The 117665-nt window shown below is 47.1% G+C and overlaps 3 protein-coding genes and 1 non-coding gene across 9 annotated transcripts; 1 reads left to right on the top strand and 3 right to left on the bottom strand.

Moving 5' to 3' along the window:
* Positions 1-9083: 9083 nt before the first annotated feature.
* On the bottom strand, positions 9084-36659 carry NSUN2 (NOP2/Sun RNA methyltransferase 2). The gene is made up of 19 exons (XM_072752685.1): positions 36293-36659; positions 36010-36167; positions 35314-35418; positions 30526-30631; positions 28148-28219; positions 27254-27338; positions 25518-25710; positions 23439-23513; positions 22016-22146; positions 19448-19521; positions 18718-18848; positions 18248-18344; positions 15550-15734; positions 15254-15346; positions 14365-14500; positions 13949-14029; positions 13554-13692; positions 12175-12214; positions 9084-10040 (listed from the first exon to the last, which is right to left on the bottom strand). The coding sequence occupies exons 1-19, from the start codon at positions 36401-36403 to the stop codon at positions 9713-9715; spliced, it is 2340 nt and encodes a 779-aa protein (XP_072608786.1). The 5' UTR covers positions 36404-36659; the 3' UTR covers positions 9084-9712.
* A 155-nt stretch (positions 36660-36814) lies between these two features.
* Positions 36815-114153, top strand: SRD5A1 (steroid 5 alpha-reductase 1). Of its 6 annotated transcripts, XR_012000471.1 has the most exons (8): positions 36824-37237; positions 49545-49711; positions 53163-53264; positions 54931-55081; positions 60896-61599; positions 79926-80026; positions 112063-112242; positions 112368-114153. XR_012000471.1 is itself a non-coding variant. In XM_026017647.2 (5 exons), exons 1-5 carry the CDS (start codon positions 36957-36959, stop codon positions 60960-60962), a joined length of 768 nt encoding a protein of 255 aa, XP_025873432.1. In that variant the 5' UTR covers positions 36815-36956; the 3' UTR covers positions 60963-62652. The 6 variants fall into 6 exon arrangements, 2 of the variants coding, with proteins under 2 accessions (XP_025873432.1, XP_072608787.1); XR_003237862.2 differs by lacking the exons at positions 112063-112242; positions 112368-114153 and adding an exon at positions 96544-99166; XR_012000472.1 differs by lacking the exons at positions 112063-112242; positions 112368-114153 and adding an exon at positions 80959-83443.
* On the bottom strand, positions 77395-77500 carry LOC112934281 (U6 spliceosomal RNA). The gene has a single exon (XR_003237879.2). It is a non-coding gene; the product is annotated as a U6 spliceosomal RNA (small nuclear RNA).
* An 804-nt stretch (positions 114154-114957) lies between the features above and the next one.
* Positions 114958-117420, bottom strand: LOC140598058 (uncharacterized). Its single transcript, XM_072751271.1, has 4 exons — positions 117204-117420; positions 116236-117150; positions 115175-115222; positions 114958-115043 (listed from the first exon to the last, which is right to left on the bottom strand). Exons 1-3 carry the CDS (start codon positions 117418-117420, stop codon positions 115194-115196), a joined length of 1161 nt encoding a protein of 386 aa, XP_072607372.1. The 3' UTR covers positions 114958-115043; positions 115175-115193.
* Positions 117421-117665: the final 245 nt, after the last annotated feature.

The raw sequence follows: 117665 nt of genomic DNA on the forward strand, positions 1-117665 counted from the left end.
CTCAACAGATGCTGGCAGGTGCCCACGGGGCACCGGGCATGGGCCACTTGCCAGGCCTCATGGAACTTGCCGTCCAGAGGGCGGGAGGCTAACAGGAAGCGAATGAAGCCAGCCGATGCAGAGCGTGCCAGAGGACAGGTCCCCAAGCCACTTCACCGGTTTAGGGTGAGCTGACGTGAGCACGGGAGGCCTACCCAGAACTGGAGCTGGGGGAAGAGCCGGGGAACCCCTCAGCTCTCAGACTTCTGGGTGACACCTGAGAACATCATGACGGCCTCTGTGTGGATTCTCTGTGGATCTCATGCTAGTGAAGAGCTCCACGGCGATTGTCACCTCTAGAGGTGTCACAGCCAGCAGGATGGAAACTAGAGCCTCCCTACAGTCGGCTGCTGTTCAGCACCCCAAGAGGATGAGGCTGCTCAGAGGAAAGTCCTCATCCATCTAACCCCTGGCGATTTGCAGCTCCCGGGACCCAAGTCCCAGCGCAACCGTGACCCACGTGCTGACATTCACTTGACCCGAGGGCGTGACTGGTGGTGTCAGCGACACAGCCTCCCCTGATTTCAGAAATCAAACCAGAAGCACAGGGACGGCCCACCTTCCAAAGAGATAGCACTAAACGGAAAGTGCCCATTTCCCCACCATCATCATCACTGGATATTATTACACCTCAAACTTTTGTCACTTGGATGAGTGAAAAATGGAATTTTTTGATACCATTATTCATTTTTTAGTAGGAGTGGAGCTATCTACTCTATGTCTTCTTCTGCAAATTACCTGTTTATATCCTTTGGCTACTTGTAAACTGCTCATCTGTTTTCTTATTGATTTGTGGGAGCTATTTACATATGGTATGGACACGATGTGGCACCTACTATATAGATATAAATATATGGTGAATATTCTCTCCCAATGTGCTGCTCTGTCAAAATCTTTATATCTTTCAGCTTTATCAAATTACTGAACTATTATGAGTTTTTATATGTTCCCTATTTAGTCTTTTGGATTTTCACGCATGGATAGTTGTCCGACCTGCAAGTAATGGCAGGATTAGTCTCAGCCTTCTTCCTACTAAACCTGCTTTCTTCTCTTGGTCTCCTCACACTGAGGAGGATTTTCAGTGTGGACGAGCTGGTTCCTGCTTCTAGTATTTTACTGTCCAGTATAGGGTGTTTGACGTAGGATTTCTGATAAATATCCTTTATCAAGTTAAATAAGTTCCCATCCATTCTTTGCTTGTTGCTATTTTTTAAAATAAGGAATGAGTCACGAATTTTAAATTTAAAATCGAAAATTTAATTTAAATCGAAATTTCAGTTTTTCTCCTTGACCTCTTACTACTCTTTATGATTCCTACATAATTATATCACAATATAGAAATTCGTAGATCATGTATTTTGTAACGCAGGTATGTAATGAGTACTATCTACAACACATGGAATAGACTGTGCAGTTCTATAAAGTGTTTAATTCCTCTTACTCTATGAAAACATCACGCTGAACCTGTTCTGCCCATCTGTTCTGTTTCACAAATGCTCAGGTATTCTCACCTGAGCGGTGATGACCCTGTTGGCAGACGGCCTTCCCTGCGTGGCATCCGTGTCCGTGCAGGGCCCTGGGTGTGCCCACCTGGAATAACGGGGGAAACGTTCTGTTTCTATCAAATGAATTTAACAGAGGACATGGGTGTTTCCTGAAAATGCAGCAAAGCTGGCCTGAAGACTTCCTGGGCCCTGGGCCCCCTTTGGGGGTTTTTCTCCTGCCCTTAAAAGAAGGCTGATAACTTATGCTTTCCCGGGGAATTTTCATTTCAGCTACGTTTTCAAGTCGCTGGCATGAACGGCAATGCGGCGTTCTCGCAAGCATGGGTCCTTCGGTAGTTGGAGTGGCCTTCTCCCTCCCTGTCTTTGTCTTCCCTGATTGGGTACCAAAGATCTATTTCATTGGTTTTTCCAGAAGCTTTTGAATTATTGATCACCCTGAAGATGTGTTGTTCTCTGACTCTGTGCTTACATGCACTTGCTTATTGACAACTTAGACCCTTTTATCCTATTTTGTCAATTTCTGATGGAAGCTGTTATTAAAATTTCTTGATATAATTGTAGGTCTTTTCATTTCTTCTACTGATAATATTTTCTCCTTTTTCGATATTTTGTTGTAAAATGCCTTAAGGTTAAAAGTTGTATATTCTTACAAAACATGTTCTACATGTTAGAACTATAAAATCTATAAAGTATCCGTTTTTCCCACTTAATGTCTTATCATGAATTTCATTTTATTTGCTGTTAATACAGACACACCTAATACTTACCATAATTTAAGATGCACATACTCCTTGGCGAGAAAGTAGTACTTATAAGAATTCATTAATTTTTTTAATTTAAATTCAATTTGCCAACATATAGTATGACACCCAGTGCTCACCCCATCAAGTGCTCCCCTCAGTGCCCGTCATCCAGTCACCCCACCCCCCTGCCCCCTCCCCTTCCGCAGCCCTTTGTTCCTTTCCCAGAGTTAGGAGTCTCTCATAGTTTGTCTCCCTCTCTAATTTATTCTCATCCACGTGCCTGGGCAACACTTGAAATGAAAGGCACAGTTTATTCACTACAGGCTTTGGGTAGTAGCAAAAACCTGGAATCGAGCCCAGCACCCATTCCCGGGGTCTGGCTTAAGGGCTCCTCTGCATCTCATGGAAGAAGGCAGCTCTGGATGTAGTGATGGGAAGTGGTCTCTAGGCTGTTGTATCACGTGAAAACAACCGCTGGAAGCTGAACGTTCAGCATATACGTCAGCATTTGTGTGATAGGGGAGCTAACAGTCCCTGTACCTGCGTGGGATACCTGGAAGGACGGACAAACTGCTCGCTGGCGGCCTGGTGGAGGAGGAGGAGGCCTGGAGGCGGCTCGCCGACTGGAACCTCAAATACTGAACTCTCTGCATATTGAACTCTTCAAAACACAATTAAAATTTAAAACAACAAAAAGCAAAAGCTCCACCTGCATCTCCCATGAGCATCATCAGTCCCGTTTCCATGTTTTTGAGCTATTTGTGTTTTGTGTTTATTATGTTTCCTCATTTCTGTCTTTTCCCCTTCCTCCCTTTTCCTTAGTTGGACAGATATAATTTTGGGGATGCTTCCCCTCTAGCGGTTTGGAAGGCGTGGGGCCTCTGCCTTCCTGCCGTGCTGACAAGCATCTCACCGGCAGGCAGATGCCAGCACTTGCCTCTGTGTGTGGACCCAACCCCAAAGGACTGAGCCAAATTTCCCACGTGCAAATCTCCAGCCTAGAGTCTGTCTCCGGGGGAACCTACAAAAAGAAACATTGCTTCACGGGCCTCAGGAAAACTGTGGCCTCCCTCCCACACAGGCCAGTCCCTCACCCACCCGGACCTGATTCCTGCACTCCCCATGGGACAAGACCCTGCACTATTATGATTTACACTTTAGGTCTCTGCTTCTGCAAAGATTGGTTTGTTTAATAAGTTCAAAGAGCCCCACAAAAACGTTAAATGGGTCCAGTGCGATCAGTGAGAGATGATGGGTTATTAAGTGTATCCGGGGGCACCTGGGTGGCTCAGGGGTTGAGCGTCTGCCTTCGGCTCAGGTTGTGATCCTGGGGTCCTGGGATCGAGTCCCACATCAGCCTGCTTCTCCCTCTGCCTTTGTCTCTGCCTTTCTCTCTGTGTCTCTTATGATAAATAAATAAAATCTTTAGGAAAAAAAAGATAAAGCATATCCGCACGCCGGTACTGGACAGGTCCCTTCAGTATGGGCTCTGGGTGCTTTGTACTGCCTTGGTTGTCACTGTTTAAAACTAGTTGAGCTACTTAGAAATTCCGTTATTGGGAAATGCTATTTTTCGCAACTAAAGTCCACCTGGAAAATCAAACCATGGGTATTTATTTTTAAGAAGTACAGTCCTCCTCCAGACACCGACAATGAATCTTATAAAAAAAATCACATCAGAACACAAATTTGCACTACTTCCCAGGTGCTTGGATACTTTGAATGCTGGGCCAGTGTGCTGCAGTTTTTATTAGGTTTTCATCCACTCATTGAAAATAATTGTTGATGCTAACATTGGCGTTGAGGATGGGAGCCATGGTTGAAAGCCAGGAGTTGAGTGGGGTGCGCGATGCCCTATTTGCTGCTGCGGCCAGCGGCTGGGCTGTGTGCCCCTGACAGCTTAGGGAAAGCATCCCGAATACCCCGCACTGATGCTTGGTTGTAAGGGCCTCACTTCGGCGACTGGCTGCACTGCCAAGGCGAGGACCTAAGCAGCAGACATGCGAGCAAAACCCACAGCTTAAGCCAATACACACTTCACCCACATGATCTGTCTCCCCTCATCAAAAGGTTTTACCCAATTCCAGAAAGAACCGAGTGCCTTCTCTCCGCCTGAGCCTGAAAACCCCACCTCTGCTTTGTGCCCTAACAATACACTGAACACTGGCATCCCCTGTGGTCTAGACCTTTGGATGAACCTGTGTGGCCTGGGCGCAGTCTCCTGGGAGCCTCCCTGGCAGACAACGTGTCACTCACGCTGTCCCATCCTGCTGATGAAGCAGGTGCATGCTACGCCACACCCCCCAGGAGAGGGCTCTTGCATCTTCGAGCCTGGTTCCCTCTGGACGTCAACCTGTGCACCTTTCCCTCTGTGAGTCTGAGCTCCCTCCCTGTAATAATCAGGGCTGTGAGTCCAACTACAATCCCAATCCTCCCAGGAACCATCGACTTAGGGATGGTCCTGGGACTCCCGACTCAGCAAAAGAGAGTTCTAGAGAGACAGAAGTCGCCATCTCTAGAAACTTATCTTCAACTCTCTGCCTTGGGAGCCACCCCATAGGTCCAGCCGCAGCCACAGAGAGGCACCAGGGGAGGGATCAGTGGGGGGCAGTTCTGGAAGCTGCTACCATAGGGGGTGGGCGGCCGAGCCAGGATTCGATGTGATCGTTACCTCCAGGGGCCAGGAGCCAGGAGCCAGGAGCCTACCCTCCATGCCCAGCTGCTCACCATGTGCCAAGATGCCCTGAGCAAGGGCAGGAGGGCAGCTGGAGCTCTGTCTCCTGAGAAGACAGAGGATGGACTTGCATTTACTAACGTGAAGCATGAGCCGTGGGTCATGGACGCCTATCAAGGGATGGACGCCCATCAAGAATCCTGCCCTCTGGCCTCAGGTGTGCACGCACACTTCCTGTATCACTTGCATTCATTTTTTGAATGGGTCCAATGTTCACAAGCTCCATGTTAACCTTGGCCTTGGCCACCTAGATCCTGTCACCCTCTTCTGTGCCCTTCCCTGGTTAGTCTACACGCTTTCCGAAGTACATGTGGTTCTGTTTACACAAATGGCAGCAGGATAAACACACTTCCCTGCACCCTGCCTCTGTCGCTGTTCTCGGTGGTCCCTAGACCCCGGGACATGGGGGGCTCCACGGGGCGGCTACGGCTCACTCGGCTCACCGCAGCTCCTCCAGGCGTGGACCAGGGCCCTCTGGTTTTCTGCCGTTGTACTGGGCCAAAGTGACGCACATTTGCTATTCTTTTCAGGAAATTTATTTTATTCGTCTCAATAGGCGTTTCAAAGTTCAAAGGGCAGAGAGGGTCTCAAGTGGGTCCACTCCAGAGGTGGCCCAAGCACATATGGGCTTGTGGCTCTATGGACGAGAACCTTCAGCAGCCAGATCTGCCATCGGCAGTGCCTGCTTTCTGGGGGAGCCCCTTCCCAAAATGTCAATTAAAATTGGAGGGAAAAAAAAATTGGTTCATGTTAGCAGCACTCTTTTTTTGTTTTTAAACAGTCCCATCAGGCTTTGCCTAGCTCATTTTTCAGTAACGGGGACTTTTTAAAAACTTTGCGGCTCCATTTGTAGTCTCTGCAGCTTCCTAGCTGCCTTTCCCTGTTTGCTTTGCTCCGTCCTCGAGGCCAGCAGCTGTTGTCAGATGTCGCAGATCCTGGTGGTGGTCTGCTTCTGGTCAGGTGCTGGGCTGCGCGGCATGCGGGATGGGAAGCAGTGTGCTGAACGTCTTGTTCTCTTGGAAAGGGATGCAACAGGCCCTACCTTGAGAGCTGCAAGAGGGAGGCCACGGTTTTGAAGTCTCCTCTCTAGAGCTGGGCAGGTTCCAGAAGAGCGTCTTCCAATGATCCCTGGCTGGGACACCGCGGTCTGGCTGCCCTGAAGATTCTGGGAGCAGAGGGAAGGGGGTGTGGGTGTGCAGACAGCCATGCAGATGAGGGACACCTGGAGCACTGCCTCGCGAGCCCCGCCAGTGAGAATTCTGTGGGGCACAGGACAGCTTCTCAGCTATTCTCATGGCAGATGGGGTTTTGCTCTCTTCCTTCTCCGTGATCCCCTTTCCTCCTGCTTGCCCGCTGTCTGCACTCCCCTTCCCTGTTGGTGTTAAAATCTCTTTACTGTAGTTTTATGCAAGTTTGGGAGGCAGTGAATTTATATGTGTGGATTCAATTCATACCTCAACTCAGACCCTAATTATTCCCTGCTTTGAAAAAAGTTCAAGTTCACATTTGACAAAGAAGCTTAAAAGACTTTAAACAGCCTTAATAATAACTTAAAAAGACATATACGCAAATACGACCTCTGTTCCTCTGTAGCTTCGTTCCTGTCTGGCCATTGTGAGAAGCTGCTAAAATCTCGACTAGAGGATGAGGAAGTGGCTGCTGTCACGTACCTGCCCATGAAAGGGGGCGCATCCTGGGGCAGGGACCCCACATCCAACTGAACTGGCTCCACTCCTGTTGGCCAAGACTTTTTTCAGAACTGGGACTCCTGGCTTTGTCACACTCTGACCATCATTGCTTTAATTTTCTTATCTGTAAGCAGGGTGAGGAATAGCAACCCCCTCCGCGGGTCAGGTTGCTGGAGCAAGTCACAGGTGAGTCTAAGCCTGACCACTAGAGGGTCTCAGGCCTCCACATGCACCACCAGTCATTACCCTCCATCCGCAGGGCTCTGTGGCCCTAAGCACTCCTGCCAGCTGGCGCCTTGTGGCCCTGTCTGTAGGGGCACCAGATACTCTGTAGGAAGCAGGCCTTTGTTGCTTGGCTGTGGTGCCCGGGGCCCCAGGCTACTCCGCAGCACAGTGGCCAGCGGCACACCCCAGCCAGCACCCTTCCCCAGCACCCCCGTCTTTGTAGCACAGCGCCGCTGTGTGAAGGGATTCCCCCTGGCAGCCTTGAAGGGCACTTTTCTAGCAAGGTCAGCTAATACAAATAGCAGCAACTTGTGTGCTATCCTGTGAGTGGCAGTCACAGCCCTCTCGACAGAGCCGGGGGTGGGGGGGGGGGGGGCAGGCGCCTCTGGACGTGCTGTCTCCCTGGGGCTGTTCCGGTCACTCCTATATTCCTTAGCAGCTCTTCTTACTGGCCAGCCCCTCATCGCTCCAACCCCATTCGAGAACAATGCTATTAAACTTTCCCTGTGAAGTTACTGCGTGGCTTCTCTTGAAAACTAAATCACTTACGTTGCACCTGCAATGGCCAGGCACCATCCTGTCGGACGTCTGCTACTATTCAGGCCTCGGTTTTCTTACATGTCAAAATGGGAAGAGATCTGCCCAAATACACAGGGTGTTTATTGTCCCAATGAGGCCAGAGTAATTAGGATACAGTGTGGACAGCCCTGAGGCATCTGGTCCCAGCCACCTAACCACGCCCGCGGATTACAATGGCACTAAATGTTTGTATAGCACCTGGACTACACAAACGTTGGCCATGTTCACTGCAGAGAAAACACCAATGGTGGTCATTTGCCACAGGGCATCACACTGTTTCCTGGGCTAGTTATTAAAACCAGGTCTCTTGACCTGGCCGCACATTAGAATGGTGTGGGGCTGAGAGTCCACACCAGCCGTACGCAGTCGAATCTCTGCGACGTAGGGCCAGAGATCCCTACTCTGAGGAGGCTCTGGAGGAGATCCTCCAGGAGAACTAAGGGTTTCCCTTCCCCTTTAGCCGGTGTGAAGGTCATACTGGCCTTGATCAGTGCCGGTCCTTAGGAAGTGGGTAGAAGGAGGGTGATACAGATGGACAGGTGACAGAGGAACCCAGGGCAGCGCTGGAATCAGATGTATTGGTGGGACAGGTTTAAACCATTCACGGGTAACACGCACGTGTTTGCATGTACAATGTGTGTGTCCAGAGACACATTCAATTCCTAGTTCTGTCTGGTGAGACACGACTCCTCCACAGCAATGCACAACCCTAATTCCAGATCCTACTTTCTAACCCCCCATGCTCCGTTCAAGGGAGCTGGGGCTCCAGGAGTGACTCTAGGACTGGCATGTCTCACTGCACCAGAATGTCGGCGATGGGTGCACATGGAAGGACACGAGGTCTGAGCAGAAGCAGCTGCCATCAGCTGTGTCTGGACAATGTGGGCAAGAGCATGGATAACAAACTGAAATGGGAGTCCTGGAGTCCACAGGACATGAACGAGCATGCAGAAAAAGGAGGGAGGAGCAGTAACATAGGGTACCATTTAGTAAGGCGGCGGTGGCAGCGAGACATGAGTGCGGCTACCGTGGTGGAAACCAGTTCAGGGAAGAACCGCCAAGAGATGCTCACGCTGGTCAAGTGTGGTAAGAACAGGTGTAGTGGAGTCCTGAAGAAACACTGACCTTTTCAGCAGAGAAACAAGGCAGGCAGACCCTGTGCTGATGACATGAAACTCACGCCGAGGAGGCAGAACACATGCACGGGGCCGTAGCCTACGTTCTAGCAACAGGAACGGAGCAGCACCTCTCACGTATTCTTATCACACCCGTGATGATCACGAGGACACAAAGCAGTCTACAAAGTCACCGACCCGCACCCCCCAGAAGCGACATGATCTCAGAAGCCTGACTGAGGACCGTTCGTCACCCATCCGAGCGGACACAGAGGGCCTGGCCGCTGACCACACACACCGCTGCTTCAGGTCCTGTGGCCCCCAAACCACTACCTGATCACCCTCCGCGTGAAAGATTCTTTTTACTAGCTGAGAATGCTGGAACTCCAACACGTCCCTTTACCCAAAACTAAGTTTGTTCCTTCCGCCTCACGAAGAGTAAAACAAGTCCTACACATTGTCATTAATAATTTATTTATCCGTTCCAGGGACCCCAACCTCATTTAAAAACCAGAATTGCAAAGCACTCCATCAGCAAAAGCACATAAAACCCCCACAATTAGTATCATAAGACAGCTCTTACTCTGAGAAAAAGTTTATTTCACCTTTTGTTACAAAGGCACAGAAGTCATCTGAGACCACAGTACCGAGCACTGTGAATGTGCAACTCCATAGTCCTCGCAGTCTACGAGACCCATGAGTTATAGATTCTTTCTATAAATAATAATTAAAAGAAACACGGGACCATAAAACCAACATAGCCATAATAAAAGGGACCTGAAACTTCCCGCCAGGGCAGCTGTGTGTCTTGACAGGAATAAGACTGTAACAGTGACGGTCTATCACCAGCCACAGGCACAAGGGACCCAGCTTTGCCAAAGAAACAGGAAAATGAGCAACTTCTAACAAGCTAAAAAATATATATAAAAGCAGTACTGAGGTCATTCTATCCTCTCCAGTCTTCAAAAATCTGTACTTCACACAGATGAGAAGTTCTGGGTCTGGCTTTGGACACCGAGGTGGAGGCCCCTGCAACCTGTGTGCATAGGTGCTGCCGGGGCATCCTTGTCGGCGCAGGATGGCCTCACCGGGGCAGGGAGGTCTCCGTCGGGGCAGAGCCTGAGGAACCCGTGCTGGCGTCCAAAGGGGCGTCCACGGTGGCATCTGTGCTGACGTCCACATTGGCTGCTGGGTCTGCTCCAGATTCAGCACTCACCTCGTCCTCTGGCGGCCCAGAGCTGCCCGTACTCTCCTGTGCCAGAGAAGTCCCCTCCTTCTTCTTTTCTGCCAACACCTCCAGCCCCATCATCCTGAGATAATGAAGCCGTTCGTTCTTGGGCACAAAAGTCCGAATGGAGGCCTTTCCCCGCCATCCACACAGCACGATGGGGCACTGGAGGGTGTCTGGTTTCCTACAAATGAAGTGGCCGAGCGTCAGTATCAAGCATCCTCCTGACACACCAAAGCAGGTATTAACAGGCAACCTTTCCAAAAACAATATTCCCCGAGCCCTGGGAGCCGTTCTAGCCTGCGATCCTGCGGAGGGTTTTCTCAAAGGAAGATCAGCCCGTTTCAGGTCCTAAACACTCTCAACATGTTCATGTTGACCAGTTTTTCCTTCTCAAAGCTCTAAAGGAATAAACCCCAAATCCAGAATTCACACACACTTTCAACATCAGAATTTCCAAATACTTCCATCTCCACAGGAGACCAACCTGTGAGGCCTCACGTCTGCAGAGCCGGACGGGGAGCCAGACCGCCCACACTGTTGCCACTCAGTGCTTTCCCTCCTGCCGGCTGGGTGACCCCAACTCTTCTCAGTTAACCCCCCGCCACATCACACATCACAGGACAGGCCCCAGGACCCCATGCCTCCCGTTTCCAGCGTGCAGTGTTCTCAGGGCCCAAAGCACCCCCACCTCCCTGAGCCTGCTCCATCCTGCCACAGACGTGTCCACCTGCTTGCCAGGCGGCAGCAAGCCCCCTTTCTTGGCTGAGACAGCCGGCAGTTACCATGTGACTCATGTGCCCCTTACCAAGGGCCTTGCAAATCATTGTTTCCTTCCAGGTCTGCCACTGGTCTATCGTTTTGGCTCCAAGAGCCCTGTTCAATGAACCCTACATCCCACACTCCGTGATGTGTAGGAGGGCTCCGATTATACTTCAAAACGCACACACCAGGAAAGAGAAGGGGCTGAACCAGGGAGAGAAATAAGCCATGACAAGGAGAGGGAAAGTCCTCAGCACCCTTCCACTTTCCCTGAGGAAAGCCTGGACAGCACGCGGAGAAAACTCGCTAAAGGGAAAAGATAAGAGTCCCGACTCCCACCTTCAGTCTCTACCTAAGGGCTCCGCAGCCACCTTTGCACCAGGTGCTGGCGTCAGTTTGTGCGTCAGTTTGTGGAAGAGCACATGGTTCCATACCTCTCAAACCCGTTTCTGGGTCCCGGTCTTAACGGTTCTGAAACTGCCCCTTGTTCCTGGCACACCCAGAGCCTGTTTTCCTTTTCTTGGGTTTTCCTCCACGAGTACTGAAGCCTCCTTGACTTACACCTTCTCCAACCCGGCCACTTGCACTCGATGCCCCGTTCACTGTTGTGCGCCGCAGACACCTGGCAAGCACGGTCTACATCTTTACAGCGCGGCTCGCACGCGGGACACCACCTGTCTCTCCTACTCCTGCCCCCTCCCTTGCTGCTCCCATCTCATGGACCTGGACCCCCCAATACTGCCAGGAGAGCCTGCAAGTCCTGGTTCCCTTCTACACTGCCCTTAGGAGCTCCAAGCATTAAGCCCATGGCGATGCATCAACATCGGCCCAAAGAACCACACCTGGAACTGCCTTTCAACTCCTAAAACTTCTGCACGGCAGCCTGCCCAGGTCTCCTGCGGCCTATCCCAGCATTTCCAAATTCAGCTTGTCTGTTCTCCCGTCCTTCCCCTTGACTGGATGACACCTGCACAGCTCAAGCCCAGAAGCCATCCCCGAGCACTCCTGCGCCTTTGCCACCCACAGCTCACCCCATCTGCCCTACCTCCAGACGCAGCCCTGTGGGAGCCCACGCCACCTGAGCTCTTCACCCTGCTTCTGGGCAGCACGGACCATCGGGGCTAACTCTCAACAGACTCCTAAGGGCTGCGTGATCCTTGTGAACACCACAGGACAGTGGTCAGGCAGTGGCGCACCCCCACACCTGCCCTAGATTACACTGCCCGGTGCCTAACAGGGAACCCACAGACCCGGGCTGAACCCTCGGCAGAGATGGAAAGACCCCACCTGTCTTGACTATTTCCCCTTTACATTCCCTCTGTTCAGGATGGAAATCAGAACCAGATTTCTCAGGCACAGAGAGATAGTACTAGACATTTTATTCTCTAAATAAAAATTTGTTTGGTCTGAGCTGAATGCTCCTGTAATAAAGTACTTTCACGGTAATACACAGTAACATTTGTCCTAGCACTTCTCCGTTGCCTTTAGGAGAATGCTCATAGAAGGCTCCCACAACCACCCACAGTGCCCCCACCGGCAGGAGCACCCACACTTACGTAGGGTCCGGCTCGTACTTAAGGACGATGCTCCCCTTGGCTGGAAGAGAAACAGACATGTGTTGGCGAAGCCTGCCAGTTGTCCACACCGTTTATGTGTCCAGGTTGCAGAGAGAGCAGCAAATAATCTGCACTCTCAGTCTCAAGGATCCCAGTGGGAAAAAGAGGACTTTCTTTCTAGAAACACAGAACCACCAGCAAGCCGAGCACCAAGTGGGACCGTCCAGACAATCTGGCAGACGATGGAGTCAGACCACTCAGGGATTTAGGTGAAACTACTCAGTCTCTCTCAGCAGCAGGGAGACAGGGATTAACTACTGGTTAATGCTCACATTCAAGATTAGGCAAATAATTGCTCCAACTTCCAGAAACAGCACAGAAAACACATAAAAATTATCAAAAAGTACACCATGATCATCTAAATGTGGGATTAAGGAGAAGAAGAAAACAAGTACAAACAGTCCCTTTATCCTTTAAAATAATCTCCACTTTAAATGCGGTTCCTGCTCGGGACACCAGGAGACAGATTCCACCCAGCAAATGATTTATATCCTTCAGTTGCAAACATAAAATACATAACTGCAGTAACTTGATTTGCTCAATTTCTGTGCAAACTGAGCCAGAAGCTGTGGGCAAAGTTATAATAAATAACCAAGACGACGGTGTCTGGGGGGCCCATCAGTTAAGCGTCTGCCTTCAATTCGGGTCATGACCCCGGGGTCCTGGGGGATCGAGCCCCACATCAGGCTCCCTGCTTAGTGGGGAGCCTACATCTCCCTCTCTCTGTGTCAAATAACTGAATATAATCTCATTTAAAAAATAACAAAGAACAAAAAGAAAATCAAAATTAGAATCCCTGGTGATTTTTTTTTTTTTTTTTTTTTAGGTGAAAATACCACCAGAACACCCTGAAGTGGAAGTTCATAAAATACCAAAACAACGATGTGACCAAGGATCTATTTTGGTGGACTGGTCAAGCCATGGGAGAAGCTGGCAACGCCTGCATCCTGCTGCAACCCACCTGCTGAAATGCCAAACAACCCATGCTGGTTAGCGTCCTGCCCTCGTGATGGATGAGGACAAGCTGGAGCACCAGGATATGCCCTCCTTCCCTGGTGGCGGGCGCTCGGGGCTCAGGCTCAAGGGACAGCCAGGGCCCCACACCTGTCGGCTGGTGCTGCAAGGGCCCTCACCATGGCCTGCTGGAGCAGGACAACCTGAGGGGGTCCTCTAGCCTCAGGTATGCTGAGATTGGACGCTGTCTCCACAAAGCCCTCTGGAAGCTGACAGTAGTAGAAAAAAAGCTCTAACGAGCTTGAACAGCTCCGTCTTGTCTTTAAGAGGACAAGCCAGGCCTCTATGCGAGTCCAACTGCTTACCCAAGTCCTTGGCTTGGCTGTATGTCTCACTGCTAAGTTTTCTAAAAAACGGATTTTCCTGGGTTAACAGAATTTTAACATCTTCCATCGACACAGTGATAATTCTTGAATTGATAAATGGATACAGCGTGTATATTCCCTGAGGGAAGAGAGGCCACCATGATGAGTGTGAACAAGGCCCACTGCCCCTGGGGCCCTTCCAACCCTCCCCTCCCGGCAGGCCCGCGAAGGGGGGCACCCCTGCAGGGGTGTGAAAGCAGACATACTCCTGCTCAGAGTCTGGAGGCTGGTAGGCACCAGCCCAGTCTCGCAGCAACTGCACCTGTGGGGTTACCACCACTGGCTGCTGCATGTAAACTCGAGGCTGGGGCTACCAACTCCATGTTCCCAATTACCTCCTGTGCCAGACGAAAAGCACAATCAAACTCTTCACCGCTGTTATTCCGACACCACACTTTTATCCCAGTGTTTATAACCTACAAGTGGAACACGTAAATGAAGGCCAAAAAACTAAAATAATCCCCTTCTACCACAGGAGGCAGAGCTGTAAGCAGGTGCTGAAGGGAAGAACCGGAGACACTTTAGAAGTTGTCTGACTTAAAGTAGGGGTGCTGGCGGCCTCACTGATGCTCTGATGGCACTGGTTTCATGTGGCTGATGTCCACCAATCATCACCACAACATAAACCAAGAGAACCCGGCCCCGCCACCCCATCTGCCTGCTGTGTGTACGCAGAGCCAACACCAGAGCCAGCCCATGCACGAGCTAGGCCAGACCCCCACCCCAGCAGCCTGGGCTGCACTGTGCGCACCTTCATCCGCTCGCTGTTGTTTACCAGCACGTTCCTCAGCTCCTTAGACACCATGTACAGCTGCCTTTTCTTCCCTTCTGTAGTTCTAGTTAACAAATTCATCTTTGGGAATGAAGGATCCAACGCATAAAACTTCCTACAGATAAGACCAAGCTGCTTACAAGTCTGGTTCAAGCATGACCAAGTGGCCTCAGGCATGGGCCCCTCCCCCAACAGAGTTTGGTGTCTCATCTGTGGCTCAGGGGGCCCTGCTCACCCACCACCCACACTCAACAGAGTTTGCCCAAAACCCTGGGCCAGTTTTTCTTGCAGTACAACTAGATCTGGGACCTTCACTAATAAGTACAACTTCTTGCTCTCACCTGCAACTCCAATGACCTGAAGACACCTAAGCCAAGTGACAAAGGTTCTAACGGAATCTTACAAACCTCTGTGGGGGATTCATCATCCACAAGGCAGCCAGGTGCCCATTGTGGTCAATGTGAACTGAGATTAACTAAGCAGGAAGAGCTGCATTGGAGCCCATAATCCTAAGCACCTCTCCTCTGTTTCACGGAGTTCTAGTTAGGGTACCTCCCACCCAGACCAGGTCTCCACTTCCCACAGGATCTGGGCAGGGCGGCTCCAGCCACTGAGCTGGAAGCTCCGCTGGGTACCTGACATTCGGGGCCACAGCACAGCCCCCGACCCCACCCCGGGACCCCACCCCCACTCTGGCTGCTCACCGAACACCAAAGCGCTTGGTGAACACGCTTTCTAAAGTGTCACTGGCTCTTCCAAGCAGTTACAAGAGAAAAAACATGCCATAGGGAACTAAATAAAAATATGGGGCCAAATGTGACCAATAGCACATGTGTATCAAGAATTACAAGGCTGAATTAGTCCTTACTGGATAGGTGGAAATAACGGGTCATCTTCAGGAATAAACACAAACGGATCTTCTTTAAATCCAAACAACTTCATTTTCTTAGATGGAGGCGGCCTGAGGAGGGACTCAAGACAAGCAGCACTCAGTCATCAGTCTTCGGGCTACCCGCCCACAGCAGCTCTCCCCTCCCGCCAGTCCTCTGCACGCACCCGACCCCCGTCCACAAACAGCGGCACCCCCTGCAGCGGGGACGGCCCCGGCAGCCCCTGCGGGTGAACGCGAGGACTCAGAGGTGCAGACAGAACCCCTTCTCTTACCCACACACTCCGTCTCTCTTACTTCCGCTGTCGTCTACATTCTCAGGCCTTCCTGCCGTGTCGGTGTCCTCCATCCCACTGACGGCTTTACTTCCCAGCTCAGTGGGGTCTGCAGCCGTTCCTCCTGTGGGGTGCGCAGGGCTGGCCCGCACAGGCTCTCTGGGCTCCGCCGACTCCACTTGCAGCTGGACCGGGAGATGAGCGTGTTTTCTCTCCAAGCACGACCCACTTTACCCCACCCCAAGAAAACCAGCGCTCACGACACAAAAACCATCCTACTTCTCTAGTGTTTCATATACAGAAGGCAGAGTTGTTGGGAAGTATCTTAATTCATTTGCCGTTATAAGCAGAAGTCATGGGTGCCTTTTCTTCTGAAGTTAAAAAGGATTCTATTTTAATCCCGTAAAGAGCACGTACACGTAATTTCCCAGTAAAGGCCGACAACACAGCCAGCTCATCCTCATTCACCAATGCTACTGTGCACCTGCTCTGCGTCAGGCAGGCTGACGGCTATAAATGGGCCAAAGACCATCCCTGGAACAGCAGGGAGGGTCAGGACACGAGTGTAAATAACTGCAGCCCGTCCTGGGGCACCTGGATACAGGCCCTCAGGCCTGGGATACGGTGTGCCTCCAGGGACATCGAAACAACTGCGGCATAACAAAGGAACTGCGGAGCTGGGGCAACCCATATCAACCTGGCTTTGAGAACGAGTCAAATGGCTGACTGCTTAATGTGCATTTTATACAAAATATTTATAAACAATTATTTAAAGTGTATCCTAACAAGTTGCAGCATTGGTGACAGTGGTGATTTCCAGTCCCTATGAAGTAAGCTTGCAAATTAGGACACCCGAACACAGGAAAGTGAAACACGCTCCTCAAGGAGCTCTGAAGTAGACGAGCTGGCGGGACTCTAAAGCAATCCGTGCTAGGCAACACTGCCTCCCAGAAAATACATTTCATTCAAAAGTAAAAAACGAAAAGAGAAAAAAGAGAAAACAGCCACCCAAAGGCCCTGCCCACCCCCCTCCAGCTCCTGGAAATGCCTCCTTGTCCTTCCCAGGCATCTCAAGTGCCTCTTTCCCACCACCCCTCAGTGGAAGGAATAAGGACCCAGGATAATAAAAGAAGAGGGGAGGAGGCTCACTATAGGAGCAAGTGATGCCCCGCTGTCCTACACAGTCCCACACTGCATGGAGCGGCAGGACTCAAGGGAAAGCCTGACACTTGTCTCTGGACATGGTCCCAGGACAGAAACGTCCACAAGGCCTGAGGCCGCTACAGTGAGCAGTGAGGGCACAACACGCTCTACCCAGAGCCGTGTGTGTTTTCTCACTGTGTCCACAGAGACTAGCACAAGGAAGAGGAATCTCAGACTGAATTCACACGATTCTAAAACCTCAGTATGAAAGCACAAATAACAACTTGTTAATAGCTTCTTATGTGATTACAACAAAATAAAATTATAAGTACACTTAACTCAATAGAACATCATTAAAATTAATTTTATTTTTTTATTTGTACTTCTATTTTTGTTATTTAAAGCTTTTATTTATTTATTTGCACTAACACAAGTGAGCAAACATGAGCAGTGGGAGGAGAGGGAGAAGGCGACTCCTCCCTGGGTAGGGAGCCTGATGCAGGACTCAATCCCAGGACCCCAAGATCATGACCTGAGCTGAAAGCCAATGCTTAACTAACTGAGCCCCCCTAGGCACCCTTGTGTGCACTTTTTAAAGGGACTGCTAGACCATGGAAGTTACACATGTAGCTGGTGCTCCCTGTCTGGGACAGCACTGCTCAGAGCTCCTGACTCTGGAGTCTGGGACCCAGGAGATTCGAGAACATCAGGAGTGAAACACTCTCTAGCCTCATGCATAGCCTCATGCAAGCAGCATGGCACCTGTCGGAAGCCCTGATGTGAGGCTGGCCACTCAAATATTAACATGCAGTAGGCATATCCCAGGAACTTTTCCTTTCTGCCCCTCCAAAGTCTAAGCATTATTTGTCCTCCTTTGTAAGCATTCATGTGAAACACTGACCTTCAGAGTGTGATTTCAGCCACGTTCCGACATTATAGAAGGCTGAGATACGAACTAGTGAAATAAATGTCATGTTGATAAAGAGGACAGCAGACATTACAGGGCAAGACTCAAAAGGCTGCCCTCTTACTCAACCTGTTTCAGGGCCTCCAACAACAATGCAGGAGGCAACTGATTCCTTAGGACAGCTCAGGCCTTCTCGTCTCCTTACCAGCCTGGCCTGGACAGTCTCTATCACTGCCCCCCACAGCTGGCGGGGAGACAGGCTGGCTTGAGGCTGGCAGAGTCCTGTCAATCTGCAATGGGCTCAACTGAACCAACCCCCAGGGAACAGAGCATAGCAGCCAGCTTGGGACTATGACCCTGAGCCGCTTAAGAGTCATTATGTCTTCTCAATGTTTATTTAACAACTGGATTTAAGAGGCAAAAAGAACATAATCCCCCAATCCTGCCTTTTCCATAGATCTATCCTTTTAAGACATTGCTGCTTTTTGGAAAACTCAAAATTTAAATGAATCCCTGCCCCTGCCACACACACGCTTATGCTCTGCAGCTTTCCACGTACAAAAAATGCTCCACTGACCACTGTCAACATCTGCCCAGAATGCACAGAAAGCTCACATGATAAGCCACATTATTTCAGAAGACACTTACCTTTGGTGGACGTTTATTCCATGGCATTGAAGACTTTTTCACTAATACTGCCACAAAGAACCCTCCAGTATTCTGATGATGTGGTAATATCCTAAGACTGCAACAAAAACAAAAACAAACCACAACGCATACTTTTTACCTGATTCAAAATATATTCTTTTCAGAAAAAAAACTGCAAAGATGATCTGTGACAGAAAAGTCACGTCTTCTGGTCAGTGTTCACACAACCCTTACTGGCAGACAGCCAGCGTCAGCTGTGCAGACATTTAAGGTAGCATCCTAAGTACAAGCATTTAGGTCCTCACCACTTGCAGTGCTTACAAATGCTTAATGCCAGCAGCTAACAGAAAACAAGAACTTCTTTCTTGCTGGCAAATTCACATATCTAAAGTATGGCCCAGGCCTTGCAGGAACGCCACAGGGCCCAAACTCCCCACCTTCCCAAACCTCTGCAAGCCCCACAAACTCACCAACGTTCAAGGTGCATCGCCTGTAACTTTTCTGGGTCCTTTGGTGGGAACATGGTGGGTCGGATCTGGGTGTGTCTGCTGTGAGGAACATCTTCCCATTCTGCAAACCACTGTCCATCTTTCGTCATTACCTGCAAAAGGAGACAGCAGAACTCCAAATCACCGCACTATCTAATAAAAAGATCAGAGTGCTAACATAAATGTTCTCAAACATGATAAATGGCAACTCTCATTGCTCTTCAAAGCTGAGACTATGTGGGAAGAGAAAAATGAGGTAGATGCTCTTGTATTCCATTAGATAGAATAATCATTTTGTAAAAGTATTTTCCATGCAGATTTGTTTTTGTTTTTGTTTTTTAACAAGCCTCAGATTGTTTCTGGTTTAAAACTGAGAAGTGAATTGTTTATACTGGAAACGAAGCTTGAATCCCAGCCAGTAATAATAACACAACAGAGCTAGACTTATGGGGATGAGAATACACAAAGCTGATTTCTAATTAGAGAATAAAGGTAGGGAAACGTTTCTGTTGCCAGAGAAAAATATCTGTATAATCATACCATCTGTCATTCAGTATTATTCTGAAATTACCTCTCACCCAAAACTCACAGTACAACCAAAAGTAGTATTTACTGAAGTTACTCCAATATAGACACTTTAAAATGCATGATTCAGACCAGCCTGACAAGATGTACCTGCTCTTATGAGTCAGAGTCCTCATAGCAAGATTACCTTCCAATGGGTGATTCCGGGCATCCACTTCAGCCCTGGCAACTCAGAAGACACATCAGCAAGTTCCAAAGCACCTACGTACAACAACAACAAAATCCCCCCATGTTGTGCCCAGTGAATGAAAGCAGATGCAAAGGATCACACAGCATGTGGTTTTATTTACATGGCAAGCCCGGAAGGGCAAGTCCATACAGAGAGAAAGGACGGGAGTGGTTTCTGGGGCAGGGGCGGCAGGGAGGGGAGGACAGAAATGGCCTAAGCCTGGCTGGGAGAACAGCTATGCTCATAAACTCACTGTAAGTTACTTAGAGCGAGTGACAGTGCAGCACGTGACTTAAAACACCGCCTTATGCCCCCCACGGAAATGTGCCCCAAGGCTAGAACTCCGAGCATTCGACCAGTGCCAGACTTCTAGACACACACATCAGTCAGACAACATGGGTCTCCATGCCTGTAAGCAAACACCCCAGAACCTAAAAGTAACATTTAAAGTGAACTGTGAAAATTTTAAATCATTCTGTTTCAGGCCTGAGTTAGTCTCCTAACTAAGCCCAACAGGGCCAACGGTCCAGCTTTAATAACATCCTGTCTACAGTAACAACATCGTAAGAAGCTGTAAGATGGGGCCATCACGGAAACCCCTTGTGGCCACAGATCACGGACACAGACTGGACAGCCTCTAAGAAGAGGGAAAGCCAACAAAGCTCCACGGAAGCTATGAAACACGTAGACGATTATAAAACAAAGCAAAAGTCCTCATGGCAGAGGTGTTATCGTAAGAAACCTCTGATTAAAGCACTGTCATGATTCCTACTAGTCTACCTGAACATTCTTATTTTTAAAAGCAAACAGGGATAACAGCGCAGGTGGGCAGAACCTGGCTCTGTCTTCCAAGCCCTGGCCAGGCAGGGCTCAGCAGTGACTCCCGACCAGCATGCGGGTCAGGAGATGCCGACGCTGGTCTAGTGTGTGCAGACCCATTGCCTGTCGGCCGCCCTGTCTACAGCCAAGTCTCAGCTCCCTCAGGGTGGGCCGCACCCCTCCCAAATCCTCAGTCACTGTCAAGTGCAAGGCTCAGCGAAGGACAACTCTTCCATGCAGCCCCACCTACATGCGGTGCCTCTGACAGACCAAGGAGATGGAGTCTACCCTGCAGTCTGAAACCACCACATGCAAAGAGATGGCTGCCCCACAAAACTGAGAATGGAAGGCCACCTGTCCCAGCAGAGGGACACCCACAATCACATCACTACTACCTGCCATGGAGACTATGTCCCTGCAAAGAACGTCATTCAGAATTCACAGCCAAACAAAATAAACACAACATACTGAATTCGGATCTCAAGGACTCCGAAGGGGAGAACTACAGGGTAGACTACACAGCACAGGCCAGTCAGCCACTGCCACTGAGAGAACTGGAAGCTGAGGCAGCTGTGGATACCTGTCTCAGTATTTATGATCCAACTTCCTTCATACACACATGTGGAGGCAATTTGGAAACAGTCTATTCTAGGAATCACAGTTTAAAATCCCTCTTTATTAGCTTTAAGACAAATATGAGGGGAAAAGGTAAAGTACCAGTAAGAACTTACAGAAGAAGTATTTTACATCAAACCATTATGGAAACTGTTGTTCAAAAACATTTCATATCATCTGCCTGCCCAGTTTCTCGTATACAAGAGTGTACTGAGACCTCACTCCCATTCGGATGGCTACTATCGAAAAGCAGAAAGGAACAAGAGCTGAGCCAGCCAGGATGTGGAGAAGTCAGAACCCTCAGGCACTGCTGCCAGGAATGTCTGCTGTGAAAAACAGTGTGGTCCAACCTCAAAAATGAACCACAGAATTCTATCATCCAGCAAGATCGACAAGATCCACAGCCTAGAAACTGGAGAGCAGGGTGTCGAGGAGCTAACTGCACAGCCACATCAGAGCAGCACTTTCCACAACAGCTGAAGTGGTGAACAAGCCCAGGGACCCTGGACAGAATGCAGTATGCACACAGGGGGACGTCCTTAGCCTTTCCGGCAGAAAGAATGAAAACCCCAAATGGGCTACGACACTAATGAACCCTGAGGATGGTGTGCAGTGACATCAGCCAGTCACAAAAAGACAATCCTACCTGATTCCACCCACGAGATCCCTAGAGTGATCACACTCACAGAAGAGGACCATGGGGTCGGGAAATGCGGAGTTGGGTAAGAGGCCCGTAGCCGCAGTTTTGCAAGACGAGGAGCTCTGCAGATTGGCTACACAACTGTGTGAGTGTTCTTAACACGACCAAGATGCAGTTAGGAACAGTTACAATGGTCAACTTCAAGTGTTTTACCACAGCTAAGATTTTGCAAAACACCATTATGAGGACTGACCTAATCTTTCAAACTTAAGAGACACAAAACAGGCAATCCTCATAATTCCTTAAGTGTGATAAATTCGTTATAAAGGCATGTTTTTAAGTCAGGGTATCTCACTTCAGGGTTTATAGGCTTATCACACAAGCAAAGGCCCGGGAAGAGGTCTGTGTGAATATACGCTATAGCACATACTTAATGCACCCCACATACTTACCTTCACTCTTTTCCAGCAAAGATGCTATAACTGCTTCATCTTCGATGGGGTTTAGTGAACAAGTAGAATACACCATCCTGCCGCCCTCCACCAGCTGCTCGGCGCCCCGCGTTGCGATCCGCAGCTGTAGGCTGAGAGGCAGACGCTAGGTCACCCTGAGACCAAACCTACCCATGCAGCACACACCGCACAGGCACTCCTCGCATCACATATTCATCACGTTTTTATGACAGATATCGAATAACAAAATACACTATTCCCATAAAAAGAACTCTTTAAAGCTCCACACAAAGTTAGCACAAACCCACATACAGTGTTCTGTGTTAACCAAAATAGTGTCTATCTACATAAACAATCTGTTTACTCTTCCCAACATGCCAACGACCAGAGCACAAAGCTGACTGATGACTCAAATCGGTATATTATGTGAGTCCCACCAGTAAGAACCCTCCATCCCTGCACAAATATCTGACTTTTGTATGAACAGCTTATGTGCCTTAGTACATTCTAATCCTAACATCTATTTCACACACACACACAAAAAGCTAAAACGTATTTAACAGAGAAACAAAATCTGCTGGAGTTATTTATGGTGAATATTCATTAGTACACTATAGACCACCTACAGTTCTACAATTGGGAGTGTGTAATTCTAACATTAAATGAAGAAAAGAATACACAGCTCTGTAGAGCATACAGAGACTGGCACGTTAACATCCATATGCACAGAAAAATGTTACAGTATACTAAACATCACAGAAGTTATCTTTGAGTTATGAGACCTTCTTTTCCTTCTACTTTTAAGAATTTTCCAAATTGGGGCAGCCCTGGTGGCTCAGTGGTTTAGCGCTGCCTTCAGCCCAGGGTGTGATCCTGGAGACCCAGGATCAAGTAACGTCAGGCTCCCTGCATAGAGCCTGCTTCTTCCTCTGCCTGTGTCTCTGCCTCTCCCTCTCTCTCTGCATCTCTCATAAATAAAATCTTAAAAAAAAAAAAAAAAAAAAAAAGAATTTTCCAAATTGTCTTTAAAGACAATCAATATCTTTACTGATTAATCAGTTTTGATTAACATCAAAATGTTAAGCAAAATAACACAGAAAAACAGAGGAGAGAGAAGAAAGCTGAGTAGGACAGTAAAAGGTTAAGTGGTCATTTCATGGAAAACAGAGATCTTGAAATGTTATAGGAAATTGTCATAAAGACATTTTTAATAAATGTGTACCTGAAATGCATACAGTCTTCAGTTTACCCACTCTTGAAAAAGTTCTGAAAACTACTACCTGATTCATATGCAAACTCTCTCAAAGGCGACCATTTACTGGTGCTTATGGTCAGTCAACTCACACTCCGGACACTGTCACCACACTCAGGGTAACCCTGCCCTGCTGTGGTGGGACTGCCTGCCAGGTGTAACCAAACTCACCCATGCAGCTGCAAGCTATTCAAGGTTGTCCACTTCTTCCAGACATCGATGTTTTTTCTCATAGTGCCATCTCCGCTAGAAAGGAAGATATTTAAGAACTTAAAACTCTGTTCAGGGAGACCGACCACAGTTTAACAAATACGTAATATCCAAGCTAAATTACAAAATGGGTATTTTTTTATTATTATAAATGCCAATTAGAACCCCATCTAAAGGGACGCCTGGGTGGCTCGGTGGTTGAGCGTCCACCTTTCGCTCAGGTCGTGATCCCGGGGTCCTGGGATTCAGTCCCACATCAGGCTCCCCACATGGAGCCTGCTTCTCCCTCTGCTGAGGTCTCTCTGCATCTCTTATAAATAAAATCTTAAAAAAAAAAAACAACAAAAAAAAACCCCATCTAAATTCTCACAAACCACAGTCAACTTTCTATTTCTGCTTTAGAGACATTAATGACACTAAATTTTTTAAATTATACTTTAGGTTTCAATTAGGTAAGAAAAAACGGATTTGAACAGATATTCTCATTCAAGACTTAAGGAAGTATCAGTTTGCTTTCATTTGAGAGAAATACTAGCAAAACTAATTTTCAGACCCAGGACACACAACCATCAAGACACTTGGATTCTCTTACATAACAACTTGGTTAATCAACAATCATATTTTAATCAGATTTATATGAATAATGACAAACACACTCATAAGGGATTTTCCACAGCAAATTCAATTAAGCCAATTTAATTTCATCAAGACTTTTCTATGCATCAAACACTTTTGATTTTCTACCTTTAATACAAATTGTTTTCATGTAAATGTTGTAATACAGACTTGATCGATTCATCTTTCTTCCACACCTAACTTTATCTACCCACTTTTTCCTGGGTGATTTCTGGATCTGGCTTTCTCGGTGTTTAGTCTCCCTTGGTGGTCTAGTTATCTGTGCTGAGGGGAAGGGGCTTGCAGGATGAAAATGTTCTAAGAGATATAATGGTTTTCAAATGACATCCCTTGCCAGTACAGCAGTGGCTTGAAATTCTACCACAATGTTTAGGATTTCCTCAGCTTACAACTCAGTGCTCAGAAGGTCCCTGCATTCTCCAGGATGACACCAGAAGTGAGTTCTGGCTTTTGGATCAAAAGAACACAGGAATGGGAAAACATCTGATCCAAAGGAAAAATCACATAACTGTGGCTCATGACCCATTTTCAGTATTTCACAGGGCCTTCTTGCAGGAATTTTAAAGTGAAATCCGACTCATTCTTCCGACTTACAGCTCTCATAACGCATCCTGCCACAGGCAGGCAATCTGCTATGGTTTAAACAAGGTGGAGCATGTTAGCGGCCATCTTATGTAACCATCACATTCCGAGCCAATAGAGTTTTGTGATGGTTTCCGTGCTCCAGCATCGACAAATTCATGTGCTCACAAGGTGACCATGGCCTACGTTGCCGCCTCTGAGAACTTAAGAGAGGAGAGGTCTGCAGTTTTATCCTTTTCTTTTTGGAAAAACTCAGTTATTCAGTTATGCCATAAAATTGTTTTATGGGTAACTCTAAAAATCTAACAATACATAAAATTTGAAGAAATGTATGTACAAAAACAATAAATACAGGCACGAGTCTCTCAAAGGTCTGAACTCCTACACTGCACTGCGCTGAATAATAGAAGACTTATCAGGAAAACCAAATAGGATCACATCACTCCGTGACGAGTGAAGTTGGGAGTGGGCTCGCTCTGGATGAACAGATCAATCCTCATGATCAGCTCCTGAGACCAACCATAGCAGAGCTTACAATGCTATTAACCTCGCAGGGATTTTCTTTACCTTTGTGAAGACTACAAAGCTGGCCCAGCTTGTGCCTCTTGGTTCCATACCCTAGCTCTACTGCACTGGGTGGCACTGACACTCTGGCGTCTGTCTGCTAACTTAGGGTCACAAGGTCTCTGTCTTGATACCAGCTGCCAGGAGAAGGACGTGTACGTATCTGGGTGTGTTCATGTGCAAGGTCCTTCTAGCCTATATTTGATTTGACTTCCTTGGTGGATTTTAGGTTCTCTGGCCTCTTAATAGCATAAATACCTGCAAGGGACGTCACATAAGATGCGATCATAGAAGAGAATCTCTTTCCTCCCATTCACATCTATTTGGAGTCTAGGTATGCTGGATGCATCGTGGTTGACCACCATGATGCAGGGGCTGCTCAGCCTTTTGGCCTGATGAACGAGCAGATAGCAACGCTTGTTGTCCACATCATTTGCGATGACAAACCCCTCTGAGAACATAAGGTTATAGCGTCAGGTGAAATGTAGCATAAGTAGAATAATTTCCTGAAATATATAAGCTCCTGGTTGGCAGGTGAGAAGCAGCAATCCACCAAACTCAAGACCCAAGCATAAGATTTGCCAGAAGAAGCTAAGTAGTCCAAAAAGGTGGCTCAGCATAGATTTTTATGATCACAAAAAACAAAATGGCAAGATTTTTTCCAATCATTGAATTATTCATTTTGTACAAGCCAAAAACATCTTTTCTATTATTTTTAATAACAAAATAGAGAATGAGGGGGGCACCTGGGTGGCTCAGGTGGTTAAGCATCTCCCTTTGGCTCAGGTCATGATCTCAAGGTCCTGGGATCAAGCCCCACATTGGGCTCCTGGCTCAGGGGGGAGTCTGCTTCTCCCTCTCCTTCTACCTCATTCTCCTGCTCATGCTTTGTCTCAAATGAATACATTTTTTAAAAAGTCTTTTTTAAAAAATGGCAATAGGGGAGGAAAAAAGGTGTAGAAAACAATAGAATCCACTTACAAGTGTTTAAAATACTGCACGTGTGTGCTGGGTCTCCTATTCTAAACCCCGCGAATCCGGTTTCTGGGGTGGGGCCTGGATTCCTGAAGGTTGCCTGGCAGTCTGGTCTGAACCCCTGGCTGAGACCCGGGTGCCACCTTTTCTCATTTCTGGTTCCATCATTAGCAAAAAGGCACATGTGCCTCATAACACTATAGAATCAAGATTATTCTAAAAATAGGAAGTGTAAAACATTGATAATAGAAAGAGGCTCTTTACTACTAATTTGTAGAAAATAATTAAAAACAGAAAAGAATAAAGAAGCCTTTTTAATAGTTATGTCACAGGAAAGAACACTTTGAACAAACAAAGCTGAACTCATACAGGAAGAGGGCAGGTGGCTTAACAAGGAAGGAGGAGAGAGAAGCAGATAAAATGCTGAAAGAGTAACACCACAGACAGGATTCTTCGAAGGAGCACTAGTGACACGGTGATCGCTGCCATGGTCTGAGCACTTTATCAGCTCAGAACACCCCCAAGTCCAAGGCTGACGCCCATTTCACACAGACATCCAATACCGTCACCTACCGTGCTGGGATTTGAAGGTGATAAGCCTGACAGCAGTTCATAATTACACTCTACTGCCTCTCACATGGGCAGTGAGGAATCAGAAAACAAACCAACATAAAAACCCACTATGACAATGTTACCACTCAAGATTCAAACAGAAACTTACCTACTTATGGCTAAACAGCAAGAAAAAAGCAAGAAACACTACTTGCTTTCACAGAACACACACTTAATTCTAAAGTGAAGCCACCCTCCCCCACCCCCACCCCCACCTTCAGGTACAAACTCGTGGGTTTGGGAACTAGTCACAGTGGTATGTGAAATATCCAGTCCTACTCTCAGAGACCAATCTGCTTGTCACAGAAGGCTCTGAGACCCAACCTACAGGTAAGGTTATCCTCTCTCCCTCATCTACACTCCACAAAGTGGCATTCTGACCCTCCACAGGGCAGTCCAATGCCTACCTGGGAAAGGCACATTCATGTCGGCATGTAACATTTCAATTAACTGTGTGGTCTTTGATCCAGGTGCTGCACACATATCTAAGATCTATTAAAAAGCAAGAAATGTTTGATGTTTTTGAGAAATCAAACATTCTACACTTAATTTAAAACAACTATAGGAGTCATTCTAGTATTTTGATTTCTAAGACTTAAATACATTGCTTTATGGAATGAATCCTCAACGTTATCTATTTAGCTGCCAGGGATCTCAGGAGGAAGATACTCTGCAGAGGAACAGAATGGCACTGGAGTCCAATGGGAGCCATACACTCAGGGGATGGACGGGCAAGGACACTCACTGCAGGCAGCCCTGTAAGCAGCCTGCTAAGGGACAGAAAAACATGAGGACTCAAATCTCAGCCCAGCCACTGGCTGGCCCTGGAATGCTAAGCTGATGGTTCCAATTTTTCTTTGCCTCCTTTTCCCCATCTGGAAAAATGAGACAGTGAGTGACAGCATCTACCCTCACAGGGACATGTGGATAACACAATGAATGAATTCAGGAGAAGAGCACAAAGCAATGCTTGGCATGTAACAAGTTCTCAGGATGCATTCATCATGATTTTCAATCTGACTGAGTGGCAAGACCACTGCAGTTCATCTGTGTACTAAACACATTTAGTGAGTGAACTTTAAAGAAAATAATTATGGGTTGTAAAATTTAAGACATAAATAAATAAATAAATAAATAAATAAATAAATAAATAAATAAATAAATAAACAAACAAACAAACCTAAAATAAAATACATAGCATTCTCTATCAAAAATAAAAAGTAAAAAAGGGCAAAAAACAAGAATTATATTAAGAAAAAGGTGTCAGCAAACAAAGCCACTTTCTTTTTAATACACAATACCTTATGGTGAGGGTGAGCATTGAGTAACAGTGGTGGAATCATGCTAACGGCTTCTTGACGACTGATATTTCCCTTAGAAGATAAAATTTAAAAAAAAAAGGAATATTTAAAAAGGCAGAAAATTTCAATACTAGGCATTACTCCATATGCAACAGAAAAAGACCACATAATCATCACACATGCCATCAGTTAATACTATCACACAGAACAGTATGTAAATGGGACAGGTTTTTATACTAGTGAGTTAACGGCTGCTATCTAAAGGCTAAGGAAGAATGACCATTAACAGCAAAACTTACTGCTAGAACACTAGAAATGCATGTTTAATAATACTGAACTTTACAAAAGAAAGGGGAGTGTAAGCTTCCGCAGTCCCAACTTGCCCTCTTGAGAAAGAACGAAAGGTGGATGAGCAGTCTCGGAGGTGGACGCTGCCAGTGACACCCCCTCGGCAGCAGGAAGCAAATCCCCACAGGCACAGAACAGAAAGCCGCTGCCAGCAAGGCTCTCCCTCTCCGCTTGAACAGTAAGCTCTCTCTTAGTCCTCGTCTGTTGCAGGAAAAGCCACTGTCTGCTTTCTACTCACAAGAGCTGCCCTGCACAGGGGTGAGAATCCCAAGCACCGCTCTGTCTCCCCCAACTCCCACTTGGCCAGCAGCCCCCCTAGGTCCCTGCCAGCAGGCCGGGGGCCCCTGTGGACACGTATGACTGCTCACACATGTGAATGGAGCCAGCACTGGCCTCACTCACTCCTCTGGTTCAAGCCCCCAGACTGAATGCCTCCGAAATCATGATCAGTTAAAAAGCAGCAGGATGTCGGCTGCCAGGAGACTTCGGCCCCATGACAGCATGGCTCCCCTGAGCCTGAACGGCCAGCCAGGCAGCCGCCGCGCACCTCACCCTCGCGCAGCTGTCCAAACCTAACACAGACTCCCAGACGAACCTGCGGAGTTGAACCTCAGGGCTGTCTGGCCCACAAGGAGTCTGTGCACTTCCATCAACTCACTAGGCACATGCATTCCAAGCAGGTTACTCATGATCCTCCACCCCAAGTTTTCAATCAAAGCATCCGAGTGGTACGAGGACAGAGCACCTGGCTAAACAAGCTGGCAGTCACTCACTCGCTTCATACAAAAGTACTGAAGGGGCTCTGCAGCCCTCAGAGGGCATCTCACCCTGCCGACGTTCCATCAAAACCCTGCACTGGCTCCCTGTGGCCCACACTAGCAACCCAACCCTCCCCGCCCTTCCCTCCACCTGACCCCAGTTCTGCAGAGGCTACCCACAAACCGTCTGCTCGTCCAGAGCAAACCTGAGTTGCCCTTACTTTGCCCCTCTCACCTGACCTTCCATTTGGACGGGAATTGGAGTCAGAAAATCCCCTCTTATACTGACCCAGGGACAGAATCAGGAATGCAGCAGCACCTAGCTGGGTTTTTCCTTCCAGGCCGGGAGTGGAGTGGGCTGGGTTGGGAGGGATGGAAAGCCTGGCCAGCAGAAGCCCTGTTTACCAAGTCACCAAAGTGGCAAGAGCCCCACTGCGGCCCTGGTAGGAGAGAGCTGTGGGTGCAGCAGAGGTCAGATGGGGTTGGGGCAGAGGGCCTCCAGGGGAGCTGTGGGGGAAGCACGGGGATCCTGAGAGCACCCCTGGAAACTCAGAATGAAAAGAAATAAAATAAGCATCACTTGGGCAAACACAAAGCTTTCCACGACTGGTAAAAGGAGACTCAAGAACAGAAAGAGAAGATCTCGGATTTTGAATATACGAGTGACAATTCCAGAAGACCAAAAAGAAGACCAAGAAATGCACGGGTGTCCACTTAATCACAGGGAGGAGGGAACCACTACTTTAAGGGGGAGGTCTGAGCCTAAAGTAGCAAGTTCAGTGCCTGAGCCAAACCAAGGAATTTGGGATGGCAAAGAGACAGCCGGGAGGATGCGGTGCCATGGAAAACCAAAGTTGTTAAATTCAGGCTTCATGGGTTTTTCGCAACAAAGGTGAAGCAGAGATAGGAGCAAGGGAAGAACAGAAATGATGAGAAGAGAGCAGATCAAGTGGCCATCTCCTGAACGACACCCTACTAGCACTGCAGCCACCAAACCCAGGAGGAGCAAGGAAACAAGACATCAAGGGCACAAGTGTCTGAGATCTGAGATCCTCCCCAAAGCCCATAATGGATGCACCAAAGAAGAGCACAGCTGTAGGAGTCATCAGAAATAAGAGTGACAAACACTTTTCTATACACCCTATCTACCAAATCGCTTCCAGTGACACTTATGGACAAAATAAAACCATAATACTAAATAGCTTAAATTAACCACCATGTGTTTAAATGAGAGCTTTAGGAGAACCAACAAGTCTAAAAAAATCTACTCACAGACTCGGTTTCGCTAACCAGAAACTGGTGAAACTTCTCCAGTTGTGGAGACTTTCTCAAGATTTTTCGACTCAAATTTGTGTGCCAGGCAAGTTCTTCAGGATACCTGACCAAAAAGAAGGTAAAGCATCAATGGATTATATACATAAAAGTACTCTTGACAATTTCTGGCTTTTACAGATCGTATACCAATGAGTGTCAATGAGACACTCACTTCTGTTCTACTTCCCCACATGCACGATCCTCTTATGTAGAGACGGCCAGCACCGCATGACGTCACTGGGACATAAGCATCATGGTTCTAACTGCATCGTGGCCCGGGCAAAAACACAAGAGCCAGGCAGCTCAAAGAGATCTAGTATGATTATTACTACGAAATTGCAATGATGATGTTCAAGAACAGATGAGAAAGCGGAGACTCCTCTGGTCTTCACCATGAAAGCTAACGATGGTACAGAGGCCATCAGAAAAGAAGTCAGTTAAGCAGCCGACTCTTGATTTCAGCTCGGGTTATGATCTTAGGGTCCTGGGATCAAGCCCCATGTTGGGCTCTGTGCTCAGCGAGGAGTCTACTTGAGATTCTCTCTCCCCCTGCCCCTCTCCCCACATTGTGCATGTGCGTGTCTCAAAAAAATAAATCTTAAAAAAAAAAAAGACCTAAGAAATTTAAAAACTGCAGATCACAATCAAAATTACAGCTGAAGAACTACCAGAACGTTTGACATTTAGTTGCAATCTTTTTTACAATATTTTTCACTACATCTAAAACAAAATAGCCCAATGACGTACTGAAACATTTTACACATCAAAAAAAAAAAACAAAAAAAAAACCCTAGGATCACTGCCACACTGACTTGTACTCCTATATCATTATTTATATGGACCTAAGAATGAAGAAGCATCTCCTGCCATTTCTGTACTTAAACTTTCTGTAATGATGACACCACTGATTAGGAAACCTGGCTCACACATGATCCCTGAGCTCCAACTGCTCCAGTCAGCACACTGCTATGCCAGAGCCATGCTCACCCAACCTGGCACCAAGCTACACACTACTTCCAACTCAGTGGTAAGTCTCACTGCAGTTTTAATACTTACTACTCAGTCTTGGGTGAATAACCAGCTCAACTTAACAATGCAGGATCACAGTATTTCCAAGTGTCAAATTGTAGCTAAGGCCACAGCCTTGAAAATCCAATCAGAACAGTTGCAAAACAATACATTTGACTGCTTTGAAACAGAGTAATTATTTGAAAGAAACAAACTCAGGCCTTGAGATTTTAAGACACTTGACCATCAATGATATTAAGAGAGAAATCTGGGAAGTATTTTCTACCAAATAATGAAGATGAAACTGCCTAAACCTGTTCCTGACCGCCCTCCAGCTATCCCAGCACTTTGCTCTATTCCCTATGCCTGGTTCCTTCTACAATATTTAACTTGCTTCAAAAATCTAAAACCAAAACAAAATCACACTTAGTAAGCAATTAAAAAGTTTAGTTTTCAAATATTCCCTTTGGCCTCCTCAGGGGTAAAATTGTAGGAATACACTCAGATTTGCCTTTTCCTGTAGTCTTGTGGAAAATCTGCTATTTCAGTGCAAACTTTGCAAGACTGGGGAGACAAACACCTACTTCTATGAAATTTCTTGCAACCTTGAACTGTATGTGATCAATGACTTTCACGTAATTTCTTGTAACCCTGAACTGTATGAGATTAATGACCATGAATTATGCAAGTTACCACCTTACCAGATCACCAAAACATCATTTATTCACTCATCTGAATGCCACATGCATTCAACCATGAATTTGTTCAATTCAGTTATTAATCATTAATAGCTGAATTTTCATTTTCAAATAAAGATAAGCAGTCTAAATACAACCTGCACAAATATTTCCTCATGTACTTTTTAGATTAAATTTCCGTTAAAAAATGTAAATTTATTAAGATGAAAATTCCACTGCACATAAATTGTGAAAGCTATTAATCTTTCAAAAAAAATACTTAACCTTCAAATAATTAAATACAAAAACTAATGATTAAAATGAAAAAGTATACATCTCGTACAGCTTTAGGAACCATGGTTTTGGAACAACAAACATCTTTGTAGCTTTTAACATCAAATAAGATACCTTAAAGAATTAAATTTGAATTTCTAGGTGTATAATTCAAATTTAGCTCCTGAGTCTTTAAAGTCCTACTTGGAAACTTAGCATGTCTTCCCAGGATGAGTTAAAAAAAACCAGTGTCATCTTTATACCTCAAAAATTCTTACAGAGAAAAAATTATCTGTAAAAATATACAATATTCATTATAAGTCATCTTTCAACCCATACATAAAAAGAACATAAACAGAATAACAATCAAGTTATTCTCAACAACTGATCATCAAAATAACACTTTTATAAGAATGCTCTGGTATAATACCTTACAGGTCTGAGTCCACAAAAACGAACAAACAAAATCTGCCAAAGCTAGGAGTCCTGCACTTAATATTCCTTCTAGAAAACATGGTTTTCAAAGACACTTTCCTAAATTTAATTCCGCTATATACCAAAATGTAGAGAATATCATTCGATTTATTTACAGAAAATCACCAGAAATCTTGGTAAGTTTCTTCTCTCTTGCTTGCCAAGAGACTCATGGGCAGCTCACACAGACAAGCAAATCTGACTGAATGTTCGTACAATAAAATTTGTCATGCAATGGTCCCGGGTAACGGAAAAGCTGGGTATCAGGAACACAAATAACACAGTATGTTGTTCACACCCTTCAGCTGTGTGCTCAGATTATAGCCAACAAAACATGAAAAGCATCACCAATGGTTATCAGAGAGTGATTCCTGGTGGTTATCAGAGAGTGATTCCCATTTGTTCTTCAACCAGACAACCCCTGGGATGTTTCTCAGGTGTTGAAGAATTGCCTATTCCTGGACCCACTGCTACTGTACAATAATCAAGATGGAAACCATCTATTAAATGTTGCAAGGCTAGAGTTTAACTGCAGTTTGCAGAGAGGGAGAAAAATGGCAAGCCTAATTGTCATGGATCTGTTGGAACCTGCACAATGACCCACCCAGAGGCACCTCTTTAAGCCTATAGGATGCATGCTTTTCAGCTCCTCCTACTGCCCACAAGACTTCCTCATCTGAAAAGCTACGTTTCTATGCATGTTTAAGGACCAAAGGCTTTCAGTAATTATATGTAGCAGCCAACACTCGCAAGACTATTAGAAATGTGCACAAAGGCAACCTAAAACCCACTTCTTTTCAAAGTGTCAGGTGGCCTCTGCTTCAAACACCAGTACCATCGGTTAAATCTCCAAACCAAGGCACTAGAGAGGAGGTAAGTATAGAACCTGGCTACTGGGAGAGAGGAAGACGCTTGGAAATGTGCAGGTTAGCTCAATCAGCCATGTCATGCCTACAGCAGCTAGAAAAGCATTTTCCTTTCCTAACGACGTCAGGACAGTGGGCATGCAGTGATCACCAGAGTCATTTTCCTGTATCAGAACCTGCAAGCTGTTAAAATCTGACCAGAATGTTTGACTTAAAAAAAAAATGATGACATGTTTTTGACTTAAAATTGTAGGTTTATTCTTGTATCCTTGAAATGTTGCTTTAAAATGGTGACATTTGCTTTTGAGCTCAGCTGAATACTGATTTTAGCTTTTGGCCCTCCAGCATTTACTCAAAATGTCTATGCCAAGCACATCAGGGATATGGCCACGGAAAATCCAAATGACCAACGGACGGAAGAAAAGCATATCTATAACCCTCGTTTGGTAAAAACCTGATCTTCCTTTGGGTCCTCATACACTTGGATGAGCAAAACCTCAGAAGTTGTCAGAAGTGCTGATTAAATTCACCTTTTTACAGGGATCATTTAATATCATTGTCTGCGAGAACTCTCAATGCCTCAAAGTTGATCATCTGAAATGTGGGATAGAAACTACTTTAAAGACTTTAAGATTCCTAAATTGACCCAGGGCTTGTTGCCGCTATAGTTTGTGCGTGAGGACTCCAGGTGTTTTAGAAGCTGGAACTGCATTGACTGGAATGAAACTTGAGCTGAGCCACGAGAAGCAAAGAACCCAAAGGACAAGTAGAGAGAGGGTAGAGGGTTAGCATGGAGGGCAAGAGTCTGCTCAAGTGCCGAGGACACTGGAGATAGGGTCAGGGGCGCTTAGGTGTCTCTGTTGCTTCAGTGTCTGCGTCTTGGTTCTGGCTCAGGTCATGATCTCAGAGTTGTGGGATCGACCCGTGTTGGGCTTCCTGCTCAGCGCTGATTCTTTCCCTGTCCCTCTTCTTCCCACTCCACTCCTTGTGCACACACGTGCTCTCTTACTCTCAAAAATAAATAAAACCTTTAAAAAAGGGGGGGAGGGGCAATAGAGAATCAGCTGGAACCTGTCTGTGGCAACCTTTGTGAGGTTGAGCCTCCTTTTGCTGAACATAGGAGAGCCACAGGGCAAGAGTTTGGACGAGAAGAAACAAAGGGTTTAAATGGAAATGGACACAAGTGGTACCATCATAGAAGGCAACAGGCTGATGGACTTGGAAAAACTAACAGAACCAACTAACCCTTAGGGAGCCACAAATCATGCATGAAAAGCTGCACACTGATGTAAAATACAGGGGAAAAGCACTGAGTAAAAAAATGCATGGATGTCCGTAAAGTCGATTCAGATTCTCTCTCAGTAGCAGCAAACACGTTGCCAAGAAAACAGGTTGTCCTTTGACAAAGATTAAAATCCTCCCACAGGATGAAGGCTTGTCTGACCTACCAACTCAGGGGCTGTGGAACTTCAACTTTCTGACCATCCACCTCCAGGTCCTCCAATTCCTTGAAATACTTGTTCTTCAGGCAGTGAAGAATCTCCTTTGCGTGGCTATTAAAAAATAAGTAAGTCTTGATCCAATCTGGATGGCTAATACGATACATGTTATCCTTTGTGAACCCAAGGTGACGAGTGTCTTAAAACAAACCCCCGTGTGCACTGAAAGGTGCCCCTCTCATCCCTGTTTTCTTCCTCTACCCCTTCCAAGTTTAAACGACCGTCATTGTTTCACCGTTAAGGGAGTACCGCCTTCCTTCCCTCCCAAATATTCCCACCGCTCACGTTTACTTGCAACTCACCTGGGAAAGATGGTACCACAAAGATCTGAAGGGACAGAGAACTGGGCTCTCGCACAAACTGTGTGACGACATCAATCCTCAGGTGTCCCCGGGGAGGGGCACCCTCGGCTCTCCAATGCCCAGGGGCCATCCTTTCCCAGGTGGCACGCTCCCTGCTGCGGCCTCCCGCCCCGCACACCGCGGCTTACTGCGTGTGACCCCGCGCTCCGCCCTCACCGCCTCCAGACCCTGGAATCCACAGCGCCGGGGAGCAGTGGTCGGCGGCAGGGCGGGTGCGGGAGCGCCCCGGCCCCGAACCGACGGCGGCTCGACAGCAGCGGGCCTGGGCACGACCCCCCCCTACCTTTTGTAGCCCGTGATTCGCAAAGTGGCCGGGAGGGGCTCCCTGAGCGCCCCCATGAACTGCTCCCACTCGCCCTCGGGCACGATCTTGAGCTCCTGGTAGTAGTGCTCGAAGAGCTTGTTCTCCTTGACGATCTCGGGATAGCCGCCTTCCCAGGCCTGCGGAACGAGACGCGGGTCCACCCAGGCCAGCGGGGCCGCGGGCCGGCTCACCCACGGGGCCCCCGCCCGCCCGCGCCCGCCCGCGCCCGCCCGCGCCCGCCCGCGCGCGCCCCGGCTCCTACCCCCTCCGGGCGCTTGCCGCCGCCCTCGGCGCCGTCCTCCGCGCGCTGCGGCCGCTGCTGCTGCTGCTGCTGCTGCTGCTGGAGCCGCCGGCCCCGCGCCCGCCGCCCCATGGCCCACGCGGCCGCGCACGCCGCCCGCACCCAGCTCCCCGCCACGGCCGGCCCAGCGGACTTCCGGGCTGGCGCGAGGACCCCGGCTCCGCGCCTGCGCCGTTCCGGGGCCCGCGGGCGCCGCGGGGAAGACGCCCAAGGAGCCGCGGCCCGTGCTCTCGGGGAGCAGCGAGCCAGGGGCAGCGCGGGCGGCGCCCGAGAGGGACGGGGGCCCCCGGAGAGCAGCCCCGAGGTCGCCCGCGCGGACTCCGGCAGCTCCGCGGACAGCCCGCGGCCGCGCGTGCGCAGACCGGCGAGGGGGCGGGGCTCCGGCCGCGGGGACTGGGCCCGCCCCCGCCCCCGCCCCCGCCCCCTCGGCGCCGCCCGCGTCCAATCCGACCCGCGGGAGCGGAGCGCACGCGCGTCGGGGCGTCCGGGGAGGGCCGGGGTGCGGCCGGCGCCTGGACGCCCGCGCCCGCCTCAGGTAGCCGCGCCCCCCGCCCCCGGCCGCCGCCGCCCTATAAGTGGCCCGCCGCGGCCGCGGGGCCATGGGGCGTGCCAGCGCGTCCCCGCCATGGAGCCGGCCGAGGTCTTCCGGCTGGACGCGCTCGCCTACCTGCAGTGCGCGCTGGGCTTCCTGGGCTCGCTGCTGCTCCGGCAGGCGGCCTCGGCCTACGGGCGCTACGCGTCGCCGCGCGCCGCCTTCGGGGTGCCTGCGCGGGCCGCCTGGGCGCTGCAGGAGCTGCCCTCGCTGGCCGTGCCGCTGTGGGTGTGCGCGCGCTCCGCGGCCGAGCGCCTCCGCCGCGCGCCCAACCGCATCCTCCTGGCCATGTTCCTCCTGCACTACGCGCAACGGTAACGGCCGGCGCCTGCCCGCGCCCCGCGCCCCGCGGCCCCTGCGCGCCCCCCGCGGCCCCTGCCCGCGCCCCGCCGAGGCGCCGCCTCCCCCGTCCTCTCCCTCCGCTAACCGCGCGCCCGCCCCTGCACCCTGCCTCCCGACCTTTCCCAGCGGCAGCCTCCGCGCGCCCCCCCTCGCGCCCTGTCCTAACGACCTCTCCGCCTGTGCTGCCCTTGCCCCATAACGGGCACCGTCCTCTTCCTCCCCCGGGGCAGACAGCTTAACACACTCAGTTTGGGAAAGTGGGGGTGGGGGTGAGGACAGAGACAGGTGGTTAGAGAGGGCGAGAAAGGGACTGATAAAGGAGGGAAGGAGGGAAGGGTAGAACCTGGCTACTGGGAGGGAGGAAGACGCTTGATGATGTGCAGGTTAGCTCGCTCAGCAACGTCCTGCCTACAGCAGCTAGAAACGCATTTTCCTTTCCTGACGACGTCAGGACAGTGGGCATGCAGTGATCACCAGAGTCATTTTCCTGTATCAGAACCTGCAAGCTGTTAAAATCTGACCAGAATGTTTGACTTAAAAAAAAAATGATGACATGTTTTTGACTTAAAATTGTAGGTTTATTCTTGTATCCTTGAAATGTTGCTTTAAAATGGTGACATTTGCTTTTGAGCTCAGCTGAATACTGATTTTAGCTTTTGGCCCTCCAGCATTTACTCAAAATGTCTATGCCAAGCACATCAGGGATATGGCCACGGAAAATCCAAATGACCAACGGACGGAAGAAAAGCATATCTATAACCCTCGTTTGGTAAAAACCTGATCTTCCTTTGGGTCCTCATACACTTGGATGAGCAAAACCTCAGAAGTTGTCAGAAGTGCTGGTTAAATTCACCTTTTTACAGGGATCATTTAATATTCTTGTCTGCGAGAACTCTCAATGCCTCAAAGTTGATCATCTGAAATGTGGAAGGGTAGAATCTACTTTAAAGACTTTAAGATTCCTAAATTGACCCAGGACTTGTTGCCGCTATAGTTTGTGCGTGAGGACTCCAGGTGTTTTAGAAGCTGGAACTGCATTGACTGGAATGAAACTTGAGCTGAGCCACGAGAAGCAAAGAACCCAAAGGACAAGTAGAGAGAGAGAAGAGGGTTAGCATGGAGGGCAAGAGTCTGCTCAAGTGCCGAGGACACTGGAGATAGGGTCAGGGGCGCTTAGGTGTCTCTGTTGCTTCAGTGTCTGCGTCTTGGTTCTGGCTCAGGTCATGATCTCAGAGTTGTGGGATCAAGCCCTGAGTCAGGCTCCCTGCTCAGTGTTGGTTCCTCCCTCACCACTCCTGCGTCTACCTGCACTCTCTCTCTAAAATAAATCTTTTTTTAAAAAAAAGATACAGAATCAGCTGGAGCAGTTTGTAGACAATTTAAACAGGAACAGATGTTCAACAAAGGTTTTCCACGTCCTATGTTCCTGACTCTTCAAGATTATTCCAGTGAGCAAAATTGTTGGCAGGCTGCTTGTTTTTTTGTAATGTGGTTTAGGGTTACTGCAATTTGAATGTCAGAATTTTCATATTGGTGTTCATGTCTCCAAAAATGTGCTGGAACCTGTTTATCTCTGTTTCTCTAATGGCCACAAGTAAGCTCTGGAGTCAGACTACTGGGTGTTACCACAACTATATCACTAGGGGCGTGGGATATATTATTAAGCAGGTTTCCCTGTCAGTGGAAGAGGTGCAGTGATGGTGCCAGCCCATGCTATTGGCATGCATTTAAATAAAGGCAACTCCGTATAATGTGCACACCGTGCTGGCAAATGCAAATGCTTCATAGACAATTAACAAGACAGTCCCATATTGTCATGCAGGTGGGCATAGCCATATATGTACTCCATGTATTGCTCAGGCACACTGCTGCCAGTCTCAAGTGCCAGTAAGATACTTCTGAAGATGTGGCATTGGAAATTTGTAAAGGGAAAAGTTTACAGAGCTTTGAAAGCCTGAGTTGAGCTTTTTAACTTAAAACATTGTGTTTAATTGTATCCACTTACTGTAGTGTGAGGCTGGATGAATGCAGCATCCTGTGAGGCCACAGACACCTGTCGAGTACTGGAACTTGACTGTATCAGGCCACTGAGACACAGAATTCAGGTATTTTACCCAAGGCTATCGGACAAGAGGATGTTGGGACTGAAACCTCTGATTCCGAGAGCAGTGGCTTTAGAAACTACTCCAGAGGATTTGCTAGGTCAGGTGTAGCTTTTCAACTTGCTGGGCTATTCTGTTTCAAGTTGTACATGTGACAGCACATTTAGCCTGTGTGGCTTGGGACATTTACATTTTCCAAATAGAAAAGATAAACATTTTCCATTCTACCCAAGCAGCTAATTTATTAAACCGTCATTGGAGCCCTTTGGGGAGAACAAAAGCTCAAACAGCATGTTAGCATCCAGCCAGCCCAGTCAGCATTTGTGCAGCCTTACCATTTGTCCAGGGTCCTGCAGGTGACACAGGAGACTATGTGAATGCAAGCCTGAGTCGGGCTGGTGGCAGGACAGACTCACACCAGGGGATGTGCTAGGGAGATGCTGACAAGGCCAAGGGCATGGTTCTTTACAGAACCAGGACATGTCTGCAGGGGCCCTATGATAAGCTTTGAGGTTACCCAGGAGTGAGGCAGGGCCATGCCCTAGGGGAGTTCTAGCTGTCTGAAGTAGTGAGGACCAAAGCCAGGTAGGGGTGCTTCACAGTCGATGGGAAGGGGTTTTTGCTTACAGAAGAGGGACAATCTGTGCATTTTTATGTCTCATTCGGCACACATTTCTGAAGATTGATTTGCATACCTGGCACTGTACTCATTATTGGGGATGTAGAGACAAGCACTCCCAGGATGCCTAGGTAGCACAGTCAGTTAAGCATCCAACTTTTGGGTTTCGGCTCAGGTCATGATCTCAGGGTCGTGGGATCAAGCCCTGTATGGGGATCCTAAGCTTAACGCAGAGTCCGCTTGAGTTTCTGTCTTCCTCTCCATTTGACCCTCCCTGCTGCCTGCGTGCAATGTGCGTTCTCTCTCTCTCTTTCTCAGAAATAAAGAAAAATCTTTAAAAAATAAAGATACTCCTTTAAGGAGTGCTGAATGCAGGACAAAAAAATTACAGGATTTTTTTTTGGGCGGGGGGCAGAAGAGTCAGAAATAAAGGAAGTCCCTCCTGGAAGGGAAGAGGGAGTAGCTATAGGAAAGAACATCCCAGGGCCCCATGGGTGGTGAAGGACATTTATAGGAACATTTTTAATCCCTGACAAACAACATAATCTTCCCACAGCCTTTATTAGTTACAGTGTTTGCCTGAATCCTTTCTGTACTTTGATCTCATGCTGATTACAGGGCTTCTTGAGGGCTCGGGTGGTGTCTTCTCCCGCCACCTTTTGTATTACAGTGCGTGGAGCAGATCTGAACTCCCGCAGGCAAGTGCATGCTAGCTGTTGGCAGGGGTTTCCTGTGGTCCCCAGTATCAGTGCAGAGTGGCTCTGCATTTGTCAGAGTCCCTCCAAATGGGCCTCTAGACTCAGACCTGAGTCTGCTTTTTCTCCTGCCAAGCAGGTTTTTTCAGTATTCTCTGAGCTTGGGCTGCCTTTGCTCATGAATTTTTCTCTTCCCACTTGGCAAATTAGGGAATGAGTGGCGGCGTTTATTCGTTTGCTTATCCATTTAACAATGTTACAAAGTCCCACTTGAGCACAGGACGAGGATTACCACCCTAGCCCCAGTGACCACTTTACCCTGAGGCAGAGGGGGAGTGCTGCATGGCCCCCAGAGTGCAGACTTTCAAATACCCACAAAGCCTCCTCTTCCTAACACCCTCCTCCCAAACTTCGTTCTTGGCTGGATCCTTGAGCCTGCAGGATCTCAATGCTGTTGCTCCTGATTATGATCCTCAAAGGATCACACCCACAATTCATGACGACTCCTGCTCTGTTCTGGTGGCCCCGTGAGGAGAGCCTGACCCTAGCGCAAGCCTCACTTTTAAATGTGGCATATGGCATGTGTAATATTAAAACACACCAGGGAGCTAGAGAAGGTGAAGCATACACTAAACCCTTGGCCCTTGCCTTGTGTATTCAAATAATTTGGGGGAAAAAAAAAACTTTATGCAGAAGTATAGAATGACAGATAGTGAAATATTCATTGCATTCGTAACCTCACCTTAAAAGCACACAGAACGTAAGTGTGTGGCTCTACAGGGATCTGTGGCATTCGTTGCAGAAGTGTGTTACAGAAGGAAGAAACAAAACAGGAACTGATCCACATCTTGGAAGTGCTGTAGATTTCAAAGATGTCAAAATGTTGAAAAGTCCTATAGTTATTAAAATTATATCAACCACTTTCAGTTTTAAGCATTAAAAATAATTAAGCCTACTGTTAGATTTGCTGCCAAATCACCAAATTGGATGTTTCATTGTACCTGGGACACAATGTCCAGTTGCTTTCATTTTGGGAGTCAAATCATTTGCTGAATGAACACGCGGTTTCTCATTGCAAAATAACTGGATGTTATCATTCCAGTTTGTTGGGAAAACATCTTAAGAGATCATTCTTGTAGTTCAGTTTGTTAATTATACAGGTGTGGAATCTGTGCCTGGGGATTCCAAAACCTGAAAATCGCACTTTAAATGTTTTAAAGATCATCATTCCAGGGATCCCTGGGTGGCGCAGCGGTTTGGCGCCTGCCTTTGGCCCAGGGCGCGATCCTAGAGACCCGGGATCGAATCCCACGTCAGGCTCCCGGTGTGTGGAGCCTGCTTCTCCCTCTGCCTATGTCTCTGCCTTGTCTCTGCCTCTCTCTCTCTCTCTCTCCCTCTCTCTCTCTCTGTATGACTATCATAAATAAATGATGAAAAAAAATTTTAAAAAATCATTATTCCAAGGTGTTGCCCAAGTGTGGGTTTCTGTTAGGGATACTTTCACTCAGGTATTTCTCCGTTGGAGCAGACCACATCCAGCAGATGGGCATGAAAGTTATTGACCAATTAGTAGGGTTTCATACAACATCAACTTCTCTGGCTTGAATAGTCCAAGAAAGCACTCCCAATACACTGCTCAGGAAGGTGAGAAGCTCAGAGCCCTGGCCACCGCTTTGCAGCAAGGACAGTCACATAGGGCTAGCGTTGGCGACCTTTGTTCATTTTGGCAATCCACGCCCCTCCCAAGGTGATTATACTTGGGATCCTGCAAGAAAATACTTTTGTTTTTCCTTAAAACTCAAACTTCCCTGTGAATACTCTGTGTGTTCGCTTGTTTATTAATTTTGCCTGATTCTCTCTGAGCCCTTCCAACAACGATTGCCCATCTTCAGCCTAGGAAACTGAATTTCTCTCTTTCATTCACCTGGTCTGTTCCAAATGTATCAGGGGTCATCAGGGCTTACCATACACTCAGGGTATTGCATGCAAAGGATCCTGTAGTTGAAGTATATGCTCCTTGTAGAAAACTTTGAAAATGCAGAGGAATTCAAGGAAGAAATTAAAACTACTTATAATTGCATCACTTAGAATACTGACAGTATTTTGATAGATCTTTTCCCCATGCCTTTCATTGTTTTTAGTAGGTTTTGAATAATTTTTTTCTAAGCAATGAGGATATACACATATGTAAACACATAAAATCTTGTTATCCCACTTTGTTACTCAGTATAATAACCAAAGTATCATTCTGGCTCACTAGAAACACTTAACAAAAATGTCATCTAGAGACTATTTCATGTGCCACAGAGTGACCAGGCAAGGTCAGCCCAGGTGCAGTCCTGGTTCTACCTGCGTCCTCATGATATGGTCAATGGAACAGCTGGGAAGGTAATGTCTTAGAGCTGCCACTTCTGAGTATCTACATCAGTCGCCCAAGTCACCATGTTCCTCTGAGCTTCTGGTCCCAGTCTGTTAAATAGGTTAATAGTAACAGTTGTGAAGTGCTTAAAAAACAAACAAACAAACAAACAAAAAAACACGTTGTATAGGATTAGGAATTCCTAGAAACATTTCATCAGGAACTGTGAGAAGCACTTGTATTTTGCTGTGCTCAAGCTTGTAAACTCACCCAGGCAGGAGGCAGCCAGCCGCTGCCCAGCCATCAAAGCTCCACAGAGATTCAGTTCTGAAAGCTCTGAGGTCAGCCCCTCATCAAGGGTGTCCCACAGCCACAGAGATGTGCAAGTTTCCATGGGTAATAACAATTTGGTGAAAAGTAAGTACTGTTTCTTTATGAAGGAAAATAAATGGGATATTGTAACATGGTCAAGAACAAAGTGTCAAATTCAATCCCACACTCTCTCTGTTGGGGTAGAAAACAATCTCTTTGTAGCTGCCTGGGACCTGTTTTCATGTCCTTTAGCTCATTACAGGAACAGAACATAGAGTTATATAACATATTACCTAAATAAAGTACAGTTCCTATGGGGAAAGATGCTCCTCAGGGTAGATGAGACACCATGTGCAAAAGGCTTTTGGATATTCGTGCGTGCGTCAGAACTGAGATGGCCTGGGTCCCTGAGCTTGGTCGGGGCAAGCACTGTGTAGGTTCAGCAGGTGTGTCTACCTTCCTCACAGAGCCTGGCCCCACATCCTGAAGTGGATCCTTCACTCTGATAAGCTGCCTGTGGTCCACTACAATCCTTGGATTGTCCTTAGCCTGCTAGAGTCTAGATGAAGGCTCAGATAAAAGTCATGCCTAGAAGCCTCTCTCCCCTCCCATTTTGGTTCCTAATTGGCCCAATTCAAAGGAAACCCCTTCTAACAAATGCTGCATGGATTTCCAAGGAAAAGAAGTAAAGACACAAGAGATAACCTAAGAGGAGAAAGACAAACTAAAAAATAGTAAGAAGGAGCAGAGTGCTCCCCTCTGGGAGGTGTGTCACATCTGGCCATTTGGTTTGAAGACGCCAGAGCCAGGATTGTTGGTCCCAGTCCTCACAGAGGCTGGAGGAAGAAGATGTTATCTCCCTCCTCAAGGTCTGCAGGCATAGGCAGCATTGCCTGAGGCAGCTTACTCTCCTGACCTCAGTGGTTTTATGGCCAGGCCTGTGGACGTCAAGGTCACTGCTGTCCCTTCAAGGGCAGAGATAAGAGAGGAACAGAAGAGGTGTGCACCAGCTTTTATAAGGCCCTATTTCCAGTCCTTCCCCCTTTCTGACATTCATGTGAGACCAGAGAGAAGTGATCCTTCTCCCGGGCCCTCTCTACATGTCTTTTCCAGGCTCCCCCAGGGCACACACTGGAGTGGAACAGTAGGACCCTCTATCCATTTGGCAGCTGAGTCCCCACCTCACAGACTGTGACCCCAGACCAAAGAGGCTGTCTGCAATCCAAGTACTGGGGCCTTGAGCAAAAGCATTTTCTAAGAAAGTCAGAGCAAGGTTTCCAGAGTGTGACTCCTATCTTAATCTAGGTCAAGGGTCAAAACTGTTTTTGGAAAGGGCCAAATAGTGCTTTTCCTAAGTGTTGTGGGCCAAGGGACAAAATATGGGATGTTGTGAAAGAGATATTTCATAAGATTTCTATTGAGAAGATTCAAAGCCTAATAACCTTAGAGTAGTTTCTGTAACAGGTGTTAACAAGAAGAGTAGGATTCTTTCTTTGGTGGGGATAACATTCCCTTATTTGGACTTCAGTATTAGCATTCCCCATGATCAACATCCACAGTAAATGTTCACCCCTTAATGCTTGATGTTCTGGGTTTTTTTAATTATTATTTTTAAAGGTTTTATTTGGGAGAGAGTGAGCACGAGCGAGAGGGAAAGGGAGAAGCAGCCTCCCTGCTGAGTAGGGAGCCCCACATGGGGCTTGATCCCAAGACCTGAGATCATCAGTACCTGAGCCGAAGGCAGACGCTTTACTGACTGAGCCACCCAGGCGGCCTGAGATTTTCTCCTTGAAAATGTCTTTTCACTTGCATTGGTACTGCCAAATTTTGATTTCAATCCACAAGTTTCTGATTGTAATTTAACATATTCATTGCTTGGAAGGCATTTATGGAATTCTGTTCAATTCTTCTGTTGATACTTTAGTCTGTCACGACAATGTAGATGAATGTCTTCCAGTTGCCAGGTGGCAGCTCCTCAATGACAGTTAAATAGGTTTTGAAATGTTCAAAAACCACTGGTGGAACTCCACTTGGAGCTCAGACATCGTATCTGTTGCAGATTTATGTGAGAATGGAGATCTCACTGCTGCTTTTAATTTTAACAGCATGGAAAGCCTGGGAAGCAGTTTGCCATGACTTGTGGTTCAGACGACATCAGTTGGTGACTCATGCAAGTGTATGTTTTGCACACAGGTGATACTTTGCCTTATAATTTTAGGTCGAATTCACTGAGAAACCTAGTCTTCAGCAAATGCTAATTTTCAAAGCCCTTCAAAATTCAATAATAGTGGTTGAGGGCAGTTTTTCTCATAAAGAAAGATGTCAGTCTTGGCTCTGAACTCAAAATCGTGATTAATTAAGTCTATGGAAGAAACGTCAAGTTCACTGTTGAAACTATTGGTTCAGTCACATGTGATAGATTGGTTTTGGTTTCATTTGGTTTGGCATTTTTGGCAAAGTATCTGCTGAATAGCTTTAAGCACCTTACATTTTCACAAGCTTTGTAAATCTGCCATGTGTTTGTTTTTACTGCCAGTGGTTACAACATCTTAGCAGATCCCACTTCAGGTTGTTTGAACTAGTGTTTCCTCAATGTCCATGGAAATGCTGTCACCATTGGTTGTTGCATGGGGACCACTTAGAGCCAGATCCCTTGGTCACTTCAGACTCGGCCTTGGCTCCCACAACTGAGTAGTGTCAGCAACACCCAAGACTCCCCAGGGACCACAAAGACTGCTCACTTAAACTTCGGCCTTGCTTTTTAACTGTTCACTGACCTCGCTTCTGGCATCCCGACTCCTCAAGCAGCCTGTCCTCACCAAAAGGTGAATTGTGTTAAACAAGTTCTATCATCTGGATGTGTTTCTTTGCTTCAGTGAGCTCAGCATTGGGCTGTGGCTTTCCTCGCTTGGTAACAGAAGGCACCACTTGTTAACTTCCAGCGGCTCTAGCCTTGTTCTCACTTCGTTTGTAAAATTCTGTAACTAGATTCTGTTTTAAATTCCCAATTTCTTCTGACCATTGCTTTCCTGTGAGTCAGGGACGATGTCACAGTGACCATTTAGTCTGGTAATGCCAACCTCTAGTGTAGTCTTCCGGCCAAGCCAAGGTGTCACTCCATGCCAGGACAGCTTTGCCATCTGACATGGTAACTCAATTAGCCACACTCCACTGTTTCTCCAGAGCATGAAGAACCCACTATCCTTGTCTTCATGGAACAGGTGTGCACTGATAAGAGAATAAAGATGAATAGTAGAGTGACATGCACTCAGAATGCTGCTTCCCAGTGATGTGCAGCACTCCGCGCAGGGACACAGACCCGTGAGACCACCACACCACGCGTCGTGTCGCACCTGCCTGCTCTGGAGCCATAGCTCATGAGCAGCCACAGAACGTACACAAACAAATGACCATGGCCGTGTTACAAAACTGTTAATGGACACTGAAATTTGCATTTCATGTAATTTTCATGTGTCCTGAAATGAAATTCTTACCCCTCCCATTTGAAAATGTAAACACCGTTCTCCATTCACAGGCTGTATGCAAACAGGTGGTGAACTGGACTTGGCTCAGGGGCTGTATTTGCTGACACCTGATCCTGACTCCTGTTGCTATCATAGGCATGGAACATTTGTGACAGATGAGGAGGGGGATGTGAATACAATACGAGACAGGTTTGGGTTTCACATCTGTAAGGTGCCAGCCACCATTTGCCAGATGTTCACAATCCAACCCTGAACCCAAAACAGAATTGGGAAAAATGAATCAGAAGTTTGCCATGCATGATTCTCATTTGTAAAGCCTACAGCTTTTTTGCATATGCTGGAGGGAAATGCCTACCACATTTGCAGACTGTTCGCTCAGAGTTGCTTCTGTGACACTTCATTCATCTATCACGTAGACATTTGTGACATCTCACCCAGAAGCCTTCCCACACCTTTATCTTTCAGTATAGATTCTATACGTAAGCTTCCACACTTTGTTCTTTCCCCTTTGTAACCCTGCATCCCTAATACCTGGTGCTGAATTTTACATGGGTTTTGTTCAGGTCACCAGTTTCAGGCTCTCAGGAGCTGAGCACTCTATGCTTTCACAGGCATCTTTCTAACCAAGTACAGGTTTTTGTTTTTTGTTTTTTTTTTTTTTTTAAGATTTTACGTATTTTAGAAAGAGCAAGAGTGAGAGAGATCACAGAGGGGAAAGGGAGAGGGAGAAGCAGACTCCCCAGGAAGCCGGATGTGGAACTCGATCCCAGGACCCTGGGATCCTGACCTCAGCTGAAGGCAGATGCTTCACCAATGGAGCCACCCAGACACCCCTGATCGTGTCCAGCCTTGGAATCTCTCACAGTTCTTACTTCCCGATCTTTTTTCCATAGTTCTTCACGCTCAGAATTCTAACCCTCTGTTGGCTTTGTCCTATACCTTGCCCCCCTAGAAGATCCCCTGAGACCATAAACCATCAGGAAATATTTCTCTAAATCCTTCATCCTCTGGCCCTTTTCTGCCTTCCCCTAGCCAGAGAATCAGTCTGCTAAGCCACCTTCAGCAACAAGGCTGCTTCCTCGACTTTCAGGGATACAATGAGAACTGTTCTGTCTTCTGCATCCTTCTGGCTCTCCTGGCCAAGGAACAGGGTGAGGAAAAAAGCACTGTAACCACAGTGGTGGATCGCAGTGAATCAGAATCTCCACCTGTTTTTAAAAGCAGCCACACTGGTCCAACACACACACACACGCTTATCCTAGTCAGAACCACACCTGCCTCCTGTGGCATAGGCGTTTGCCATGTATCCCCAACGCCAGCTGACTGTCCCGACTCTGTCAGGTGTGAACCGTGTTTCCACGATGCAGGGAGAAATCTCAACAAGATGAGAACCTCAAAGACTGCCTTTGATCGCCAGAATGTTCTGTCCAGGACCTGAGTGGGCATGTTGCAGGAGAATGCCTTGAGGATGCATAGCCAGAACGCCTTATGCTCTCAGGCTCTTACTATGACTGCTAAGAATCAGCTCTGTTTTCGCCCTGGAGTGGATGGTCAGAATGGAAACAAACAATAAGCTTTTATGTTTTCCCCATTTTAAGATATAATTCACATAGGATAGAAGTCACTCATTTTAAGTCTGTGCTTTCGTCAATTCTGATGATTATGTACAGGGTGTACCCGTCACCATAATCAAGATGCAGAACGCTGGCGTCCCCTTAAATGTCCCTGTGCCTCTGTGCAGCTAGTCCCCTCTATGGCACTAGCCGAGTTTGTGCCCTGTGGTGACTAGCTGCACAGAGTCCCCTGACTCTCGTTGTGACTGCTTCAGAACATCACAAGTCGCACAAGTTCTTTCATTAGTAAAGGGCTATTCAAGTTGTTGGTTTCTTCCTGGGCTGTTTTTGGTGACCTGTGTCTTTTAAGGCTTTTGCATGTGATGTCCAGACAGTCACATTTATGGGCAGGGATCTGTAGACGGTAGCTCCTTACCATCCCCTTAAAGTCCAGGGATTTGTAGTGATAGCCCTCTCGTGGTGTGTTACACACTGACCTTACAGAGGAAATTCAGACTACAGTATTGCATCCTCCTTTCTTCCTAAGGAGTCACTTTCTTGTCCTTATATGTTCTTGCCCTAAACTTTCACTGGTGTGCTGGAACAGAAGAATGTGACCTTGACCTCCCCAGGTTTACACCGAAGCTCAGCCACTCACTAGCTCTGTGACCATGAACAGATTGCTTAACCACCCTGCATCCGTCTTGTGTTGCATCCAGCATGTGTCATGGTGTCCCCCAGGTAGGTGTCTCTAGGTGCCACCAGTGGGGTGGCGAGTGCACAGCGAATATAGCCACTGTGCTGTCGATGACAGGATGGTGTCCCCCATGTCGTGTAGCTCAGATGAGAGTGAGGGAGGATAACGCAAATGTTGAGAGCCTCTTGAAGCCTTCGGTTTTCTCTCTGTGTGTCTGTCTCATGATCCGTATAATTACAATCCTGAGTTTGTGCCCCATGGTGAACGTTACTGAAACATGGTTAATTCCTTATCTAGAAATTCTACTTTGAACAGAGTATATCAGTATGTGCATTGCTGAGAATGGTTTCTGCACCAGGAAACAAGACAAAAAACTCAGGACTTAGAATTGCTGAAATGACATTCCTTATCATTGGCCTGTTTTATTGAAATCTGTTTCTGTTTCATGTTTCCTAAGGTCCTTGATTTTCCCATTTCTGATCCGAGGAGGAAAGCCGATGCCCCTGTACACGTGTGTATTGGCGTTCACGTTCTGTGTCTACAATGGCTACTTGCAGAGCAGATACTTGAGCCAGTACGCCGTGTACGCTGACGACTGGGTCACAGATCCCCGGTTTCTAGTAGGTGAGTGGCCCCCCAGGGAAGCACTCTGTCATTCTGATCAGAACTTGGGTTTTTGTGTTCCAGCGGTTTCTTGGTAAAAAGCCCACACTTCTTGAGAGAAAGGAATCTGCAATGATCCTTGACCTAGCAGTGGGGAGGCTGAGCGTGGCGCCAGCAGCCACAGAGGATGCAGGTGCCCGGCATTCACGCCAGCTTGGCATGGAAAGCACAAATACCTGTTCCTAAAGCAAACCTAAAAATAGCCACAGGCTCCAGCAGAGTGAGCAGCAGATGAAGATTGAGGAGCTCCAGCGCTAATTGGCCGTGTAATCTAGACCGTCATTAAGCCTCCCACAGTGCCTTCTGGAACGTGAGAAACAGTCAAACTGGGTCACCTTCCAACAAGGCAGTTAGAGTTTTCTGATTATGTTAACTTGAACAAACTTTCAGGTGTGTCAGGTGTTTAATTTTTTCAACTCTCTTACTGAGTTCTGATTATAACCTTGTAAGTTCTGAGCAAAATGAAAATAAAACATCAGCAGTCAAAAACATATGCGAGAGTGTTAAAAAATACATCATCTTGAGGCTCTTGTTGATGAGCAAGTTTCTTCTAAGTTTCCGAATGTCCTGTGGCTCTTGGCTTTAGCGCTGTAACATGGCCTCCCATGTCATTCAATGTCACTCTGTGCCGAAGATGTGATCATGGAGGGCCTAGCACTGGAGGAGAATTTTGTTGTTGGCAAGGCATGTTCACATTTCTTGGTCGTATTTTTTTTAAAGATTTATTTATTTATGATAGACTTAGAGAGAGAGAGAGGCATAGACACAGGAGGATGGAGAAGCAGGCTCTATGCTGGGAGCCTGACGTGGGACTCGATCCCGGGACTCCAGGATCACGCCCTGGGCCAAAGGCAGGCGCCAAACCACTGAGCCACCCAGGGATCCCCTCTTGGTCGTATTTTTGTCCATGAATTAAAATTCTGTTCCCAGGGCAATGTCCTTACTCATCATACTTGGGCATCGTAGCAGTGGGCTATGTGCCCCCTCAGCCACCAGGTGGGGGGATGATGAGAGTCCCAGGAGCCGTGGTGGCTCCCCCAAGCCTGTGCCTCCCCACCAAATGCCAGATCCAAGTTATTTTGTTGGTGCCGTGCCCCCAAATACCTTCTTGACTTACCCACTTTTTTTTTAAGATTTTATTTATTCATGAGAGACACACAGAGGGAGAGAGGCAGAGACACAGGCAGAGGGAAAAGCAGGCTCCAGGCAGGGAGCCTGATGTGGGACTCGATCCCAGGACCCTGGGATGACACCCTGAGCCGAAGGCAGATGCTTAACCACTAAGCCACCCAGGTGTCCCCTTACCTGCTTTTTGGCTACCTGATTTTCTTCCACCCCAACCAGCAGGAGAAGGAGAAAGAGCAAGCTGTGTTGGCCCTGTGGAGAAGGCCACATCCTCTGCTGGGAGCCGTACACATGCCTTCTGGTACTCCAAGTTCCTGACAGGGCAGAAATTAGGAACCCTGCACATGAGCAAGGGAGGCCTGATGGCTAAACACCCAGTCCCAGGTCTGACCTGAGTAAATAGCAGAGCCAGGGCTGCAACCATTGCACTCATGCTGGCTCCCCAAGAGGAGGCAGCTGAGGGCAAGGGGAATCAATTTTTAACTAAAGGACATAGGCATCACATGTTTGAGTCTCTCCCACAAATCATTTCTATGGTGAATTGTTTGGATACTTTTGATGAACAACAACAAAACAAAGAATCCTTTTGGTATATGGATTTAAATGTCATTTGAAGCAGCTCTGCAGGTAGACCCTATCCCCTGCATATGTCTTCGAAGCTGGTCTAAAATTATAGGCAGCACTAAATTGTATACAGACCTCTCATCTTCTCTACAAGTAAGCAGATGGAATCAAAAGTGGAAAAAAATGCCAACAGGGAAACATCAAGGTTACTTTTTTGGTGTTGTACTTATATTTCATAGAATTTATAGTTTTTGTAAGGAGACAAACACTAAATAACTTGAATAACTAATTACATTTATGCTACTTACCGAGAAGAGCTAAGCAAGTAGTAATAATAACATCCTAACAAAAAGTTTTCCAGAGCAGTAACAGTGGTTAATCTAAAAGATTTTATACAAAGACTTTAAGATCCCAAAACCAGAATTAAATGTTTAGCTTAGATGAGCACAAATTCTAGTTTTCTTACCAATCTGGTGCTTGTATCCTAGAAGAGAAATAAGGAAAACAATGGCATTTCAAGAACATGATTCTTTCTGGAACTTCACATCAGGGGCCAAATTAGCTAGAGGTGACCTACCGAAATACAAAACAGGTCTGGAATCAACTGTACATTTATGGATCTAGTAAGTGACTTAAAAACACATATTACCAGCTTTGGTAGGGACTATTTAGAAGGAAAACTGTCTATGGTGGTGAAGGAAGAAGGAAGAAGTCTTGAAACCCTTGCTATGGGCCAGAATGCATCCTATGTCCCCGTTGTAGCCGGAAGATGATTCCCTGCCACTGGGTGACTGAGGAATCAGTGATGACAGCATTACTCCACGTATGTGTTTCTTTCATAGTGAATCAAGTGCCACCAATAAGTAGCATCTGCTAATTTTCTAATATCAGACTGCTAATTTTCTAATATTTTCTGTGATTTTCTAATATCACAGGATGATCAAATTGTTGGCAATTTGATCAAATCAAGTTAGTCCTTTTATAAAACACTATTTGGGCATTTTACCTTTTCTTGTTGAAATTAATTCCTGTGGTAAATCTCCCTTTAAGTGTTAAAAAGATTTCCAAAGACTTATAAGTACGGGAGAGGAAACATCTGGGATGTTACAGGATATCTAGGGAAAGACACATAGCCAGCAGTAGGAAATTCTGTTGGGAGCCGAAGCAGAGGAGCAGACCCAGGAATGCAAATGGGGAGAGAGCGGGAAAGTGGTGGGTGAAGCTGTGGGTGTGGTGAACTTGTGCCAAAGGGGCTTAAAAGAAAGAAGGGAAAAGTGTCAGGATGAGCCCCCAGGAGCTACCACCACTGGGGCCTGTGCACTGCTAGCCTGACGTTGAGCGGCACCACCAGGACTTCACCTCCTCCCGTGGGCCGACCCACAGATGGTGGTGCTGCCTCTTCCTGAAAGGGAGCCCGTGCCACAGTCCTAAGTAGTATTTGCAAGCATGCCAGTCATCAGGTCAGAGTATTCTGAACAGACCGCACGATTTATTGGTCTTATTAGAAAAACAAAGCCCTATTTAGCAGACCTGAGGGTAGCACTTAACTTTCTAAATGAAGCATAATATTTATTATAATGATTTTTACTGTCAACTGTGGCCAACACGGCTTACTAATAATGATAATAGGACAGATTACAGTAATACCTGTTCACTCAGGCTTGGGTTTGTGGATTTCATAGTTTAGTGACCATAATACTCCTATGGATTGTCTTTCCTTTAGGTTTCTGCTTGTGGTTAATCGGTATGCTGATAAACATCCATTCAGACCATATTCTGAGGAATCTCCGAAAACCGGGGGAGACTGGATATAAGATTCCCAGGGGTATGTACTGCAAAATGGAGACTTGATTCCAAATTGCTTCGCATGAGGCCTGGATGTTTTGCCGAATCCAGTAACTAGCTTGTAGTATTAGGCTCAAGTTTTCCATGTGAGTCACAGTTACTGATAGCAATCACTAGGATTATTGTTTTAACAGAATGATAAAAGAGCCGATGCTGGCTAATGGAATGCTTATTAAGTGAAAAAGAAACTAGTTATATCTGTGTTTGGAAAGAGAATAGGAGGAGGAATTTACAGTTTATCAGGGGTGCCCAATACCTCATTTTGAGCAGTAGCAAGAACAGACAACTGGTTTACTCGAATTAGCCTCGAGTAAGAGCTAATTACACTGGAGAGATTCCAGATCTTAGAGTTAATAGAAGCAGATCATGAAGTGCATAGCTAATTGTGTAAATAATTAGCAGGGATTTAAAATATAAGAAAAGGAGTAATATGCTATAGAAAGAACTAAATAGGGGATCCCTGGGTGGCTCAGCGGTTTAGCACCTGCCTTCGGCCCAGGGCGTGACCCTGGAGTCCCGGGATCAAGTCCTACATTGGGCTCCCTGCATGGAGCCTGCTTCTCTCTCTGCCTGTGAGTCTGCCTCTCTCTCTCTCTCTTTCTCTGTGTCTCTCATGAATAAATAAATAAAATCTTAAAAAAAAAAAAAAAGAACTAAATAGCTATAAGATAGAAAGCAAAGACAGCTTCTGAAACTAAAACAACAACAACAACAACAAACGTAAACTCAGTAGGTAAAACTAAAACATCAGTGGAACTGGAAATCACATGGCCTGGCCTGGTTTGGAATCTCTATCTTCCTGGAAACCATACAAGGTGGAAAAGAACACAACAAACAAATGATTAAAAAATCCTACAGATCTCAAGTTACTTAAACTATGGACATCAGGCGGTGCTTGGAGCCTGCCACTCTGCTCTCTGGCCTAAACCTTTGCTGCCTAGAGTGCCCCAGCCCCCCACTGCAACCCCAAACCTCACCTGTCAGGGAGGCCCCTTCCCAGCCACGGGCCACAACCAGACCTCCCTCCACCCCTAGCCTGACTCTTGGGCCCCTCTCACCGCGCTGCCCTGCAGCACTCCCCACCATGTGCTGTGCTCTATGCCTTCCCCTTGTGTTACACTGAGGTTTAGTTTCCCGGGAGGGAGTGTGGTCTGTCCACGGCACACCTCCAGTGAGTAGGGCAGGGCCTGGCCTGAAATGCACACTTCACACTTGGAAAGATCTGTGAAAATGGATGGCTGAAGGAATGAATCTGTCCTCGAAAACTATTATTTTCTTCCATTTTGGGTCCAGGACTCTAGTATGGGTCCATTCAATTAGGCCGGTGCCTTAATTGTTACTCTGTGTTCTCTGTCTTTACTTAGGTTCCATCAGTGTGATTGCCTGACTAGTAAAATGACCTACTTTAAGTACATGAAGACTGTAGTATTTTATATTCAGATGAACAGTCTAGGTATTGAGGTAGGGGTGTAGTTACTACCAGAAATTGTGATGAGAGATGGTAACACTAGTAATGGTGGGTGTGTCTCCTTGCTTACAATTCTGTAATGGTTTTCCAGGTAAGCACGCATGGCCATCTTGGGGGTCAGTGTTTTGCAGGGCATCATTTTGTACAAAATGCACCACTTGCCTGTGTTTTCTTGCAGGAGGCTTATTTGAATATGTAACAGCAGCCAACTACTTTGGGGAGGTGGTTGAGTGGTGTGGCTACGGCCTGGCCAGCTGGTCCATTCAAGGCGGGGCCTTCGCTCTCTTCACCTTCTGCATTTTACTCACCCGGGCACAGCAGCATCACCGGTAAGTTCTCAAACACTTCTAGCAAGTTGAATTTGTCCTCTGGTCTTATTATAACAATTTTCAGGTGTGATATTTGAAACGTTCACATTCGTCCAAGCTGCTGAATCCCAGGGTATACCTTGCTTCAGCTAACTGATTCCAAAACCCTGTGAACACCCAAAGGATAATCTGCTTTTAAGAATTGTCAGGTACAAAAAAATTAAAAATTAAAAATTAAAAAAAATTAAAAAAATAAAAGAATTGTCAGGTACATGTCTGCGTCATCATTTGCTCAGTATGACTGAGCCCCTTTGAACATGCTGCTGAAGCTGATGATCAAGTGAAATGTCCGGCAGGGGACTCGTGGTCTGAGCAGGAACACATGGTCTGCAGCACGGAATGCTGACCGCCAGCCACTGGGTCTGGAGGAGCACTGCACGTGGAGGAGCCCGGCTCAACCACAGCCCCTGCACGCAGGTGCCCTGCAACCTGCAACCCTGCGCTTGCTGTCAGGCTCTGGGCTCTGTACACCCTCGAAATTACATTGTTTTCCAAAGTGCAGGGCCTCAGCCTTTATCAGATCCCCAAAAGTGCCTGTGATTCACCTGACCAACATACACTCATTAAAAGCAATCCCAGACTGTCAAAGCTGCAGAGAGCCTGGGGAGCCCTTCCCATCCCAACACATGAAAGGATTGAGGTGCAGGGAACCAAGTCTCAGGCTTCTGAGGAGGGGGCAATCTCAGGTGTCCCCCGATGCCACAACGATGATGGAAACGGCACAGGCAGTTCTTGCTGGAGGCCACATTGATTGCTTGTCCCCGCGCTGGGAAGGACGCTGCCCTGCTTCCCTGGCTTCATTCCCCCAAACACAGATCATGTCTGTGTGTCATCACATCTGATGCCACTGACATGGTAGGAGGCATGTGCAGATGTGGAACATTGTCGGACTCTCCAACGTCTGCTGTCTCTTGGGAAGCGGGCAGAGGGAAGAAGCCCACAGAAGAACTGATTGATGTCGTGGCATAGTGGGAAGATACAGACTCTTCAGAGGCAAGGTTCCTTCTTTCCAGGCTCACCACGTATTTAAAGATGCAGAGGATTATAACCAGAGACAACAAAGAGAATGGAATGGGCCGAGCTGGAATGTCTGTCTAGCTAATGTTTGTAGATGTTATGCCAAAAGCCTGAGAGTTACTGAGATCCTAGGAGAAGCACCCTCCAGCCCTCCACATTTTGAGGTGCCAGGCAGCAGGGGATCTTAGGGCCAGGACCTTGCTGCTGAGGAAAGACATAGGGAAAGGCACATGCCAGGGAAGGCTCAGGAAAGGGGTTACAGCACCAACACTGGCAGGAAATGGGACAATTTGCTATGATGGGCTCACTTGTGTCCCCCACCCCATGCCCGCCCAGAGACTATGCTGCAGTCCTAACCCCGAGAATGTGGCCTTATTCGCTATAGGGGTCATCACAGATGTCTTTTTCAGGGTCAGGTCATGATGGAGGAGGGCAGGCCCCTGCGCCAGGAGGACTGGTGACTTTATAAGTAGGGAAATGGCCCACATGCACAGGGAAGAGGCCATGTGAACACACAGACACACACACACATGCGCATGCGCACACACACACACACACACACGAGACGGCTGTGTGAGGACATAGGCAGAGCCCGCAGCAACGTGCCACACACCCAGGGCCTGCCACAGCTGCCAGAAGCTGCAAGAGGCAGATGAGGATCCTCCTTGAGAACTTGGGAGGGAGCATGGTCCTGCTGGCACCTCAACATCAGACCACAGAGCTGGGAGGGAATAAACTCCTGCTGTTGAAAGTGCCCTGGTGTGTGGTCCTGTGTTCCAGAAGCCCCAGTCTTTTAGCCTTTCATAATGGCCTGGGCCTTAATTCACGAGAAAGGCCATGTGTGTGAGTCCTGAAGCCCTCCGTTTTCCTCCTTGGCCAGGTGATGCCACACCAGGACGTCCCCACATCCCATGCTGTTCTAGGATGCATCTTTTTGGGTGTGAACAAAGCACTTTGTAGGAAAATAATAGTGATGATGACAACTTAGTGAATCTTGGCACAGCCTAATATGCTGTGTTCCCTGAGGACCCCTCCTCCCCTCTGTCCTCCTCCCTCCCAGCCTCTCCCCTCTGCCTCCTCCTCTTTTTTCTCCTCCTCTCCCTCCATTGTCCCTCCACCCCTTCCTCCTCTCCTCCCTTCCCCCCTCCTCCCCTCTCTTCTATCCTCCTCTCCTTCTCCATCCCTTCCCTCCTTTCTTCCTCCCCATCTTCCCCTCCTTCCTCCTCCCCCTCCCTCCTCCTCACCCCCTCCTCCATTTCTCTCTCCCCCCTCCCTCCTCTCCAGGCAGGGGGCCCTCCCCCCAGACCACCCTCTCATGGCTGACATCGCCCCTGGAGAACATACCATTCTTCTACATTAGTTACATTAGATAGTAAAAAGCAAACATTGGCTGGTTTCTAATAATAGAAAAAATGAGATGTTACTGATACTCTAAGAAGTTATATCAGAGGAAGATTGAACCAGAGCCTGCCATGTCAGTGGTAAATATGTTTTCTCAAATGAAAACGGGAAAATCTCTCTCAACATTTGAATAGGAAATATATAGAAATAGAAATAAATAATTTCATTTTTCAATGAAAAATCTCTGTTAATGAAAACCCAAAGGTATTATTTGCAGAAAGCTTCACGAGGTGGAAGGATTCTTTTGCATTCATTTGCTATTTATATTGATATCAGTACAAAACCAATTTTAATTGCTGAAAAACTAATGAATTCAGTTTAGTGGAAGTATGCTCAGAAATGTTGGATTTACAAGCTGAGGACAAAAGCTGTCCTTTTTTTTTTTTTTTTTTTTTTTTTAATAATCAAGTGAGCCCAGCTAATTAAACTAAAAGAAAACAATCCAGGGGGCTGTTCCAATCCCTGTATTTATTAAGAGGTTCTCAAAGCAATACCTGATTACACTGAGTTTATAATTGGATGTGAAATATTTAAATTCATAGAGAGTTATACTGATAATTAAGCACTAGGTTGGAGACATTGGGTCAGCTGTACCAAGTTGCTGACAGATTCTGTGGTTTGAGGGCAAAATGTCAAGGAATGGGAAAGAAGAATGTTTCTGTACTCCTCTCCCCCACTGCCAGCCTTGAGCAGCTGCGCTTGCATGGCTGGGACACGCTCCCACAGTGCCTGATGACGTGGTGCTCTGAGGGCAGGTGCCTGCTTGTTCACAGCAAACGCCTGCAGGTGGAAGGCCAGCCACTGAGGAGAGCCTGGGGCAGGGGGCTCTGTGGAAATCAATTATTGCAGCATTTACCTAGTAAGTGTAATGTCACTTAGAAAAATGAAGTCTGTACGTCTTCAGGACACAATGACAGACGGTGTAATGACCTGCACAGATAAGGTCGCAGCAGAACATGTTTGTGAAGGACTTCCTTGTTCTCACGGCCCCCATCCCCAGACTTAGCCACGGAGAGCACGGTCCCGGAGCGCTCGGAATGGGTTTTCTGTGTCCACCAGAGGAAGGCTTCCAGGACAGGAGCATGGGGTACTTAGGCTGCTGGCGAGCCAGAAAGAGGATTGATGCTTTAAAGAATATGAAGAATTCTCTTCAATGTAGTGTAAGCTGATGCCCCGAAGTGGGCATCCCTCAGTGAGGGGTTATCTTACTCTCAAGCTTTGCTCGGGCTCCACAGTAATAAAATCAGGACAAAAAATTCGTATCCAGCTCTGGTCAGTATCACGTGAGTGACAGCTTTGGTTCTAGGGATAGAATAGTAAGAAAAATCATACACTGATTGCCCTTTTAAAAATATTTACAAACATATATATACACACATATTTATAAATTTTAAGGTGTGATTTCTTGAGCTGGATTCACAAATCTCAGTGATGTAAAAGAATGTGAAAAGTCGAATCATGTTAACAAAGCAAATTTTATTCCTATAGAATAGCTTCTTTGAAATGAATTTAACGTATTTGACAAACCTCCCTTTATTGAGTGAGCAGAGTCCAAGCTAAGAACGGTTCCTTTTTTTTTTTTTTTTTCAATTTTTATTTATTTGAGAGAGAGAGCACAAGCTGAGGGAGAGGGGAAAGCAGGCTCCCCTGCCGAGTGAGTGGGGAGCCTGACATGGGGCTCACTCCCAGGACCCCGGGATCATGACCCAAGCTAACAGCAGACGTTCAACCATCTGAGCCACCCAGGCACCCTAATAACTGTTCTGACATCACAGTTCTTCCAGCCGTGCTGCCCAGCCCTCCCTCTGACTGTCTCATAGGCGAGCATAGGCATTGCTGTCCTGTTTTTACTGACTAGAAGCTGTCATCTCCTACCGTGTGCAGTGCCTGGTTCTCTGAGAAGCCTGCTCACTGTCCAGGTCCTACGTCCTAGCCGGCTGAGTCCGTTCAGGCGGCTGTAAGAAAAACACCATAGATTGGGGGACGGGGGTGCTTAGAGCCAATAGACATTTATTCCTCGCAGGTGGAGAGGCCAGAAGTCCAAGGTCAGGGTGCCAGTCTGGTCGAGCTCTGGTGAAGGCCCCCTCTGGGCTGCGGATGGGACCCTCCTGCGGTGCCTGCACATGATGAAGGGCCACAGAGCTCTCGGGAACCTCCCTCATCAGGACACTGATCCCATTCCTGAAGGCTCCGCCCTGATGACCTAATCACCTCCCAGAGCCCTGGCCTCCTAATCCACCACTGGCATTAGATTTTTAGCACATGAATTTGTGGGGGGAGTACCCAGGCAGAGGGTAATGCAGGCCTTCGAGAACCTTCTGGAACCAGAGAGGAATTGTGTATCACATCCTCTCCTGTAGTTCATGCTCCTCTTGTGGCAGCCACCTTCTGACATGGGTGCTCGTGTCACAGTCTGGAAGAGAAGAGCTATCACTGGTGGCCTCATGTCACAAGTGATGCTTGATGCAGAGGTCCACGGAGCAACTTCTCAATGCATGCCTTTGTGGGTGTACAGGACCATGCGTGCACACGCACCTGGTGGTCTGATAGGCCTAGTTACCTGTTCACAGGTAACTCACCATGGTGTGAAACTTAGTGGAAACCATCAGATTTTGCTGAATCCCTGTCACTTTGCTTTTGTCACACATTCTTACACAGAGTCATGTTCTAGCATGATTTTTCTCCTGGGTATCCTTTGTGTTAACAGAAACTCCTTTTTTTCTGCCTATTTTTCCATCTCATCAAGTTCTTTTTTAAGTTTTCGCTCCATCTACCTAGCTGCTGCCCTCCCTACCAGGCACCACCCCAAAATGAATGAGGTGCCTCATTGATGTCATCAATATCAAAACCGAAAGTGCCTGTCATTCTGAGCGCAGGGCCTCACTGTGTCTTCCCAGATCTGAGAACGCCCTGTACGCAGCTGGGTGCCTATTCCACAGACCCTGGGGCTGGGCCGCAGCTCTCTCTGGGAGGCTGCGGAAAACCGTCAGAGTCACCAGAAGGAGAAGATGCTCAAGACTCACCTCCTGAGCTCCCCGCTGGGGGCTGGAGAGATGGCTCTCCGCTGTGCCCATCAGCTTCACCACATGTCCCTAACTTTCCTTGCCAACATCAAGGTGAATTACGGGGTTGCTTTTTATGAATCATGCTTTAGAATCAGACATATTTAATGATTCATGATAGAGACAAAATCCAACTACAGGTGTCCGAAATGCCCAAGTTTTTAGTATTACTTTTTAAGAAGTCTCCGTATTCCTGCACAATGAAATGCGTTTTCCCTTTTGTCAGTATCTGTTAAATGTTTAGGCAACAAAATTGTTTTTTTTTTCTTAGTGTTCTTTTTTTGTCTTCTTTTAGGTGGTACCTTGAGAAATTTGAAGATTACCCAAAATTCAGAAAAATTATAATCCCATTTTTGTTTTAAGTTCATTGTCAGTGGAATGATGTTGGACTTGAAACATTCCATGCTATTTCTCTAAGGATTATGGAAATGAATCCTGTCTCTGTCATTTTCCTGCTACTTCACCTTTTTCAAGATTTGCCATAGGAATTTTTTTCTTAGTGAACTTGTAAGCTACTGAATAATACACTAATCAGACTCAAATGCAAGTTGATATATCAGGCTGCATACTAGGTTGAGAATCTGGAACTCTGGGGCATTCCAGCTGACCATTTCTCTGATTTTGGAGTCTCCTCTTTTGACTGCATGCAGCTAAGTGTGCAAGACCAGGATTACAAGCCATCTCTGGTGGCCTCTGCGGACTGAAACATCTCACTGCCCCTCGTACAACCTGTTCTAGCCACGAGTTCAAGGCCAAAGGCGATGTTGCTCCCTCCCCTGATAAAGCCAGGACCCCGCTGGGCCAGGGGTACCCACAGTGTGGTCACAGCCCCAGGAAAGTGCCCAGGTTCTCACTGTGGGGCAGAGAACTCGGGGCAAGGAAGGAGAGACCCAGGAGGCCCAGCCAAGTCCTGGAGAAAAGGCATCTGGAACTTTGAAAGTCACCTGGCTCCCCAGGTGACTCCACTGCAGGGTGAGGTGCTGGGTGCACTCATAAGGGGTAAGCTGCTCTGTCCGCCACTGTAAGATTTCTTAGAGGTCCCCAGTGCAGTGGGGAGCCCCATTATGCTGATTGCCATGGACATCAGTAGTCTCGGTTTAAGATGATTATTGTTCCTTCTAGGTGGAAGTAGGATGTCATAAGGCATTTTTTTAAAGTACCCTCAATATTGCAAAAACAATATCTCGAAACAATTTCTTACTCTAGATGCGCTTGAAAGGTCCACAGAGATGAATGGCAGTAATAACAATGTACCATGTATTGCCAGATATTTAAAAGTAATCTCCATCCAGGAGGCTGTTAAATCCTGGCCATTCAGTGAAGCTCTGATGGACGCACAGCGGAGGTCCCCTCCTGCCCAGGGACAGTGCTGCCTGGGTGGCCACCACTTCCGCAAAGTGGGGGGACCACAGGAGCAGGCAAAGGAGCAGACTGGTCACTCTGGTCCCCAGACGCTGCTCAGTGGGTGGCGGGGGGTGTCTAGAGCACCCCAGGAGCTCCCTTCCTCGTGAGGTTTTACGTAGAAGCCGTGTTCTCGGTGTTAGTGATCTTTAGAGTCTCCTGTGATTTCGGAAATCACAGAAAACTTGTCCGATACAGCTATGCTTCATTTTACCTGGACACACCATGTTTTTGAAGAGAAATTTTGTTATTGAATGACCCTTTTTCAACTGCTTGAAAACACAAAGCAATAAATATTCTGGATCTCCTCAGGAATACTCAGAATGCTGAGCATGTCACGATCGATCGGGACTGCTGTGCTCTCTGGAAGGTGCACGAGTGGGAGCAGGATGTTGGGCTGAGAGCCGGGATCGCTTGCCTGGAATGTTCCTTCTGTGTGTGAGCAGCACAGGCCCCGGCCCTTTGTGTTCCCCCAGGCTTTGCTGCGCCCTTCCTGCTTTGCCAGCCACGCTGCGTGCACAGTTGATAGGAAGACTCCCTGTTCTATCTTGTCTTCCTGCCCTCTGTTTCCTAAAACCTGTAGCTTAGCAAACTGCCACCAATTACTGCGTTAATTACTATACGGAGATTAATAAACTTACATAAAGTCCATTTGTTTTGTCCTCCGCTTGAGACTCCCCTCTCTACATACTCCTTCAGGAAGTCCAGGCAGGAGCATGGTCTTGAGCCCCCACACCTGCTTCCCTCCAGTGTTAGCAGTCTCGCAGTGTCCTGTCCTGTCGGGTTCTTGGCAGGGCTGCACAACGAACACTCTCCATGTGGATCTCGTGCATTTCTGTTATTCCTAGATGTTTGACGTTTTGTTCATCATGACTGACACTGCGTCCCCAAATGCATTTTATAACTAGGATAAATCAGAACTATTGATGTTTGCGTGTTTGGCCCATCTAGCCATGCTGCTGGAAGTTATTCTGTGAATTCCTACCATTTTCTTTGGTGGTTCTCCGGTTTCCTAGCTTCGTGGTCATACCATTTGCAAACATGTCAAGTTCTTGTTTGGCAGTATTTGAAGCTGTTGCTTTCGTTGTTGTTTGCTTCTTATGTTAGCAAGAAATTCGAGAACAATACTGAAAAAAGAGATGACTGTCAGGATTCTTGTGTGATTTTAACAGGAATGCCTCTCTTTGAGATTGCTGTTTGGAGTTTTTTGTTTTGTTTTGTTTTGTTTTGTTTTTGGCATACTTATTGGTCTGTTTTCTACTTTGGCCAATGGGATTGGTTGTTTTTTTGTTTTGTTTTGTTTTGTTTTTGTTTTTGTTTTTGTTTTGCCTTAAAAGCTATGGTATTTCTTTTGAGATTTACACAGGTACTCCATACAGATCAGAAATGAGAAGAGGGTTTGACAGCAGGTGCAGAGAGGGTGGCAACCTGAGAACACACCACCTGGACACTCTGATCTTGTGGGTTGTTTTCTTCATTAGATAGTCTCAGTTTATCTTGTTTTACTCTAATTTTTGTTAGGGTGATTTCCTCTGTATCTTCTAACTTCATATCTGCTTTTATCTTATTTTCACTCTTCTCATTTAGGGGAGATCTTTTCATTGTACTCCTAACTGCTTAGGAGGAGTGCCTCATTCAGCTGCTTTCTTAACAGGTGTATTTTCAGCTTTTAAGGTTGTGTGCTTCTGCTAAGTGACACTGACTGCATTTCCTGGAGTTTAATGACCTTCCTCAAATTATGATCCTAAGTGGTCTCTAGCTGTTCTTCCCAGGTTTGCTTTGATCTCAGTGTTTCTAGGATATTAATTTTTACTTGGGTGCTTTTTACTTTTCAACCATTTGGGGGATTTCATTGAAAAGCTTTTTAGTTCTTTTTCACACCTGTGAATATAGTAGAGCCTGTCTGCTGTGAAGTCTCTCCTCCATGGATTTGCAGTTTCCTTCTGTAGCCTCAAGCCTTTTATGATGATGACAAGGCCATTTTCTAAAGTTGCTGCTGTTTGTGCTGTGGTTTGTTAGTTCAGGGATAGTGATCATATTGTTAAAACTCTCTGCAACCTTATTTTTCTTCCATGTCAAATTTTCCTTGTATTTCTAAGAGTTTCTGCTTTGTGTTTTGAGGCTGGCATTCTGCAAAACTTTTATGTATCCCTGTTACCAATATAAGATCATCTTCCTGCTGAATGCTGCTCGCCTGGGCTCCGAATTTGATGAGAATACCACAACACTGCTGCTACCATTGGCAAATCCATCCAGCTTTTCCCAGCCCTCTCGAGGGTTCAGGTGTCATTTGTTTGGTTGTCTTTAACAACATGATAAACAGACTTTGCCATTGAATAAGTGGGCTGCAGTTCCCCCACTAGCTGCTATATTGAGATGTTCTTTTATCTTTTTTCCTGTTTTTATTATTTGTTTGCAACTTCCTTTTTTTCTTATGTTTCCTATAGTGATTTAGAAAGGTATTTCCTTAAAAAAATTAGGAATGGTTTTTATAGTTTTTAGAAATATACTTAAAAGCTTGCAATTTAATACGATAAACTGAACATGTGTTTTCTACTCCCGCTCCTGATCCTGATGCGTTCCAATCACTGTGAAGGAATTGGAAGGCACAGGGGCTGATAAGGCAGGGCAGGAGCTGTGGCAATGGAGAGCCCGCAGTGTGCCCTACTGAAGTGGCAGGTCCTAATGCCACAGATGACGTAAGGAGATGAAATGCACACCTCGAAACGGCCAACTGGGCACTGTTCTCTGCTCTGAGTACAGAGCACTCCTCAAATAGCACATAAAACCCAGAAGATATATATACACACACACACACACACACACACACACACGTTTCAGGGAAAACATAGTAGGAGTGAGGTTGGAGTAGGAGCAAGGGACCTTTCATGCATAAAAATTAGCTATTTGGGGAGAACCAGGATATCTAGCTATTGGCATCCCAGAAAAAAACATTCTCCACATTTTGGTCCTTAGGGATCCACCAGTGGTAGTAGCTAGCCACCTTCTGCCTTGTGTTGTGTGAGAGTCTGAGGAGGCATGGTCTCCTCAGGTGCATGGTCTCCTCGGATACAGGCTCCCTCTCAGCTTTTCTGGGGCTTTTTCAGAAATGTTCACCAATGACCAAGAATCACCAGATACTTAGAAAAATCCGCGTTATGAAAGAAAAGTAAATGCCTCTGGAGAGAACATCATTCCACAAGCAAAAGGGAAATGTTTTAGAAAAAAACTGTAACATCAGGGGCATTGGACATGAGCAGGTGAGTGGACAGAGAGACACAGTGCCCTGGAATACGACCCAGCAATGGACAGGAATGGACCACTGGCATGATGGACAAATTGCATATCTGATAAGAGTTCCACATCCAAGTACATAAAGAATTCTCTGATTCCAACAATAAAAATTTTAGAGCACACACACTGCTAGTGGGAATGTACAATGGCAGTTCGATGCAAATATTTCATTCCCAGGTAATTACCCAAGAGAAATGAAAGCATGTATCTACACGAAGACTTCTGCATGAATGTTCATAGCTTTATTTGCAACAGCCAAAAGCGGGAAACAATGCAATTGTCCTTCAGCAGGGGAATGACTAAGCATATTGTGGTATGTCCATACAATGGGATACTCCTGGCTGTAAGGGAGGAATGTACTCTTAGCGGCAACAGAATGACTGTATCTCAGCATCACCATGCTGACTAAAAGCCAGGCAAGAACACAGACTGTATTGTGTAGGGTTAGTGTTCGCCTACAGATGGGGACAAGGTGGGGAGGTTTACAAAAGGGCAAGAGGACATTTGGGGCTGATGCTCATTATCTTGTCTGTGTGATGATTTCACATCTATAGGCATCAAATCATGCAGTTTAAATATACGCAGTTCCTTAAATGTCCGTGACACCTTTTCAATGTTTTAAAGACACAAGTTTACTTTAGCCCTACAGTAACAGGATGCAATGAGAACAAAATCATCTGAGAACAGTGAATCAAGAAAATAAGAAAACAAACGTGGTAAAAGAGGTAGAGGGTATAATCAGGTTTATCCTAGAAAATATAACAAAAGGCCAAGAACCAAGAAACTCGAGATCAATTAAGACGTCCAACATCTGGTTTGTGGATGTTCCAGAAAAGCACTCTCTCCCTACTTGTGTGACGGGGATGATTTCAGACACTTCTCTCCACAAAAGCTGATCAGAGGTTTGCTTCAAGGTGACCCTTGAGACAAAGTGGGCTGGCTAGAACTGCCAGACCTGGTTATCTTTGTGGGGAAGGAAGGAAGCAAGTGATTCACTGGAGAATGATACAGTGTTTGCAATTTGAGAGGAAACACAAAAGAGTAATATCTGTGGAAAGCACATGTGTAGTAAAAGTGAAAATCTGCATTGGAGACATATTAAAGCCCAGGACCATGGTTGTCTTTGAAGGCGAGGGGAACTGAGTCTAGGTGATGTCAGTGTTCTGTGATGGGCGTTTCTTGTTGGTTTGAGAACTCTGAAGCAAATGTATCAAATCCATTTTTTTAAGATATTACTATTTATATTGGGTGGTTGTGTTATATTCTGTAGTTTTTGTTTGTTTTTTAAATATTTTATTTATTTGTTCATGAGAGACGCAGAGAGGCAGAGACACAGGCAGAGGGAGAAGCAGGCTCCATGCTGGGAACTCGATGTGGGACTCGATCCCAGGACCCCAGGATCACGCCCTGAGCTGACGGCAGACACTCAACTGCTGAGCCACCCAGGTGTCCCCATACTTTGTAGTTTTATGTATTGTTTATTTCTTAATTTAAAAAAAAGTGGTGATAGAGAAGGGCCATGGAGCCTAAATTGTGAGGAGTGAAGTTGGAATGTATAAATCAGAGGGAGGGATGGGACAACAAGGTAGGGCTGTCCCACGGATCAGAGTGGGACCCTGAGAGCCCCACGCAGGCGCCTGCGGCTGCCTTCCTATTATTGGGATAGAGCCTGCAACACATCTGTTGCCCTGGTTATTGTGATTCGGGCTTCCAGGTGGCACCAGGAGCTCCTTGGCCCCTCTGCAGGCTGACGGGGTGGAGGGGGAGTTAAATGAGATAAATACTACATCCCCTGCATCCTGGGACCTGAGGGAGGCCCGCAGGGGCAGGTCACCCAGGGGATCTCTGGAGCAGCTTGTGGCCCACATGGTCAGGCTCCACATTGGACAAGGCTGATCAAAGGCAAAATACGGTTTTGTCCACAGGAGATCTTGGCCTTGTGTGGAGACAGAGGTGCTGTGAAAATATAACCTGATGTTTGCGTTGTGGAAACTTAAAAGGACAGAGAGCCCTCACGTCTGCTCAGAGAGGGTAGAGTATTTGTATGATTGGGGAGAAACAGTCTGGGCACAAGTCATACCTGTAGGGCCCAGAATGTGGAAGAGCAAGGAGGCCTCCTGGGGCTGCGGGGGAGGACGTCACACCCACCCACGTGGGTGCTCCCCGGGGGGGGCGGGTGGCCATGGGGAGACGCGGTGCGAGGGAGATGGCTGGGGAGTCTGGAGGAGAGAAAAATGAGGATTGGAATTAATGAAGTGCAAATTTTAGGAATCACATTTGTGACATTCATCATCCCTGGACTTAGAATTACTGAGAGCTTTCCTTTATAGTCACAGCTCAGAAGTGTTTATCCTATGGACTGAACTACAAGTGTGTTGTTGGAGGATTTGGAGGCATTTTCTCACACATGAAGTATAGACCGTAATACCGTAAGAAATTCCAATTCAAGCTGGCAGGCAAAACATAATTCAGGCTTAAGGATTTATTGTATTTAAAAAGAAAGTAAAAAAAATAAAAATAAATAAAAAACAAAAAGAAAGTAAAATTTCAGTTTGAATAATAATTTCATTTATGAATAAATAATATTTTCATTCATAAATTTTGTGAATGAATGAATAACATTTTCATTTATGATATAATACTCTATGAATGCTGGTGAATAATATTTTTGAAATATATTTGAAAGCATTTATGAAATATTCTTGAAATATATTTGAAATACATTTGAAAATATTTATGAATAAATAATTTCATTCATGAAATAATGTCATTTTCAAAGGCTTGGCATTGCAAAGAATGGAATGCACACACAAGAGTCGTTAATACACTGTTGCCCCACTTGGCTCTTTCTGAGGACAGTGCAGCTGGTCAAGCCATGAAGACAGGTTTGTTTGTTTTTTTTTCCATGAAGACATTTGATGATTCATAACCCAAGGGGTCACTGGCTCCTACATCAGCTGGCTTTGCACATAGTTCTTTGATGTGAAAAGTTGAAATCTATAAAAATACATTCTAAATATGTAGTGGCCAAAATACGAAGATTTTCTCAGTAACACTCAAGAGTCAGAGTTATACTATGATACTATGTACATAATGTATATATACTATTTATACTACTATACTATGTGTATATATACATTATATATGCACACTGTAGTTATGGGTACTATACTATGTTACAATACTTCATTAAATTTTTTCACATTTACATCAAAATGTATAAGTTTGTTCAAAGTGAAGGTTCTCCAGGTACAGTGCAAACTGGTTGGACCAGAAAAAAAGCGAATATTATTAACTAAAAATGCTATTTCAATTAACAATTTAGTAACAATCTTATTAACAAAATCGGCCCCTTGAAGTCCAAGACGCCGAATAATTACAACCTGCAGTAAGTGTGAGTCGGGGGTTGGTGGTTCCTCCAGCCTCCTCCTTCCTCTGCCCCCCACCCCCGCAAGGCCCACTGCCTTTGTTAATTTCCCATGTGGAACATGTGCCCCCACCCCCCACCCCACCCTCCTGGAGCAGCTCTTAGCCAGGATCTGACCTGTGACCCTGGCCTGCCCACCAGGCTCCCCCCACCCCCCCCCACCCCCCCGCTCCCGGGCAGGAGGCTGTTCTGCGGGGAGACAGCCTCGGGCTGCTGGGGCTGCAAGCTGTCCTCAGGGAGCCCGTGTCCCAACCGAATGGGTCAGGGCGCTGGCCCCCGGCCCGCTCCGCCTGGCTGCAGCCCTTCCTGGGGGTTGAGGGTCCCAGGGGAAGCAGGTGCATCCAGGCGCCCTGCTCCCTGCCCTGCTGACCCTCTCCACACCTGCAGCCAGGCTCTGAGAGCACCTCCCGCCACCCTTCAGCGTCCCCGGGGCCCCAGCGTTCGAGGAGGCGAGCTCCCAAGCTTGTGGGCAGCCCAGCCTGTCTCTGGAGGCCACGGGACTGCTGCAGGGCTGAGGGAAGGCCGGCAGGAGGCAGGTGAAGTCAGCATTCCAGAGATGGTCCCCATCTTCCAATCGCCAGCAGCAGGCGACTTCCCATCCCGCCCCATCGCCTCCCCTCCACTGGCTCAGAATCCCCCCAGCACCCCTTGGGCTCAGTTCTGAAGCTTCTCCCCGCTTGGCTCTTCCCAGGGACTTCTCTCCACCCTTGCCCTGCTGTTCACCCGCGGGCTCATCCCCCAGCCAGGCTGCGGGCACAGCCTCAGGCGCCTGCGCTCTCCGCTCAGGGGCTGCCCTCTGTGGGAAGGCTATACCATACCCACCGCTGTTTTGGTCAAAGTGGAAATGCACCAAGACAGAGACCTATTGACCCCTCCTCAGAGGACGTTCCCCCAGGGCCAAGAGTGCATTCAGCACCATGTACTGAGCACGGACTGTGCCAAGCACCCCTGCCAAGCACGATCAGAGGAGCTTCCGCAGGGGCACAGCAGGACCAGCCCCTGCCCAGGGGCCCTGACAGGCAGGAAACAAGTAGCTAAAATAATGGCCAGTAGGAACAAGTGACAAAAATACACGCAAGGCCAGGTGAAGGGATTATGACCCTTGGTGGTGGCTGAGCCTCCATCCCAGGCCATCGTGGTGGCCAAACCCTGATCAGTGTGCTCCAGCCCTGTCCCCATGTTGCCCTCCTGGGGACGCACTCCCCTGAGCCCTGCTGCAGCACGCCCAGGCTTCATCCGGGTGCATTCCTTCCAAAATCCTCCAGCAACTTCCATCTCTACTGGATCCGGGGGCATTTTCTGCTCTGGGTTTCAAGGCGCTGCAGTTTGGATTACTCCGCCTCCTATTCCATCTGGAGACTGCCCTGCCCTGCGGGGCAGGACCGTGCATGACAGCACAGAGAAGACAAGTGCAGGAGGGGCTGCAGAGCCCTGAGTCAGCTCCCGCAGGCGGAGCCTCACCCACCCCAGTGGCCGGCCAGGCCAGCAGTGCTCTGACTTGTGCAGTCACTGCCCGGAGTCAGGGAAAGCACTTCCAGCTCTACAACACACATTTGAATCAAGTCTTTACAAAATTTAGATTCAAATCCACAGTCCAGACGTCTACTTATATTTTAGAACATTTGGGGGAAAAACGAATCAAATATGATGCAAACAGATGGAGAATTCATTAGAGATAAAGTCACATCTTGCTTTTTTTTTTTTTTTTTCCTGGAGATATCTGGTGGCTGTTTGAGGACCTGGGTATGCTGCCCTCCAAAGCCCCGCCCTTTGGAGCCTTACACCAAATTCTCACAAGGAATGGCACTGGGCCATCCAATCATGGCCACCGTGCTGGAACTTCCTCTTCTTTTCTTTTTTTTTCTTTGCTTGCCTTTTCTTTTCTTTTTTTCTTTTCTTTCCTTCTCTTTTTTTCTTTTCTAAGATTTTATTTGAGAGAGAGCAAGTGAGAGTACAAATAGGGGGAGTAGCAGGGGGAGAGGGAAAAGCAGACTCCCTGCTGAGTGGGGAGCCAGCCATGGGACTTGATCCTTGACCCTGGGATCATGACCTGAGCCGAAGGCAGACACTTAGCCTACTAAGCCACCCAGGCACCCCCACGCTGGAAGCTTCAATCTGTGAGTCAGAGACGCCCCAGTGCCAGGCACTCTGGCAACCTTGGACAGCACGGAGCCCTCATTTTAACTGTGTCACCACCGCATCTCCAGGTGTCTTGGGCCACCTGGTGCACTGCCCATCCTGCTTCTAACACTGGTTGCACCTCCTTCTGCTCTTCCTCCCTCCGGTTCAGCTGCCTCTCTCCCTGCCCTGATGTAGGCCCTCTCCTTCCCCCGGATCCCTGGCTTGACTTCCCATCATGCTCCAACCTGGCCCATGAGTGTGAGTTTCAGGAGGCGTGGATGAGCCGTTCCCTGGAGGACACCTCGCCCGGGACCATGGCCCCAGCTCCAACGTAGTGTGGACTGCTAGGACAGGCAGAGTGCTAGGAGTCACTGGGCTGAGTCCTGGCTGCACAGTCTCCTACTCATGTGACCCTGAGCAAGCCACCCCAATTCTGTGCCTCCGTTTCCTCATTTGCGAAGCAAGGATAATAATAACATTGGCCACCTGGCACAGGTGTGAGCGCTGAGTGAAATAACATTTGGAAAACTCTCAAACACTGTCTGGCACATGGGTGTATTTAAAAAACGTTAAAAGGTAATATTTGCATTATTGGAGAGCGTCAACATGGTGCCTTCAATTTCGCACCCAAATACTATTGGGATCACCCACTTATGAGAAAGCCGCTCTGCTCCCCCATGGTCTTAACTAGATTCTTTCTCAAGTCCATAAGCACCTTCACTTCCTTGTCTTGTGCTCTAAAAGTGACATTGTTCCATGCAATGCCTTCACATGTTTAGCCAAGTATCTGGGGATCCCATGTCCTAGTCCAGTTAACATGTAGAATTAACCATTGCATCTCCTCCTGGCAAAGGTGGTGGGAAGGTTGTGATTACGTGTTTGTGATTATGATACATAAGATTGTAACACCCACCTTGTGAGGCAGTGCTCCCTAGGTGGCTTCTTCAAAGCCACGTTGAAAGCCGCCCTCCAGAGAAGGCCACAGGGCAAGCAGCTGAGAGTGGCTCCGGCAGACTCCCAGCAAGACACGGAAGCTCTCTCCCACACCCGCCAATACTGCCAACAACCTTAGGATCTTGGAAGCGGATCCTTTCCCAGTAGGGTCTCTGCTGAGACCCCAGCCCCCCTGAAACTTTGTCTGCAGCCTGGAGAGACCCATGCAGAAGACCCGGTTAAGCTGTGCCCACCCTCCCAGGCCTCAGAAACCCTGAGGTCATAAATGTGTGTGGCTTTACACCTCTAGGTTTGTGTTGCCACCAAGATACAACAACAGATAACTAATGGAATTATAAGGTATATGATGGTTTGCTCTTTCTGAAAACCACAATTTCCCAGGGTCAGAAAGCTCAAAATGGCTAAGGTGAATAGCCATGTGTCGGGATGTCAGTGTTACCCCACAGAGAACAAGACCTTTCCTGTTGGAAGATGCCCTTTGGTCTGTCTGTCCTAACCTCACTGGCAGGAGAATGCCCTGGCCATATTGCTCTAGCTGTTTTGGGTCATTTCAATACTCAACATGTCAAAAGAAAATAAATGAAATGCTAACTCAGCAAAACTTTTGCCCTGGACTTCCAGGGCCTCACCGCAGAGTGATGGGATCCAACGAACACTATCAATCACCTGTACACCAGCTGAGAAACTGCTGAAAGTAGACCGATTTCCCAGGCTTTTTTTTTTTTTTCTTTCTCCCCTTTCCTCTAAAGAAAATGGGGCTGGAGGGGGCACCTGGGTGGCTCAGCAGTTGAGCGTCTGCCTTCAGCTCAGGGCCTGATCCCAGGATCTGGGATCGAGTCCCACATCAGGCTCCCCCCAGGAAGCCTGCTTCTCCCTCTGCCTGTGTCTCTGCCTGTCTCTCTGTGTCTCTCATGAATAAATAAATAAAATTTAAAAAAAAAAAAAGAAAATGGGGCTGGAAAGTCATATTTTTATCACTGCCAACTATCGGAATTCAAGGATAATATTTCAGAACGTTCACCTTTCCTTTATAAAAAGCCTCATCTCTGTCAAATATAATATAAACAAAATATTATATTGTTATTTCTTCAATGCCTGGTTCTGCTAAAGCAGTCAGTTTTTATGTAAAATGAATGACTATCTAATGGAGCAATATAACAATCCCTCCGCATTTAGGGGTGGGTCTAGACATCTGCCGGCAAATGGACAGGTATCCATCTGTGGGGCAGAGCATGAAGACTTAGACACCATTCAGCTGCATTCTGGAAGGATGGTGGGCCTCCTCCCACCAGGAAGTAGACAAGACTACCCACCTGGACCAGAGCATAGATGCTTGAGGGAGGGTCTCAGGGGGACTGGGTGTCCACACCATCCATGCAGCTAGTCCTGTGATGAGCGTTGTTTCTGCCCCGACTAGGAAAGGGGAGGTGGAACCTACACCCCCAGAAGGCTGATGCTGGCCCCAATTATTCCCTGTTTTAGAAGAGCCCTGACGACAGACAGCCCTCAGCCAGAGTACCTCTCCAACTTGACATTTCGTTTAGGGGGATGCTGGAAACTGAGTTGTTTCATGGATTACACTGGAAGAATGGGTTCTTCGGCCTCTACAAAAGAGTTGGTTAAGAAAGAATGACTGAAATTGTTAAAACTCCATGTTCTTTTTTTTTTTTTTTTTTTTTTTTAAAAAACTCCATGTTCTGAAGAGAATATTTGGGAAACCTTTCTGTGATGCTCAGAGCTGATTGAAAAGCACAGTCAGGGATCCCTGGGTGGCGCAGCGGTTTGGCGCCTGCCTTTGGCCCAGGGCGCGATCCTGGAGACCCGGGATCGAATCCCACGTCAGGCTCCCGGTGCATGGAGCCTGCTTCTCCCTCTGCCTGTATCTCTGCCTCTCTCTCTCTCTCTCTCTCTCTGTGACTATCATAAATAAATAAAAATTAAAAAAAAAAAAAAAAAAAAGCACAGTCACTGAAGGGTCCTTGGGCCAGACACAACCCCTGGTGATGTTAAAAGACATGTTACTTCTCCATCTTGCTTCTCTGATGCTCATCAGAGCTAAGCCAGGATGGAGATGAGGAGCAGCAAGCTCACGGTTGAGTTGCACAAGTCTAGATGAGTTTAGGAAGAGTCTGGCCTGGATTCCTGGGAATCATGAATTAAAGAGACATTTCAGAAAGCGAAGAGTTCATTAATTCCCAATGCTTAAGGAAGAAAATAATTGGAGTCTCTAGGGCCAGTGCTGCCTATTACACACTAACTGTTTCAGGGTCCCCTTAAGGATCTTGGACCAACAGCCACTCAGCTGTCATGCAGGGGGTGCCCCTGAGAGCAGACAGTGTCAACTACCAAAGTCCAACTAGAGACTGCGCCCAGCTCAAGCATCATCATCAAGCTGGACACTGATAGTCCTGGCCGCCACGTTCTTATCTGTAGATGTTGAGAAACATCTACAGATATCTCTGTTGCTATCTGCATATTACTGCTGTCTCCCCACGATGATGAGGACAGAGCCACCACTCTGTGCATCACTCACTGTACTGACATGGAGACGTGGTGGTCTTCGATGTCGCTGTCCTAGAAAGTAGTGGCCAATGGAGAATATGGGGAGCAGCTCAGGCACTTTTAACTTCTTGTTTGATAGAATTAAAAGCAAGCTGGTTCTATCAGAGAGCTAATGATTTTCTTTTTAAAAATCCAGCTGGCCTGGCCTGAAGCCCATATGGGGGGGTTAGGAATGTAGAAACATCTCAAATCTATTGGTATCTTAATCTTTGCAAAGTATTCAACAGTCCGAATTGTGCAAAGTATTCAACAGTCTGAATTGTTACTTCCCCCATTGCAAAGCAGCAAAATCTGTTCTCCAAGGATCCATGTGGCTAAGAAAACTCCATCCCCAACCAGGACCCCCTAAGGAGAGTCCCAATTATTCCCTATTTTAGGGTTGATCATCTGTCTAATTTGAAAGCATCTAAAAAAGATGTTACTTGGTATGAGTATCCTTCTCCATCACTTTTGAAAGATATGTTAAGGGAATGATTAGCTCGATCAGTCTAGAAATGTATTTCTCCCACAACGATAAGCCAATTCTTTCTGCTTGGAGGAAGAAATGTCTGCATTAGGCAAGAAATGTCTGCATTAGGCTCATGAAGAAAAAAATACCTGGGGAATAGGCATATGGAAAAGTGCTCAATATCACATGTCACAGGGAATCACAAATTCAGACCATCGTGAGATACCAGCACACACCCATTGGAGTAATCCAAATCCAGAGCACTGATGACACCCAATGCTGACGAGGATGTGGAGCAGAGGGAACTCTCATACATCGCTGGTGAGGGAAAACCTGTGCATGAATGTTTACAGCAGCTTTACTTAGAACTGCCAAAACTTAGACACACCCAAGATGTCTTCCAATAGGTGAGTGGGTAAAGAAACCGTGGGCCATCTGGACAGTGGGATATTATTCAGAGTGAAAAAGAAATGAGCTATGAAGCCACAAACAGGCCAGGAAGAAACTTGAAGGCATATCGCCAGGTGAATGGAGCCAACCTGAAAAGGCTACCTACTGTATGATTCCATGACATTCTGGAAAGACAGAACTTTGGAGAAAGTTGAAAGATCAGAGGTTGCCAGGGGTTGGGGGATTGGGGGGTTGGGGGAAGGGATGAATAGGTGGAGGATTTTCGGACCATGAAACTGTTCCGTATGGTATTATAATGATGGATACACATCACTATGCATTTGTCAAAGCCCATAGAGGGTCCAATGTGAAGAGTGACCCGTAATGTAAACCACAGACTTGAGTCAATAATGATGTTCTATTATAATAAAATTATCTCATTGTAATCATTTTTATTTCTCATGTAAAATTGAATCTATTTTAGTGATTCAGTTTAAATGCCATTTATATTTTGCTCTATTTGAATTATTACTATATTATTAATATCTCTAATCGTCACAAATGCACCACGCTAACAGAAGATGTTAGTAATAGAGAAACCATGTCCAGGGAGAGAAAGGTAGATGGGAAGGAACTCTACTTTCCCCTCAACTTCTGATGCTCTGAATTTCACGGGGCTGTGCTCCAGTGTCCTCCTGTTACAAGTGGTCAGGAAAGCAGACAGGTGACTCAGTGAGCTGCTTCCCAGGGCCCTCACACTGGACGCATTTCTTAAAGGCAGGTGTGTAAACTCCAAGAGGGGGCCACCTTCCCAGGAGTCGTTTCAGGACATGTGTGCCACCTGTTTGCACAGCTGGTCCCTTCTGCAAACCGGACCTGTGGAAGGAGAGGTAAGGGCAGGTGGGATGGGTCTGCCCCACGTGGCCACAGAGCTACTCAGGTGGCACTTCGGGGCAAGTTATAAAAAGGTGCCCTTCTTCAAGACACTTCACATCTATCTCTCAGAAAATTGTCACAACGTTCTGGTCGTTTCAGAACAAGTCACTTCCATCTGCTAGAAAACTGTGTAAAGAAATACAAACCTGTACTGTTCACACCTCTGAGGGCATCCCCTAGATGTGGTGCCCGGACACCGCCACCCCTCATCAGCTCCAGGCACGTCCCTCCTGGTGATGGGCACCCTGGACCACAGCCCAGGCCCCTGAGAAGCTTCCTTCTCCACACTCACATACCCCAGCTTAGGAGCCAGAGACATTTCAGAAGATGGTCAGAACCCCTCTGTGCAGCCTCATCAGAGGCCCTTTGTTTCTTAGATTCAGAGCAAACAAATGAGCTATTGTTCCGCATTTCTGTGTATTTCAATCGGTTAATCGGACTCAGTTCTGCCTGCCTCAGAGGCGTTTCTATCTTGAGCTCCTTGAATAGAGAAGTGTTGAGGCACAGTCCTAAATCTTCGGGGGACAGCCTCCCCACACGTCTTCCTCGAGTACTGAGAATGTCTGACGCTCATATCTTATGGGATTTTTCTTTCTATTATAAGTAACAATTTCATTCAGGACAGGAGATACTATTCAAAGTAATATATAATTAATAGCCTCTGCTGAGAGCTCTCATTGTGTTAAGACCAATCTATTGGGAAATGTGAAGTTACCAGGTGAATGCCAAGAAGGAGATGGGGAAACAATTTGCCCACTTGAATAAATAAAAAAGTGCAGGGGGTTACTTTCATTTTTATTTGGAAATATGTCTTATGATAGCCTCCAATTTTTCCCTTTCTAAGAGAGAAATCTGATTCTGCACACCTCTCAATATTTACTCCCAGCCTGGCCTCCCTCTGATCTCCTCATTCTCTTGACAAGCACTCAGCACCTGCGTGTGCCCGGCCCCAGCCAGAGCACCAGGCTCAGGTGCTAGGGTGATGGGCACAGGGGATTTCTTTCTTTCTCTCTCTCTCTCTTTCTCTCTCTCTCTCTCTCTTTAAGATTTTATTTATTTATTCATGAGAGACACAGAGAGAGAGAGAGAGAGAGAGAGAGAGAGAGAGATGGAGACACAGGCAGAGAGAGAAGCAGCCTCCATGCAAGGAGCCCACAGCAGGACTCAATCCCGGGACTCTAGGATCATGTCCTGGGCCGAAGGCAGGTGCCAAACTGCTGAGCCACCCAGGGATCTCTCTCTCTCTCTCTCTTTCTTTTTGTAAAGTATGGAATGCTTCATGAATTTACAGGTCATCCTTGCATGGAGGCCATGTTCATCTTCTCTCATCACTCCAATTTTAGTACATGTGCTGCCGAAGCGAGCACTACAGGACAGTTCTTAACCTCAAGGCAATCATTACCTGGCGGGTCTACAGACAATAAAATAACTTTTAATCAAAGTGACAGGTGCAAATTATGTACAAGACCCAGTGTGAATGGAAGGGAAGTGGCTGATTCTGCAGAGCTTTCAGGTGACATTTCAGACTGGTCTTTGTGCCAGAAATCATTCTAATTATTGTTGACCATTTAATTATCCTCCTGGGCACACAGAGGATGACATTTACCATCGCTTTGTACCTGAGTGGGGCCATAAAACTGATTCTGACCAATGGAATTCAGGCAGATGTGATGTATGACACATCTAGGCTGGCCCGTGAAATATCTGACCCTTTCCTCTCTTCTCCTGTGGCAAAGTTGGGGCCCCATATCAGAAACAGCAGCATCCCAAGGTGAAAGGCACCTGGATCACTGAGTCTTTGTCTGCAGGAGGAGGCCCTAACTGGAAAATCCTTAGTGGACACGGGAAGGGTGGGAAATAAACTTATTTTGAGGAACCACTGGAATTGGGGATTGTTTGTAACAGCAAGCCTGAATATTATTGAATACCACAGAAAGTGGTATCTTGCAGGGGGCCTGCTGCTGTACCAGAAATATGTGGCCATTTTCTTAGCAGTTGGGCAAGAGGCGAGGAAGACACATGGCTGACTGGGTTGCTGAACATCTACGTTATGTGTGGACAGAACACTGCAGGATGGCTGCCCCTGGGGACTTGGAAGGCAGATCCCATCACCATAGGCTCGTAGGAGGAGTTGTTGGAAAATGGAATATTTGAAGCTTGTTTAGATTGGCGGTGGCTCGGTTTGGAAAGGCAATACAAGAAAGAGAAGAGCTCAGGAAGTAATTGGCTGTTTTGTAAGCAGAAAATGAAAGGTAATGGAGTCCAGAAATTCAAGGCCTTGTAGGATTACAAAAGGTAATCTGCTTCTAGTCCCTGAACAGTAAGTACAGGAATAAAAAAATCGTTTGAACTGATTAAGTGCCGGTGAACTTTCTAAGGTTCATAAAGTGACTCAGAGCAAAGGTGTGAGTAAGCGCGTGGACTTCCCACTCAGCCCGGTGGCCTCGGAGAGCTGCTGTTATGTTGAGACAGGGTCACAGGAGTGAGGAGGCAGGGAAATGAAACAGGTTCCAGAACGACATCCAAGAAAGGGATATGGTTACTGGTATAAATCAATTGGAAGTCATCAAGTTTTTGGGAAGATCGTATCACTAAGAATACCATGGGTCTGGACCCAAAATGCCCTTCAATTGTTTTCGACTTAAAAACAGCCTTTGAGGAGTTCCCAGTCTTTCCTTTAAAAAAAAAAAAAAAAAAAAAGATTTTTTTTATTTATCCACTTGAAACAGAGAGATCCAGAGAGAGAGCGAGAATGAGCAGGGGAGAGAGGGAGAGGGAGAAGCAGACTCCCTGCTGAGCAGGGAGCCCCCCAGGAGGCTCAATCCCAGAACCCCGACAGCACAACCTGAGCCAAAGGCAGACGCTTAACCATCTGAGCCCCCAAGTGCCCCGTCCCCAGTCTTTCCTAAACTGGAGGTGAGCTCCCAAAGCTGTCCTGCCGCAAGAACACACTGCCCGAAGTCCAGCCTTATGTGGCCATGCATGATAAGGACTAAGGAGGAGCCCCCAGAAGGTGAATTCTGGGGCTGTACCCACGGGGTCCCAGCATCCAGAGCAGATGCATGTGTAGTAAGGCGCATCCATGGGCGAGCAATGGGTGTGAGCCCCAGGAGGGAGGGCTCCACGAGTTCCCCGGCCTTGATCCACCACCATTGACTGGAAACCAGGGAAGCCAGTGGCCAATCCAGCAGCCCCCAGGTGCAGGAGACCAGACCAGAGGGGCTGCTCCTGCTCCACGGAATGGCCAGAGCCACCCAGTTGGCTACCGTAACCGAACAGGTGTCCACGTTCTCTCTCGGGAAGAGGGAGGGCAAGCTGTATTGTGTGGGAAGAAAAAGAAAGCCCTTTGGTGACTAGAAGGGTGGCTGGTGGCAGAGACCATGCTACAGCTCGATTGCCTGCTTCGTTTTCCTCCTGGGATACAGTAAACGACATTTCCCTTTCTCCTGCATGTGGGTACGACCTAGGATTGGCTCTGACCATTGGAATCGGGGGAGAAATGATGCAAGCCTATGTTGGCTTGTGCTATTTAAAGAAACACGCCTGGGTGGCTCAGTGGGTGAGCGTCTGCCTTTGGCTCAGGTCGTGATCCTGGGGTCCTGGGGTCGAGTCCCGCATCAGGGTCCCCACAGGGAGCCTGCTTCTCCCTCTGCCTGTGTCTCTGCCTCTCTCTGTGTGTCTCTCATGAGTAAATAAATAAATAAATAAATAAAATCTTAAAAAAAAAAAAAGGAAAAAACAAAAGCTTCCACATACACTTCTCCTCTTTCTTTGTTTATGTGTTGATCTTAGAGGCCACGAGGTGAGGATGGCAGTGTCCTAAGCTGTTCCCACACGTGGAGGAGGGCTTCTCAGGAGAGCCACCCAACCGAGGACATCCACACGGATCTCGAGTAAGTGAGGAGTGAACTGCTATTACGTTGGGCCACTGAGGCTTAGGGGTGTTGCGGCTTCTAGCATTACGTGCCTGAGTAATATTGTCTGGAATAATGATTAGGAATTCACATGGCAGGTAAGGGGGGAGAAGCAGGGTATTCAGCTGTAGTGGGGATGGAGGCTGAAGCGTGTTCACTGGAAGGAGCCTGGGGTGGAGGTCATGAAAGACAAGACCGAGGATCTGTCATAGGTTGGAGGACATGCAGGACACAGTGAATGAAACACCATGTGGGACCCTGGACAGTAAAAGGGCATCTGAGGAAAAACTGGTAAAATTTTACAAGATCTATAGTTTATTGTTGATTTCCTGGTTTGGCAGTTGCACGAAGAGTATGTGGGAACTCTCTACTACTCACAACTTTGCTACAATCATCTAAACCTATGAGAGAATAAATTAGAAATTAAACAATTAAAATTAACAAATACATTGCAGGACACAGGATCAGATTGGACAGCAAAGCTCAGTTCTGTCAAAAGGTGCCTCTGGCAAGAGGTGGTGGGGAGGGAGGGCTGGTAAGGTAGGTGAGGTAGACAGCCAAACAAGTGGAACCCCCCAGCCATCCAAGCCACGCACAGGTTATTCCGTCCAGGCCTCAGACTCAGACACCAGATGCCCGTGAACGTGGAGGGGACATGGGTCCTGACTCAAATGGAGATCAAGGGTGACTTGATACTCAGTCTCAAGCCTGAGCTGGTGATTCTTCAATCCTTTTCATGTTCAGCCAGGATCCATCCTTGGATCCGAAACATGGATAAACCTGGAAGTGGAGAACAAATGAGGTAAGTGGGGAAAAGAGGCGATCTCCAGCCAAAAAATGAGGCTATCACCAGTCGAGAGATGGTCAAGATTCAGTATTCTAATATCTAGAACCCAAACTTTCCATTACAGATGGGGTGAATGTGGCTGCGTTCATTTTCTGGTGGGTGTTGCATCCGTATAACTGGCCCCCAGCAGGTACAGGAGGGACAAGCAAGTTGCATAAGCCGTGGTTCAGAGTCTGACACCTGCCCCTGCTCTGTTGCCTCTTCTTCCTTGTGGGAAGTTCTTCATGTCCAGAGACTGGGGAAGAAGAGCCCTCATGCTTGCTTTATGGATGGTCTTGCACAAGACGGAGGAGCCAACTGGAAGTGCTCTGCTACGGCATCAGGAAACCCCCAGGAAGACCATGCTGGAGGGAGAGCTCCTCGAAAGGCAGGGGGCTGAGCAGTCCATTAGCTTGTGCACTTTGTCTGGACTGAGAACGACCAGGACAGATCTACACTCATTTATGGGTGGCGGCTACTGATTCGTGTGGCTCAGAGACTTACAAGGTGAAGGACTGGGAGATTGGTAACAAAGAGATGAGAGGGAGAAGCATATGCACCATCCTCTCAGCATATTATGTGAATTCTTTGGATTTCTAAATGTAACTAATTTAGAAGATTCAAGAACACTGCACAGGCCAAAGAATGCATGTCCTTGGGCTTAGCTTCAGCCATGGGACACTTGTAAATTACAAAACCAAAATTAAGCAAAACAAGTATTTGAGACCTGACAGGTGTCTGCACTTCGCAGCGAATCAGGACAAACAAAAAAATCAGAGAGGAAAGGATTAAATGTGTAAGTCTCTTCATGTTGGGCTCCAAAGATTGAGGTGGGGGATTCAGGTGAGCAGAGGGATGCTGTGCAATCCCTTAATCACCACCGGAGCAGGGCCGGTACCCAGGACACGATCCATGTTGTATTTCTATGACCTCAGATATAGCCGGTTCTCGCTATTCACTTTATGTCTGAAAAGCGGCAGCAAACACCAAATGAGCAAATCCTGAGCCATTGCTTGTAAAGAAGTTGCAGGGTTAGTTTCCTATGAGCCACTGGTCACAACATTTTCATCAACCAATCAATACATAAGTGTTTTATTGTTAATTAACGAATGGATTATGGAAGACAGCTTATTTAATGTACATAACTGATTGATTAACATTGGACTTTGCTGTCAATAGCACTGCAGCGTGTGCCTGCACAAAGGGCAGGGCACATCGCAGCCGCCTTGCCCTTAGGACCTCTAGACAGGTGCTATCCCTGGGCCACTTGACACAGGGAAATCGACAAAAGACCCCAAAGTGAGGAGAACATGGTGCGACCTACACTGCATAAAGGACGCTCGTTTACCAATGGTTGACACAAGAAGGCCGAGGGCTGCCTTTTCTCTCCCAGCTGGAAACGTGCACATCGGGTGACCCTTCTGTCCCTCCCTCTACATGTGTCCGTGAAAGGCCATGGCACTGCTGCAAGTGCAGATTTGGGGGGGAGTGTAGAATATAAATTTTTGCAAGCAGGTGAATTCACAAATATGGAATCCATGAGTAATGAGAACCGACCGTGTGTGCCTATGCCCACATCTGTGAAAATTACCAGTGTGTGAGATGGGGAGGGGTCAGGAGCCCAGCACAGACGGGGGCCAAGAGAGGGACGAGAGCCCCACAATGTCCAGGCACTCGTGTGCCCCCCACGCCGGCTCCAGCACACCCACTACGGTGGCAGAGTCCTCGGACAGGGCCAGGACGGCGCAAGGTGTCGCCAAAGTCGGGGATAACACATCTCGGAAGCTTCCCTCTTGTGACTATCCCAGGGCCTTCATGTCATGTGTAGAAACTACCCGGAGCCCCCAGGCCCCACGGGGTCAGCGCTGGCCGAGTGGAGATGCCGGACAGGCGCTGGAGAACCAGGGCAGCAGGTGCACGGTGCTGCCACCCCCCCACCCCCCAGCTCAGCTCTGCTTCTGCCTTCACCAACCTTCCAGGTGGGCTCCCAGCACTCCTAGCAAGACGTGTGAAAGTCAGGATTTTATTCTGAAGGTCAGGTGGTGTTTCCTTTGTCAATGGTCACTAAAGACAAACACTTCTAAGCATAAAAGTAAATAATGAAGTTTTTAAATTTTTTCCCCCTTTTTGAAAAGAACAAATGCCTTAAGTTGATATAAAGCAGTGGGAAAAACAACCTACCACCTTAGGAGGAGCAATTCAGAAAAAGCACAAATGATCATGCAGTATGTGTTTCTATTCTTAGTGAAAAAAGAATTTAAGTCCCCCAGGGGTAAAATGCAGATTCCCATAAATACACTGCCTATCCAATGAGTATAAGAATGTCACTTTCAGAACAGCCTGTGCATCTTAACCACAACAGTCCTTAATTAAGCACAATTGAGAAGTCACCAGAAAGAAGCCGAGTTCCAGGGGTTTTTGCCCTCCTGTTTACCCTGGGTTTTACACTCTTTCTGTTGTATGCATGACACTTGGAAGTCCGTGTGCATTTCATTCTTGAATATTGTGCCCCCATATTTCCAGCCTAGAAACCCACCAGAACTGAAGCCTTAAATAAACTTTCTTCTCAAGTCAAGCCTCAGCAATATTTATATAACTGAGAACACTGTATTTTAGATGTGACAATTAAATATTAAAATATTATGCATAATATTAAGACTATCTTAGGATGAGTAATTCATGATAGTAGTGAAAGCTTTCCCTGAGAATTAAATATAAAGAGATGTTTGGAATAATTATGATGAAAGAGGAAGATGAAATGGAGGGAAAGGGGAAAACTATTTGACCATCCAGGGCAGGGTTTGGCAAAATTTTTCTGTAAATGGCAAGATAGTTAATATTTTCAGCTTGGGGGGCTGTGGGGTTCCATCACAATGATTAAACTCTAATGGGATAGCACAAAAGCAGCCAGAAATACTGTGGACCAAATAGGAAAGACTGTGTCCCCCACAAAAAAAAATCTTTATTTATAAAGAGAGGGCTGGACCTGGCTAGGGCCATAGTCTTTGACCCCCAATCTATGGGAGACAGACTCTGGAATTGATGATGAATAAGATGACACTGGCCATCACAGACCCTATACAGCCACTCAAAGAATATTAAAAACCACTTTGGGATTTGATAATAGTCCTGGGGCATCCATTTGCTATGAATTAGTTCATACCTGCACCTAAAGGGAAAACTTGGTTTTACTTTTCATTTCTAAAAGGATTTTAAAATACACAGAAGATAGATTCTATTATAAGATAGATTAGTATGCAGGCTACTCACCATAAATTAAACAGTGATTATTCTCAAGGAACAAGGAATTCTTTGCTTTCCAAAAGAAATCGCTTTTGAATTTCTTTAAATATTTATATCCCTTGTTGAATTTACTGTGCTGGATCAAGAAACTGGAATTTTCAATGAAGGTGATGCGTGGTGGGGGACCTTTTTAACCTGATGAAATATTATAGCTAATTTGTTTTAAAATAGTGAAAGGGGAGAACCAACCAGTGGGACAGGGCCTTTGAGTACTTGACCTTTGAGTAGCTGCATGCACTTGTGTGCACGTTCGCATGTGTGTTCACTGTCCCTCACTCTGGCGCCTGTAGAGCCACCCTTCAGAAGGCCATAGGCCACTCTCTGTCCTGGAACCGGCCTGGGCCCTGCTGCAGGCCATGTGGTGGGCAAGAACATCTGAGACACAGACCCCTCTCCTGGGCAGGAGTGGCCACTCGTTAGAGCATCTCTCCTCCAGGCCGGGTTTGGATCCCCAGGCTCAGCGTCCCCTGGGGACCTGTGTCATGCAGCAGAAAGAGCCAGGCTTCTGGACAGACTCCTAGCCACCCCTCACCAGCTGTGTGACTCCTCATGTCCCCTACTGCTCTAAGCCTCGGTTTACTTACCTGCAAAGTGGGCACAATGCAAGTGTTCCCTACAGAGATGTTGCTCTGATTAAATGAGATGGTATTTGAGCACCCAAGACAGGGCCCACAGGCAGGGCTGGCTCATAGCCCGGGTCAGGCCTGCTTCCTGCATTCATTCACCCTTCTTCAGTGAACAGGAGCTCTGGTCAACTTGCCTTTCTTGACATATCAACACTATCTTTACACAAGTGTGTTTGTTTTGGTACCTGCATTACATTTCAAATATGTACTTTGTCAGTCAGGGTTTTCTAGAGAAATAGGACCAATAGGATGGATGGATGGACGGGTGGATGGATGGATGGATGGATGGATCAATAGAGGGATACAAAGAGGTATATTTTAAGTAATTAGCTCCCGTGATAGTGGAGCTGGCAAGTCTAAACTCTGTAGGGCAGGCCAGCAGGAAGGGCAGGCTGGAGACTGAGGCAGGAGTTGATGCCGCCATCTCGAGGCAGAATTCCTTATCCTCTGGGAAACTTCAGTGTTTGCTCTTAAGGCCTTCTTCGGATTAGATGAGGCCCACCCACCTCACCAAGTGTTCGGTCTTTCACTTCAAGTCAAGTGACTATAAGCATTCATGATATCTATAAGGCATCTTCACAGAACGCCTGTGCTAGTAGTTGCCTAAACACCTGGGCACCATGGCCTTGCCAGGTTAGCCCATAAAGCTCCATCCTCATAATGTTCACAGGCACGTGGTCTATTCTTTTCAGGAAATTACACATTTAAAAATACCACCATGCATGCAGAGAAAGAAAATAATTTACTAAGTTTTACTCAAGAGGGATCCACTAGAAGAGCTGATAAGACTCTGGGGGAGGTCAAGGCCTCGGACTTTGGAGGTTTCCCTGGGGAGACAGGCAGGCATCCTCCAGCAGACGAAAGCATAGGAGGCCACAGGCTGCTCTGCGGTGTGCCCTCTGAGTTCCCAGGGCTGCCATCAAGCACACAGGCTTTCCTGGGCTCCTGCCTGCTGCCATGTGCTTGAGGTCAAATCCCAGGGGGGGACCTAACAGGCCGGCAGGTTCCTGCCCTCAAAACCCCCACCTGTTACCTTCCTTTCATAGGGGATTTATTTCAACCTTCATACTCACTGAGTGCCCGCTGGCCCCACAGTGGCACTGCAAGGTGAGGACCAGGAAGCCACAGCTCAGTCAGAAAGGGGCGGCCGCCAGGCTGACTGCAGAGGGCATAGGTTAGCTGTGGTTCTGTCATGGGAGCTCGGGAGCTCAGAGTTGGGGTAGAAGAAGGAATGTTTCTACATCTCGAGAAGGTCAGGGAAGGCTTCTTGGAAGAGGTGACCTTGAGCGGTCTTAAAAATCCTATACCAATTGTGCAAAGATTGAAACACAAGCCACCTGAGCCCGTTTGTTACAGTTCGAAATGATTGCAGGAAAAATGCAATGTCTTAAGAGAGCCTTAAGACTTTCTCTATAACACGAGTCATATAAATGGTCCGAACTGAGAGTCACAAACTCTGTATCCCTGTTGCCTACTCTTAGCTCCTTTGTAGGTATAAGCAGTTTAAACCAGAGCAAGGTGGGGGAAAGTGACCGAACACCAAATAAACAGCAGTGACCCTGAACTCTTCCAAAAAGGTGGACAATCCATTGCAGGCAGAAAGAGGGTTGGAGGCCACCTAAACGAGCCGAGTGCCTTTCAGAAATCAATGCAGACAAGTTCAGGAACCAGAGGACTGACAAATCTGTGGGGATCCAAGTGTATACGTACAGTGTGAGCCTTTCTGCTTGAGGAAGAATTAATGACTCATTAATATGCTATAGTTATTTATCAAGGGCCTTCCTCACAGCAGCCCCTGTTCAGTGGAGTTCTTGGAGGAGAGAGTGAGCACGGAACCAAATGTGTGCTTAGAAGTCTAATTTATCCGTGGGCTCAGACGTAGGCCTCGCAGGGTGACTGGCTGCCTGTCACGTTGGCCACCGTAACAGTGCACTGTGGACTGGGCACATGGGCCTTCCTGGATGTGGGGTTGGTGAGCGAATGGTCTAGAAAGAGTTGTTGAGATGTACTCAGTGCAGAAAGATGCCTTCATTATAGCACAGGGCCAGGATCTGTGGCCAGGAAGAGCTGCTCTGGGATTGAGGGGAGTGGCTGATTCTGGGCTTCTCAGTTAGTGGGGTGTAGGGAGAGCGAAGTCTCTGAGGAATCTGTGTCTGCTGAGAGTGAGGTTCATAGGACTTAGAGGGCTAGCTGTTGTCCAGATAAGGTTATCCTTCATTATTTAGTGAAACACTAGTAATGGGACTCTTAGGCAAAGCCACGTCCTGTGTGTCTTAGATGTGCAGCAGTGGGCCGGCCACACATAAATGGTTTTGGCTACATTTCTCCTGCCAACGCACTTCTCATTTCCCCACTGAACAATTTTGACCCTTAAGACTTGAAGGTTGTAAAAAAAAAAAAAAAAAAAAAAAAAAAAAACTTGAAGGTTGTTAAGGGTAGAAGGTCTCATCTTGCATAACTTTTTCTTGCTGAATGAGGGGGGTAGAGACATCCTTTCTTGTGTGTCAACATTGATCAGTTGGGAATTCGCATGTAGGAATTTTGAAAGGCTGAATCCAAGGTAGACAACATTTATGCATCTCCTTGAGTAGAAAGGATCATCTGTCCACTTTAAGTTATGGCAACGAAGGAGTCTGGGCACGAGGCACATATACCTCCTTGTGCTGCTGTCAAAACATCAGATGCCATTCAATTTTGTAGGGCAGCCTTACTCATCCGTGCTACTTTAGTATCCAGCAGGGCTGTGCTATTTGGGGAGTCATTTAGGGCTTTGACTGTGTACTTATTGAAGGCTTCCATGTGCCAAGAGACATCCTCCAGTCCTAAAGGGGGAACAAAGGTGGGTGCTAGGTGGTCATACCAATGAAATGTGGGACGAGGCCACGGTTGTTTTGAATTCAGAAGATTGGCTGAGTTAGTAATGGTTTTCAGAGTATATCGGTGCATTGAGGCAAAATCCAGAATACAGTGACCTATCCAGCCTGGGGGAAGCCATGGCTGTAGGTTAGGGCTGTATAACCATTGGGTCCCATTAGGAGCCAGCTGCCTAATTCTGGGCTGCCTCATCTAATCAGTGGCAAACCAATCCATGGCCTGAAGAACAATGATTTGTGAACATATTTCTGATGGCACCCACCTTAGCTGCCCAGTGTTGTTTGCCTATGTACCATAAGTATGGTTTCTCTGTCCCCAGCATAGAATTGCTTTTTGACTTAGCCATCCAATTGTGGGGGTGAGCTGTTCATATTGCCCCCCGATCTGATATATTTCAGCCTGTGTATACCAATAAGTTGGACTTTATAACATAGGCATTCCCTGGTACATATTTATTTGTAGACAAGTGACTTCAGTCAGAACCTTAATGGTTTGAGAGCATGAAAAGATCTGATCTTGGCTAGGGAGATTCCAAGTGGTACTGGCCATAGGCCAGAGGGTAACATTTTGTTTTGTGATAGAGCTATCATGAAATATAGTAGAACTTGGGTCACAGATCGTCTTTGAGACATAGGTATACAAGGAAAGCCAATTTGGGCCCTGTGACGGGGAGGCCCACCAAGCCCGACCAGATGGGTGCAATATAGGCAGAATCACATACACTCAGCAAGCTGTTTGATTTTGCAGTCAAATGCTCTAACCCTGAGCTATACCCCCAAGCTGTTTGATTTTGAAGCCCAGCATAATGCTGTGCCCATCTTAAGAAGGAATTATCAGTAAAAATTGGGAAAAAAAGAGAATGAGAAAGAGAAGTGCAATGTTCATTGTCATTTGAAGAGAAGTCTGAGGTCTTCTACAGGTTCATGGGAGTGAGAAAGTATGCAAGCTGGCACACTGGGTTCCTGTGGGGAAGACACAGGTTGAGTTCTTGATATAGGAGTCCACGAGGAATGGCCTTCTAATAGTATGATGGAGGGGGCACAGGATATGGCCCGGGAGGGAAGCTCTTGTTTTGCAGTCAAATCCCCGTTGTTTTAGACTTCCAATCCTTTAAGTAAAGCATGTCTCCTGGGTCTGGATGAGGTGAATTATTAGCAACTGTCAGATCAGATTTAGGGAGGATATGGTCTGCATATTTTTGTAGAGATTTGTGAATTAACTCAGCCTCAAGTGAAGTAATTCAACAGAGCATTAGAGTCTCCAGCTCTTGACAGTTCTACAGTGAGAACAGGTGCCATATATTAATTCAGAGGGGCTTGCCCCTATTGGTTCCTTTGGGGCGATTCTCACTCTCAGAAGTCCTACCAGTAAAAGAGTAACCCAATTTCTTGGGTTTTTTTGGCAAGATGTCGTTTTAAGGTGTGGATGGCCGATTCCGCCTTCCTGGAACACTGTGGATGTCAGGCCGAATGCAAATAGCAGTTAATTTTTTAAGTCCTGAGCTATTTGCTCAGTTATTTGTGCAATAAAAGATGGTCCATTGTCACTTTGTACAGATGGAGGGAGTCCAGATCAAAGGGGGTAATTTCCCTTAATAAACTTTTTGTCACTTCAATGGCCTTTTCTGTTTTGCAATGGAAGGCTTCTATCCATCCAGGAAAGATGTCTACATAGGCCACCAAGTATTTATATCCTTTACAAGATGGTCTTTGTGTAAAATCTAGTTGCCAGTCCTCCTCAGGATATGTCCCCCCAATCTGGACTGGTTTTAAGGGCAGCAGAGGGTGGGAGGTGTGCCCTCTGGATTTACTTGTGTGCAGGTAGCACATGATTGGCAGTGGTAAAGTTAATCTCAACAAAGGTGTTTTCAGCCATTTGTTCCAGGGCCTTCAGGAGTAGCCTGATGCGTACCCTGCATTAGTTTCCATCGGTTGCCTTTGGACATAGAGACTTTTCCTCTATCATTTATAACCCAGTTTTGCACATTTTTTGAAAATCGCCATTCCGGGCTACCTGGATTTCTTGGTCTCAGTAGCCCAGGAATCTATTTTTCATCAGTGTCAGGACTGGTATGGGGACTCAGTACTTGCAGGTTTTGTGCAGCTTGCTTGGCTACCCGCTCTGCCAGCTGATTCCTTTTGGATTCCTTAGACGTGTCCTTTTGACGTCACCTGAGGTGACTTATAGCCGCCATGTTAGGTTTGTGTACAGCCTCTAAAAAGGCTATTATTTCAGGTCCATGTTTAATGGGAGAGTTATGACTTGTTTATAACTTTCTTTCGAAATTGCCCCATGTGTGTAGGACCAGGAAAGCATATTTAGAGTCAGTATAGAGATTAATCCTGAGGCCTTTTGCGAATTGTAAAATACAAAGGAGTGCTATTAGCTCTGCTTTCTGGGCAGACGTATTTGCTGGGAGGGCTGTGACCTCCATAGTCTGGCTTAGACTGACGATCACCTGCCCTTCACCATGAAACTGCTGCCACCAGGAAACCAGTTGTCACCTGCATTACCAATAGGAGAATCTTTCAAGTACAATCTGCTGGAATAAACAAGATCAATAGCTTCTGAACAATTATGGTCTATAGAAGTGCAATGGTCAGATCCAGGCATAAGGGCAGCTGCGTTTGAAGTTCGGCAGGTCTTGAGGATCGGCTCGGGTATGTCTGAAAGCATGGCCCGGTATTTAGTAAGTCAGCTCACGATCATCCTTTGGTGGCCTTCAGTTCCTAAAACACTTTGGACGTGATGTGAACTCATCACAGTCAGGGACTGTCCTGTAGGAAGTTTTGTCCCCTCCTCCTACCGGGAAGGTGGTCATAACCACCACTGGAAAACAAACCAGCCACCCTTGTGCTACATTGTCAAGTGACTTTGAAGAATAGCCCACCAGGCTCATTTCATTTCCTAATTTTGGGGTCAGAACTCCCAAAGTTTGGCCTTGTTTTTCTGCTGCATATGAAGGGAAAGGTTTTTCTAAGTTTGGTAGAGCCAAAGCGGGGGCTGATAAAAGCTTAGCTTTTAATATTTTGAAGGCTGTCTGCTAGGCTTTTTTCCAGAGTAAAGACTCTTCATCAGGACCTTTAATTAAATCATATGATGGCTTGGCTAAGAGCTTCAGATCCAGGAATCCACAAGTGGCAAAAACCTGCCATGCTTAGGAAAACGTGGAGTCCTTTGCAGGTGGGGCTCAAGATCTCATAGAGCCTTCATTCTCTCAGTAGGTAGAGTTCCATGACCTGGTGTTAGTTCATACCCCAAATATTATACTTTCTGTTTAGACACTTGTGTCATTTTAGGGGAGACGTGATGCCCTTTGTTTGCCAAGAAATTTAGTGAGGTTATAGAATTGCTATCAGACATTTCCTTTGTGGGACTACGGATGAAAATATCATCCACGTATTGAATTACAGTCCCTTGGGGCAAGGATACAGCCCCGAGGTGTTCTCTAAGAGCAGCCCCGGATTAGTTAGATGGTCTCTAAATCCCTAGGCAAGTCTGGCCAGGTTAATGGAGGGGCCTACGGGCTTGTAGGTGGGGCTCATTCAAAAGCAAATAGTGTTTCTTCACTTAGAAGGATGCAAAACAAGGCATCTTTTTAATCAAGTACTGTAAACTAGCTAGCATCTCCAGAGAGCTGGGTAAGAATAGTATATGGATTTGCACTACAGAATGAATAGGGACCACTGCCTCATTAGTGCCCTTAAGTCTTATGCCATTCAATATTCCCCATTTGGCTTCTTTACTGGTAAAATCGGAGTGTTATAAGGAGATTGACAAGGTCTTCAACTACCATGTTGGAGAAACTTGTCAACAAGTGGTTGTAACCCAGCTTTTATTTTACCTCTGGTTTTAAGGGATACTGTCTCTTATGAGGTATAATGGTTGGGTCCTTTAAGGTCACTTTAACTGGTTGGGCCTTAAGAGCCCATCCTGGGACATACAATTCCAGACTGTGGGTATTTGCTACCTTCCAGACATTAGAGATGATATCAGGCTTTGGTTCTCTGGGTGTCAAAGAGAACAAGCCATACTCTTCTTTAGTAAGAGTAAACCTGGTTCCCAGTTTATATATTAAGTCTCATCCAAGGAAAGGAGTGGAACAAGATGAAAGAACCAGGAAAACTAAATTTCAGCAGATGTCATGTGCTGACTGATTTATATAGTGCATGTTTATAACAGTTCCTCCCTCAGGTGTAGTCGGTCTGGGTTTGTGTACAGATAGCTTCTATTAAGTGACTTTGAAACAGAGCTGGATTTTCACCAGCAATTTGAGGGACTTTCTGAATTTTGGTAAAGTTTACAGTTTGGGAGAATCCTTTTCTATTCCTTCTATTAGACAAGCTTTTAAGAAGTAATCATATGATCCCCTCTCTCCCTACATTTTCCTGATAGGTGCAGTGTGGCTTGGTAATTGGGACAACAGTGCCCCCTACCAGAAAACATTCTCTGTCTCTTCTGGCTAGTTGGTCCCCAAACTCAAGCCCCTGTCCAGATATGGTTCTTTTCTAATACACATATATGTTATATATATATAATATATATATTAGTAGTTAGTGTTATATATATATTAGTAGTATATATATAAATCTTGTCAGGTCAAATGAAACCTAATGGATTTCACTGGATACTTGCTGAAAGCCTTCAATAAATTGAGAAAGGTTCTCAGAACATAGACCTAACAGTTGTTTAATCTGATCCAAGTCTGCCATGGAGAATGGGACATGGACTCTGATACTGCCCATTTCTCCAGGAGATAGGGAGCTCTGCTCCTGGTATGTCCAGTTGGGCTGGGAGCAGAGGGGTTTTGAGGCTTGTAAGGAGGAGGGATAGTGACAGTATCAATGTCCTCTTAATGTGGAGAGGTGTGTGATTCCTCTGGTAGCCTAAGTATATTAGGAAAGAATGGGCCTATTTAGACAATCAGCATCCAATATGTCAGGAGGGGAGTTATTTGCCTGGTGAGTGGCCAAACACATTCTGCAAGAGGTCCTTATATTGGGGTCCTGTTTTATGACCATGAAAGCCTGGACATAGAGTATCTCCATCTATTTATCCTGTTTCCTGCAGAAGAGATTTAGTTGATAGATCAGATTCAAGTTTAATGTCCCATTCATGGGCCATTTTTCCTCATCTCCTAAGAGTACCAAGGCCATGAAGTGTTACAGAAGATCAGGCTTTTCTTTCTTAAATCTTGCAACCTGAATTGATCCCAGTGCGTTAAAAGGCATCCCAAAGGAGAGTCCTTGGGGACTGAAGACCCCATGTTCCTAGAAAAGTAGAGAAGGTCCGCTATCACGAAAATCCCCACTCTTGACTTCCAGGTGGAGTCCCATGCAGGATATATCAGAGGTTCCTAGTGTCAAAGCACCTAGGGGGCGTCCCTCCAATGAGACTGCTATGAGCACAACTTTGCCTTGTAGGAGGGATGCTGGCATCCCTCCACTTCCCCATTGCATCCTAGGCTACAAATGGGTGCCAGGGAATGGACTTAAATAATATCATGTGCCAAGAAGAACCCACTGTTTTTAACCCATGGAAAACCCCAGAACAGTTTTACAGGGGGAAATTGCCCAATGTTGTAAGTAGTTAGTAGAGGACATTGACAGAAACAATAAAGATAGAAAGCCATCAAATTCTAAACGACATTCCCACACATGGAGTCTTTCACAGCCAACCTCCCTTGGAAATGGGTCCCTGGTTGGGTTTTAATTCAATTGGGTATTGGTTTCCACTGGCTCCAAACAGATCTCCCATGGCCAGAAGCAGTCACACCAGAAATGTGGAAGGGATTACATTAGAGCAATGTGGAGGAAACCTCACATGGGAGTCTTCAGGTTGGCAGCTGTCCTAGTGACTTAGGTGGCTGTCTCATGCCCAAGATGGACACCTTTGTATCCTGGTCAGGGTCATCCTGATCAGGGTACTAGCTTCCAGCTAAGAATAGGCTTTTGTTCCTCCCTGTAGAGTAGCCCTGGACTAGAGGATCGCAGCCTGAGCGATCTGTGTGAACGTGTTCCAAGAAGACTGTACTCCTTGAAAAGCCCCTTGAAGCAAAAGTAAAAGAAAAGAGGGAGTAACTCACCAACTTTGCCCTGTGGCTCCAGGCCCAGATAAGACAGGCCTCGCTTTGGGTGCCAAAATATGATGTGGGGTCAGGGAGCAAATGGCCAAGAAAGAATTCTTGAGACATTTTTAGTGCAGGAAGGTGCCTTCGTTATAGCACAGGGCCAGGAGCTGTGGCCAGAAAGAGCTGCCCTGGGATTGAGAGGAGTGGATTCTGGACTTCTCAGTGGGGGCATAGGGAGAATGAAGTCTCTAAGGAATCGGTATCTGCTGAAAGTGAGGTTCATAGGACTTAGAAAGCTAGCTATTGTCCAGATAAGGTTACCTTTCATTATCTGGTGAAACACTAGTCATGGGACCCTTAGGCAAAGCCACGTCCTGTGTGTATCAGATGTGCAGCAGGGGCCACACGTAAGATGATTCATTTTTGGCTACATTTCTCCTACCTTTGTTTTCTTTATCATTTATGTCTTCCCAGCTCTGCAGACTGGAAGTTCAAGATCAGAGTGTAGACAGGTGCAGTTTCTCCTGAGGCCTCTCTCCTTGGTGTGCAGATGGCCACCTTTGCACTGTGGCCATGCCTGGTCTTTTGTCTGTGCCATCATGCCATGTGTCTGTCTGTGTGCCCTAATCTTCTAGGACACCAGTTCTGTCAGATTAGGGCCCACTCTGATGGCCTCATTTTAACTGAATCCCCTCTTTAAAGGCCCTACTTCCAAATATAGTCATATTCTGATCTTCTGTGGTTAGGGTTCAACATAAGGATTTGGGGGGACCTCACTCAGCCCACAGCACTTCTCTAGATGGGGAGGTAAGTGGTGGAGGCATCTACCACTGTCTCTCCAAGAAGGTGATATTAAGGTAAAGGGGGGACAGGTGAGGAGTCAGCCATGGCAGGGGGCGGGGAGCCTTCCAGAGGAAGGAATTAGGAGCTCCAAGCATTGCCAGGAGGCCAAAGTGGCTGCAGTTGGGTGGGTGGGTGGGAGGTCGGAGGGGCTGAATGGGCTGGGGAGGTACCCAGGCCAGATCTGCAGGGCCCAGGAAAGGGTTGGGCTTGATAGAAATATAGGGACTCTCTGGTATAGGTTTAACCTAGAAGCTATCTTCACCTTCCTGGTTGCTAGTTGCTACGATCTTTGACAGGGCTGCAGGCCTGGATGTTTTCTTGGTCAGGTAGTTTTGATAGGAATTCCTTTCTGTCCTCAAGGTCAGCCTCTTGTACCCCTCCCCCCCCCCATTGTCCCCCAGGCCAGATGAGCCTGACAAGTGCATTCAACACTTGGCCCAACTATTCCCACCAAATTAAATTTCCAATTTGCAAGGGCCTCGTTCTTCCTGGCAGTTCCATCTCTTGCTGCCAGCCCAGCAGTGTTACCATGCTTGTGTCTTGATGGAGGAGGGAAGCTGGTATGAAGGCTTGGGGATTCTTGACTTTGGCTCTGTGTTAGAATCCTGATGGACATTAAGATGTTCATATAAAGGGCCAGGGCTACACATAAACCTCCTGGGCTGTCCTGTCCTGTCCCCAGCTGCCCTGCTCAAGCCCTGGTGTGTATAAAGAGAATGGCCAAGGTCAACCAACACTGAATACCAACAGATGACCAGATTTCTTCTAGGAGAGCAGACATTCTCTTTTCTTTCTTTCTTCTTTCTTTCTTTCTTTTTCCCTGGGAATCTCTAATTATAAGCTGGAAGTTGGTCTGTGCTGCTCTCACATAGCCATTCTGAAAAGCAGAACTGTTTCCTGTGTCCAGAGAGGTGCTCTAACACATGGGCAGTGAGACTGGGTCTATGACCAGGAAAGGCCCCCCAATAAAACTGCATTACAGACTCAAGACAGATCAGAAAAGCCAAGTCCAAGAGAATTGCTATTATACGTGAGTCCACTTGAGAACAGACCACACAGTCTAACGACTGAAGTGCAGGTAAGGGATGAAAGTGTGACCTTCATTTGTAAGCGCTATCCTCTGTGGCATTCATCTGCACACTCAGCACAGCTGGGCAGTGAGGGCCACTCCCGGGGCAGGGTGGCTCACAGCCCACACGGAGGCCATGCCAAGTGGGCAAGGAGCAGGCTCTGGACTCAGATGCCCAAGATTGGAATCTTGGGAAGGGTATTTAACCCCTGAGCCTCACTGTCTTACCTGTGAAATAGGGACGCTCCTACCGTGGAGGTGGGAGTGGCGGGGACACTGCGGAAAGGCCTTCACAGACCACTGCCCACACTGTTCAGGCCCCGGTGGCATCTGGTCTTCCCTTCGCCACCTCTGTTCCCACTTTATAAAAATAAGATGCTTCTCCAATGGTGCTGTTTCCTACCCTCCCACGCACAACTGCATCCCCTGACACACACACCACACATACAGCACACAATTCATTCACACACATTCACTCACACACACACCACACATTCACTCACCTGCACCTACACACACACACCACTCATTCACCCACACACACTCACATGACACATCCACTCACACATTCACTCATACACACTCTCACACACACACCACAATTCACTCATATGCACGCACTCACACACACAGACACCACACATTTACTCATACACATTCATTCCACACCCGCAACACACATTCACTTACACATATATTCATGCCACCACAGGCACACACACACTCTTGCACATACAATCACACCACAACAGGCTCAGGTAAGTGTCTGCTGTAACTCTAATGCACCTGCCTCTCAGGGACCAAACACAGAGCTGCCTGCATTGATGTTTATGAAATTTGAGAACTCTTTGCTTCAAAGCCACATTATTATCTTTTTTTTTCTAGGAAAAGCCGATACTTCATCTTTTCCTCGGATATTTGAAATACCACATCCTTACATTCACTAGACTCTACATCTGCCTAGCTCTGTTTTGGTGTTCGCTATCTTGCTTATTAACCTACTAGGCACAAGATTCTGGGGGTACTATACTGTTGGAATATGTTATACTGTTCAATGTACTATCTATGGGGGAATACTGTACTCTTACAATACTATTTGATATCTGGAAGGACCAGTTTCCTCTAATTATTTTTCTTTTAAGATGTTCTCTCTTGAAAAATTTTGTAATACTTTCAGACATTTTCTATTATTTCATGTCTTTTTTACTTTATCCCACTTAAACTTGTAGCCAATGGAAGTGGCCAAAACAACCTGTAATATGCTTTTTCAAAGTATAGTAAAGACTCAAGTTTTCCTGGAACAAAGCACTGAAGTGAGTTAGTTGAAGATGTGTTTCTCCCAGCTAAGATGTAAAAAGCTGAGGCTTGAAAAAACAAAGTTACACACATGGTTGGTAGTGAGCACAGGACTCTTAGAAAGTCAATAATACATGTATTCTTAAACGAGAGGATTAAGCACGTAAAAAAAAAAAACAGTGAAATTAAATGAGTGAATATAAGATGCCAGATTATATTTAAAATGTGGAAAAGTGGATAGAAGATTGTACTGACATCACTGGTGTGTGTGTGTGCACCCACGTGTACTTGGAGGCGTGGGTGAGATGTGGCAATAGATGATAAATCAGAAAGTAACATGTAGGGGCACCTGGGTGGCTCAGTAGGTTAAGTGTCTGCCTTCAGCTCAGGTCATGATCCCGGGGTCCTGGGATAGAGCCCAGCATGGGCCTCCCTGCTCAGTGAGGAGTCTGCTTCTCTCTCTCTCTCTCTCTCTCTTCCCCCACTCGTGTTCGTGGTTTTTTTCTTCTCTCTCTCTCTCTGTCTCTCAAATAAATAAAACCTTAAAGAAAAAGTAACATGTAAACCTTCACTCTGAGAATTAGAGAAAGCTAGTTCATAAGCTTATATCAAAAATAATCAATATAATCCATTGCTAGAATTAAAAGCCAGGGAATATTATAAAGCACCTCCTCCACACCAGCAATAAAATAAAATAAAATGCATAAAAATGAAGAAACAACAAAGAAGTAGAAGATAAACCCAAAGAGCAAGATAAGAGAAGTAAGCGAAAATGTAGCAACCAGAATAAAACGTAGAAATGATACTCCAGAGTAAGAAAGAAAACTTTCAGAAAGTTCCTTAAAGGGATCCCTGGGTGGCGCAGCGGTTTGGCGCCTGCCTTTGGCCCAGGGCGCGATCCTGGAGACCCGGGATCGAATCCCACATCAGGCTCCCGGTGCATGGAGCCTGCTTCTCCCTCCGCCTGTGTCTCTGCCTCTCTCTCTCTCTCTCTCTGTGACTATCATAAATAAATAAAAAATTTAAAAAAAAAAGAAAGTTCCTTAAAATAAAATACAGGCATGTGCTCTTTATGAGTGGTGCCTACAAAAAGCTGATGTGCCTAGGTTAGAAGTTGAAGGAAGTGTCTAAGAGCAGAAGGAAGCCAACTTTGTTCTAATTCAAGATTCTCTTGGCTATTTTAGCACTTTGTATTTCCATTTTTGGAATCAGCTTGCCAAGCTTCATGGTGCTGGAATTTTGCTTAGGACTGGGTTCAACCCACAGATCAATCTGAGAGAACTGGCATCCTTACAATGCTAGCTTTCCAATCTATGGAGATGATATGCCCTCCACTCAAAGAACTCTTCTTTATTTCTCCTAAGGACGCCTTGTAGCTTTCAAGTAAAGGTCTTGCATATATTTTGATATATCTATTTCTAGATGTTTGATTTTTATACTATTGTAAAGGATGTATTTTTGAAATTTCATGTTCTCTTGTTTATTGCTGGTATTTAGAAATACAACTGATTTTTTTGGTATATTGGCTTTGTATTCAGTAACTTCTCTAAATTTATTAATGTGAATACTTTCTGTAGATCTCTTTGGCTTATCCAGGTACACAGTCATGTCCTCGGCAACTAATGAGTTTTATTTCTTTATAATTCTTTTGCCTTTTTTTTCTTGGCTTGTCATGTGCATTGGACCTACAATATAATGGTGAATTGTGTGACATGGACATCATTGACTCATTCCTGATATCTGGGAAAAGTTTCAATATTCCACCATTAAGAGGTTTCCTTAAAGTTTTTGTTTATGTTTAGCATTAGATTAAAAATGGACCATTCTATTCCTGATTTTCAAGAGTTTTTGCGTTTTTAAAAATGCATTAAATCCCTGGGTGTCTCAGTTGGTTAAGGGTCTGACTCTCAATTTCTGCTCAGGTCATGATCTCAGCATCTTAAGATTGAGCCCATGTCAGGTTCCAGGCTCCATGCTCAGTTCAGAAGTCTGCTTGTCCCTCTCCTTCTCCTCCTCCCCCTGCTTATGCATGCACTCAACTTTTCTCTCTCTCAAATAAATAAGTAAATAAATAAATAAACTCTTAATGCATTCAATCTCATACAATGTTTTATGTTTCAGCATCTATCTAGATAAGATTTCTACCCTCTTGACGTAAATGTGGCAAGTTACACAGACTTTTAGTGTTAAATAAATCTTACATTGTTATAAACCCAAATTTTACCTGATGTATTATTATTTTTGTGTATAGCTAAATTTCACTTATATTTTATCTAAGATTTTTGCATCTACATTCAGAAGAAAGACTGGCCCACCATTTTACTCTCTGTGACATCCTTGATGGGTTTTGGTAATAATGTTATGCTGGCCTCAAATCTGAAATGTGTTAAGATCTATCATTATGATTCATCTATCCTCTATGTCTTGTCAATTTTGCTTTACATTTGTTTTGAAACTCTATTATTAGATGCATAGATGAAGACTTCTGAATCTTCTTAGCAGATTGACCCCTTTATCATGTTCAGAAGTTTATCTCTAGTGACACTCTTGCCTTAAAGTTGACTTTGTCTGGCATCAGTGTAAGTATATCAACTTCATTTGGTTTGGTCTACCTGGCATACCATTCTCCATCCTTTTACATTTAACCTTCCTGGGTCTTGATGTTTTAAGTCTGTTTCTTCATAAAGACTCCTAACTCTGGGAAACGAACTAGGGGTGGTGGAAGGGGAGGAGGGCGGGGGGTGGGGGGGAAATGGGTGACGGGCACTGAGGGGGACACTTGACGGGATGAGCACTGGGTGTTATTCTGTATGTTGGTAAATTGAACACCAATAAAAATTAATTTATTAATAAAGAAAAGAAAAGAAAAGAAAAGAAAAAAAAGTCTGTTTCTTGTAAACAGTCTATTGTTGGGTTTTAAAAGCTATGAGTCACAGTCTTCATCTTTTTCAAGGAATATCTAGGCTGTTTATGTTTAATCTAATTCCTGACACAGTTGTGTTTATATCTACCATCTCACTATTTGCCTGTTATCCCATTTTCCTGCTTTATGTTCCTTTTTTCTCTTTTCATGACTTCTTATGAATTAATCAAATATTTGCATCATTTTGTGTTCCCCACATTAATATTGGTTACACACTCTTGCAATATTCTTATAGTGGTTACGTAGAGAAATTTTTATTCTAAAATTTAAAGACTCTGTTTAAACAAGTATCAAAGCATGCTTCAGAGGATCTTGGGAAAATATATCAAAATGAAAATAGTGATTATAAATTAATACCAAACTAACTCAACGTATGTTGGTTTCTATTATGTAAACTGGGTGAAGACTAATGAAACTACAATTCCCAGAATACCCTTTTCTGTATGGTTCTTTTTCAAGTTGAAAGAAGAAATGCAAAAAAAATTGGAAGGTGGGAACACTCAGACTTAGAAGCAGAAGTCATTAATCTTAGGTTGTCATGGTCAGCTATAGTGACAGACAAATGTAGAGACAACTGGTAGAACCTCACTATCTTTATTCTCCTCTACTCTGGGTCTAACTCATCCTCCTGACTGCTGGCCCTGCTCACCAAACATGTCCCTAGGCCAGCACCAGACACCTGTGTTGGTCCTGTGTGGACCAACATGATGGTACTCAGAGGTAGTATCTCCCTTGAGGCAGAAGTCTCCCTGGATTTCACTATGGGCACCACCCTTTATGGTCCCATTGTGGAGACTAGACCTGCAAGCTCCTTTATGTCACTAGCTCTGGGGCTTCAGGTCAGCTGGTGAATAGCTTCTCTGATCCTCCCCTTCCCTCTCTAGACCTTCATTCCCTGAGCTCCTCCCACACCTGTAAACCCTAATTCCTAGGATAAATCCCTTATTCCGATAGTACTAACTGCAGCTCTGTTTTTCTGATAGAATGCTGACTTACATACAAGACAAAGAGGATTGAATGGAACATAGGAGGTCATTTTATACTGTTATATCATACAGTTTAGAATGATTATATAACTTTAATGAATCTTCAATTACCCAACAACAGTGCTTAAAAACTAACTGTGAGGTGAATCCCTGGGTGGCTCAGCGGTTTAGCGCCGCCTTCGGCCCAAGGTGTGATCTTGGAGACCAGGAATCAAGTCCTGTATCAGGCTCCCTGTGTGGAGCCTGCTTCTCCCTCTGCCTGTGTCTCTGCCTCTCTCTCTCTGTGTCTTTCATGAATAAATAAATAAAATCTTTAAAAATAAAAACTGTGAAACTACTCAGAAATACAAATAAGAAATTGGTAGAAACACAGCTTTGTGCTATATAAACTTGAAAACACTGATGTATTGCTAGAAAGATGCAAATAACTCAAGAGGATATGATAAATACGAACCTGGGAAAGAGCTCTGGAAAATTTTAGAAGTTATCAATAATGTTGTTGTAACCAGATAATTTTACAAATCATTATCATGAAATCTTTAGGGAATAAATGCTACTGTTTAAACTACCCAAGACTCACAGATGCAAAAACTTTAATAAAAAATTAATGTATATTGTCTAGTAGTCTATTCCAGTAATAATCCATCCAGTCTATCTTATTGCTGGAATGTAAAAATAAGTTAACATAAATGAAGCCATTTTATGATTCTTGAATGAATAAACAGACCAAGGGGGAAAGGCTATAGGCTTTCTTGATAAATATTTTTAAAATGAATATTTGATAATATTCATCTCTGAATTTTAAAAAAACTTCTAGAACTAGGAATATAACGTAATTTTCTTATAATCTAACAACCTATTGGGAAATCATCAATGAAAGTGTATCTAGCAATTTAAAAATATGGGTACTCTGTTGAAATCAAGAATGTTAAAACCACCAGCAATCAGTCAAATGGTTTGTTATTGATTTGAAATTTTAAAATCTTTTTTTTTTTAATTTTTATTTATTTATGATAGTCACAGGGAGATAGAGAGAGGCAGAGACACAGGCAGAGGGAGAAGCAGGCTCCATGCACCGGGAGCCCGACGTGGGATTCAATCCCGGGTCTCCAGGATCGCGCCCTGGGCCAAAGGCAGGCGCCAAACCGCTGCGCCACCCAGGGATCCCTGATTTGAAATTTTAAACAATGAAGATGTGAGAAACATGTAGCTGCTTACTGCAAAATAGTAAGCAGTATTATCTATCTTTACAGACAATTTGATTGTCTACCTGAAGAGCCCAAGGGAAACAGCTCCCTAAACTGCTCTAATTAATAACAAACTCAAATAGAGTGGCCAGTTAGCAAGCCAACATACAGAAATCATTATCTTTCTGACATAAAAACAATAACAAGGGAAGTTTAAAAAAATCACCTCTATGTTTTTAATAAAAAAATAAAGATACCAGCAATTAATTTAAAAATAATATGCAGAGTCTCTGTGAAGTCACTAATAATATTTACCGAGAGACACAAATTTCTGAATAAGTGACATAATATCCTTCTGCATAGGAAGACATATTAATTTTTATATATGTTTAATATACTTCAATAGAACTAAATTATAGAACCTAAAAATGTAATAGTTAATGCAGTTAACTGTAGAATTAACTTCAGTTAACTGTAGAATTAACTGCAGTTAATCTGTAGAATTCTATTTTTTTTTAAAGATTTTATTTATTTATTCATGAGAGACACAGAGAGAGAGAGAGAATGAGAGAGAGGCAGAGACACAGGCAGAGGGAGAAGCAGGCTCCATGCAGGGAGCCTGATGTGGGACTCGATCCTGGGACTCCAGGATCATACCCTGGCCTGAAGGCGGCGCTAAACCGCTGAGCCACCTGGGCTGCCCATAGAATTCTATTTTTTAACCTTGAGAAAATTATTCTAAGATTTACAAGAATAACACATTTACTGGAATACACGCAATAATTTGTTTCTTATAAAATAACATTCAATTTTGGAGGAGGGAAACCCACACCACCCCCTTGTCAGACATTAAACAGATCAACTTATAATCTAATAATTAAAATGGTATTTTTCTGGTCAACGAATTGATTGACGACCAATAATGACTGGAGTAGAAGGAAACTTTAGAAACACACTCAAGTGTTTTAATATGATTTAATTTGTCATAAGATTTAATATGTCATAATTCAATAATTAGAGAAATAGTCATTGGACTTATTGACTATTTGAAAAAAAGTAGATTTCCTATCTCACATTTTACGGGAAAATCAATTCATAATGCATCAAAGTTTTAAATGTAGGATATAAAGGCAGATGGTAGAAATACATGTATGTGACTGGGGGAAGAAATGTTAAGCATGACTCACAGAAAAATTATCCTAAAAATAATTCTCTTTGCTTTGGTTGATCATTGTTCTTAAAGTTTGGGCCATATTTTGTTCTACTTTTATTATTTATTTGTTTGTTTATTTATTTATAAGTAATTTCTACACCCAACATGGGGCTTGAACCCACAACCCTGATATTGAGTCGCAGGCTCCACTGACTGAGCCAGCCCGGTGTCCTCTTCATTCTTAACATATTATACTAACTGTTGTTTTATGTATCAAACTATTGTTTTATGTATCATGCCTCACTAGTTGAAAATAGTATACATATTTTTCTCTCAAATTAGCCTCTCATTAAAAAAAAAAAAATCCAAACCAAACCTCACAAATGTATAAAATGTTTTCCAGTGCTGGGCTTAAATTTACCATAAATATCTTTTCTCCTATGAAATTATGTGTCACATTTTAGACATCAGGAGACTGGGTCCTAAGCTAGCCCAATCTGAATTTAAACTTTTCTACCTTTTAAGAACTAACCAATACACTATAAAGAATGTACCAGTGTTGGCAATAATAGTTCACAGCTAGTTTCAAATCTCAAATTCTGGAAATGCCTTTGCCTGGCTGGCATGTTTTGTTGGCTTTGGGCATTCTGCAAATAAGATGCCTTTGAACAGCTCTTTCTATTTCCCCCGCCAAATAATTTGAAAAACACTCTTGACTTGGTCAATGGCTTGGGCCACCAGCTGGTTTGCCATTTCATTGTTTAGACATGAAATGGATTCATCTGCCCATCACCAATCAAGCTCTATTAACTAACTACTAACATAATCACAGTGTTCATGCATATATTTCTTTTGACACTTCAAGTTTCATGAACTTGTTCTTAGAAATCAGTGGTAAAAGAACGAGGTGAAAGCTCTTCTCACCCCCCCTCCAACAGCTGTGTACTCTGTGGAAAACATGTACTATGTTCTGTGTCTCTAAAATAGGCCGGGTGCATTGTCCTAGAAAGAGCCAGCTTTTTTGGTAAAGAAGCTTAGCCGACTCTAATTGTGCGATAGGATGTAGTGTTCCAATTAATAAAGCAGACACTTCATTACAAAAAAAAATGGAAGTGAATTTTAGAAATATGATTTGATTGAGCCAGAGAGTAAGATAAAATAAATTGAATATTTCCTTTTACCCAAAGTGACATTTTCTTCAAAAGTTTTAGCACCCAGATAATCAAATGTGTCAGCAATTGTATTGAGTTATAAAACATTATTTGACTCATTAAGCGACCCAGTTCAATCTTTTAATTTTTACTTGGGAGGTGCTTCTATTTCCAGACCAGTGCGACAACCTCTGTGGGGTCCCTTAGTTGAAGTCTCCTGGTCAGTGGCTGGCTCGCCGCCCCCCCCCCCCCCCCCCCCCCCCCCCCCGCCCCCGCCGCCCCGCCCGGGGATGGAGCACAGACTCTTGAAATGTTTGCAGATTCTGGCATCCCTGGGTGGAGCAGCGGTTTGGCACCTGCCTTTGGCCAGGGCGGGATGTTGGAGACCCGGGATCGAATCCCACGTCGGGCTCCCGGTGCATGGAGCCTGCTTCTCCCTCTGCCCCTCTCTCTGTGACTATCATAAATTAAAAAAAAAAATGTTTACAGATTCCAACGTGCTTTTTGTCTTCAGATTCCTCCGTTCTGTCTGTCATCTGTCTGGGGCATTGCGAGTGTGAATACTTTGGGACTCTTCTGATTCTTTTATTTATTTATTTTTTAAAATTTAAATTCAATTAGCCGACATCTAGTGCGTACTTAGTTTCAGACGGAGTGTGCGATGATTTATCCGTTGCGTTTTCTGGTGCTTTTACAAGACCTAGTCGCTGCTTGGCCCTGGGATGCAGGGGTCCAGAGACGCCCCCTGTTCCTCCGTGAATCACCCAGGCGGGGTGGGGAGGGTGCATGCGGGGGAGGGGGAGGGCGGGGAGGGTGCATGCGGGGGAGGGGGAGGGCGGGGAGGGGTGCAGGCGGGGGAGGGGAGGGCGGGGAGGGTGCAGGCGGGGGGGAGGGAGGGCGGGGAGGGTGCGCGAGGGGGAGGGTGCAGGCGGGGGAGGGGAGGGCGGGGAGGGTGCAGGCGGGGGGAGGGAGGGCGGGGAGGGTGCGCGAGGGGAGGGTGCAGGCGGGGGAGGGGAGGGCGGGGAGGGTGCAGGCGGGGGGAGGGGGAGGGCGGGGGGAGGGTGCAGGGCGGGGAGGGTGCAGGCGGGGGGAGGGAGGGCGGGGAGGGTGCGCGAGGGGAGGGTGCGCGAGGGGAGGGTGCCGGCGGCTGGCTCCAGTGAGTCACCCGTGGGTACCTAGCGCCTCCCGCGGCGGGCCTCGGGGCTGGGCGCCAGGGCTCGGATCCCCATTCCCGGGAGGTGAGGCTGAAGTGAAACACTCTCCCAATTCTCCCAAGTCAAGGAAACGAATGAATGGACGAGGGCAGAGAGGGGAGCCTCCCCGCCGGCCTTCTCAGACACCAGTACTTACCGCGTCTTCTCGGGTGCGAAACACACGCCGTTTTCAGGGCGATCTGTTTAAACAGGCACCGGAGCATCTGGAATCCTCGGCCTCGGAAACGGATCCCCTGCCGGCGTTGTTACAGACGGGCCACCCCCCTTCCCCGCTTCTCCCCCCTTCCCCGCTTCTCCCCCCCCCCTTCCCCGCTTCCCCCCCCCTTCCCCGCTTCTCCCCCCCCCTTCCCCGCTTCTCCCCCCCCCTTCCCCCGCTTCCCCCCCCTTCCCCGCTTCTCCCCCCCCCTTCCCCGCTTCTCTCCCCCCCCTTCCCCGCTTCTCCCCCCCCTTCTTTCTGCTGCGGATCCGCCCTCTTTACGGGATCACGGGGGGGGGGGGAGGGGGGAGGAGGGAGGAGGAGGGAGGGGAAGCGGGGGAAGGAGGAGGAGGGAGGAGGCTCTGGCCTCGTCCTGCCGGGGGACCCGGCTCACTCACCTCCTCACCTCAGGCTCAGAAGGAAGGAGACACTGCCAGGAGCACTTCCTCCCCCGCCCCCCCTCCCCCCCCCCCCCAGCCCATCGAGGGCTGCAGACAGTCAGCGCCTCCATCTGTTTTTCTGGCAGCGCGGAAGGAATTCACTGGAAAGCTCCCTGCCAGCCAGTCTCGGACTGTGCCTGCCTGGGGGCCTGCAACTCCCCTCCCCCCCCCCCCCCTTGCCTGGCTGGGCTGAGAAACCTCGCTGTCATGAGAAAAGAATCCACAGGTCCTGAAACTTGCTATTTTTAGGTCTTGGTGGACTTGAGCCAGTTTCCTGAGTGTAGTAATTACCCAAATATTTTATTGAATACGGCCTTGAAAAATAACAACACTCATCAACTCTAGTCGGAAATTCAAGCAGGTTTAAAATGGCATGTAACTGATTCACAAAGACAAATGACAGGCGCCTGTGCTCTCCTGGGCTGGCCCCACCCTGTCTTCTTCTGTCCATACTGGCCCCTCACCTGCCCTCACCTGCCCCCACCTGCTCCTGGTCCTGTCCCCCAGCAGGGCAGGGTTGGCTCCCAGGCACACCTGGCCAGACCATCTTCTCTACTCAATGCAGGCCGTGGGTGTCCCACTGCATCCTGGACATCTCAAACCTTATGTTTCCAAAAGGGAACGCTTCCTGCCTCCCCCAACCACCGGGGTGCTCCATCTGGGGAGAAGACTTGGTCCATGCCTCACTCGGGCCACCAAACTGAGACCTGCTTTTTGCCCTTCCCTTTCGGCTCACGACCCAGGTGACCCTGATGACTCTACCTTCAGATGACAAATCGGCCTCTGGGTCCCCTGGAACCCCACCACCCTGGTACTGGTGTCCATGTCCCTTCCCGTAGAACTGGTGCCCTGCCTCAACGGGCACCCTGCAGCCCAGTTCGTTCTTCACAGACACACATAAGGACCTGTTAGAGAATGTAAACCCCATTTCGATTGCTCGCTCAGCGTCCTGCAGGTGCCCTGGCCTGTTAAAGACAGTCACCTACCTATCTGTGTGTCCTGAGACGGATCTTCCCTCTGGTTGCTGAATGTCAAGTTCAGAAGCTGGTGACTCCAGGGATGGCTTAGTGAAGACTGCAAAGAGAGATGCCTCCAGCTGACCCACCCCAGTTTATATGATGGAACCAAACACTCATGCCAAGGTTCATCTGGGAACCAAGAATAGTTAGAGAAATAGAAAAATTAATGAGTTCATTAGAGTGGGGAGCAGTGAGCTGTTCCCTTCCATCAACAGGGAAATCTGGAGCCTGCCCAAGAGCAGGAAGCGGGGAACAGTGCTCCCTGGGCCACATCTTCCCTTCATTAGAGGACAGACCTGCTGAGACAAACTTGCAAAGGAAATTCCAGTTTCTCTAAGAACCTCAGAGAGATGGCATCATGAGCCCACATGGGGCAGGTGCAACTCACCGGTTCTCTGGCAAATACGTCTTGTGTGCTGGTCCTCTTAATCGTCATTCTATCTGAAGCCTAAGTTACAATTCTTGTCCTCATTCTGCAGATGAGCAAACTGAGGTCACAGAGGTTAATCAGCGTGCCGGAGACCTCACAGTCAGGAAATGGCAGAGCCATTGCAAAGAAAACTGGCTCCACGGTCCCCATTCCTGACCAAAGAAGCAGATCTGGGTTTGGGAATGTGCTGTGTGCCCTGATTCAAGTCCCAAAACAGGGAAATTTCAGCAAAGTCCACAGGCCAGACCGTCGGGCTCCGGTACCCAGAAAGGCTTCCCAATGACCTCGGTGGGAGGGGGCACGGCAGCCCAGGGACCACTCAGCTGCAGGTGTCAGGTGTCGGGTGGTGGAGGTAGAGGATCTGGAGTATAACATAGACAAGAAGTGCGCCTTGTGGTCTAGTCCTAAAGGTTACAGCCAAGGAGCAAGGGGAATCAGGAAGTGAGGGGGCCTTCAGTAGGTAAGAATGATAAGTGAGAAACGGGAACATTCCTGTGTCACATTCAGGTTTGTCTCTTACACCCCAGATTCACATCCATTTATATATGTGTACGTGTGTATATATGCATGAGGAAACGCTGGTCCTATAAATGGAATGCAGGTCACACAGTAAGACACGTGCCACATGTCAAGTGTCCTGTGGTGCTTTTAGAATAGATCCATGTTATTCTAAGGCAGTGGCTAAGGCAGTGGCTAAGGCAGTGGCTCCTGTGCTCCACCACCTAAGGCATCCACCCCAAGCTCCTGGGTGGGAAGCTGGCAGCTCTTCCCTCCTCCATATGGGATCAGTTATGGGGCCCGATGATGATTTTACGTCTGAAACATTTTGTGGCAGAGTCAGTAGTGTCTGTTGGCCAGACCCGTTTCCTTCCTGCTCTGGGCTCTCAGCTTGACGACACTTTGGAGACTCTGCCATATGAGGTGGGGCCACAGGCCCGAGTTCTGTGTGGGGCCACCACAGGCCTGGCCCCTAGGCCTCCAGCAGGACCTCTGGCCCTGTATATTCCCTCTCAGGCCGGCACTCTTCAGGGGATGGCAGGGCCCAGGGGAACTGCAGAACTTCTGGATGGAGAAGGCTGGGTCCCTGAATGACTACATGGAGTGGAGCCTCCCTGTCATGGCCAGGACCCATCACAGACCCACACTGGGCTGGGTGTGAATAAGAAAGGAACTGACTTGGCCATGTGCTGGGACTTTAGGTTGTTCCCTCCAAAAATGATGGCTACTTGCTGAATCTCTCCTCTCCTAGATATTTCTTCTGGAGCTGACGCTGTGCCCATTGCTGTCTGTGTACCTCTCTCCAAGTCCTCCCCACCTCCACCTCACCTTCAGCCAAGATTTATTTCATTTCCATCACTGTTCCAGCTACCAAGGCAGAGTGAGCCTCTCAAAGCCCAAGTCAGTCCCATCTGCTCCTGGGTGTACACCTTTCTTCCAGGGGCTCCTTGTGAGGCTCCAGGGGCACCTCCCAGTACAGCCTTTGAGTGGTCTCACATGGCACACGGTCTTCCCATGCCTGCTTCGGTCCACACCGCCGGCCTCATGTTGGTTCTCTCGTAGCCACCACAGGGCCTAGCCACAGGAGCAGCGGGGCCTTTCTGTCCTCAGGGCTGCTTCTCTCACCACCTCCTCCTGGAACCTCCTTCCATCTCTCTACCCTCTACCTCCCTCTGTTGGCTTAATTCTTCCTCATCTTGTAGGATCAGCCTGGCAACACCTCCTCAGTATCCTCCTCACCCCCCCCCCCCCCACCCAATAACCTGCCCACCATGCATGCCACTGTGTTTTTGTGTTTTCTGCATCAAGGACACTTGGCACAGAAACGGGGTTGGTTGTCTGTGTGCCTGACACCACAGGGCCTCAACAACTACACATGGGCCCTGACAATAAAAAAGATGTGTCTGGATATCGCCGGACATTCCCCAGGAAACAAAATGGGCCCCATTGAGTGAGAAGTCCTGCTCTAGGGTCATGAAGCAGGCGGAATCATCTGCTAAGCCTCACAAGAAGTCAGAGGGCACCTCACAAGAAGTCATCTTGATGAGGTCACCCTAGTCCGTGTTAACCTGAAACTAGATTTTGTCCAAAGTGGCTCTCAGAAGCAAAGTTGTAGGGACCAAGTTCAGACCAGATTCAGGGCCTACAGGATACCCACCCGCTGCTGCTCCTCTGTGAACAGACTCCACTCTTTTTCAACGTGGCATATGCCCAACACAAGCAGTATCTTGACATTGGCCTAGGCTGTTCTGGATCATTCTGTATCTTAACATCCCAGCCTTTCATGCAGGTAAGGGAAGCCTAATAACCAGTTCCAGTCAAGGAGATACAGGGGCAAGTCTAGTGTGGGAGTTTGACATTTTTGCTTTTCTGAGAGAAAGGGTCACAGGCAGCAGACACCACCCTCCTTCCTTGATGAGGGAATGAGGGTTAGAGCTGGGGCAGCCAGGGAACAAAGGCTGAGGGGCCGGTGGGGTCACAGCGGGGCCAGCGTGGGCCTCCTGGAGCACAAGCCCAGGCCCTCTACTTATTGCAGGAGGACAAGACCTCTTGGCTCTGGCTCTGGGTGGAATCAGCTCACCAGGAAGGGAACGGAGAGCCAGTTGGGAGCACAGCCTGGAATTTTCATTTCCAGGTGCCCTGCCCTGATGAGAAGGAGAGCAGGGCAGGGGGAAGGTCACTCTGGGGAGAAACAAGGCCATTTCTCCTACTTCCAGGTGGAAACTTGTTTTTTTAATTAGGCTCCAAATATTTACCACTACTTTATTCCTTAATTTTCATCATTGAGACATGGAAAAGGTAGAAGATTTATTGATCTGAAGAGAAACCAGAGTTATCACTGAGACTTTTAAAGTGGAGAATATGCCTAATACTTCATTTATGTCACACTGTGGGGAAACAGGACTTTCTACACAAATTGGTATCACATTTGACAACTGAGACTTATCATTTTCTGTGTTCACAGACTTCCAATATTCTCTGCTTTATACCTATTTAATATTTAATATTAATTTGAAACACTGTCAAATATTTATTTTCTGCTTTTTCAAGACAATGTTTTTAAATGTGCTGTAACTTATGTAAGAACTTTTTAAAAAATTCAATCTCATTTATATTAATAAAAATTGTATGTATTTAAGGTATACAACAAATATATACAAAATTCCATCTATTTAAGGTACACAACATGGTGATTTGATACACCTCTACACAGCAACACGATGATTACAGTGAATCTAATTAACATATCCACCTCCTCACCTAGTTTACCCCCTCCCTCCCTTTTTTAGGTGGAGCCTTTTGAGGTCCTCCCTGCCCCTCTCCCCCCCGCCCCCGCCCCCCGCCGCCCCCCCCCTCAATAGAGCTCACTTTCTGGTGAAAGACCATGTGTGCCTACCAGGATGAAGGCGTGCCTCCTTGGACAAAGAGAGTCAAAACATAAGTTGGGGGAACCCTCTTTCTACATTCCCTACAGACCACTCCCCCAATTCTCCCATGTTCCATTGTGTCATATTCCAGGTGACATAACAAAGCTAATTTTTTGTGGGGTCCCATTCGTAGGACTTGTTTTGCTGAGCTGAGCCCCCAGCTCTGGTTGTCCCTATTGGGCCTTGGTTGTGGGCCAGCCTCAGATTCCTCATCCGGAAAGCAAAGAGTCTGAGCTGACCATCTGCAGGGCATCTGCTTCTCAAATTCCGTGAGAGGGGCAGTCCTGGGATCCTGTGTGGTTTGAAGGGGATGTTTCCTACCACAGAAACACTGGAGCAGGGCTTGAGGCAATGCTCATCGAAGGAGCTCACACTCATGTCACCAAAGAGAGCACCAGATGCTGTGAGCCTCAGGAGGGACACAGCAGCACCTCTGCAGTGAGACCGAACGCGGATTCAACGGTCAATTTACAAAAAATATAGATGACAGGGAACGTGTTAAATGATACCATAGGGAGACATAATTGGCAAAATCCAGACTGTAGGACAAATGAACCATGTTTTTGAACAACAGTTTACTCCCCCTTCCCCAACAAAAGATGACAGAGAACAGATTAAAAGCATTAGAAGGTACAAATCAATCAGTTGCAATATACAGATCTTTTATTTTGACAAAACCACCAATAAAAGTTTTATAAGGTAATCAAAGACATTTATCATGGATCAGATATTATGATATTAAGTAAGCCATTAGTTAATACTTTGATGTGGTAATGTAGTTATGTTTCAAAACAAATATGCTTACTTACGAAGCATACTGAGTTATTTATGGGTGAAAGGACATATAATCAGGGGTTTGCTTCAAAATCATCGGAGATAGAGAAAGCAGGTGAGGACAATGGTGAACAAATGTGACCTTGAATTGACAGTTCTTGAAGGGGTTCAACACATGTAGTCTCTCCAATGTTTTTGTTTGTTTTTTAGAGATTTTATTTATTTATTCATGAGAGAGAAAGAAAGGCAGAAACACAGGCAGAGGGAGAAGCAGGCTCCATGCTGGGAGCCCAACGTGGGACCCGATCCCAGGTCTCCAGGATCACTCCTGGGCTGAAGGCTACGCTAAACCGTTGAGCCACCCGGGCTGCCCAGTCTCTCCAACGTTATGTAAGTTTGAAACTTTCCATAGGACCAAAGGAAGATTGTTTTGCAGGAAAACTCACTCCCAGGATTTCCTTTAATTAATTAATTAATTAATTAATTAATTAATTAATTAAATTTATTTATGATAGTCACACAGAGAGAGAGAGAGAGACAGAAAGAGGCAGAGGGAGAAGCAGGCTCCATGCACCGGGAGCCCGACGTGGGACTTGATCCCGGGTCTCCAGGATCGCGCCCTGGGCCAAAGGCAGGCGCCAAACCGCTGCACCACCCAGGGATCCCCCAGGATTTCCTTTAATGAGTGGCACTGGTGCCTGAAACTTTCATAGAGCTCAGCATCCACCCTTGCAGGCAGGAACCTACCTCTCTGAAGAAAACCTTTCTTCATGGCTGAACACAGAACCACTAGGGCATGGTGCAGATGAACCACCACCTGCCCTACCCCATCATATTATTTGCCTTCTAGTGGCCAGAGATTACCCACAAGATAGACATGACTCACCAGGTCTTAGCATTTTCTGAATTGGTTGCTGTGTCAAGGTGCTTTCTGCAACAAATGACAGTGTGGCCTGCCCAGAACATGCAGCAACTCGTGAGAGTTTATCACTTTGGATGCTAGGGGCAGGGGGACGGGGTGGCGGGGGCTTGACAGGGGGCTGTGGTGTGGTCAATTCTGCTGCTTGCTGGGGCAGTCTGGGCCATCTTTCCCTCCTCTGGCCTGGTTGCCAGGATGCTGTCACCTCTCTGGCCTCAAGGGGGCTGCAATGATGCCAGGCATCCTACGCAGATAGAACCATGTCCACTCGTGAAGCAGGGAGTGTCCTCTGGCACGTCTCTTCTTCTTCATCTGGAAGATTTTCCCAAGAGTGTCCCAGCAGCCTTCTCCTCTAGAATGGAGGTGTACATTGAACTTATGTTGGCATTGGCAGAAAGAATGACACCATTGGGAGAGCCAGAGACCCTTTCTGTACACCTGGCCATGCAAATACTTGAGCAGAACCAGGGCTCTTGGGGGTCCTGGGTGGTGGGGCGAAAGGACTTGTGTGGGCAACCAGCAGCATCTGCTTGGAGGTCGACATTTTGAACCAGCAGAATTCAGGCTCATGCCTGCTTGTCTGGGTTCTCATGAGAATGGACACTGCTGACACCTTGGGCAGGTCCTGCATTCCTGCCAGCTGTAGAAGAGTCGCTTTACACCTCTTCACATCAGGCAAGTGCTCTCTTCTCCTGGGTCCTGGCTCCTCCTCATTCAGGTCACACTGGGGTCTCCATTGTCTGCCCCTGGCATCCCACACCCCTTGCCATGTGACTGCAGCCTCTCTGGTTAGGAGGTGAGGGCTATTTCCCCACCTCTTGAATCTTGTCAAGGCCTGGTCACTTGCTTGGGCTCAAAGAATGGTGATGAGGTGCAGGCATGCCAGTCCTTCATACCTGTTGGCTGGCTTTCTTGAAACCCTTTTAGCCACCGTGAGAACAAGCTGGGGCTAGCCTGCTGGATAATGAGAGACACATGGGCCAATCAACCCTGGTCCTGGTGTCCCAGCTGCCAGCCAGCCAACTGCTCACCATGGGAGTGTGGCCATTCTAGACCAGCCAGTCTCAGCCCATCTGCCAACTGACTGCAGCCTCTAAGTGATCTGTAAGCCAAGGTCAGCTGTGTCTGACCCAGATCAGCAGAACCACACAGTTGGGAGTGCCCGGGTGGCTCAGTGGTTGAGTATCTGCCTTTGGCTCAGGCGGTGATCCCTGTGTCCCAGGATTGAGTCCCCCATCAGGCTCTCCACAGGCAGCCTCCTTTCCTCTGCCTATGTCTCTGTCTCTCATGAATAAATAAATAAAAAAATTTTTTTTTGAAAAAAAGAACCATACAATCTGTTGATCTGTAGACTTGTGAGCAATACTAAACATTTACATGCAGCCACTGTGTTTGGAGTGTTTTATTATCCTGTAGTAGCTGACTAATGCACACACACCCGGATTTTTTTTTTTTTTTTCGGTTACTTATATAAACTATTCAGTTTCTGAGAGCTACTGAGTTTGGAAACCCTGAATTAGGCAGAGATTTTCAAACTTCACTGTGCTTAAGAATTGCCCAGGGAATTTACTTAAAATACAGATTCCTGGACCTCACTCTTAGAAAGTTGCAGATTAGGTGAGCCCTTGCTATCTGCATTTTAACCAGCATATCTGATTCTTGCACAGGAAGTCCACGGTAGTCTGTGCTTTGGAAACTATTTGTAAGAATGAATCACTAAAAGCATAGTATAATCTCTCATGCTTCTCCTCTAACATAAAGATAGAGAGAAAAGAGTTGGTTTTGGCCACAGAAGGAAAAAGCTGGGCTTATCTGTGAAAAGTGATAAGCAATGAGAAAGATTTCCCCTGGCCAGAGTCACAGGGATTGCATTTGACTTAGTATTATTTCTTGTTTTACAGAAAGAAACATATTGCTTCTAATTTGCATAAAAACTTATGATGAAATCATATATAAAGAAATCCTGGATCTAATTACAAGAAGTAGACTATGGCTGATGAGCCAAAGTTAGAGGCATTAGCTAGAGACAAACTGCAAAGATAGAGCAGGAGGCTGTAGGGGAGAAACAAATTTAAAATGTTAAGAAGTAAACAGTAATCTGGGATAGATCCTGGAAGCCAGGCAAGGCTTTCATTCCCATTGAGTTGTTCAACCAGTCGGTCATTTCACCAATTTCCATCCAGGACCTACCGCATGGCAATCACAGTCCTCAAGCTCACAGATAGCAGGCAAAAGTACAGATAAAAAGCCATCTCCTTGTAGAACTTAGACTCTAATGGGGTGGGGAGGGGCGGGGACACAGGATAAGCAAGGTAAATAAAATTCATAAGATGGCACAGGGGATAGAATTGTCCCCCCCCCCCCCCCCCCCGCCCCTCTCCCAGATGAGCCTCAACTCCTAACCTTGGATACCAGTAGAATGTCAGTCAGCCTTATTTGGAGTTCGGGTCTCTGCAGATAGAATCAAGGTAACATGAGGTTATTAGGGTGAACCCTAATGCAGTACAAATTCTCATAACAAGGAGACATAGACACAGGGAAAACTCTATTCAGTGATGGAGGCAGAGTACGGAGTGAGGCCCCTACAAGCCAAAGAAGGCCAAGGAAATCAGCAGAAGTTAAGAGAAAGCTATGGAGCAGATGGTCCCCTAGAGACCTCGGAGACAGCAAGGCCCTGCCAACACCTTGAGTTCCTGCATTTAGCCTCTAGAACTGTAAGAGAATACATTTGTGTTGTTATAAGCCCCCCAGTTTGTGGTATTTCATTGTTGAGGGTTAGGTTTGTAGTTTAGATAGAACTAAGGTGTGAGAGTGGATAAAGCGTGACCCATGTGGGTAGGTCGGGGAGGAGCATCCAGGTAGACGGAACCTCAAGTGCCTGCTCTGCTATGACTGGAACAGGCTGGGTTAGGGGCAGAGCTGGAAGGTGAATGGGAGAAAGCGGGAGAAGAGCCAGTCAATGCAGGGGCTTGCAGGGCAGAGTAAGCAGGAGTTAGAGAAAGAAAGCCACTAGAGAGTTTTGGGCAGGAAAGTGACATAATTTGGCTTTAAATTTTTTTTTTTTTAAGGATCACTCACAAGCTGCTCTGTGGAGAAACTGCCAAAGAGGGCAAGAAGGGAATGTGGGAAACTAGCAAGGAGACAGTTTCAAAATACCCTAGAAATAGTGGTGGCTTGAAAGGGCTGTAGGTAAGAGATGGAGGGAGGGCGGGGTAGTTGTTGGGTTTAGGATGATTCCTGCAGGTTAGACCCCAGAGAATCTGTGGGTTATGGGCCAGGTAGGCTGGGAAGACTCCAGGGATTTGGGCCCTGGGCCCCGGACGCCAGGGGATCCAGAATAATGGCTGTTTGGTTTGGGTGTGATTTTCTCCAATTTAATGCACATGTTCTAATCCTGGGTTTGTAATTTCCACACACACAATACACAACGCCTGAACCCAAACAGGCATTTATGTTTTTAATACCATTTGCCAAAAAGCCGTAGTGGGCCGTGCACGGATTTTCCCCGTTGTTGCGGCGTCGGGAGGCTCCCAGGGCCCGGTACCCGGGGCCCGGCGCGCACTGCGCAGGGGCCGAGCCGGCTCGGGCCGTCTCCGCGTCGGAGCATCCTCGGGGCCGGGCTCCGGGAGGCGCTCGGCGTCCGTCTCGGGCTGGGCTCGCGGGGCACAGGCTCTTACATAAGGACACCCCGGCGTCTGCTGCGCACTCCCGGAGCGTGCGGCCGCGGCACCGTCCCGCCCCGCCCCGCCCCGCGCGGGCCCCGGGAGCCCAGCCCAGCCCAGCCCAGCCCAGCCCGGCACCCGGCACCCGGCACCCAGGCGCGCGGGCCGCGGCAGCACTGCCAGGGCCGCCCGGGGAATCGCGCCCGTGAGCTAGCTGCAAACTTTGGGCTGCGTTTCCTGCACAAGAAACCGTTTTTAAAAGGGAACAGAAATGCCTGCACCGGGACCCGCCGAGGAGGGCCCGCTCCCCCGGGAGGACGCGGGCGAGCACGTGGGCGGGCGCGGGCACGAGTGACCGCAGGGCGACCGGCCGCACGCGGACCGCTGGCGGCCGGCGGCAGAGCCCGGGGCACGTCTGTCCTTTCTCTGGGACAGCGGCCGCAGCGCGACCCGGCCCGGCCCGGCCCCCCACGGATCGGGAGCCCACGGCCGCACAGCCCGACCCCGCCCCGCGGCGCGGAAACTTCCACACGGCGGCGGCGGCGGCGGCGGCGGCGGCGGCGGCTCGTCTGTGCGCACGCGCAGCGCGACCGGGCGGCTGCCGGGGACCCCGGTCCCAGCGCGCATGTCTCCACGCCTCGGCCTGCGCGCCGCGGCGGGAGGTGGGGCCGGCGGAGGCAGCCGGGGCGCGGAAGGGCGGGCGGGCGGCGCAGCGGCCTCCTCACTTGTCCCTCGCCCGCCGCAGCCCAGTCTGGTCTAGAAGGACCTACGCCGCCGTCGCCGCCCCTCCCGCCCCTCCCAGTCGCGTCTCCTTCCGACGCGGCGCCCTCCCCGCCGCACGGCGGCGCGCCCCAGTGCGCAGGCGCGGTAACCAAGGCGGCGGTGCCTAGTGAGGATTTGAAATCGGCCGCGCGTGCGCACTGACGCCCGGGCCCCGGCGAGGGAGGCCGCGCTTCCTCCCCGCCCCGCTCCCTCCCCGCCCCTCATTGGAGCGGAGGCGGCGGCGCCCCCTCCTTCCCCCGCGCCCTGTCGCCGCCGAGAGTGTCTTTTCGCCGCCGCCGCCGCCGCTGCAGGAGCACGGAGCGAGCGGCGCGAGCGTGACCGAGGGCCCGGCGCTCGGCGGCGGCCCTCCCGCGGGTCCCGGGCCGCGCGGCGCCTGGGCCCGCCCCCTCGGCCCGGCCGCCCGCCCCTCTCCGATGGCCTCTCCCCCCGGCCCGAGTGGAACGCCGCCG

This window comes from Vulpes vulpes, chromosome 3 (assembly GCF_048418805.1).
Source record: "Vulpes vulpes isolate BD-2025 chromosome 3, VulVul3, whole genome shotgun sequence".
NCBI lineage: Eukaryota > Metazoa > Chordata > Mammalia > Carnivora > Canidae > Vulpes > Vulpes vulpes.

What these genes read in the sequence shown, in the direction of transcription:
- SRD5A1 (XM_026017647.2), top strand. Translation starts at nt 36,957, where the DNA reads ATGGAGCCGGCCGAGGTCTTCCGGCTGGACGCGCTCGCCTACCTGCAG. An exon ending in AGATCCCCGGTTTCTAGTAG is followed by an intron (nt 49,712 to 53,162) that starts GTGAGTGGCCCC and finishes TCTTTCCTTTAG; the next exon opens with GTTTCTGCTTGTGGTTAATC. An exon ending in CGGGCACAGCAGCATCACCG is followed by an intron (nt 55,082 to 60,895) that starts GTAAGTTCTCAA and finishes GTCTTCTTTTAG; the next exon opens with GTGGTACCTTGAGAAATTTG.
- NSUN2 (XM_072752685.1), bottom strand. Translation starts at nt 36,403, where the DNA reads ATGGGGCGGCGGGCGCGGGGCCGGCGGCTCCAGCAGCAGCAGCAGCAG. An exon ending in ATGCTCACCCTCACCATAAG is followed by an intron (nt 27,339 to 28,147) that starts GTATTGTGTATT and finishes GCTTTTTAATAG; the next exon opens with ATCTTAGATATGTGTGCAGC. An exon ending in ACAACAGCGAGCGGATGAAG is followed by an intron (nt 14,030 to 14,364) that starts GTGCGCACAGTG and finishes TTCCACTTGTAG; the next exon opens with GTTATAAACACTGGGATAAA.
- LOC140598058 (XM_072751271.1), bottom strand. Translation starts at nt 117,420, where the DNA reads ATGAGGGGCGGGGAGGGAGCGGGGCGGGGAGGAAGCGCGGCCTCCCTC. An exon ending in GGAGGGGCGGCGACGGCGGC is followed by an intron (nt 117,151 to 117,203) that starts GTAGGTCCTTCT and finishes ACAAGTGAGGAG; the next exon opens with GCCGCTGCGCCGCCCGCCCG. An exon ending in CTACGGCTTTTTGGCAAATG is followed by an intron (nt 115,223 to 116,235) that starts GTATTAAAAACA and finishes TTCTATCTGCAG; the next exon opens with AGACCCGAACTCCAAATAAG.